The sequence below is a fragment of the Anolis carolinensis genome, unplaced genomic scaffold, assembly GCF_035594765.1.
Source record: "Anolis carolinensis isolate JA03-04 unplaced genomic scaffold, rAnoCar3.1.pri scaffold_7, whole genome shotgun sequence".
In the NCBI taxonomy this organism is placed as follows: Eukaryota; Metazoa; Chordata; class Lepidosauria; order Squamata; family Dactyloidae; genus Anolis; species Anolis carolinensis.
Genome location: NW_026943818.1, coordinates 16,759,088 through 16,903,266, shown reverse-complemented (window position 1 = coordinate 16,903,266; position 144,179 = coordinate 16,759,088). Strand labels below are relative to the sequence as shown.

At 41.3% G+C, this 144,179-nt stretch overlaps 6 protein-coding genes across 8 annotated transcripts in view; 4 read left to right on the top strand and 2 right to left on the bottom strand.

The window, feature by feature from the left end:
• The window catches only part of cltc (clathrin heavy chain), an 89,152-nt gene extending 44,986 nt beyond the window's left edge, over positions 1–44,166 (bottom strand). Inside the window, exons 1-6 of one of the 2 annotated variants that reach the window (XM_008120440.3) lie at positions 43,904–44,166; positions 20,232–20,439; positions 14,517–14,785; positions 11,961–12,122; positions 4,397–4,510; positions 2,485–2,658 (exon numbers count right to left, since the gene is read on the bottom strand). In XM_008120440.3, coding sequence (XP_008118647.1) covers positions 2,485–2,658; positions 4,397–4,510; positions 11,961–12,122; positions 14,517–14,785; positions 20,232–20,439; positions 43,904–43,981 — 1,005 coding nt within the window. In that variant the 5' untranslated portion in view covers positions 43,982–44,166. The remainder of the gene's footprint in view (positions 1–2,484; positions 2,659–4,396; positions 4,511–11,960; positions 12,123–14,516; positions 14,786–20,231; positions 20,440–43,903) is intronic. The other variant, XM_003227277.4, reaches the window with a different exon arrangement.
• Positions 44,167–45,844: 1,678 nt separating this feature from the next.
• Positions 45,845–65,645, bottom strand: dhx40 (DEAH-box helicase 40). Of its 2 annotated transcripts, XM_003227278.3 has the most exons (17): positions 65,433–65,645; positions 63,509–63,654; positions 62,469–62,588; positions 61,252–61,479; positions 60,045–60,111; positions 59,586–59,717; positions 59,156–59,255; positions 57,611–57,697; positions 57,323–57,505; positions 56,374–56,454; positions 55,559–55,716; positions 52,729–52,843; positions 52,388–52,496; positions 51,101–51,195; positions 49,557–49,626; positions 48,162–48,390; positions 45,845–47,436 (listed from the first exon to the last, which is right to left on the bottom strand). In XM_003227278.3, exons 1-17 carry the CDS (start codon positions 65,596–65,598, stop codon positions 47,297–47,299), a joined length of 2,226 nt encoding a protein of 741 aa, XP_003227326.2. In that variant the 5' UTR covers positions 65,599–65,645; the 3' UTR covers positions 45,845–47,296. The 2 variants fall into 2 exon arrangements, with proteins under 2 accessions (XP_003227326.2, XP_062815361.1); XM_062959291.1 differs by lacking the exon at positions 63,509–63,654 and having other exon boundaries at positions 65,433–65,568.
• A 220-nt stretch (positions 65,646–65,865) lies between these two features.
• Positions 65,866–87,893, top strand: spag5 (sperm associated antigen 5). Its single transcript, XM_062959290.1, has 22 exons — positions 65,866–65,962; positions 67,470–69,901; positions 71,723–71,909; positions 72,007–72,126; positions 74,824–74,916; positions 76,084–76,197; positions 76,511–76,630; positions 77,551–77,643; positions 77,878–77,979; positions 79,283–79,376; positions 79,486–79,621; positions 79,721–79,802; positions 81,707–81,840; positions 82,828–83,057; positions 83,236–83,313; positions 83,532–83,643; positions 85,012–85,123; positions 85,730–85,810; positions 86,965–87,108; positions 87,182–87,256; positions 87,604–87,684; positions 87,773–87,893. Exons 1-22 carry the CDS (start codon positions 65,936–65,938, stop codon positions 87,833–87,835), a joined length of 4,710 nt encoding a protein of 1,569 aa, XP_062815360.1. The 5' UTR covers positions 65,866–65,935; the 3' UTR covers positions 87,836–87,893.
• Positions 87,894–90,065: 2,172 nt separating this feature from the next.
• aldoc (aldolase, fructose-bisphosphate C) lies at positions 90,066–102,597 on the top strand. The gene is made up of 9 exons (XM_062959000.1): positions 90,066–90,220; positions 94,166–94,299; positions 95,840–96,051; positions 96,135–96,189; positions 97,289–97,449; positions 98,019–98,102; positions 98,209–98,383; positions 98,924–99,123; positions 100,564–102,597. Exons 2-9 carry the CDS (start codon positions 94,188–94,190, stop codon positions 100,657–100,659), a joined length of 1,095 nt encoding a protein of 364 aa, XP_062815070.1. The 5' UTR covers positions 90,066–90,220; positions 94,166–94,187; the 3' UTR covers positions 100,660–102,597.
• Positions 102,598–103,558: 961 nt separating this feature from the next.
• Positions 103,559–123,449, top strand: pigs (phosphatidylinositol glycan anchor biosynthesis class S). Its single transcript, XM_003227279.4, has 12 exons — positions 103,559–103,715; positions 105,766–105,905; positions 107,068–107,179; positions 107,297–107,386; positions 108,447–108,538; positions 109,903–110,113; positions 110,703–110,845; positions 111,123–111,237; positions 118,671–118,816; positions 120,989–121,089; positions 121,657–121,867; positions 122,956–123,449. Exons 1-12 carry the CDS (start codon positions 103,673–103,675, stop codon positions 123,229–123,231), a joined length of 1,680 nt encoding a protein of 559 aa, XP_003227327.1. The 5' UTR covers positions 103,559–103,672; the 3' UTR covers positions 123,232–123,449.
• A 2,186-nt stretch (positions 123,450–125,635) lies between these two features.
• Positions 125,636–137,428, top strand: unc119 (unc-119 lipid binding chaperone). Its single transcript, XM_062959001.1, has 5 exons — positions 125,636–125,979; positions 134,610–134,723; positions 134,923–135,025; positions 135,826–135,998; positions 136,104–137,428. The coding sequence occupies exons 1-5, from the start codon at positions 125,664–125,666 to the stop codon at positions 136,214–136,216; spliced, it is 819 nt and encodes a 272-aa protein (XP_062815071.1). The 5' UTR covers positions 125,636–125,663; the 3' UTR covers positions 136,217–137,428.
• The last annotated feature ends 6,751 nt before the right edge of the window (positions 137,429–144,179 follow it).

The window sequence follows — 144,179 nt, the reverse complement described above, 5'->3', positions numbered from 1 at the left end:
CCAGCATATCTATCTTGTTTGCTGTGTCATACAATAATAATAATAATAAGAATAATAATAAGAATAATAGGCCACCCTACTGGGATCTGCGCGCATCATCCGAAAATACATCACACAGTCCTACACACTTGGGAAGTGTTTGACTTGTGATTTTGTGATACGAAATCCAGCATATAGATCTCGTTTGCTGTGTCATACTACATCTTTGTGTCAATAATAATAATAATAATAATAATAATAATAATAATAATAATAATAATAATAATTTTTGTACCCCGCCTCCATCTCGGGGCGGCTAACATGGGGTAATTACAATAGAACAAAATAAAATACATACATAAACCGGCCAGGACCTTCACTCAAGTATAAGCCAAGGGAGGCCTCTTCAGCCCTAAAAAGGGGCTGAGAAACCCGGCTTATACTCAAGTATATACGGTATTTGCAATGCTGAATCAGCTCTTCAACCTCAAACCCAATTCATAAGGGACCCCAGCTCTGCAGCGGAACACCTGCTTTGCAAACTCAATGGCTCAGATTTAATTCCTTGCAATTCCATTTAAAAATCTCAGACAGGGAAAGAGTTCTGCCAGAATGGATGATACTGACCTAGACTGGCAATCCTCTGGTCTGATATAAAACAACCAGCTCAAGCTTTTACACCCAAAGAAAGTCCTGATGCTGCCACTTACCAGATCATTCAACCAGCTGCCAAGAGAGGCTTTTTGTAGCCAGAGCAGCTTAGCAGCAGATTAGCACAATCCCGGGAGAAGGATGCTAGCTATTTGAGAAAGGGTTTGTTTTTTAATCTGAAAAGAATTCCAGCAATAACAAAAGAAAGACTGCACTTAAGACTGCGACAACCAAAACCATAACTCCTTCCACTTGAGTCATTTTGTGTTCATTCTGGAACTTAAACACAACTTTCCTATGACTTGCCTAAGATCATCTAGTAGGATCCCATGGCTAAGCAGGAACTTGAACCTCTCATATATACTTGAGTATAAGCCGACCCGAATATAAGCACCTAATTTTACCACAAAAAAACTGGGAAAACATTGACTCCAGTATAAGCCGAGAGTGGTAAATTTCAGAAATAAAGATACCAATAAAATTACATTAATTGAGGCATCAGTAGGTTAAATGTTTTTGAATATTTACATAAAACTCAAAATTAAGATAAGACTGTCCAACTCTGTTCAAATCATTATTCTCATTATTACATTATTCAATGTAATTCTGCTTATGTATCCTTTTAACAATAATAGAGTAAAATAATACATGTAATAATAATAATAATAAATATAGGAAAATAATGCATGTAATAATAAACAGAGTAAAATAATAAATGCAATAATAATAATAATAATATCAGAGTGAAATAATAAATGTAATAATACAGTAGAGTCTCACTTATCCAACACTCACTTATCCAACATTCTGGATTATCCAATGCATTTTTGTAGTCAATGTTTTTACGAATTTTGGTGCTAAATTCGTAAATACAGTAATTACTACAGAGCATTACTGTGTATTGAACTACTTTTCCTGTCAAATTTGTTGTATAACATGATGTTTTGGTGCTTAATTTGTAAAATCATAACCTAATTTGACGTTTAATAGGCTTTGCTTTATTATCCAACATATTTGCTTATCCATCATTATGCCAGCCCGTTTATGTTGGATAAGTGAGACTCTACTGTAATAATAATAATAATAATAGAATAAAATAAATGTAATAGTAGCAACAGTAATAGAGAAAAATAATAAATGTACCATATATTCTCGAGTATAAGCCGAGGGGAGCTTTTTCAGTCTTAAAAAAGGGCTGAAAAACTAGGCTTATACCCGAGTACATACAGTAATTCTCCTAGTGTTCTAGTCCCAATATTTATTTATTTATTTACAGCATTTATATTCCGCCCTTCTCACCCCGAAGGGGACTCAGGGTGGATCACATTACACATATAGGCAAACATTCAATGCCTTTTAACATAGAAGAAAGACAAGACAAACATAGGCTCCGAGCGGGCCTCGAACTCATGACCTCCTGGTCAGAGTGATTCATTGCAGCTGGCTTGCTCTCCAGCCTGCGCCACAGCCCGGGCCTATAGTCAAACCACTACAACATGCCAGCTTAACATGGCTAGTAGTAAAGGATTATGGAAGTGAAAAGTGGCATTCGACACATGACAGCCATGTAGAGAACTCAAAGCAATAATCTCTTCTAACTAAAAAGATCTCCCAAGGTCAGCGGTGTTAAATATTGCCAATAGAAGACCGGACAGCATTCCTGTCCCTTTTTCTGAACTTTCACCTACTGATCCACAAATACAACTCAAATGCTTCCTAGCATTAACAGCAAGCAAAATAGCATTCAAGGGACGAGAGTTAAGCACACGCTCCCCATTTACAAGTCGGAGTTTGAGAAATGCAGATTATTTATCCAGTTATTTACACTGCTCCATAATGCTATGTTTTCCTTACCTGTCCTTTTCTGTTGACCCCAATGATTCCAGCCGTGGCTTCGTGAGGAGCAGTGACAAAGATGGTCTCGCCACTAATCCGGTTCATATAGATGCAGGTGCCTGTTTCAAGGTCATAGAGATGGATGTAACCGTATTTGGTGATCAAGAAGACCACGTCGTGCTTTTCACTAATCTGCAGGAAAGAAGAGTGAAAACAGAGTTGAGGCCTCCCATGTGTGCACATAAACGCTCAAACACAAGATTCTAGCTGCAGTCGAAAAGTATTCACAAGTAGCCTTTAATGTATAATACTAGTTCAAATATCCCATCTATATACAGGGTGTTTGAAAAAGAACTCCCTATTCACCATTTAATTTAAATGGTGAATAGGGAGTTCTTTTTCAAACAACCCGTATATAAAAATGTACTGTGCACAATTCCCATGGAGTAAACAACAAAACCACCGGACCAAATCACACCAAATTTGGCCACAAAAGACATAGTCATCCAGTCTATGTCTTTCCATCAAAAAGCCCTATAATATTAGGTCCCAATTACAGAAAACCCCCCAAAACAAAAAAATTACAAACCGCGCATGCGCAGAGGTGCCCCTGGAAACTTGGCGACGTTAGCCAGGTGGGTGGGGCTTCAACGTGTGACTGAGCAGAACTATCCATATTCCAGACAGGAAACAACCAGAGCTAGCTAACACCTCCCAACAAAGGATTCCCGCTAAGAGTTGTTGTTATTATTATTATTGGGTTCCTGGGAACCATCAAAATGAACAAAACCTGTCAGACAGCATTAAAAAAAACTCTACTATCTGGACAGTAAATAAGGAACAACACTCTGAAAATAAGGGTATTCCAGACAGGAAACAACCAGAGCCAGCTAACACCTCCAAACAAAGGATTCCCCTGAAGGAGGAAACAACCATACTTTGAAGCTGCAAGTCCATTCAATGCTAATCAAGGTGACTAAATACAATATTCATACTTATCTCCACAAACAAAAACCCACTTAGGATGACGCCACAGCAACGCGTGGCTGGGCACAGCTAGTTTTGTATAAAATTAAAGCCTTCAAGTTGGTTGTGAGGATGGTCAAGTAGCAATAATAATAATAATAATAATAATAATAATAATAATAATAATAAATAAAGATCTCAGCCGGCATTTGGAAACAATAGGCATTGACAAAATTACGATCTGCCAACTGCAAAAGGCCACCCTACTGGGATCTGCGTGCATCATCCAAAAATACATCACACAGTCCTAAACACTTGGGAAGTGTTCGACTTGTGATTTTGTGATAAAAAATCCAGCATGTCTTTCTTGTTTGCTGTGTCATACAATAAAATATTATTATTATTATTATTATTATTATTATTATTATTATTATTAATATCCTGCCACCATCTCCCAGAGGGACTCAGGGCGGCTCACAAAACACTCAAAGTGTGACACTAAAATACAAAATACAACGATGGCCTATTACCACCTTGAAAAAAGATGCTGGGAAATGGGGCATTGTAAACATTCTAGTTGAGATTAAATCTGAAATTGGACACAGTACATTATCCATTAGTACTTTGTTTTTGTTTTATTCCAACTCACTAACGGGGCTATCCTCTGGCAATAATTATAAATAGGTTGGAATGATTCAAGGGGCAAGGAGCTTCAGTAAGTCACCAGCCGCCTTCCGTGCACTCCTTGTAAAAGCCAAAAATACCTGAACTTTTGTTCTATAAAAGGGAAGGCTAAGCAGCAATTAAAGGCAGCTTACAATGTCAAATCCAAGGCTTGAGAGCAGGCAGCATTAGCTTGTTGAGCATTGGGAAATGATGGAGCTAAAACCACCTAAACTCAAATTGTTTCTATATGCACACACACACATCAAGAGTGACATGCAAACTTAATCTGATATCATACCTGCATGGCAACCGGGAAGTCATTCTGTGCTTCGGGTGGGAAGAAGACATCCACTGCCTTTTTGGGAAAGGGCTGGTTTCCGGTGGGGGGTGTGCCAACCTCGATGATATGCAACTGCATGGAAAGAGATCAGATGGATGGAAATCTTTAGCTTTTCTTTAAAAAGTAAGAAGAGACACGGTTTCATTCAAGCGAAACAAGCAAGGCAGCAACTAGCCTCAGGGTTCACCCCCTTTTTAAGGTTCTCCCCCATGATCTTATAGCACTTTAACTCCCACCATGTTTACAAGTCTTACTTAGTGCATGTTATGATTGAGCCTCATGGCTCTGTTACTGACAGACGTGGGCGTAAGACTCCTCGAGAGTCAGATACTCTCGAGGAGCGAGAGAGAAAAAGACTGCGAGACATATTTGCAGCACCATCTGACGAAGAATCTTTCGAAGGGTTTACGGAGAGAATGGAGGAGGGGCTGGTTAGCTCAGAGGAGGATGAGATGGATTGGACTCGGGTGAGGGAGGAATTGGGTGCCACTGGCCATGATGGGACAGAAGATGAATGGGGACCTTCAGGATTAGACCCATGGCTTAGCTGGAGGGATGGGACGGGATCCACAGCTGGAGATGCTGTTGGGCGTAGTCAGAGGTGTTCCAGCTCTGACGAGGAAAGTGATGAGGAAACGCCCGGGTTAAGGAGGACAGCTGACAGTGATGAAGATTTGTAACTGGCATAAAATGGGGCTTGGGAGCAATTGCAAATTGCGTCGGGCAAGGTAATCTGGGCAAACGCTTGGGATCCGTGTGTGTGTGGGACGCTTCCCTGAAGACTTGTGTGCTTTCCTGTGCTGAGACGTAAGTTGATTGGAATCCAGGGTCAGACGGCGGGAGGGATTGTGTGGGCATTTGTTTGTGCAAACCTGTGCTTACTCTTATGAGACCTTGACCTTCCGTCGTCTTTCTGACGGACGCCATTAAAAAGTTTATTGCAGCAATAAACCCGTCAGGAAGACGATGGATGAGTTAAGAGCCAAAGTAGACCAATTGCAAACGGCCTTTACCGTAAGCCAAACAGCTTTTGCTGTGAAAGGACATGTTTTGACTCCTGAACGCTTTGACGGAACCAGGTGCAAGTTGCCAACCTTTTTGGCACAAGTGGAGCTTTATTTTTCTCAGCTCAGTGCTCATGCTTTTCCTACTGACACTAGCAAGGTGGCTTTTATTTTGAGTTTGTTGACCGGTCCCGCAGGACAATGGGCCACTAATTTAATTTTGGGAAATGACCCAGTCAAGGACAATTTAAATAATTTCAAAAAATTGTTAACTGATACTTTTGGGGATCCTCTCCGCACGGAGAACGCTGGGTGGGCTCTGTATCGGTTGAAACAGGGAAAGGGGACTGTTTTGGATTACTTAAATAAGTTTAACCTGTATCGCCACCAGCTGGATTGGGGGGAAAATGCATTCATGCTTTTATTTACTGCCGGGTTAAGTGATATGCTCCAGGATGAATTAGCACGCTTGGAGCCGGCTGAAAGCTGGGACGCCTTAGTAGCTAAGGTGCTGCGTTTAGACGCAAGGTTCGAGGCTCGTAAACACTCAAAAGCAATGTGTGCGCCACCCATGCATATTACCAGGGCACCTGTGGTGATGGGGGAAGAGCCCATGGAGCTTGGGGTCTTTAAAAAGCTGTCTACAGAGGAAAAGAGCCGTAGGAGGCAGCTGGGCTTGTGTTTGTACTGTGGGAATGCTGGGCATTTTGCCAAAAATTGTAATGTGAAACCTTCCCAGCTTTCGGGAAAAGGCCAGCCCTAGTGCGACGTGAGTCCAACGCACTAGGGCTCCTCAAGCAGTCAACTGAGGGGAGGAAGCATGTTTTCGTACCCATTACATTATCTGTTGGGGGAAGGGAACTTGTTTCTACTCTGGCACTGCTGGACTCAGGAGCTACAGTCTCCTATGTAGATATTGAGTTTGCTAAGAAGCATGGCATTCCTAAAGTGCGCAAGGCATGCGACGTGTGGGTGGAAGGAGCAGATGGGAGACTGCTGGAGACTGGGGTGGTTAACCAGGAAACCTCAGCAGTAACGTGGGAGGTGCAGGGAGTAACGGGAACGTTTGTGTGGGATATTACGAGCTTGCCTAGATATGATGTGATCCTGGGGATGGATTGGCTAGCTGTAGTAAACCCACAAGTGGATTGGGCAACACGTAAAGTGATCTTAAAGAGGCAGGATTGTTGCACTCTAAACGTTACTCATGCTGATATGGAGGGAGTGCCTGCTGAGTATGGGGAGTTCTCTGATGTATTTTGTAAAAGAGAAGCGGACAAATTACCACCGCACAGGCCATATGATTGCGCCATCAAGTTGGCAGAAGGTGCGAAACTGCCAGCAGGGAGGCTGTATGCCTTGACTGTACCGGAAAGGCAAGCTTTGCGGGAGTTTCTAGATGAAAATTTAGCCAAGGGGTTTATTCGCCCATCTAGTTCTCCAACTGCGGCACCAGTATTCTTTGTAGCCAAAAAGACTGGGGAACTTAGGCTGGTCTGCGACTATCGGATCCTAAACAAATACACCATTCGGGATAGGTACCCGCTCCCTTTAATCTCGGAACTGTTATCAAGGGTGCAAGGGGCTAAGGTCTTTACCAAGCTTGACCTGCGGGGGGCCTATAACCTAATCCGTATACGGGAAGGGGATGAATGGAAGACGGCATTTAACACGTGTTTCGGATGCCACGAGTTCCGAGTCATGCCTTTTGGGCTTTGTAATGCTCCTGCGGTCTTCCAGAGGTTCATGAACGATGTGTTCAGGGACCTAATTGACCAATTTTTAGTGATTTATTTGGATGATATCTTGATTTTTTCTAAGGACGAGAAAGAACATCGTCAACATGTCAAGCAGGTTCTGCACCGACTGCGGGCTAATGGGCTTTTCGCCAAAGCTTCCAAGTGCGTCTTTCATGTGCCTGAAGTGGAGTTCCTAGGTCATGTAGTGTCAGGTAGGGAACTTAAAATGGACCCACATAAGGTTGACGCCGTCAACTCATGGCAGGAGCTGAAGACTAAGAAGGATGTACAAAGGTTCTTAGGTTTTGCTAATTACTACCGGGAGTTTATTCCGAATTTTGCAAAGCTCACGGTACCTTTGACGCAGCTTCTGCGCAAGAAACAGCCATTTGTGTGGGGGCGGGAAGCTCACGAGGCGTTTCTACAACTTAAGTCTAGTTTTCAATCGGACAACATACTAACCCATCCTGATGTTGACAAACCGTTCGTGGTAGAAGCGGACGCTTCTAGCTACGCGTTGGGGGCTGTATTGTCTCAGAAGGATTCCTCAGGGACCTTGCGTCCCTGTGGATTTTACTCGCGGCAACTAACACCCTTCGAGCAGAACTATACCATATGGGAGAAGGAGTTGTTGGCGATTAAGGTGGCGTTTGAGGTGTGGCGGCACTGGCTTGAAGGGGCACGGCACCAGATCGTGGTCAGATCTGATCACAAGAACTTAGAGCACTTGCAAACAGCAAAGAAGTTAAACCAGCGTCAAATCCGATGGGCTTTGTTTTTCTCCAGGTTTAACTTCAAGGTGCAGTTCGTAGAGGGGAAGGCAAACTTGCGGGCCGATGCTTTATCCCGCAAGCCGGAGTTTAAGACCAATGAGCAGGTTGTATGTCAGACCATCTTGCCTACTGCCTCTCTGTGTGTTGTAGATAATGAGCTCGGGTTACATGACCAGATCCTTGAGGCTCAGAGGGATGATGTGTGGACACAGGAGCAACTGATGCTGCTCTCAGCAGGTAACCGTACCATACTGCCGCATCTACAAGATCAAGACGGAGTATTGGTACGCAGGGGACAGGTCTACGTACCAGTGGGGGCCCTCAGGTTGGAGGTGATTAGAGCCCACCATGACGAACCCATGGCTGGGCACTTTGGCAGATTCAAGACCGTGCAGCTCATTACCAGGAGCTATTGGTGGCCAAAGATGCGGCAAGACATTCTGCGCTTTTGCGACAGCTGCGCCGTTTGCCAGCAGAGTAAGACGCCTGTTGGGCGCCCTAGAGGGTTGTTGTCGTCTTTACCTGTTCCGGACAGGCCATGGCAAATCATTTCCATGGATTTTATTTCAGATTTGCCTAAGTCTGGGGGTTATACTTGTATTTGGGTGGTGGTGGATTTATTTAGTAAACTGGCTCATTTTATTCCTTGTTCAACCATTCCGGCGGCCCCTACGTTGGCCTTACTATTTACTAAGCACATCTATCGTTTGCACGGAGCACCCGAGGTGATTATTTCAGATAGGGCTCCGCAATTTGTGTCACGCTTTTGGAAACATTTCCATGAGTGCTTGGGGACTAAGTTAAACGTGTCTTCAGCTTTCCATCCGCAAACGGATGGACAGTCGGAACGGGTTAATGGGCTCTTAGAGCAATACCTGCGTTGTTTTTGTTTAGATCAACCCACGGCTTGGGTGAAGTGGTTACCGGTGGCGGAATTTGCTTATAACAATGCGGTGCACACGTCTAGTCAGCATACGCCATTTGAGCTAACTTATGGTTTTCACCCACGGGGAGGTGTGGCGCCGTCGACCAATGTGGTCTCTTCGGACCCTGTGTACCGCTCTTCGGAAATGGCTGCACTGCATGATGTTGCCCGTCGCTTACTGTTGGAAGCTAAGGCAACGCAGAAGACTCAGGCTGACCGCCACAGGCAGGCAGGGGAGGAGTTGGAAGAAGGGGATTTGGTGTGGTTATCTTCCAAACATATTAAACAGGCTGGGGGAAAGTTTGCGCCTCGGTATTTGGGTCCCTTTCCTATCGTTAAAAAGATTTCTTCCGTTGCGTTTCGTTTGCGTTTACCGTCTAGTTTAAAGGTCCATCCAGTCTTTCATCGTTCGCTGTTGAAACTTGATACCTCTAGTCGTCGTGGTGCTATAGCGGAGGGTATCACTGCCACTTCTCCGCCATCGGGGGAGGAGGCCTTTGTGAGAGGGGATAGTGTTATGATTGAGCCTCATGGCTCTGTTACTGACAGACGTGGGCGTAAGACTCCTCGAGAGTCAGATACTCTCGAGGAGCGAGAGAGAAAAAGACTGCGAGACATATTTGCAGCACCATCTGACGAAGAATCTTTCGAAGGGTTTACGGAGAGAATGGAGGAGGGGCTGGTTAGCTCAGAGGAGGATGAGATGGATTGGACTCGGGTGAGGGAGGAATTGGGTGCCACTGGCCATGATGGGACAGAAGATGAATGGGGACCTTCAGGATTAGACCCATGGCTTAGCTGGAGGGATGGGACGGGATCCACAGCTGGAGATGCTGTTGGGCGTAGTCAGAGGTGTTCCAGCTCTGACGAGGAAAGTGATGAGGAAACGCCCGGGTTAAGGAGGACAGCTGACAGTGATGAAGATTTGTAACTGGCATAAAATGGGGCTTGGGAGCAATTGCAAATTGCGTCGGGCAAGGTAATCTGGGCAAACGCTTGGGATCCGTGTGTGTGTGGGACGCTTCCCTGAAGACTTGTGTGCTTTCCTGTGCTGAGACGTAAGTTGATTGGAATCCAGGGTCAGACGGCGGGAGGGATTGTGTGGGCATTTGTTTGTGCAAACCTGTGCTTACTCTTATTAGCTTGACCTTCCGTCGTCTTTCTGACGGACGCCATCTCCTGCTTTGAGAACCCGGACTGAACTGACCACGGCTTGTCTTCCCCCCTTCTTGGACTTGGAAAAACTACAAACGTCTGCTTCTGGCTTTGATCTTCGGAACGGAACTGGTCTACTCTACTGCTAAAATCCCTGGCTGCGTCTGCTCGTGTTGGAGATCCTGTCTGCTGTGTGTGTGTGTGGGAGCGACGCAAGTTACTCTAAACTCAGTGTTGGCAGCAGAGAGGAATCTGCTGCCAATTAGTTGCATTCCTTGTATCTTTTGTTCCTTGCCTTTCGTTTTGTTTATACCCAGGCTGAAGAAAGCAGTTTGTTTTTACCCGGATTAAACTCCGGTTTAATCCGGTTTATCTTTTGAACATTTACTTTTGTCCCTTTTTGCTCCTAAAGGCAAAAATTGCCTGGCCCTTGTGTTTTTACGGGCATTTTTGAGTTCTGTAATCTAATAAACTCTGTTACTTTGAATCTTGTGGCGTTCTGTCCTTGACAGTGCACTTTTGCCCAGTTCATTTGTATGAGTCTATTGCTGTATTTTGACTTGTGTTTTATTAATGGTTGGCATTTTATTTTATGTCTTTGTAATTTTCATTTGCGCGTTGTTCGGTACTTTGGAAAAGCAAACACTGATAAGGGAGGGTAAGATGAGAGATAAATCTATATATATATATATAAAAGAGTGATGGCATCACGGCGACCCACAAAACAACAAAACTACAGGCACCCCAACCTCGAAATTTGACAACACAACCCATCATCCACGCCTCTAGGTTGATACAACAAAAAGAAAAGAAAAATAAAGTCCTAATTAGAGAGAGAGGAATAATTGCTTTTAGCCAATTGCTGCCAGTTAGAAGGCTAAGCTCCTCCAATTTGGTCTCCTAGCAACCCAATAAAAAATAATAAAAAACACTAAAAAATAATTTAAGACACTAAAAATTAATACAATACAATAATAAAATATAATAAATAAAAAGATAACTCACAATAAAATAAATTAAAAAAATACAAATAACATCAAATAAAAATTACACAACAATTTTTAACCAATACCACCACCACTTTGCCACAGCAACGCGTGGCCGGGCACAGCTAGTCTATATATATATATAAAAGAGTGATGGCATCACGGCGACCCACAAAACAACAAAACTACAGGCCCCCCAACCTCGAAATTTGACAACACAACCCATCATCCACGCCTCTAGGTTGATACAACAAAAAGAAAAGAAAAATAAAGTCCTAATTAGAGAGAGAGGAAGAATTGCTTTTAGCCAATTGCTGCCAGTTAGAAGGCTAAGCCCCTCCAACTTGGTCTCCTAGCAACCCAATAAAAAAAATTAAAAACACTAAAAAAAATTAAAAAAACTAAAAAGATAATACAATAAAATACTATAATAACAGAAAATAACTAAAAATAATACAAGAAAATAATAAAATATAATAAATAAAAAGATAACTTACAATAAAATTAATTAAAAAATACAAATAACGTCAAATAAAAATTACACAACAATTTTTAACCAATACCACCACCACTTTGCCACAGCAACGCGTGGCCGGGCACAGCTAGTATGTCATATATTGCAAGCAAAGGCCCCCAGGCTTGATCCGATTATAAGCCGGGGAAGGCTTTTTCAGCACAGAAAAAGGGCTGAAAAACTCAGCTTATCTTTGATTATATACGGTAATTTAAAATCTTGCATGGTCTCTTGACACTCTGGCTAGTCCCCAATATTATAAAGATATTATTCAATTGTGGATTTAGAGCTTTCCCCTTCTCTGACCATCACTTAGATTTAATTTGTCTGTCTATCACAGCTCGACAACGTTAGCTTAAACGCTTGAAGCCAAATACTTCTCCAGCCCCAAATGGGTTGAAGGGTTGTTCTGACTCAAAGGCTTACCTTGCCTCCAGCTTGTCCTCGGACCGCAAAGCAGAAAAGGGTGGACTCTTCAGCATTGCCCTCCATCTTGAACTGTGCGAAGCTAGCGGCATGGCCCTCGATCGGCTGGGACACTTTCCTATCTACAGAATAAAGCTGCATGGCTCCTACTACACGGTTTTGCTTGAATAAAGAAGGGGGTGGGGAGAGGCATCCAGGCATGATCAAACGTTAGCAACTCTTTTACAACAATCACAACCTCAAATTACAGTTAAAAACAGTTAAGTGCAAGTCTAGGCAAAAACTGCAAAGATGAACAATGAAATGGAGTTCAGAATGCTCTTTGATGGCAGGTGAACTAGAAATCCACGCAACTGCAACTCCCAAATGTCCATGTCTATTTTCTCCAAACTCCACCAATGTTCAAATGTGGGTGTAACGAAGTGTGATTTTTTAAGTTTACAGATGTCATGTTTAATTGTGTTTTAAAAGGGTCAATATTTCAGTTACTCTGCACTCATGAGTTGGTTGCCATGGAGAAGTGGGCGGAGCCAACTGCCGTTTTGGTGGAGAAGTGCAGCTTTAAAAAAAGAAGCAGTTAGTCTGTGCCCTGATGAGGTACAGTGAAGACTGACCCTCAGTTGAAGGGATCAGGGAGACTCAAATGATTACTTTTGAGTCAATTTAAAGTAAGTTTGGTGACTTATTTTAAGGGAGTCTGTCTCCTGATGAGGAACAGATAATCTGTGATTGTAATTCACAGGTGACTGCAGTTTAGAGCAGTAAAGAAGTGACATTTTAAGAAGTTTGAAACACCTCATTCTAGCTTTGCAACTGTTAACCAAAGTGCCTCTAAAGAGAAAGTTACTGTAACCATTAAGCTTTGTGCCAGAATAAACGTGTTATTGTTCTTTTAAACATCTCAGCTTCTGTCATATATAGATAGATATATATTACCATCAGAAACAAACAACAAGAAGAAAAACAAAAAATTAAAAGGTCTCCTCTCTAAGTAGTTAGTGGCTATATCGTCCCATAGTGGTGGTAAGCATGGATAATCCCCTTTACAACTGGTGGCCGCATTATAAACATCTTTACAAGTGGTGGCAGTGGTTATAACATAATAATATAAATTAAATAAACATTCCGACGTTTCTTCCCCACAATGGGCATATTGAGTATTCGTGCCTGCCTTCCCTGTAATTTCTTAACAGCCCCACTGTTGATGCTCACTAAGTATTTTCTGAATGTTATTTTATTGTTATTGTTTTAATTATATATGCTGTTGTTGTCTTGAATTATCTGTTGATCGGGCTTGGTCCCCATGCGAACCGCTCTGAGTCCCCTCACGGAGATAGAAGCGGGTTATAAATAAGGATTGTTATTATTATTATTATTATTATTATTATTATTATTAACAAAAGACAGTGAAGCCCAGAATCCTTGATGGAAGAAAATCGCTCTAGAAACTCTCTCTCATGGTGCATTCTACCTAGTCATTATCTTACAATCTAAGAGCTTGGGCTTAAGTCACTAAATCTGCAAATTGCCCTGGGCACTTTGAGTGAAAGGGTTATCTATACACATAATTATGTGTATGTGTATATGTGGCACGGGTGTCCGCTCACATAGACAGCCTCTGGCCTCCATAAACAGGCTATAGTTCCCAGTGCTGAGGAGCCACCAGAATATTGAAGGTTACAGGGAGCACATCCCAGTATTCCTTTCTCTCCCAATTTGCATGAGCCCGCCCACTGCCTCTCCCTTAACCCTTTCCTACCCTTTCCTACGACACACAGCAAACAGAGGAATTGATCAGCAACTGAACATACTAGAGAGAGGTTTGGGGAGATTTCACTATGATTTATAGGAGTTGAAGGGAATGGGATGTATAGTTCACCTGCAATCTAAGAGCACTCTGAACCCCACCAACGATGGACCTGGAAATAACTTGACACACAGACCCAACATTGCATACTGGCAGTGTTTGGGGGGTGACTGACCCTGACATCCAAGAGTTATAGTTCACCCTGAACCAATCTGATGACGGATTTGGCACACAAATTCAACATGGCAAACCGGGAATACTGGTGGACTTTGGAGGTGATTGACCCTTATCTCTGGGAGTTATAGTTCACCAGTATTCCATGAGCCCTACCAATGACGGATCTGGACCACACAGACCCAACGCTACCATCTTGGGGTGACTGACCTTGGCATCAGAGAGTTGTAGTTCACCCGTATTCAGAGAACACGGAACCCAGCAAGTGACGGATCTGGACCAAACTTGGCACACAGAACCAACATAGCCAAATGGGCATACAGGCAGGGTTTCTGGCAATTGTAGTTCACCCTTACCAAACTTAAGTGATTTTGCCTAACATCCCAAAACAGACAGTGGCTTCTCCTAATAACCCAGGTCCCCAAGCAAAAGAGAATTTGCTGCTCCTTGTAGCTCAAAATGTAAAAATGAATCGACAACCACATTTGTGCCCTGGCCATTTTGCAGAGGTACTCGCTCCAATCACTTGAACGTTCACACTTACTGGGCTAGGCCAACACAGACCAGAACTTTACCTGTGCAGATATACCAGTCAAAAGCAACCATTTCTGCTTAGCATCAGTACGGTAGTTGATTATCTGGCAGCCGGCAAGACTAGAGTGGCGATCAAACATTTTGACTGGCTGGGACTCTCCTTCCATGCTCCAGTGGTAGACAGCATTGTCGGTCACTAGCGCAACCGTGTTCAGAGAGATCCATTTCCAAAAGGTGACATCGTCAGTCATGGTATGAGCCTTCATTTTGCTCTTCATTTCAATGTTAAAGATCTGGAGAGTCTTCCCAGCTGTAGGTACGATCACAGACCAGTTAGATGACTCAAAGTGCCAAATTTTAATTATGAGAACTATGATGAGTGGTTAAAACACCTAATTCCATGGAACATTATCATGCATGTGTTTGGCTGTTAAAAATTCCTAGTAGCCAATAGGCTTCAGTGGTTTTGTTTATTTTAACCAGACACCAACATTCCTCAAGCCACGTCGATGAATCTACACAAATTCAATTTAACAGAACCAATTGCTGAATTGGTTGTGGCTCTTCGGCCAGGTACTGCAAACATCGGTTTTCATTCACAACAACATTGTGATATTCAACACTCATGCTGAGTTACTCATCCTTAACCCGAGCAGATGAGGAAATGCTCGCCCGAGAAGATCAAGTACACCAAGGCATACAACGGCAATACCACGCACATTGACATCTGTCTCTAGTACTAGGTACATGGAGGAACACAAGGCGGCTTTCCACAGGGTCAAAAAACAGCGGTCACGAAGTGGGCACTCTTGTCGGGTCAAGTGGTAGCTTGGTTTAAGACACGAGTAAACACGGAGCAAGGTTTCTCCTGCTGCGTTTCGCAGACTAAACGTGCACTAAACACAGAGCGTGGGAAGACGACAGAACACAAACAACCACCAGGCAAGTGGAGAGGGAAGGAAAAGTAGAGGAATAGTTCAAGTCATCAAGGAGTCCGGGATCACCTGTCCAAAGTGTCAAAGTCAGACATCAGTGAGCACAAATGGATCAGGGTGGTGCTCTTGAGGGCTTGGAGACCCGGGTTAAGGGAACCAGAGTTCGTTTATGCCTGGCTTGGCCATTCAATTCACTCAATGGACTTTGAGACCACGTCTCCACACTGGCTAAGACACCTGTCAGTATTAGGATAAAATGGTAAAGTCCCATCTGAACGGCTCTCCATTTCTGGGAACGAGGGGGGACTACAAATGGCATAAAATACTAACAAGCAAGACCCTACAGCAGGGCTCCTCAAACTTTTTAAGTGGAGGGCCGATTCACAGCCCCTCAGACTGTTGGGGGGGGGCGGGGGGGCGGACTAGGATGAAATAGTAAAAAATTAGGGTTGTTGTTGTTGTGTGCCTTCAGGTCATTTGAGACTTAGGTCAACCCTAAGTCTAAAGTTTAGGACAGAGGACAGGTAAATTACCTTGGAGGGCCGCATCCGGCCCATGGGCCTTAGTTTGGGGACCCCTGATCTAGTCCCCTGATCTCATAAGACCATAGGTAAGCAAAGAGATCTTCAAAGACCATCTAGACAGTCTCATAGCTCCATAGGTAAGGAAAGTGATCTCCAAAAGCCATCTAGATGGTCTCATAAAGCCGTAGCTGTGCAAAGAGACCTTCAAAGACCATCTAGACGATCTCATATGACCATAGGTAAGGAAAGAGACCTCCAAAAGCCATCTAGATGGTCTCATAAAGCTGTAGCTAAGCAAGGAGACCTTCAAAGACCATCTAGACAGTCTCATAGGACCATAGGTAAGGAAAGGGACCTCCAAAAGCCATCTAGATGGTCTCATAAAGCCGTAGTTAAGCAAAGAGACCTCCAAAGACCATCTAGACGGTCTCATAGGACCATAGGTAAGGAAAGGGACCTCCAAAAGCCATCTAGATGGTCTCATAAAGCCGTAGTTAAGCAAAGAGACCTCCAAAGACCATGTAGACGGTCTCATAGGACCATAGGTAAGGAAAGTGACCTCCAAAAGCCACCTAGATGGTCTCATAAAGCCGTAACTAAGCAAAGAGACCTCCAAAGACCAGGTAGACTTAGGTCAACCCTAAGTCTAAAGTTTAGGACAGGGGCCAGGTCAATGACCTTGGAGGGCCGCATCTGGCCCATGGGCCTTAGTTTGGGGACCCCTGCCCTACATGAAGGAATTACTTCTCTACACGTAGTTCTTAGACTGGGTTAGCAAATGCTTAGTATCAAGAGTACTGTCAAAGCAAGACAAGATTAGGATGGGAAAAAAATACGGACAAGATGCCTGCTTATAATTCTCCTGAGCAAGAAAATAAGTTTTAAAGGAGAGCAAGAAACCAAATCAAAGGACATGGAGCCCTTTCCCCTTACTAAAAGCAGATCATCTGAACTGCCATCTAGCACTGACCAAAGCAAAAAAGATGGCTTAGCATTTTATGTCAATTCCCAGAAAGAGAGGTTTCCCAGGAAAAAAACTCCTCAAAGAAAAAAATAGAACTAGCAAAGACTAAGAAGGCTGGGTTGTTGTGTGTTTTCCGGGGTGTCTGGCCATGTTCCAGAAGCATTCTCTCCTGACGTTTCGCCCATATCTATGGCAGGCATCCTCAGAGGTTGTGAGGTCTGCTGGAAACTAGACAGCAACTCATGCAAACCTTCAACACCAAGAAGGCTGTAAATATGAGGAGTTTAGAAGCAAAAATTCTTGTCAAGCAGCTGGGAGAGACAATAGGTAATAGACATTACTAACCCATTGTATTTTCAAAAACCTTAATTCCAAGAGGGACACAAAACAGAGAAACTATGCAGGTTGGACTTTCAAAGCTATTGCGAATGAAGTTTCAGGGTTAAAGGCTAAGCTAAAGGCTAAGACTCTACTCTGATGAACAGCCTTGAGACAACAGGTTAGACTTGCTTTCGAAAAGGAGGCGGGAGGAGAAGGGAGCAAGGAGGGCGGGGAAAACCCAAGAGTAGTTCCAGTTGTGGTTGCTTTCATTTTACAATCTTGGATTTCGGGATGACAGTAATCCAAGACACATTCTCTGTTTGAAAGCCAGACTATCGCTTCATTTCTGTCCCGTACTATTACATGAAAAGCAAAAAATAATACAGCCAGTTATGAAATTGTAAGAGTCTCGGTCCTGTTTATAAAAAGCTTGATGCACTGCATTTTTGGTTCATTTTGATTTTCTGCAAGAGGAATTTTGAGATTGAATTGACCGAATATAGGCCTTTACTTCTCCACCTCGATTACTCAGTGTGCCCCGGTAAGCCGTTAAGCTGCTAAGCCTTTTGCATTCTCTTTTCATAAAACAGGACAAACACAAATACAATCTGAAAACGGAGGTAAACTCACCATCTGCACACACAAGAAAGCATTAGAAAGTGTGACAAAAATAGTGATACAACATTAAAGCCGTCAGAAGAGGGCGGGGAAAATAGGAAGCTATTGTAATGAGACAGTCAAGAGTTTAGTTTCTCCCCCATAGAAAGAAATATGACAATATGTTAGATTTAATGGAGGCAGATGAAGCATGGGGTGAGTTTATATTAGAGGGAATACTGTATATACTTGAGTTTAAGCCTTTTTTAGGACTGAAAAAGAAAACCTCCTCAGCTTATATTCAGGTGCGGGTCCTGGTGGGCTTATATTCAGGTTGGCTTATACTCAAGTATATATGGTATATTTATTATTTTTCTCTATTATTATTGGTATTGTTACATTTATTATTTTACTCTATTAATTATTATTACTACATTTATTATTTTACTCTATTGTTGTTGCCCCATGTAAGCCGCCCTGAGTCCCCGCGGGGAGATGGTGGCGGGGTATAAAGTTTTATTATTATTATTATTATTTATTTTACTCTATTTTTATCATTATTAATACATTTATTATTTTACTCTATTATTACATTTATTATTTTACTGCATTTATTATTATTATTACATTTATTATTTCACTCTATTATTATTAAAAGGATACATAAGCACATTTACATTGAAGAAGATGAAAATAATAATTTAATCAGAGTTGAACAGTCATATCTTAAATTTCAGTTTGATATAAAGATTCAAAAACATTTAAACTACTGATGCCTCAATTAATATAATTTTATTGGAATCTCGGCTTATACTGGAGTCAATGTTTATTATTATTGGCATTGTTACATTTATCATTTTACTCTCTTAGTTATTATTATTACAGTTATTATTTTACTCTATTATTGTTGCTACTTTTACATTTATTTTACTCTAATTTTATTATTATTAATACATTTATTATTTTACTCTATTTATTATTACATTTATTATTTTACTGCATTTATTATTATTATTATTATTACATTTATTATTTCACTCTATTATTATTAAAAGGCTACATAAGCACATTTACATTGAAGAAGATGAAAATAATGATTTAATCAGAGTTGAACAGTCGTATCTTAAATTACAGTTTGATGTAAAGATTCAAAAACATTTAAACTACTGATGCCTCAATTAATGTAATTTTATTGGTATCTCGTCTTATACTGGATTCAATGTTTTCCCAGTTTTTTGTGGTAAAATTAGGGGCCGCGGCTTATATTCGGGTCGACTTATACTCGAGTATATATGGTAGTTTTAACTGGGATTTGGGCTGTGTTTTACACACCTAAGTAAGATGCACCAAACAGGTAAGACTCTGCAGCAGTTATTTCATATTCTTACAAAACCAACTAAGAATTGAAAAATCTGGGAAAAAAATCTGGGAAAACATTGACTCAAGTATAAGCCGAGGGTGGCAAATTTCAAAAATAAAAATAGATACCAATAAAATTACATTAATTGAGGCATCAGTAGGTTAAATGTTTTGGAATATTTACATAAAACTCTAATTTAAGATAAGACTCTCCAACTCTGATTAAATCATTATTCTCATCTTCTTCAATGTAAATGCCCTTATGTGTCCTTTTAATAATAATAATAGGGTAAAATGATAAATGTAATAACAATAATACCATCAGAGTGAAATAATAAGTATTATTAATAATAAAACTAGATTAAAATAAATGTAATAGTAACAATAATAATAGAGAAAAATAATAAATGTACCATATTTACTCAAGTATAAGCCGACCAGGACCCTCACTCAAGTATAAGCCGAGGGGGGCTTTTTCAGTCCTAAAAATTGTTGTAATATTTTAATATTGTGTTTTATTGTAAGCCGCCCTGAGTCCCCTATTGGTGAGAAGGGCGGGATATAAGTATTGTAATAAATAAATAAATAAATTTATACTCGAGTACATACAGTATATTATTGTTGTTTTATACAGTATATTATTGTTGTGTTTTACTGTAAGCCGCCCTGAGTCCCCTATGGGGAGAAGGGCGGGATATAAGTATTGTAATAAATAAATAAATTTATACTCGAGTACATACAGTATATTATTGTTGTTTTAAACTGTTTATTTTATGACTTTTATACTTTTTATCAATGTATTTGGATTGTTGTTTACATGATTTGAATACGTTGTAAGCTGCTCTGGGTCCCGTGAGGGAGAAAAGTGGGATACAAATAAATTTATAATTTATTACTATTATTATTAATATTAATATTATTATTATTATTACTATTATTATTATTTTAATTGCAATAGCCATTCTAAATAGTTCTGGAGATAAGTGAAGATCAAATGTACTCCCAAAAACCCCCATTTGGAAATATCTAAAACGAGTTGGGAAAGTTCTTGCTTACCTTTGAGAGCAATGACCTTGCTGGCAGGGTTCATGATGGCGCTGTCTGCGGAGATGGGCCTGCGGATGGGATTGCTGGGATCATTCATGTCAATGATGACCACCTGGGCCTGCTCTCCTACTTTCTCTCGTATGCAGATGAATTTGTCAGACTCCATGGTCAGAGTGCTGAAGCCAATGTTGGCCGGATTAATGCCTAAATTCTGGAGCTGGAAGAGACAAAAGATTGAGAGAGATCAAAGTTACTAGAGGCGTGCAATTCAGCCAATTATTCAGTTACCTAGTTACTACTATGAGGATGACATATGCTAAATACTGGAGAGATAAACAAACCCCGAAGATAAATTGCTGGTTCAATAAGGTATTCCAAATTATGAATAGGGATAGATTGACATAGTTGTTAACAAATAATCAAGGAAGACCAGAAAAATAAACCAATTGGGAAGAAGTTAAGAATTACCTAAAAAACAAAAAATTTAAGATACTGATGTGACACCACAGGAAAAGTGGTTAAGAAGCATAATAGCTAAAGAGAGGAATAAGAGAAGACAGGGCTTTCCAGTTAAAGATTGTGACGACAAGGAACTGTAAATACAGTAGAGTCTCACTTATCCAACATAAACAGGCCGGCAGAATGTTGGATAAGCGAATATGTTGGATAATAAGGAGGCATTAAGGAAAAGCCTATTAAACATCAAATTAGGTTATGATTTTACAAATTAAGCACCAAAACATCATGTTATACAACAAATTTGACAGAAAAGGTAGTTCAATACTCAGTAATGCTATGTAGTAATTACTGTATTTACGAATTTACCACCAAAATATCACGATGTTTTGAAAACATTGACTACAAAAATGCGTTGGATAATCCAGAACGTTGGATAAGCGAGTGTTGCGTCTTGAACTGCTTTTTCTGTCCAAATTGTTGTATAATATGATGTTTTGGTGCTTAATTTGTAAAATCATAACCTAATTTGATGTTTAATAGGCTTTTCCTTAATCCCTCCTTATTATTTATTTCTTTACTACATTTATATCCCGCTCTTCTCACCCCGAAGGGGACTCAGAGCGGCTTACAAATCAAATGTACATACAATATATTATTAGCATAGCAGAATATAAGCATTCAATTACTATATTGTACTATCTAATTTCATGGTAATATTATTAGTAATATTACATTTAATACATAATATATAATTAATATTATATTGTATTATTAATTAGTATAATATTGTATTACATTATAATATTATTATCAATATTATAAGTACATACAATATATTATCCAAGATATTCGCTTATCCAAGGTTCTGCTGGCCCGTTTAGCTTGGATAAGTGAGACTTTACTGTATCAAAAGGAAACCCACAACAACAACAACAAAGGCTGGAAATGAATCTTTAGGAAAATAACAGGTTTTCTCTAGATAAAATCTGAGAGCACCTCTAAGCCCACAATCCTCTGTACCTTTGGGAAAAATATGCCTACATGAGCTTGTTTGCAGAGGAATCTCTGCAAGGTTCAAAGTCTGAAAACAAGCAAGCAAAAAAGTGGCCCTGCAAGCACGGCTATCGCAGCCCCCCATCATCTCAGTAGAGAGGAATGAAGTTAATACAGACAGTATCTCCGAAGAGAGGGATCAATCTCAAGCAGAACTACTTAAGCAGCAATTACTAAGCCAACCATATTTTCCTGTTTTGACTTGACTCTACTTCTCTAGATTGTTGTAGAAAAGTTTGGGAGACATAAAACAGTATGCAGCACACATTGTCAGGTTACACTTTAATGCACCATGTTTGAATCTTATTGGCTGGCGATAGAAGAATGGGGATGCAAATCCCTGCAACCTCCAACACTACCATATGTATTCGAAGATAAGCCGAGTTTTTCAGCCCTTATTTATGAGCTGAAAAAGCCTCCCTCGGCTTATAAGCGGGGCTATTGCTTGCAATATGTGATCTATTTCTTTCTTCTCACTTATCAGTGTGTTTTCTTTTGCAAAGCCTCCCTCGCTCTTAATCAAGGGAGACAACCTTGCAAGTCAGGAAGAGGAAAAATATATATTCATTAATCTTATGAAAGCATTTTCCCCTGAAATATTTATTAAACTCTCCTACAGATATATAGGCATTAACCCCTTGTAAGCTTTTGCCATCTCTATGTACCTTCATATGTGTATCTATCTATACATTAATTTTGCAGGCCTTTGCAAATCCTTTATACATATAGATCCATGTACAGTAGAGTCTCACTTATCCAACACTCACTTATCCAACGTTCTGTATTATCCAACGCATTTTTGTAGTCAATGCTTTCAATATATCGTGATATTTTGGTGCTAAATTCATAAATACAGTAATTACTACATAGCATTACTGTGTATTGAACTACATTTTCTGCCAAATTTGTTGTCTAACATGATGTTTTGGTGCTTCATTTGTAAAATCATAACCTAATTTGATGTTTAATAGGCTTTTCCTTAATCCGTCCTTATTATCCAACATATTTGCTTATCCAATGTTCTGCCGGCCCGTTTATGTTGGATAAGTGAGACTCTACTGTACCTGTATATCTGTAGCCAATACATACACATTATTTTTTTATATATATATATAAGCCTCTGCAAATATCTATATAAAGAGAGATGTCTGGATAGATATGAATATATTCTTATCTACCTATATATAGGGCTTGCAAATATTACAGGGGGAAATGAACACACAAATATATATATAGACATGTCTAGATAGATAGATATAGGGCTTACAAATATTGTAGGGGAAATGCGCGCACACACACACACAGAGTAGGGATTTGCAAACGTTTCAGGGGGAAATGCATATGTGAAATTAGTATTTATAATTATAGATCTATATCTAGCTCTGCATTGTTTATATAGGCATTGAATGTTTGCCTGTTACTATGTTGGAAGCCGGCCTGAGTTCCCATGGGGAGATAGGGTGGGATCCAAATGAAGTTTTTATTATTATTATGTTATTGTTGATACCATATTGTTTTTGTTGCCCCTACTTTTCCACTTATAGAGCTAGTTTATTGTTTTTCTTTGAAATACGGTAAATATTCAAAAACATTTAACCTACTGATGCCTCGATTGATGTCATTTTATTGGTATCTATTTTTATTTTGATATTTCCCCATAGCTGCTGCATTTCCCACCCTCGGCTTATACTCGAGTCAGTAAGTTATCCCAGTTTTTTGTGGTAAAATTAGGTGCCTCGGCTTGGCTTATACTCGAGTATATACGCTACATATCTGGGACGCGAGGCTGGGTGCAGATGAGGCAAGTAACCTGTAACCCATTAAGCTCAGCCATCGGTGCCAAAGTTCGGGGATAAGAGTTGAAACTAAACAATCATCAGAGAGCCTGCTCTCTCCCCCAGTCGTCTTGCACTCCTAAAAGGCAGGATTGTGGTTTTTGCCCTGCTTGAGGGCCTCCAACTGCAACTCCTTTGAAGGAACCTCCAGCAAGATCCTCTGCATGTCTCCATGCACTTTCACTTCCACATTTTATGCAAGTGGTTGGCAAACTAAGGAAGAGTGATTCACTTCTAACAATGAGGCAAAGAATGGAAGAAACTGTTTTGCTGAAGACACCTCCCACCTCCTTACAAAAGTTTTCTATTTCATCTTTAAGACAAGATCTAGATATATACAGATGTCTACATACTGTATCTATGAAACGTCAACTGGTGTAATACGGAAACAGGGATTTAAAAAAAAATAATTTACATATAACTATTTTATTATTTATTTATTTTATTGTTTTATTTACAGTATTTATATCCCGCCCTTCTTTCTCACCCCGAAGGGGACTCAGGGCGGATCACATGACACATATAGGCAAACATTCAATGCCTTTTAACATAGAACAAAGACAAGACAAACATAGGCTCCGAGCGGGCCTCGAACTCATGACCTCCTGGTCAGAGTGATTCATTGCAGTGATTCATTGCAGCTGCTCTCCAGCCTGCGCCACAACCCGAGCCCATATACTTTACATATAAGTATTCACACTACCTTATGCCTTATGCGTATTTATGATTCTATTCATGTGAAAAGAAAACATAGGTATTCTGTTTGTACAATGTCTTGACAGGGTACTCACTTTTATAACGACAAACAGGATACCTGTTTTCTTTTCACATTAATAGAATCATAAATACGCATAAGGCATAAGGTAGTGTGAATACTTACTGTATATACCTGAGTATAAGCCTAGTTTTTCAGCCCTTTAATGTAAGTGTGATTTCTTGTTAAAATTGTATTGTTTTACTTTGTTTAATAATGTGTATTATGTTGTTATGTAATGTTTGTGTTTGCTTTTATGACTGTAAACCACCCTGAGTCCCATCCGGGAGATAGGGCGTTATATAAATAAAGTTTTATTATATTATTATTATTTGTTAGGGCTGAAAAAGCTCCCCTCAGCTTATACTCGAGTGAGGGTCCTGGCTGGCTTCTATTCAGGTCGGCTTATACTTGAGTATAAAGGTATTCAGAGTTGGACAGTCTTATCTTATTAAATAATAATAATAATAATAATAATAATAATAATAAAACTTTATTTATACCCCGCCACCATCTCCCTGCGGGACTCAGGGCAGCTTACAATGTTATAAAAGAACAACACACATACATTAACACAATATGCACAGGTTAAAACGCAATATGGAAATAAAAACAAAAGTTAATACAACAGTAATAGTATCAAACAACCACCAATACAGTTCATTCAACTTCGTTTGGGGGAGGGGGGGAGGGACTGCAGCAGCAATATAAAATAGAATCATTAGATTAAAATACCCAGATAAGAGGGACCTAGTAAAATTCAGACTAGAATTATGTCGTATTATTATCTTAAATTACAGTTTTATATAAATATTCAAAAACATATAACCTACTGATGCCTCAAATAATGCAATTTTATTAATATCTACAGTACAGTCTCACTTATCCAAGCTAAACGGGCCGGCAGAAGCTTGGATAAGCGAATAACTTGGATAATAAGGAGGGATTAAGGAAAAGCCTATTAAACGTCAAATTAGGTTATGATTTTACAAATTAAGCATCAAAACATCCTGTTATACAACAAATTGGACAGAAAAGGTAGTTCAATATGCAGTAATGTTATGATGTAATTACTGTATTTACGAATTTAGCACCAAAATATCATGATATATTGAAAACATTGACTACAAAAATGGCTTGGATTATCCAGAGGCTTGGATAAGCGAGGCTTGGATTAGTGAGACTCTACTGTATTTTTATTTTTGAATTTGACCCGTAGCTTCTGCATTTCCCACCCTCGTCTTATACTCTAGTCCAGGGGTCCCCAAACTAAGGCCCGGGGGCCGGATGCGGCCCTCCAAGGTCATTGACCTGGCCCCCACCCTCAGTTTTAGACTTAGGCTTGCCCAAAGTCTGAAATGACTTGAAGGCACACAACAACAACAATCCTACTTAACTTTACTATCTCCTTGGCCAGAAGCAGGCCCACACTTCCCATTGAAATCCTGAAAGATTTACAGTATGTTGGTTAAAACTGTTTTTGTTTTTGAATACTGTATTGTTCTTTCATTTACTAATATTGTGCTATGGTAATAATATAATATATTGTGTATACATATAATATTGATAATAACTTATTTATTTATTTATTTATTACAGTATTTCTACCCCCGCCCTTCTCACCCAATAGGGGACTCAGGGTGGCTAATAATAATAATACAATATAATAATATTGTATAATATAATAATATAAATTATATATTATATATTAAATGTACTGTAATATTACTCATAATATTACGGTATAGTGGTATAGTGCGATATGTTAATATATAATGCTAATATTGTACTATGCTAATAATATAATATATTGTATGTACATATAACTTGTAAGCTGCTCTAAGTCCCCTTCGGGGTGAGAGAGGGTGGGGTATAAATGTAGCAAATAAATAAATAAATAACTGTAGTTGTTTTTTGGGGGGGGGCGTTTATACTGCAAATAAGATATGTGCAGTGTGCTTAGGAATTCGTCCTTTTTAAAAAAAAAAAAAAAAAAAGATAATTCAGCCCCTCAACAATCTGAGACACCATGAACCGGCCCTCCACTTAAAAAGTTTGAGGACCCCTGCTCTAGTCAATAAGTTTTCCCAATTTTTTGTGGTAAAATTAGGTTCCTCGGCTTATATTCGGGTCGGCTTATACTCGAGTATATATGGTATATGTTATTTTTTTAAAAAAAAAATCTTTGTTTCTGTATTACACCAGTTGACTTTTCATCTTTAAGACAAGGTCATCAAGAGTAGATGCATATGGAATCATTTCTTTGAGAAGCGCATGGCACATAACAGGGTGTGAGCCCACTGGGCGCACAGTCTCTCTTATAATCAGCAGCACTTCATGCACCCAATTAAAGGCCCCACCTTCCCAATTGTGTTGTGTTCTTCCTTGTAGCCTCTGATAAAAGAAAGGGAGTGCCATGCCGTGTTTCGCTTCCTCAACTGCTGCAAAGTTAAGTTGTGCAGCTGTGGCTGAAGCATAGAAAACTACACACCACACAGAAGTAGCCTCAAAAGCACACTAGAAAAACAATTCCAAAATCAGAAGGACATCCAAACGTGATGATCCACCATAGTGAATCCACTTACCGCTTTTGTTACAGATTCAGATGCAGATATTCGTAAAGCATTTTATTTAGCTTCATCATTAAGAACACAGGAGACTACCTTATACTGGTATACCTCCGTTAACAAAGCCTCTAGCAAAGAAGCTTCTTTTTTACAATTTCTGCACACCTGCAGTCCCTCCTTTCTCTCTGAGTCACACAAACTCAATGTCAAGGGCATTTCTGCTCCATAAGAACACAGGAGGCTACCTTATACTGGCATACCTCCGTTAACAAAGCCTCTAGCAAAGAAGCTTCTTTGTACAATTTCTGCACACCTGAAGTCCCTCCTTTCTCTCTGAGTCACACAAACATTCAATGTCAAGGACATTCTGCTCATTAAGGACACAGGAGGCTACCTTATACTGGTATACCTCCGTTAACAAAGCCTCTTGCAAAGAAGCTTCTTTTTACCATTTCTGCACACCTCCGTTAACAAAGCCTCTAGCAAAGAAGCTTCTTTTTACAATTTCTGCACACCTGAAGTCCCTCCTTTCTCTCTGAGTCACACAAACGTTCAATGTCAAGGGCATTCTGCTCTGGCTGCAGCATACAAAAGGCAAAGCAAATAGAAGTTGACTCCAACATCACCTGCGTGTATGTGCGGACAGCAAAACATAAAGAAAATGGGAGCAGATAGGGTCTCCTTCACCAGCTACCCCCAGCAGATTAAAAATGATAGATATCTAGTACAGGTTGCCATTTGAGTACGGATCTGGACACGTTCCATTGTTTTTGAATGTATATTTTCTTATTATATATTGGATTGTTTGTGTCAAATTATCAATAAAATAATGTCAAAAAAAAAAGGATAGATCTGTTAAGATCACCAAATTGGAAATGCTCAGGAAAGTGGAAGCTGGGGAAAAAAACAATCCCTGGATGCATTTTCAAAGACGCATTTGAATGGCTTCTAAAAAAACAAGGTCTTTGTCCTCATGTCCTACTTGTAGGTTTCCTGGAGGTACATACCCTCCAGCTGTCCCAATTTGACTACTACATCAATTCAAGTCTAGCTATTAATGGTTATGGGTCCTTAGAACCCCAAAAGCAAGCTGAGGCACATTACAAGAATGGTTCAGGTATCAGAAGCTACTCTGTCTAGCCTAATACAGTAGAGTCTCACTTATCCAAGCCTCGCTTATCCAAGCCTCTGGATAATCCAAGCCATTTTTGTCGTCAATGTTTTCAATATATCATGATATTTTGGTGCCAAATTCGTAAATACAGTAATTACAACATAACATTACTGCGTATTGAACTACTTTTTCTGTCTAATTTGTTGTTTAACATGATGTTTTGGTGCTTAATTTGTAAAATCATAACCTAATTTGATGTTTAATAGGCTTTTCCTTAATCCCTCCTTATTATCCAAGATATTCACTTATCCAAGCTTCTGCTGGCCTGTTTAGCTTGGATAAGTGAGACTCTACTGTACCTCCAAAGGCAACCCATTCATGCACTGTTGCACCTTCGACTCCCATTTCAGGACTCCACAGCAATCATATAAGTGTGTCATCAAGTTCTGATTGAGAGCCACACCTTGGCAAGCAACCATTCACAGGCCATTAGTAATGCACCACTCCCTTTACTACATCTACAATGCCAACTCCACACTACTATCCAATTGTAAGCGGCTGAAGATCATCACTTCTCTTATAATTACCTCTCTAGTTTCCCCCTCCTGTTACACATTGCTAGTGGTGTTTGAGCACTGTCAAATTACAATATAGTAATTTAACGCCAGTATGGTGCTATGCTAATAATATAATTTTGTATGTAAATTTAATTTGTAATCCGCTCTGAGAAGGGCGGGATATAAATGTAGTAAATAAATAAATAATAAACAAAGAAAGCTTAGTGGCCACTACAAATGTATGTTAAGCCATTTTTCCTCATCTCATCAGAGATTTTAACAAGCAAAGTGTGACAGATGGTAACAGTTATCCCGGCAAAGTCCAAGCTTAGCCACAGCATTTCGCCAATGCCCCCACCCAGACAGATCTGCCTTAATTATGGCCATCTGCCAGAAGTAGCACCGCTTATCAATGTTTTGCAGACCCTTTGCCAGAAGGTAGTCCATGCTGCAATCGCTTGGAAATACAAACTGTTCCAATTTTTTTTGGGGGGGGGGGGGGGAATTACCATGTTGGGTGTTAAAAAGATAAAGCAGTAAACCACCTTTCTACCAGAGAAGGTGTACAGAAATTGTCTATCCAAATCTCACTGGAGATTTATGAGAACTACTGTCCAACACCATCCGAAAGGCACACGTTCCCTCATCCTTTCACAGAACAAAGTTATCCAACACTTTTATCCAGTGATTCAGATGTCATATGTCACTCTACCACAGAATCAGGAGAATTTCTAATTTTTATTAAACCGTTGGGCATGATGTCCTTCAATGGGGTCACCGCCTTGCAGTGTGGATTTTATTTCCTCCGTTTTGCTGACCTCAAAGCTGACTCAGAAACGAATGCAGAAAAGACACACTTCATAGGAAGGTGGATTGCATTATTTTATATATTGCGACACCAACTCAGTACAGCGGAAATAAGAAGTAACATCTCGTATCCATGAATCACTAAGGCATAGCAGTCAGTTGGCTACTGAAATAAAACAAAGGCAGCCCAGAGTAATGTTGGCCAAGGTGCACAGCCAGATCCACAGGTTCTATAGCAGGAAATGACAAGTTTGGTTTCAAAAACCCCACCTTGATATAAAAAAAGGAACTAGATCTTAATGCAAGACATACTTCATTATCAGAAGAATACTACAAGGTTATTTCCATCAGCAAGTATTCATGTGTATTATAGCAAGTTTTATAATATATCTATATATATAAAAGGGTAATGAAATTTCGGCCTAGGACAAAACAACAAAACTACACATCCCCAAAACACTAAACTTGGCAGCACAACCCCTCATCCATGCTTCTACGTTCATACAACAAAAAGAAAAGAAAAATAAAGTCCTAATTAGAGGGAGAGGAATAATTGTTTTTATCCAATTGCTGCCAGTTAGAAGGCTAAGCTCCGTCAGGGGAAAACCTTTATTTATTATTTATTTATTTATTTATAGCATTTATATTCTGCCCTTCTCACCCCGAAGTGGACTCAGGGTGGATCACATTACACATATAGGCAAACATTCAATGCCTTTAACATAGAACAAAGACAAGACAAACATAGGCTCTGAGCAGGCCTCGAATTCATGACCTCCTGGTCAGAGTGATTCATTGCAGCTGGTTGCAACTGGCTGCTCTCCAGCCTGCGCCACAACTCGGGCCTTTATCCTTTACCTTAACTACCACCAATACCTCAATACTTTATTTCCCATACCACCATACTTCGCCACAGCAACGTGTGGCTGGGCACAGCCAGTAATAATATATAATAATTATAACATATTGTATATACATATAATATTCATAATATTATATTGTAATACAATATAATACTAATAACACAATATAATATTAATTATATATTATATTTTACATGTGATATTACTAATAATATTACAATATATTGATACATTACAATATAGTAATTTATTACCAGTATTGTGCTATGCTAATAATATAATATTGTGTGTAAATTTAATTTGTAAGCCGCTCTGAGTCTCCTTCGGAGTGAGAATAGCAGCATATAAATGTAGCAAATAAACAATAAATAAATAAAATGTGCAGGCCACATGTCCAAGCTAGATCTTCCTATCTGATTTGTGTGTGTGTGTGTGTGTGTGTCTTAGGAAATGCTTTTGACCAATACCCACAACACATTAAAATAAAAGAGGTCTCTTAGGTCCCTTTCCACACAGCTGAATAAAATCCCACAATAGCTGCCTTGAACTGGGATATATGGCAATGTGGAAGGGTCCTTAATTTGCTTCTCAAGTGACTTGTTTCTGTCCAAGCAGTTTATGATGCAAACACATATATATCCATGAACTCAACCTGAAGAAAATCACACAAAAGGTGAGCAATCCTTTGCCTAACACTGTACAATATATCACAAGGGCATGCCTTGGAAAGGCAGTAAAATTACAGGTTATAACAATGTTGTATAATCAAGTATGTTCCCTAAGAGCACTGATTCATGTGAAATAAAATCCCAATTCATGCATAAAGGAAGGTCTTTTGGATCATCTATTGATACGTTTCCAAAAATTCACAATTAAGTTGGAAGGGGGGATGTTGACAGCAGAAAACCTGTTGACCTCTTCCTGGAAAGAAGTCAGCACATTTTGCTAGAAAAGCCATCTGAGCAGTCATCTTCTGGAAGGAAGTGCAAAAATGCTGAAAATGCAGGATTTGCTAGTTTTGATAATAAAAACCCGGATGCCAAACCATTGTTCTGCTGCTGGACAGAAATTGGGGCCCCATGTCCCAATGTATTTTTTTTAAATCCTCACAACACTGATAACATGACAATTTTTGCATGTTAAAATTTTCCTAGATTAGGCCTTCCTAGATTTGTGGGCAAGAAGAACAGTATAGTATCTTGGCCATATATTAAACTATTATTGAAATATAACTATGATCGACATACTTTTCTTCTTCCATGTATGTAGATTTAGCTCACCTACATTTATTTTAAAGGCAAAATGTCATAAATTAAGAGCAGATAATTGGATATTATGGTATTCTGTCAACTTCTCTGTATATGAATTTTTAAAAACTCTGATCACATGCAGGAATTTATTTTTAACTTTATGAAGGGAACCAGGTAAGATTCTAGTGTAGGCCTCCCTCCAAAAAAAACTAGAGAGTGAAAAATGTCTTTTCAAATACCAAGTTTGTGAATGATATTCAGAGGGATTCTGCAACATAGGAATGGAGAGATGGAGGCGGGATAGAAAAATAAAGTTGTTGTTGTTATTATTATTATATGACACAGCAAACAAGATAGATGTGCTGGATTTCGTATCACAAAATCACAAGTTAAACACTTCCCAAGTGTCTAATAATTATTATTATTATTATTTTTATTATTATTATTATTTGAAACACAAGATGAGTCCACAGCCTCCCATTGTGTAATTTTAAAAGTTTCTCCTCCCTTGTTAAATTCTAGGTATTCTTTTAATAGTTTTTTTATTCAGTTCTATATCTTTCTCGTGTTTTAATAAATTTTCATTTAATCTCCATCTATATTGTGGTGTTGTGGTTTTTATTATTATTTCTAGAGCACAATGGTCCGAAAATAGCTGTGGTACTATTTGTATTGTTTTTAGTCTGGTCATGAGAGAGTTTGTTGCCCATGCCATATCGATTCGAGACCATGTTTTGTGTCTACTAGAATAAAAGGTATAGTCTTTTTGTTCTTCGTTTCGCCCCCTCCACATATCTTGAAGATTTAAATTTTCCATTAGCATTTTAAATTGTTTAGGTAATTGGCTGGTTCTTGATTTTGTTTTAGTCCCTTCCATGTTTGATTTATCTTTTGTCAAATCTAATCTAATCTCCCAAAAGAATTAAGTGTCTAGAAAGTATTATTATTATTATTATTATTTTATTATGACACAGCAAACAAGATAGATATGCTGGATTTTGTATCACAAAATCACAAGTCGAACACTTCCCAAGTGTCTAGGATTGTGTGATGTATTTTCGGATGATGCGTGCAGATCCCAGTAGGGTGGCCTTTTGCAGTTGGCAGATATTATTATTATTATTATTATTATTATTATTATTATTATTATTATTATTATTAAATGAGACATCATACAAGCCACTTGTAATTTGTCTTTCAGCTAACTTCAACTTATAATGGCCCTAAAGGCAAAGCTATCAAATAAATTTCTTGAAAGTATTTCTTCAAAGGAGGTTTGCAATTGCCTTTCTTTAAGAGCCAAGTGTATGTTGCTTTCCCAAGGGTCACCCAATGGCTTTCCATGGCTGAGCAGAGATTCAGACCAGAGTCTTCCAGAATACCCATCCAATATTCAAACCAGTATATGATATCAGAGATCTCAGCTGTTTAGGGCATTACGCAAACACTGTATACATGCAGAGGAGGACTTTTTCCCCACAGCAGGTACATTGTGGAAAGCAGGCCGGTTTTCCCAAGGTGGGTCGCTTCCTTGCCATTAATGAAAGTGATAAGGGATACAGGTTTCAACTGTCATTCTGAGAAGTGACAGTGGCTTATATGCACTGTCTGCCTCTTGAATAATATATCATTAGTCAACTAAAAGGGCAAATGATCTAGCACACAAAAGAGACCTTACCTACAGCGCATGGTAACAGCTTGGTTGAAATAACCCAGATAGCAATGCTAGTGTTTATTACCCATGAAAATCCAAGAGTTGTAAGCTGGATGCCTCTGGTTTCTCTACACATTTAAGATGCAGTGGCCTTTTAAACTATATTCACGTTCATGGAAATATTAGTTTCTATATAGAAAAAATTCATAATAGTAGGCAGAACCACAACAACCTAGAGCAATGATGGGCAACCTTTTGCACTTGGTGTGTCAAAATTCACCAAAAAAACCTAGCATGACTTGGGTGGTGTGTCACTTTGAGAAAAAAAACCCAAAAATTCACAATATATATAGTTTAAATAACAAAAATATATAATTGTAATATATAACTGTATTTAATAAATCAAAAACTATTTACTACCATTATTTCCATGTACAACAATCTATGGGACCTCTTGCAATTTCCACGCTGATTTCTCTCTATTGTAGTTTCAATGTAGTCATGAATAATGAATAATATAATAATAATATAATAGTAATAATATACTACAATAATAATAGAATAATGGAATGATTATATATATATATATATATATATATATATATATATATATATATGTAATGTGCATAATTCCCATGGAGACCTAGAGTTCTCATGCTTTCTATAACAACATGGAAGCAAATCCTGAAATGCTCTCAAGCTATATAGCGAGACAGCAAGGGCCAATATGTTTATGTGCCTTATGAAGAGCCTATGAAATTCATAACATTTTCTTAAATAAGAAACAATTAGATATGGTTTTAACTAGTTCCCTCCTCTGAAATATAACCTACATCATCTGGTATTTGTTGGCGGTCACCCATCCAAGTACTAACCAGGGCTAACCCTGCTTAGTTTCCAAAATGGTTTAGACTCTATACGAGTGCAATAGAAGAAAAGGATGATTCCCACAAATAAGTGTAAGTCTGATTGCACAAGGACAGATTTTGCCTCCCTTTTTGCAAAGATTTTACAGTGCCTTGCTTACTTTTCTTCAAATCCAATCAGTATAAATAAAATGTGTGTCCCTCAGACATGTTTTAAAATATGTGGAACATTCCAATAAAAAGTTCGCCAAGCATAACATTTAATCCGCATTTCAATGTGCTTTACCTAATTTCTTATGAACCATTTAGTTCAACTCTTTCCGCTATTGGAAGATGCCAAAGCCGTATGTAACATTAGCACTTTCTGCTTCTATTTTGTGAGCAAATTTAATGAAGACAAATATATATCCTGGATTAGATCCCAATCCAAGGTAGTAGAAAGTATGTTAATGAATAATCCAAATACAATTTTTCCAAATACTTTAGTTATTAAGTTAATTTATTAGGAAACAGTCCTTTAATTGAATTTACTGGCAAGCATACAAAATGCTTTATTTTCTCTTCAAACCATGGCCATTTTTGCTTGCATGGATAGGAAGGATGCAAACACAAGGCAGTTTGGGGGTCCTGAATAGGTTGAAGCAGGGTTTACATTGTTTATCAAAAGAGGAAACTATGCTAGGAAGCTATGTCTATAAACACTTTGAAACAAAGCAATATTTTAATGTTGTGAAGGCAACACCCAATTCCTGAATCCTATGGGGAAGAAACTTATAAAATCACTTCTGAATATTCCTTGCCTAAGAAAACCCGACAAAATTTGTGAGGTTGCCATAAATCAACACATTACATAAAGGCACATAAACACAAACCACAGAACTTGAAATACAAATAATGAAACAAAGGAGATGGTATAAACGTCCCCTCCTTTCACCATATTTTGCTTTCTCATCCTATGCAGCCTTGGCAAGATCATTGGCATAAAACTCAAATGCGCCTTCCAGAAATGCTTGTGTACCGTACACCAAGCAAAGTTTTATCAAGTTCAAAAGGAGTAGTTATGGAGAGAGAAGGCTTTTTTTCCCCTTACCAATACACCAACTTCACTAAGAAGCAGGTTTGAATGGGACGTCGTGAAAACTATCTGTAAAAATGCCAAAACAAGCCAGAAGATTAAGGCCATGAAAGTTTATTTAGAGAATGGGGTATTTAATTCTTGTGGCCGGCACAGAAGTCTATCATAAGAAGTGAGATGTGTGCAAAATACAAAGCAAAGATTCGGGTTAAAGTGCAACTTCTTATGAGGCTCCCTGTCAGCAATCCACCAGGCTGTTTTTTCACTGGAAAGAAGCTTTCATCCTCACTGTTATATCAATGCAGTGCTTCTTTTCCCCCTAAAGAAGTGAATAACCATCATTTTATTAGGTCCCTTTTATTCAGGTATTTTAACTGATGATATTTTTATATTGCTGCTGCAGTCCCCCCCCACCAATGAAGTCGACTGAATTGTACTTGGTGGTTGATTGATATTATTACCGCTGTATTAACTTCTGTTTTATTGTCTTACTGTGTTTTTTTTTTTGTATACTGTGCAATGTATTTACACTATGTTTTTGTAAATTATGTTGGTCAGGCCTTGCCCCATGTGACCGCCCCGAGTCCCTGTGGGGAGATGGTGGCGGGGTATAAATAAAGTTTTTATTATTATTATTTATTATTATTATTATTAGTCTGTGAGAAAATAGTGCAGAGCAGTGTTTCCCAAACTCTGCCCCTCCAGATGTTTTGGGTTTCAGATCCCATAATTCCTAATAGCTAGGATTTCTGGGAACTAAAGTCCAAAACACACAGAGAAGCAGAGTTTGATCAAGATCAAGAGGCAGGGACTATGTTTATTCTGCTTGCCCTTTTTCTCCATCCATTAAGAACCCAGCTTCCAGGTGAGCCACACCAGAACCAAAGGCCCATTTGCTCCAGAATTCTGCTTACAACAGCAAAAATAGATATATACAGACATCTTTTTATAATGTGGAAATTCCAAAATTAAGATATGCATGCAGCGACTTGAGACCGCCGGCCTCACACCTGGGTTACATTAGTAGTAGTAAAAGTTTATTTATTTACATTTCAATAATAATAATAATAATAATAATAAAACTTTATTTCTAGACAGCCCTCTCTCCCCAAAGGGATTCAGGGCGGTTAACATACAGTAGAGTCTCACTTATCCAACATAAACGGGCCGGCAGAACGTTGGATAAATGAATATGTTGGATAATAAGGAGGGATTAAGGAAAAGCCTATTAAACATCAAATTAGGTTATGATTTTACAAATGAAGCACCAAAACATCATGTTTTACAACAAATTTGACAGAAAAAGCAGTTCAATACGCAGTAATGTTATGTTGCAATTACTGTATTTACAAATTTAGCACCAAAATATCACGATATATTGAAAACATTGACTACAAAAATGGCTTGGATAATCCAGAAACTTGGATAAGCGAGGCTTGGATAAGTGAGATTCTACTGTAATACAAGATAAAAATATTAATTATATATTATATTTTACATGTAATATTGCTAATAATATTACCATATATTGATATAGTACAATATAGTAATTTATTGCCAGTATTGTACTATGCTAATAATATAATATTGTCTGTAAATTTAATTTGTAAGCTGCTCTGAGTCCCCTTCGGGGTAGCAAATAAATAAATAAATAAATAATTCAGGGTGGTTAACATATATATAAACGGCAAACATTCAATGCCACAATTTCTTCGTAATATCAAAAGTATAAAATGACAATAACATACACATTATAATAAAATCAGAAGTGACTTTACACAAGTAATGAGAGCAAGAAAGACAAAACACTGCTGACTTTCAAAGAGATGGGCAAAGACTAAACATTCCCGGGAAAATGCCTGAGCTCCGCTTTGCAAAATACAAATCAAGTTGCAATCTGAAAAAAAAAATTAAATCTCAGTCACAGCAATGAGGACTCCCAAGGGCACATAAATTACAGAAGCCTTCAGAGGGAGCATATGTGTGTGATAAGATGACAATTCAAGGCCATCAACATGATCAAGAGAAGGCCACACTGCCAAGGCCTTTGCATCAGGGAAGCCTGGGGGAGGTTGCCTTCTTCCTTGCATTTTATTTTTAGTCTACTACAGCCCTGTTCCCGAGGCCTTGGACAGAGGAAAGGGATGGCCATGGTCCATATATAATGCATGAATGTCAGTTTCATTTCTAAGTATTAGGTCTGATTATTTTTGTTCAATCTCTCAGCAGGGAGCTCAGCGGTTTCACTTTGTGAGCAGCAAAGGTGAATGCAGACAAAGCTGGAAAGCCTTCCTCCTATGACAGCACATCTCCCGGCAGGAGTTGCGAGAGGGAGGAGAGATCCAGGCTCTCCCACGCAAAGATATTATCGTGAAACCTGAAATGGCATAGACACGCATAGAATGTAAACTGTAAAGAAGTAGTTCCTAACTGTGATCAGAGAGACTTCATCCATGGTTCAGGATCCTCTGGATTTGGGTTCTTCAACAGCTAAACTGACTCTGCACAAAGCACTACTATATTCTGGAAGCATGTTTTCGACACAAAAACCATAGATCTTTTTCAGAAAAACCATGGGAACAATTATCCAAAGCACTTTATAATACAATACAGTAGGGCTTCCACGTTCACTGGAGTAGGGTGTGTAGGACTCCTACAAAAATGCAAAAACCACAAAACATTATTTTCCTGATATAATTATCTCTAGGAACCTCTATGTCCTCCAAGGTGACCCTATAGTCAATGACTGCTGGATTCACCATGGAAGGACCTAGAAATTCGTAAAGAAATACTATCTTTAGGCATCTCTAGATCCCCTAGCATGCCTCTATGGCAGAGGTTCCCAACCACTCTCCAACATTAGTACCAAAAGGGTTATGAATCTGTTTTTGGTCAACTTTAGATTCGGTTTAGTTTTTTGGGGTGCTGATTAAGAAAATCACATAGCCCCCAGTGGTGCGGTGGGTTAAACCATTGTGCCTCCAGGTTGGGTTGCTGCCCTGAAGGTTACTGGTTCGTATCCAACCCAAGGAGAGCGTGGATGAGCTCCCTCTATCAGCTCCAGCTCCATGTGGGGACACAAGAGAAGCCTCCCACAAGGATGGTAAAATAATCAAAACATCCAGGTGTCCCCTGGGCAACGTCCTTGCAGATGGCCAATTCTCTCACACCAGAAGCGACTTGCAGTTTCTCAAGTCACTTCTGACATGAAAAAAAAAATTCAGAAAATTGCATTGGATAGACCACATCAGCTCTAATTTCTGATACAGAACATATGCCACCCAGTAGCTGCCATCTGCTCGCTCACAGAAAACCATATTTAATAATCGAGAGCTGATGTGGTCTATCCAATGCAATTTTCTGAATCAGTACCCCAAATAACCACAGGAACAGGCTTAAAAACGAGGAGACCTAGGCACCCCCCGCTTCCAAGCACCACATGGAATAGCTCCACTCAAGGTGAGGGAGGAGGAGGAGAAGCAGCAGTCAGGAGGCTTTTTGTTATACCTTTCGTTAGTTAACCTCTCCTCTCCCAACATCCCCGTTGCCTTGGCACTATAAGAGGGTTTAGCAAGACCAGTCCCTCTCGTTGCAACGATATAGTGAGGCCACAGACCATATTTTAGTTCTTTGGGACCACTGGTGGTCCACCTATCACAGGTTGGGAATCACAGCTGTAAAGAAACCAAGGAAGGTTCAGCACTCCCAAAGATACCTTTACACATCTAACACCATGTGTGAGGGTAGAAGCAGCTACTTAGCGTAAGAAAGCTTATTCCTCCCGCTTCAGAACTTTAAGGCGGAGAAGCTTCTTAAGGAAAGCTGCCCTTGGCAGTGGACACTCCGTATCAACGTTTTATTCCACTTAGAATTTCCTTGGAGTGACCATATATGAATCTCCTGGTCATTCTATATTATTATTTTATTATGACACAGCAAACAAGATAGCTATGCTGGATTTCATATCACAAAATCACAAGTCAAACACTTCCCAAGTGTCTAGGACTGTGTGATGTATTTTCGGATGATGCGTGCAGATCCCAGTAGGGTGGCCTTTTGCAGTTGGCAGATTGTGATTTTGTCAATGTCTATTGTTTCCAAATGCCGGCCGAGATCTTTTGGCATGGCGCCCAATGTGCCCATCACCACCAGGACCACCTGCACTGGTATTATTATTATTATTATTATATTTATACCCTGCTTTATGTCCCTTGAAAAGGACTCAAATGTTATATCCACTGAACTTTATGTTGCCACCATAGAGTTCAGCCTAACAATAATCTCTCGAACCTTTCTAGATGCTTCCTGATATCCCCAGAACATCACACTAATCTCCACATCCTACTCTCTTGTTTTGCCTTAATCCAGTGCTTCTCAACCTGGGGTCCCCTGATGTTTTTGGCCTTCAACTCCCAGAAATCCTAACAGCTGGTAAACTGGCTGGGATTTCTGGGAGTTGAAGACCAAAACATCTGGAGACCCCCAGGTTGAAAACCACTGCCTTAATCCCTTTAACCATCCAGCATCAGTTGAGAAAAGTCATAAAATTCCACTTCAACTTCTCTTTAAGTTTCCTTCACCTGCAATCCTCTCCATGACTAACCCACCATACAGGTTTATCTCACTAAATCCCCACCAACCTACTACCTCTCCTCATCAGTCCTCCTCACCTACTTCTTTCAGATCAAGCCTGTACTTAACTGACTTCCACCTGTAATTAATTATCTTTCTCCCTACAAGTACTGGGAATACTACTACACCGTTGCACTGAGGACTCCTCCCAGTACAGTTCCAGAACCTGGCTTCCTTCTCTCAACTTGCCACAACTATCTCAGCTGCATCATTGTTGGAAAAACAAGCAAGGCATGCCTCAATCACCTCCCTTTCACGCCAACTCCAAACAGACACACTAGCTACATAAACAGATACCAACCACTGTTAGGTTTTACTCATTTTAGCCCATACATAATGCACTCTTGTAATTTTACCTAGCTATCTTCACTTGGCTTGTGTATTTCTTATCTAGCACTCTCAGAGCCTATGTTACTAGAGATCATCCAAGGACCATCCTTGTATATACACAAAGACAAGAGTCCCTACATCTTCATATGCTTCTTTTTTTTTAATCCTAATTGTTTTGCCATCACGAGTGTACTATCTAAACTACCACGGAAATTGTTAGTATCTCCAACCCAGGACCTTCTTTCTTCATTCATAAAACCTTGTGACATATATAAGGACAAATGGTACTTGGGCAAAGTAAGGAAGCAAAAAGTACAGTAGAGTCTCACATATCCAACATAAACGGGCCGGCAGAAAGTTGGATAAGTGAATATGTTGGATAATAAGGAGAGATTAAGAAAAAGCCTATTAAACATCAATATAGGTTATGATTTTACAAATGAAGCACCAAAACATCATGTTATACAACAAATTTGACAGAAAAAGTAGTTCAATACGCAGTAATGCTATGTAGTAATTACTGTATTTACGAATTTAGCACCAAAATATCACAATATATTGAAAACATTGACTACAAAAATGCGTTGGATAATCCAGAACGTTGCATAAGTGAGTGTTGGATAAGTAAGACTCTACTGTATGTCTTTATGCATTACTACATATGTGGATTATACAAATAGACAGTACACAGAATAATTTTTCCCAATACTTAGTTTTAATCTGCTTAAACAATCATACAGACACAATCTCCCACCTGCCATGCACCAATTCTTGATTATCCAGGGTCATCCTTTGCAAAATGCAGAATTGAAAGTTATAGGAACTTAACCAGGTATCTCAAACAATAAGGCATCAGTGCATGTAATGAATGAAAGAACCTGAATATATGACTATACAGTGGGGTGAAAAATCCTCCATGTGATAGTTGAAGGAAAGGTGCAGGATATGGGATAAAATGGCTAAAATTAAGGAAGTGGACTGGGAAGAGGACACACACGAACCCACAATAAATGAGGAAAAAAATGACTCAGAGGGTGCGTCTACACTGTGGAACTGATGCAGTTTGGCACATGGACTGATATGGTTCAATGCTATAGAATCACTGTAGTTTTACAAAGTCTTTGAGCATCTCTGCCAAAGAGTGATGGCTCCTCACCAAACTACAACTCCCATTATTTCATAGCATTGAGACATGGCTATTATGGTGCCCTACTAGCTTTGAATGCATTTATCAGTTTGCAAAGATTTCAACTTTATTTTTAATACCATTAATATTTATTTATTTACTCTAACTATATCCCGCCTTTCTCTACCCCAGAGAAGACTCATCGTGGCAACTATTTGATGCCTTTAGACAACAGACAATTAAAAACATTTGAGTTAAAATTTAAAAAATTAAGAGTTTAAAAGCACATTAAAACATATAAACATTGTAATCACTGTTAAAATCATAATTGTAATCCGGGGCCGTTCCAAGAATTACTGCACTGTAGGCTTGACCCCAGAGCCAGGTTTTCACTTTCCTTCTGAAAGTGAAATTTTATTTTATTTTAATTTTAATGTTTGCGTATTTTGTGGTTTTAAAGTGTACTGCATTTGGTTACACTATAAGACGCTTTCAGTCTATTTTGCAGACAGCAAAACTGGGGTATAAATAAACATTAAACTGGCAGTCCCTCCTGTTGTCTCTTCCTTGTTTGTAACTAGGAGTCTTTTGCAAGCCAGGTGTTTGCAACTCAAGGACTGCCAGTAGTCATAACAATAATTTCACACACATGCCTTTACACTTTGCTCTTACAAACACCTTGCATTTCATAGAATCCTAGAGTTGGAAGAGACCTCAATATTTGCTTTGAATTGGACTGAGGTCCCTTCCACACATCTGAAGAAAACCCCACATTTTCTGCTTTGAACTGGAATATATGACAATGTGGACGCTGGGCCCTTCCACACAGCTATATAACCCAGAATATCAAGGCAGAAAATCCCACAATATCTGTGTTGAATTGAGCTACCTGAATCCACATTGTCATATATTCCAGTTGAAAGCAAAAAATGTGGGATTTTATTCAGCTTTGTGAAAGGGGCCTCAGTTGTTTGGAAAGAGCCCCTATGAAGTATCTGCCTTGATATCCTAGGTTATATGGCAGTGTGGACTCAGATAATCCAGTTCAAAGCAGATATTCTGGGTTATACGGCAGTGTAGATTCAGGGCCCTTCCACACAGGCATATAACTCAGAATATCAAGGCAGAAAGACCCATAATATCTGTCTTGAACTGGGTTATCTAAGTCCACACTGCCATATATAATACGTATATTGTATATACAAATTATATTGATAATAATATTATAATGGAATACAATATTATACTACTAATAATGCAATATAATAATATTAATAATATATTATGTATTAAGTGTAATATTACTAATATTACCATATAATGATACAGTACAATTAGTAATTTAATGCTTATATTGTGCTATGCTAATAATATATTGTATGTTCATTTGATTTGTAAGCTGCTCTGAGTCCCCTTTGGGGTGAGAAGCGCGGGATATAAATGTAGTAAATAAATAAATAAATAATATATTCTAGTTGAAAACAGAAAATGTGGGATTCTCTTCAGCTGTGTGGAAGGGGCCTGGGTTATATGGCAGTGTGGACTTGGATAATCTGGTTCAAAGCAGATATTCTGGGTTATACACATAAAATCCCACAGTGAACTGGGGACCTTTCCACACAGCCATATAACCCAGAATATCAAGGCAGAAAATCCTACAATATTTGCTTTGAACTGGGTTATCTGAGTCCACACTGCCATATACTCCAGATGAAAGCAGAAAATGTGGGATTCTCTTCAACTGTGCGGAAGGGGCCTGGGTTATATGACAGTGTAGACTGAGATAATCCAGTTCAGAGCAGATATTCTGGGCTATACAGCAGTGTTGACTCAGATAAAATCCCACAGTGAACTGGGGGATATCAAGGCAGAAAATCCCACAATATCTGTTTTGAACTGGGTTATGTGAGTCTACACTGTCATATATTCCAGTTGAAAGCAGAAAATGCGGGCTTCTATTCAGCTGTGTGGAAGGGGCCTGGGTTATATGACAGTGTGGACTGAGATAACCCAGTTCAAAGCAGATCTTCTGGGTTATACAGCAGTGTTGGCTCAGATAAAATTTCACAGTGAACTGGGGGATATCAAGGCAGAAAATCCCACAATATTTGCTTTGAACTGGGTTATCTGAGTCCACACTGCCATATATTCCAGTTGAAAGCAGAAAATGTGGGATTCTATTCAGCTGTGTGGAAGGGGCCTGGGTTATATGACAGTGTGGACTGAGATAACCCAGTTCAAAGCAGATCTTCTGGGTTATACAGCAGTGTTGGCTCAGATAAAATTTCACAGTGAACTGGGGGATATCAAGGCAGAAAATCCCACAATATTTGCTTTGAACTGGGTTATCTGAGTCCACACTGCCATATATTCCAGTTGAAAGCAGAAAATGTGGGATTCTATTCAGCTGTGTGGAAGGGGCCTGGGTTATATGACAGTGTGGACTGAGATAACCCAGTTCAAAGCAGATCTTCTGGGTTATACAGCAGTGTTGGCTCAGATAAAATTTCACAGTGAACTGGGGGATGTCAAGGCAGGAAATCCCACAGTATTTGCTTTGAACTGGGCTATCTGAGTCCACACTGCCATATATTGAAAGCAGAAAATGTGGGCTTTCATACAGCGTGGAAGGGGCCTTGGGTTCCCTTCTGTCTTGGAAGACAGCGTTGGTGGGGAGTGCGCATGCGCGTGTGGACCCCCTCACTCACTCGCCCGCCGGGCCCTTCGCCCCGTTCTCACCTGGAGATGCTCCTGGAAGCGGATGGGGAGGATCTGCGCCATGGCGCCCGAGGCGTTGTTGGCGTTCTGGGGCTCCATCCCGGCGGCGAGGCTCTGAATGGCGGCGGGGACGGAGAGAGACGGAGGGAAGGCCGCCGCCGCCTGCGATCCGGAAACAGCCGGCGGAAGGACACCTCACTCTCCCCTCAGGGGGCGGCAGTGCTGCGGCTCAGGCGGCGCCTCACTCCGCCTCCCTTGCTGCGTCTCACTCCGCCTCCTCACCTGCGGCCCAGGCGGAGGGATCGCGCTCTCCGCGCTCTACTTTTCCCTCCAGAATCAATGACGCGGAGGGATACTTCGACCGGAAGGGACTTTTTTCTTTCAGCGGTTTGGAGGAGGGATTTCTTTTCCTCGAAGCCACGCCCTCCCTTTTTTTTGCCACATCATGCGACCTGGCCGGAGGGTGACCTCACTTCCGTTCCTGGCGGACGCCTCCTCGCTTGCATCACGTGATGAGGGGAGGCGGGACATTCCTCAAGAAGGGTCTTGGAAAGGGGGCGGGGCCTAAACATGACTGTGGCGCACGGAGGAAAGGCGGCTGCGCAAAGAAAGAACTCTGAGCTGCGAGTTCGAATCCCACCGTAGGCCAAACTATGACCTTGAGCAGAATAACCTTATATTTACAGTATATAAAGTTATATACAGTAGAGTCTCACTTATCCAACGTTCTGGATTATCCAACGCATTTTTGTAGTCAATGTTTTCAATATATCATGATATTTTGGTGCTAAATTCGTAAATACAGTCATTACTACATAGCATTACTGTGTAATGAACTACTTTTTCTGTAAAATTTGTTGTATAACATGATGTTTTGGCGCTTAATTTGTAAAATCATAACCTAATTTGATTTTTAATAGGCTTTTCCTTAATCTCTCCTTATTATCCAACATATTCGCTTATCCAACATTCTGCCGGCCCGTTTAAGTTGGATAAGCGAGACTCTACTGTATATATATATTTATATATATATATACCTATAATTTATAAATATACAATATATTGTATGTACTTATAATATTGATAATAATATTATAATGTAATACAATATACTAATTAATAATACAAGAACTCTGAGCTGCGAGTTCGAATCCCACCGCAGGCCAAACTATGACCTTGAGCAGAATAACCTTATATTTTTACAGTATATAAAGTTTTTATATATATATATATATATATATATATATAATTTATACATATACAATATATTGTATGTACTTATATGGATAATAATATTATAATGTAATACAATATACTAATTAATACAGTAATACAATACAAGAACTCTGAGCTGCGAGTTCGAATCCCACCGCAGGCCAAACTATGACCTTGAGCAGAATAATCTTATATTTTTACAGTATATAAAGTTATATATATATATATATATATATATATATAGCTATAATTTATAAATATACAATATATTGTATGTACTTATAATATGGATAATAATATTATAATGTAATACAATATACTAATTAATAATACAATATATTAATTATATATTATATATTAAATGTAATATTACTAATAATATTACCATAAAATTATATAGTACAATATAGTAATTTAATTCCTTATATTGTGCTATGCTAATAATATAAATATACAATTATAATAGTGTGGATAATTATAATAATTATAAATTATAATATATATTTCTTTAAGGACTGATGGAATTTCACTGGCATGATGGCAGTTGTTGTTAATCCACAACATAATGAATTTTAAAATAATTATAAAAAATAATTTTTTTCAAATACCCCAGGGTACGCAAAATAGTAAATAATAATAACAGCACCCAGACGTCCGTAGAATCTGCACTTCCGTAGTTTCAAGACACTTGAACAAGCAAGAAGTCTCCATGAAAGCCTGGTGAAAGGTGATACAGACACGATGAAATGGGAAAATAAGCTCAATATGAGCCTTCAATCTTTATTAGACATACAAAAGTGATTTCTTTTATAACAAAAAAGGAAATAAAAAACATATTTACATAATGTTTTACTTATTTATTTACTACATTTATAACCCGCCCTTCTCACCCTGAAGGAGACTCAGAGCAGCTTAATAATTATATGTACAAATTGTATGTTTTCTGGGCTGCCTGGCCATGTTCCAGAAGCATTCTCTCCTGATGTTTCTCCCACATCTATTTATTTATTTATTGACTACATTTATATCCCACTCTTCTCACCCCAGAGGGGACGCAGAGCGGCTTACAAATCAAATGAACATACAATATATTATTAGCATAGCACAATATAAGCATTAAATTACTATATTGTACCGTATCACTGGCAACATTATAAGTTTATACAATATTATATTTATAAATTATTGTATATTATATATATATAAATGTATATAAAATTAGCATAGCATGTTGCTATGGCACAGGAGATAAGATGGAACTATTTTCCTGGCTCCCAGGTTGATATGATGTCTGTATGGTGTATTATTATTATTATATTGTATTACATTATATTATTATCAACATTATAAGTTTATACAATATATATTTATAAATTAGTGTGTGTGTGTGTGTGTGTGTGTGTGTGTGTGTATATATATATATATAAAATATTTTTATATATATTTATATATATATATATAAAAAAAATTAGCATAGCATGTTGCTATGGCACAGGAGACAAGATGGAACTATTTTCCTGGCTCCCAGGTTGATATGATGTCTGTATGGTGTATTATTATTATTATTATTTTATTATGACACAGCAAACAAGATAGATATGCTGGATTTCATATCACTTATAATTCATATCAATTATTATTATTATTATTATTATTATTATTATTATTATTATTATTATTATTATTATTATATTGTATTACATTATAATATTATTACCAACATTACAAGTTTATACAATTTATTATATATTTATAAATTACTGTATATATTATATATATATATATGTATATAAAATTAGCATAGCATGTTGCTATGGCACAGGAGACAAGATGGAACTATTTTCCTGGCTCTCAGGTTGATATGATGTTTGTATGGTGTATTATTATTATTATTATTATTATTATTATTATTATTATTATATTGTATCACATTTTATTTTTATTATTAACCGCTCCCAAGACCCTCCAGCCTGATTCTAAGGCCAGTTTCCTACTGGATGACGTACAGGTTCCTAAAGAGGAGACATCTCTGACCATGAGCAGATCCTCCAACGTGAAGGTGACCATAGGATTGTGCATGTGAATGTCTGGCTGTGCATCAAGAAAGGGAATATGTGACCCTGAAGACCCTCTTGGGCCATAACTTGGCCCATCAAAGACATCTCACAGTGAAATGAATGGGAAGCCACATCTTCTGGCTCAGCCGATCTCCTTCGAAGAGGTCCTTACGCCCTGCTGCCTCTGTCTCCTCCTCTCCAAGTACCGGGAGCGAGCGTCCTCTATAGACTGGTCATTGTTCCTTCTCTCCATTTTCTTTGCCGTCTCTTTTGTTGAGTTTCCTAAACATAAAGAGGAAACGTACACATATCTATCTATATAAAAATGTAATGTGAATTTTTCCCATGGAGCAAACAACAAAACCACTGAAACAAATTGCACCAAATTTGGCCACAAAAGATGTAGTCATCCAATCTATGTCTTTCCATTTAAAAAAGCCTAGAAAAATAAAAAAGTCCAAATTACAGAGGACGAGGAAGAGCCGTTCTCCCCCTGGCTGCCAGCGATCTAGGGGGGCGGTGATGCATTTGGGGATGATGAATAACTTTATTACCTTTCTATTCCGAGTTCAAAAATTAGTTTCATAATTTCAAACTTCAATGTTTCTAATTTACTCCTTTCTTTTTTACTATATTTTACAAAAAAGGTAGAAACATGAATACATATATCTTTCTGTTTAATTGCTATTAAAATTTAAAAAAAAATAATTTCCAGGGGGCGCTGAGTAATATTTTTTCTGGAAAGGGGGCGGTAGGCCAAATAAGCTTGGGAACCACTGATAAAGTCCAAATTACAGAGGACGAGGAAGAGCCGTTCTCCCCCGACTGCCAGTCAGAAAGGTAGGCCCCACCCCCTTTAGGCCCCGCCCACTTCGTGTCCTAGCAATTAGGTGACAGACAAGAGTTCTTTCTCTCACCCTGGACTACCTTGAAGAGCATTGAACAGCCGTACAGCTTCAAAGCCAGGCTGCTTCCAAACCCTCCACAGGAATGCACGGTTATCTCACCGGTCCTTCCCTCCGGAGCTTCCTTGTCCTTCCACTTGGCCATTTCCGCCTCGGTCACTTCCTCCCGCGCCATGCTGCTCAGCGCATAGGCATCGATCTCGTGGAGCCGGGGCAGGAGGTCCTGGACCCAGTCGTAGCGGATGGGGCAGACGGTCCGCACATAAATCCTGGAGGTCACCAGCACATCATGGAAGAGAATCCACTCCAACTGGGCCTCCTGGTTGTGCAGCTTCCAATAACGTAAATAATAAACAAAACACGGAGAGAAGTAATTTGCGTGTTAGTGAAGGAAAGTTCAGTGGTAGGTTGCATTATATTTTACAATCTATACACCCCACCCCAGGTTGCTCCCCTATTGAAGGTAGCACTTATTGTTGTTGTTGTTGTTGTTATTATTATTTACTATATTTCTATCCCACCCTTCTCACCCCGAAGGAGACTCAGAGCGGCTTACAAATTAAATTTACATACAATATTATATTATGAGCATAGCACAACACTAGCATTAAATTACTATATTGTACTATATCAATATATTGTAATATTATTAGTAATATTACATGTAATATATAATCAACTACCTTGTTTACAATATTCAGTAGTTGCACTTTACCCAGTTCATCTTATCCCCTCTACTTGGGTGCCAAATCCATGTTTTTACTATGACTATCATTTTATATTTTATCATGTTTTTATGTCTGTATTTTCTGATGTTATTTTATTTTGGTTTGCTGTTTAATCCGGGCTTGGCCCCATGTAAGCCGCCTCAAGTCCCTTCAGGGAGATAGAAGCGGGGTATAAAAATAAATTATTATTATTATTATTATTCGATCCATATATATGCAGGAGAGACGTTTCTGGCTGAAACTTAGGCAAAACGCCAATAAATTATCTGACATTTCAGTGTTGTAGACTGGCACAAATACCCAATATGCCCAAATTTGAATTCTGGTGAGGTTGGGGAGAGAATGATTTTGTCATTTGGGAGTTGCAGTTGCTGGGATTTATAGTTCACCTCCACCAATGATGGAATTGAGCCAAACTGGGCACATAGAACTCCCATGACCAACAGAAAATACTGGAAGACTTTGGTGGGCATGGATCGCCAACATTGAATACTGGTGGGGTTGGGGGTCTGTTTTTGAATTCTGGGAGTTGTAGTTCACCATCGCTCAGAGCGCACCCTGTACCAAACTGGCGATGGAACTAATAAACTTGCCACACATACCCAACATGCCAAACTTTGAATACTGAGGGGTTTCGAGGGGAGTTTGGGAGTTATAGTTCACCCACATCAACAGAGCACCCAACTGATGGCTCTGGACCAAACTCGGCACAAATACACAAAGTCCCAAACATCCGATGCCAAAGAAACAACAGAAGGAAGAGGCTCACAGCGGACGAAGGGTGAATGTACACAGTGCTGCCGTGGCCGTCCATCGTGCAGAACGACTTGCCGACGGATCTAAAAATAAAATACACAACAGAGAAGATGCTTGGAGAACAGCTGGAGAATGCGGAGCTCAGGCACATCCCGCACCGGAAAATGCAACCATGCCATCTGTCAGGCACATGCGCTGCGCTCCGTTGCCTCTGCCACATGAGACCCATCGAAGCCATTTATCCAGCCCCCACGGCACCAAGGCAGAAGGGGGTCGGGCTAAATGGCCCAAGGGGTCTCTTCCAACCCTCTTTATTATTATTATTATTTTATTGTATGACACAGCAAACAAGGTAGACATGCTGAATTTCGTATCACAAAATCACAAGTCGAACACTTCCCAAGTGTCTAGGACTGTGTGATGTATTTTCGGATGATGCGTGCAGATCCCAGTTATTATTATTATTATTATTATTATTATTATTATTATTATTATTACTATTATTAACATTGAGGCTGGGTGGCCATCTCTCAGGGGTGCTTTCCTTGTGCTTTTGGTGCACAAAGGCAGAAAGGGGTTGGACTAAATGGCCCAAGGGGTCTCTTCCAACCCTCTTTGTTGTTGTTGTTGTTGTTATTATTATTATGGAAGCTGGGAGGCCATCTGTCAGGGGTGCTTTGCTTATGCTTTTGGTGCACAAAGGCAGAAGGGAGTTGGACTAAATGGCCCAAGGGGTCTCTTCCAACACATTATTATTATTATTATTATTATTATTGAAGCTGGGAGGCCATCTGTCAGAGGTGCTTTGCTTGTGCTTTTGGTGTACAAAGGCAGAAGGGAGTTGGACTAAATGGCCCAAGGGGTCTCTTCCAACACATTATTATTATTATTATTATTATTATTATTATTATTATTGAAGCTGGGAGGCCATCTCTCAGAGGTGCTTTCCTTGTGCTTTTGGTGCACAAAGGCAGAAGGGGGTTGGGCTAAATGGCCCAAGGGGTCTCTTCCAACACATTATTATTATTATTATTATTATTATTATTATTATTATTATTATTATTATTGAAGCTGGGAGGCCATCTGTCAGGGGTGCTTTGCTTATGCTTTTGGTGCACAAAGGCAGAAGGGAGTTGGGCTAAATGGCCCAAGGGGTCTCTTCCAACACATTATTATTATTATTATTATTATTATTATTATTATTATTATTATTATTGCTCGGCCAACTTCCAACACATTGTTATTATTATTATTACTATTATTGCTCGGCCAACTATGGTCCGGCCCCCCAATGGTCTGAAGAATCTTGAACTGTCCCCCAGTTTAAAAAGTTTGGGGACCCCTGGTCTGGTGGGTGGTGAGGACAAAGGCACACAAAGTGGGACTCCAAACATCAGTCGGTTGGAGCTTGAATCCCTTCCTGCCGGTCTCAAAACCCAAGGAGGGGAACCTCAGTGTTGCAGAACGGAAGGAAAGCTCATACACAAGCCGAGAAGCCACCAAGTAACAACGTCACGGGGAAAAGGGCATTGCTACCGGAGAATCCCATCATCTTACCTCCTTGCGACGTTGGCAAAGTAGCCTGCGCACAAGCACCTCCTCAATATTTCATTCCTGGAGCCGTCAAAATGCTCTCGTGGGAAGTCCGGCCGCTGCAGAGTCAGAAAGGAGAAAAAGAGAAACAGATGAAGCGTACTCACATATTTATTTATTTATTGGTGACATTTATATCCCGCCCTTCTCACTCCAAAGTGGACTCAGGGCATCTTACAAGTTATATATACGTATTACGTACAATATATAACATTATTACTATAGCACAATATAAGCATTATATATCATTGTATTGTACTATACGACTATATTGAAATATCATTAGTAATATTATATGTAATATAAATATACAATTACAATAGTGTATTATTATTATTACATTGTATTACATGATAATATTATTATCAATTTTATATATATATATATATATATATATATATATATATATATATATATATACACACACAATATATTATCAGTATAGCACAATATAAGCACTATATAAGCATTATATATTATTATATTGTACTATACGACTACAGTAGAGTCTCACTTATCCAACATAAACGGGCCGGCAGAATGTTGGATAAGCAAATATGTTGGATAATAAGGAGGCATTAAGGAAAAGCCTATTAAACATCAAATTAGGTTATGATTTTACAAATGAAGCACCAAAACATCATGTTAGACAACAAATTTGGCAGAAAAAGTAGTTCAATACAAGTAATGCTATGTAGTAATTACTGTATTTATGAATTTAGCACCAAAATATCACGATATATTGCAAACATTGACTACAAAAATGTGTTGGATAAGCCAGAACGTTGGATAAGTGAGACTCTACTGTATATTGCAATATCATTGGTAATATTACATGTAATATAAATATACAATTATAAGTGTCTTATTATTATTATGTTGTATTACATCATAATATTATCAATTTTATATGTATATACAATATATTATATTATCAGTATAGCACAATATAAGCACTATATAAGCATTATATATTATTATATTGTACTATATGACTATATTGCAATATCATTAGTAATAATACATGTAATATAAATATACAATTATAATAGTGTATTATTATTATTACATTGTATTACATCATTATTATCAATATTATATGTATATACAATATATTATAATAGTATAATATAATATGAGTATTATATATTAATATATTGTTAAAATTGATACAGGAAACATGGTGGAAAGATGTTGAAGGTCTGTGTTGAAAGAGATAAGCCGGGCAATGCTAGTAATACCTTGACTTACCTGCTTCAATTTGTTGGTGATTTCTCGAAGCTGCTCCTCCACACTGAACGCAAGCTTCACCGCTCTCCAATGAATCCAGTTGTCTCGGCACCAAGCTGACGGAGATTTGCTGCACAAATTAGTAATATTATCATCATTATTTTCATTTATATTCCACCTTTTCCCCCAGCATTAAGACTCAGGGCAGCTTATAAATACACACGAGAGAAATGCATACAAAAAAAAACATCAGACCCAATACTAAGATTAAAATGTGTGTTTTGGAAAACCGACTGAATACTCAAAGAGTATTTAAAATTCATTTAAAAAGACATAACATTAAAAATATGTGTACTTGTCACCTTGATTTGCATTGCTGGAAGATGTTCAGGAGAGTGGCAAAGTCATTGCAGCCTCCCACTTGGGACGTCAGCTCTCGGTGCCGGAGTTCGGCTTCCGTTTGCCTTTCGGGGTCACCTAACAAAAGACCACGTTCGAAGTCACATTCTTGTTGGTTTGGAGAAAGAACTCTTCTCTGCTTGAGGCAAGTGTGAATGTTGCAATTGACAAACACTGAGCACAATATAGCTGTATGCAATAACATCCTGCGAAAACGGTGCGAACACTAAGTACAAAGTAGCTGCATGAAATAACATTCTGCAGAAACAGTGCAAACACTAAGCACAAAGTAGTTGCACGCAATAAAATCCTGCGGAAACGGTGCATAAGCACAATATAGCTGTATGCAATAATATCCTGCAGAAACGGTGAGTAAGCACGATATAGCTGCACGCAATAACATCATGCGGAAACGGTGCGAACACTAAGCATGAAGTAGCTGCATGCAACAACATCCTGCGTAAATGGTGCGTAAACACGATAAAGCTGCACGCAATAACATGCTGGGGAAACTGCACACAATAACATCCTGTAATAGCAGTAATGCTATGTAGTAATTACTGTATTTACGAATTTAGCTCCAAAGTATCACGATATATTGAAAACATTGACTACAAAAATACGTTGGATAATCCAGAACGTTGGATAAGCAAGTGTTGGATAAGTGAGACTCTACTGTAGTAACAATAAAAATTATATTAAGCTTTGTCTCCCTCTGGTGGACAGGGGCAGGAATTGGGCCTTGTTTCATACACCGCTCTATATAAAGCCCTGTCTCCCTTTGTATTATAATAATATTGTATTATTATTACATTCTATTATTACGTTCTATCTATATTGAAAACATTGACTACAAAAATGGCTTGGATAATCCAGAAACTTGGATAAGTGAGACTCTACTGTATATATATATATATACAGGTCTAACTGCCATTCTGGAGAAGAATGAAGAAGGCAGGGCCGAGAAGGTATCTTTCCACCGTGTCTCCTGTAGCAATTTAATGATATAATAATATATAATAATACTATACTAATATTATAATGTATTGTATATACAATAGAGTCTCACTTATCCAAGCTAAACGGGCCAGCAGAAGCTTGGATAAGCGAATATCTTGGATAATAAGGAGGAATTAAGGAAAAACCTATTAAACATCAAATTAGGTTATGATTTTACAAATTAAGCACCAAAACATCAGGTTATACAACAAATTTGACAGAAAAAGTAGTTCAATACGCAGTAATGTTATGTTGTAATTATTGTATTTACGAATTTAGCACCAAAATATCACAATGTATTGAAAACATTGGCTACAAAAACATTGACTACTAAAAGGCAGACTGTGTTGTATAATCCAGAACGTTGGATAAGCGAATGTTGGATAAGTGAGACTCTACTGTATTCCATTTATTTTACTCGCAAATGACACGCAAATTCGTGAAGCGTTCCATATTTTTAGCACAAGGATATTGGATGAATGGATTTTAACCATATGTTTTATATTTTATACTGTATTTAACTGTTTGTAATAGATTTTTTATGCTGTTTGTTTTTAATGATGTGTCGGCAGCGAATTGTTGCCAATTGTACACCACCCTGAGTCCCTTCGGGTGAGAAGGGCGGGATAGAAATATTGGAAATAAATAATAAATACTCTATTTTTTATTATTAATAATACATTAATTATTTCACTCTGATCTTGTTATTACATTCATTATTTTACTCTACTATTATTAAAAAGATACGTAAGAACATTGACATTGAAGAAGATGAGAATACTGATTTGATCAGAGTTGGACAGTCTTATCTTAAATTATAGTGTTATGTAAACATTCAAAAACATTTAACCTACTGATGCCCCATTTAATGTAATTTTAATCTTATCTATTTTTTATTTCTGAAATGTACCACTCTCCGCTTATACCGTATATATTGAAGTATAAGCCGACCCGAATATAAGCCAAGGCACCTAATCTTACCGCAAAAAAACTGGGAAAACATTGACTCCAGTATAAGCCAATGGTGGTACATTTCAGAAATAAAAACAGATGCCAATAAAATTACATTAATTGAGGCATCAGTAGGTTAAATATTTTTGAATATTTACATCAAGCTCAAATTTAAGATACGACTGTCCAACTCTGATCAAATCATTATTCTCATCTTCTTCAATGTCAATGTGCTTATGTATCCTTTTAATAATAATACAGTAAAATAATACATGTAATAATAATAATAAATACAGGAAAATAATACATGTAATAATAAATAGAGTAAAATAATAAATGCAATAATAATAAGATCAGAGTGATCTTATTATTATTAATAAATGTATTAATAATAATTAAAATAGAGTAAAATCAATGTAATAGTGGCAACAATAATACAGAAAAATAATAAATGTAATAATACCAATAATAATAGAGAAAAATAATAAATGTATCATATATTCTCGAGTATAAGCTGACCCAAATATAAGCCAACCAGGATCCTCACCCGAGTATAAGCCGAGGGGGGCTTTTTCAGTCTTAAAAAGAGGGCTGAAAAACTAAGCTTATACTCGAGTATATACAGTACTTGAGTCAATGTTTCCCCAATTTTTTGTGGTAAAATTAGGTGCCTTGGCTTATATTCGGGTCAGCTTATACTCTTGTGTATACAGTATCTAAATCGAACACTAACATTTTGGAAACACTGTGCGAACACTAAGCCCAAAGTAGCTGCACGCAAGGACATCCTGCAGAAACTTACAGATAGCCAAGCATGGCTTGGCCTTCCCCGCCATTGCTTACCTGGTCGGATGAAGACTTTCTCCACCGACAGCATGGCTGCGATGGGGAGGAGCAGGTCTTCGCAGCCGAAAGCGGCGGCCTTGAGGAGGGCGCAGGTCAGGTTCGGCGGGAGGGGAAACTGCACCACGAGTTCGCCCAACGGGGTCACCTGCCCCCCCCTAAATGGGACCACAACAGGGAGACTAATCAGGGTATTTATTTATCGTGTCCGAAGCAAATTGAGAAAACAATGTGTTGTCGAAGGCGTTCATGGCCAGGATCACAGGGTTGTTGTATGTTTTCCGGGCTGTCTGGCCATGTTCCAGAAGCATTCTCTCCTGACGTTTCGCCCACATCTATGGCAGGCATCCTCAAAGATTGTGAGGTATATGGAGAAACTAAGCAAGGAAGGTTTATATATCTGGGTGAGGGGAAGAACTCATGTCTGTTGGAGGCCAGTGTGAATGTTGTAATTAGCATTAAATGGTCTTCCCAGCCTCCCATACTGGCCTTGGGGAATCCTTTCTTCAGAGTCGTTAGCTGCCCCTGATTGATTCCTGTCTGGAATTCTTCTGTTTTCAGAGTGCTGCTCCTTATTTACTATTCTGATTTTTTGAGGGTTTTTTTTAATACTGGTAGCCAGATTTTGTTCATTTTCATGGTTCCCTCCTTTCTATTGAAGTTGTCCACATGCTTGTGGATTTCAATGGCTTCTCTGTGGAGTCTGACATGGTAGTTGTTGGGAGTGGTCCAGCAGAGCACAAACCATGAAAATGAACTAATGGCAGACGCAGACCCCCCCCCCCCCCCGGCCCGTCCCGGTTCCCTCTATGTACCTGTCAATGGCACCACACTGGTAAAGCTGCTTCAAGGCTTCCAGGATGCGCCTCTCCTCCGGGCGATCCAGGTAAGGAAACCTGCACAGAACAGACACAAAACACTGAAGCCATCCAGTCACCGCGAGGCTCCTTTGCAGGAATAAAGCCCTGCCTTTAAACCCAGGTCCCTTCTGCAGACGGAGGAGAAAGCATCACAGAAGGAATGGTATCTCTAAAACTGGGGAAGCCCGCCCATAATAACTTATGGGTCGAAAAAAAATGGTTTTTTCGGTAAGCAATCTAGCAGAGGAATGGTTAAATGCATCGAATTAGATTTACTGCCTAGAGTGACATTATTCAGCTTCCACTTACATAGCCAGACATCAGTCATTGGGAAAGGAATGTGGGAGGTGACAAGTTTTACTGATAAGTTTCAAATCTGCCGGACATGTGTGTTAGCTGCGCTTATGTACACAACTGTAAATAACTTCAATAAAAGCCCTGAACCGCCGCATCTAAGCAGATGCTAGATTGCCAACAGAGGGGAGAATTGAGACAGAGAGCTGCAAGTGTCTCCATTCAACTCTCACATTGACAAAAACAATGACAATATAACAATAATAATAATAATTAAAATTAATTAAGTTAAAACATCCATATAAATATACATTCCGAGGCACAATTAAACGACATATAAAATAATTAATAAAATATTAAATAACATTTGCCTTCCTCTTCCCTTCCCTATTCCTTTTATACTGTGTCTATATAAAATATATTGATTATATTATATTATATTATATTATATTATATTATATTATATATATATATATAAAGCCAATGGTGCATCTTAGACCGAAGGGCCTCCAGGTTCACATGGCATATCTCTGCACTTTTAATGTGATTTAAATCCTCAACGGATGGCTACAAAAACATCTGGAGGCAAATAGCTTGATAGTATGGTTACCTGATGACGTCATGGATGGCCAGGCATTTTAACGTCAGTATGACAGAAGTCAAACTGGTGCGCTTGATCTCTGGGACCATGTGGTCCGGCATGCACTGCTCCCAGAACTCCTTGCTGTAGACTCGGAAGCATTTCCCAGGCGCTGTCCTGCCCGCTCTTCCTGCCCGCTGACAGGCCTCGCTTCTGGAAAGCAAAACGCAAAATGGGTTCAAATGCCCAAATATCTCTCATGCATGTGGATGTTGGCTTCAAAGGTGCTACCGTGAGCTTCCATTACCTCCAACTTACTTGGAAATAGGGACAACCTCCAGCATGTCCAAGCCCACCCTTGGGTTGTGGTTCAACTGCTTCACAAACCCACTGTCCACCACGAACCTTAAGAGAAACACACATTGAAACATCATTGAAAAGCTAAATCTACAAAATGATCTCAAGCTCTTTAGGTAGAGGTTTTCCTTTATTATATTATATTATAGTATTATATTAGCATCACTATTATCATTTTATATTATTATGATTATATTATTACTGTTATTACCTATATTATTATATTTATATTATATTATTTCTATTATTATATTAGTATACTATTATAATTTATTATTATTATATTAGGGTAAAGATTTCCCCTGACATTAAGTCTAGTTGAGTCCAACTCTGGGGATTGGTGCTCATCTCCATTTCTCGGCCGAAAAGCCGGCATTGTCCATAGACACCTCCAAGGTCATGTGGCCTTAGGCATGACTGCATGGAGCGCCAATGTTATCTCCCCGCCAAAGCAGTACCTATCGATCTACTCACATTTGCATGTTTTCGAACTGCTAGGATGTTTAACCATATGTTTTATATTTTTATATTGTTTTAATTGCTTTAATTGGATTTTTATTGTTATGTTTTAATTACGTGTAAGCATTGAATTGTTGCCAATTGTGTACGCCGCCCTGAGTCCCTTCGGGTGAGAAGGGCGGGATATAAATGTTGGAAATAAATAAATAAATAGGTTGGCAGAAGCTGGGGCTAACAGCAGGAGCTCACCTCGCTCCCCGAATTTGAACCGCCGACCTTTTGGTCAGCAAATTCAGCAGATCAGCGGTTTAATCCGCTGCGCCACCAGGGGCACCAAGCTCTTAAGTGTAGTTTTGGAAGGGGACACAACTATTGGGGTTTATTTATTTATTTACAGTATTTATAAATTTATAAATAAATTTACAGTATTTATAAATTTATAAATAAATTTATTTATTTACAGTATTTATAAATTTATAAATAATTTTACAGTATTTATAAATTTATAAATGAATTTACAGTATTTATAAATGTATAAATAAATTTACAGTATTTATAAATAAATGTACAGTATTTATAAATTTATAAATAAATTTATTTATTTATTTACAGTATTTATATTCTGCCCTTTTTTCTCACCCCAAAAGGGACTCAGGGCGAATCACGATGAACATATACATGGCAAACACTCAATGCCACATCTAATGGCATTCCTATGTCTAATGACATTGAATGTTTGCCATGTATATGTGCATTCTGATCCGCACATATGATGTAATACCATGTAATAATAATAATAATAATAATAATACACTATTATAATGTAATATTACTAATAATATTACAATATAGTGGTATAGTACAATATAGTAAAATATAATGCTTATATTGTGCTATACAAATAATATAATATATTGTATGTATATATGACTTATGAGGCACCCTGAGTCCCCTTCGGGGTGAGAAGGGTGGGATATCAATGGCGCTAATTAATTAATTAATTAATAAAAAGGGCTGCAAGCTTTGCAAACGCAGAGAACGGCTCACCTGATCCCATCAATGGTGAGAGACGTGGCTGCGATGTTGGTGGCCACCACACATTTCCGTATCCCTGGCGGCGGAGGAAGAAAAATCCTTCTCTGCTGCTCTGAAAAAGAGACATGCAAAGCGTCTCTGTAAAGAATGTATCGTCGAAGGCTTTTGTGGCCAGAATGACTGGACTGCTGTGATTTTTTCGGGCTGTCTGGCCATGCTCCAGAAGCATTCTCTCCTGACGTTTCGCCCACATCTGTGGCAGGCATCCTGAGAGGTTGTGGGCGAAACGTCAGCAGAGAAAGCTTCTGGAACATGGCCAGACAACCTGAAATACTCACAGCTGGGTTCAGTGCTTTTCGGATGCAGGTGAACTACAACTCCCAAAATCAAGGTGCGTGGAAGGAAATCAAAATCAAGCCAGTCTTGAAAGCAACGTGCTCACCCGTCGGCATTGAGCCATACAAGGGGAGGATGAGCAAGCCTTCCACGGCACTCTCTCTCACGTCAAAACGGTAATCGATCGACTCCGCTTTCTGGAAAAGCAACTCGCACGTCCGTTCGATCTCAGACTGGCCTGCGGTGAAAACAAAAGAGATATTTATTTAGCAAGTTAAACATGGAACAGTTAACATGAAACCAATAAGCAAGAAGTTTGAAATAACACTCTATATTTTATGCATTTGCCATATCTTTGTTCCTAACAGTTCAAAGAGATACCTAGGTATATGAGTCTAACAACTGAGAAACCTAATTGCCTTGCATGAATGCTAGTGGATATTTACCACTAAGGAAAAGATGGACTCTTAACTTCTGACACAATAAATAAATATGTTGTCAAAGGCTTGCATGGCCAGAATCACTGGGCTGTTGTGTATGCGTAGATGCAGGAGAAAATGCTCACCGGTCAGAAAAAGCAGAATATCTCCCGCTGGTCCATTCAAATGGATGTCCAAGGTCACTCTGACAGCCTGAAACAAGCAAAGATTAGGAGAAGGAAGTCAAGATACAAGAGGCATTATGTTGTTGTTACAGAATACCTTGTGTCTCTTAGTTATAGATATCTGTCTTCCAAACATAAGGAGGAAGTCAACACAAGGCCAACACTAACCAAGAAGAGTCAGCATCTGGTCCCGGAACCTGAAATGGAGCCAGGAGGGCTTCAAAGCTTGGCTGCTTCCTGCCTGGGGGGAATCCTTTGTTGGGAGGTGTTAGCTGGCCCCGGTCGTTTCCTTTCTGGAATTCCCCTGTTTTCAGAGTGTTGCTCTTTATTTACAGTCCTGATTTTAGAGATTATATTGTTATAGGCCTGAGTGAAGAAGCCCTGAGCTCCATTGTGGCTGAGTGGGTTGCTAGGAGACGAAGTGGGCGGGGCCTACCCTTCTAACTGGCAGCTAAGGGAAAAATGGCTTTTCCTGGACTTTATTTTTAGGTTTTTTGTTTGTTTGTTTGAAAGACATACTTTGAATGACTATGTCTTTTGTGGCCAAATTTGGTGTGATTTGGTTCAGTAGTTTTGTTGTTTACTCCATAGTAAAAACGCACATTGCATTACATATATATACTAGCTGTGCCCGGCCACGCATTGCTGTGTGGTTTTGTGGTGTGGTTGTGTTGTTACAATCAGGAGGAAAGGCTTTTGCATTGTGTTGTCAAGTTTTGAATTTCTCGGGTGTTTAGTTGTGTGCCAAGTTTCGTATTTCTGGGGCGTTTAGTTGTGTTGTTATAGTCACGATGTGTTGTTGTGAGTTTTGTGGTTCTGGATTGTGGTTTTGTGGTGTGATTGTGTTGTTACAACCAGGAGGCAAGGCTTTTGCATTGTGTTGTCAAGTTTCGTATTTCTGGGGCGTTTAGTTGTGTTTTTATAGTCACGATGCGTTGTTGTGAGTTTTGTGGGTCCAGATTGTGGTTTTGTGGTGTAGTTGTGTTGTTACAACCGGGAGGCAAGGCTTTTGCATTGTGTTGTCAAGTTTTGTATTTCTCGGATGTTTAGTTGTGTGCCAGGTTTCGTATTTCTGGGGCATTTAGTTGTGTTATTACAGTCACAATGTGTTGTTGTGAGTTTTGTGGGTCCAGATTGTAGTTTTGTGGTGTGGTTGTAACATACGCACCTCTGTAACATACGCAGAGCTCTCGACATCCTTCGGCCCCACGGCCCCACAGAAAATCTCCTTCACGGGATAGTTCCGTCCCGGGATATCCATGACCTGGCAGCCGTCGAAGAATTGGGAGAATTTGTCCGTGTCCAGCGTGGCTGACATCACCACGACTTTCAAGGGTTTCTTTCTGCCGGGATTCTTCTTCTTCTTATAGAGCTTCAGTAAGCCAAAGAGGATATCCTGGCAGGTAAAGAGAGAATACTAGAATCCTAGAGCCAACCAAAAGCACAATCAAAACACTCTTGACAGATGGCCATCCAGCTCCGGCTTAATAATAATAATAATAATAATCTATAGTCATAATAAAAGTGAAAAACTTGGCACAGAGAAGATCCATGACCAACTAAACATACTGCAGGGGTTACTGGGAATGGACCTCGATTTTGGGAGTTGTAGTTCACCCTTATCCAGAGAGCCCTGAACCCAGCCAACGACGGATCTGGACCAAACTTCAGTGATATTACATAAATTCCTAAGATAAACAATGCCTTCTTCAAATAACCCAGGCACTGCTGGGTTCCCAAGCTAGAATAATAATAATAATAATAATAATAATAGAACTATAGAATCCTAGAGTTGGAAGAGATCCCATAGGCCACTATTCCACAGATATATAAACCCCACTGGCCTAGTTTCCAACAGATCTCACAACCTCTGAGAATACCTGCCACAGATGTGGGAGAAACGTCAGTAGAGAATGCTTCTGGAACATGGCCAGACATCCCGGCAAACTCACAGCAACCCAATATTTTTTGTTCTCAATGCGGATTAAAACAAAGACTGATATTAATAACAGATCGCCTGATGAAGACCGGAGATCAATTTGTTCCTCTAGGTTTCATTTATTTATTATTTATTAATTTATTTATTAGCGCCATTAATATCTCGTCCTTCTCACCGTGAAGGGGACTCAGGGCGGCTTACAAATTATATATACATACAATATATTATTTTATCAGTATAGCATAATATAAGCACTAAAGAAGCATTATGTATTATATTGTACTACATAACTATATTGCAATATATAAATATACAATTGTAACAGTGTATTATAGTGTATTACATTATATTATTATCAATGTTATATGTATATACAATATATTATATTATTAGTATAGTATAATATGAGTATTATGTATTATTATATTATAATTTCCGGCACTTACGGTGCTGAGGCTCCTCTCGTGAGCTTCATCCAGGATCACAACACTGTATTGGCTCAATTCAGGATCAGCCAAGATCTGTCTCAGCAAACAGCCATCCGTCATGTATTTGATTGACGTTACCTGCAGTTTTTATATAAAAGCATCTGGTTAGAGGCAAATAAATAAAGCAATCAGATCAGCAGGTTGCATTGAGTTTTCCGGGCCGTCTGGCTATGTTCCAGAAGCATTCTCTCCTGACGTTTCGCCCACACCTATGGCATGCATTCTCAGAGGTTGTGAGGTATGTTGGAAGCTAGGCAAGTGAGGTTTATATATCTGTATTCAAGATAAACAGGCCGGCAGAACATTGGATAAGCGAAAATCTTGGATAATAAGGAGGAATTAAGAAAAAAAGCCTATTAAACATAAAATTACATTATGATTTTACAAATTAAGCACCAAAACATCATGTTTTACAAGAAATTGACAGAAAAAGCAGTTCAATACACACTAATTACTGTGTAGAAATTACTATATTTAAGAATTTAGCACCAAAACATTGCAACATTTACTACAAAAACAATGACAACTAAAAGGCAGATTGCCTTGGATAATACAGAATCTTGGATAAGTGAAGCTTGGATAAATGAGACTCTATTATATTACATTATAATATTCTTAACAATATTATATGTATATACAATATATTATATTATTAGCATAGCATAATATCATGGGGCCAATGCCCATAGATACCAATACAAATCAATCAAAACAAAACATAGACAAAATAAAAACTATAAAGGTAACAAATTGTTAAAAACACAGTTTCAATGAAATATAAGAATATCAAGATTAGCACTGAATAGCCTTGCAGCTTCAAAGCCTGCCTGGGAGAATCCTTTGTTAGGTGGTGTTTGCTGGCCCCAATTGTTTATATTTGGGGGCACTGAAAAACACTTCTGAAGCACCGCTGTTTTTATGCACTGGCCAATCTCTGTTTTCCTAACAGTGATAACAGGTTATTCGGTCTAACAACTGAAACGGTTGCCAGTTTCTACCTCGGAGGCGCACTCGTCGAACCGGACATGGTACCCCACGAGGCTTCCCAGCGGGCAGCCCATCTCCTCTGCCACCCTCTGCGCCACAGAGATGGCCGCCATGCGCCGCGGTTGTGTCACGGCAATTGCGCCATGCGTCGCCAGGCCTGCGAGAAGCGACACAAACAGCGGCATCAGTTTTGGAGACAGAGGAGAGCACCAAACAAAGAGCAGTGGTTCATAGAGTTGGAAGAGACCACATGGGCCGTTGAGTCCAAGCCCACTTCTGCCATGCAGGAAAAGCACAATCAAAGCCCCCCCAATAGATGGCCATCAGCCTCTGTTGAAGAGCATCCAAGGAAAGAGACTCCACACTTAAAATCACAACATTGAATAAGTTAAAACCTAAAGCGTATAGTCACTAAAACAGAAAAAAAGTATATGACAATGATGTAAAGACCTATCTCTTCTGATCTAGTCAGCCAACCTTTAAGCATGAATGTTTTAATCGTATGGATCTAACCTGAATTGTTTTAAATATTAATGATGTGTAATACCGTTTGAATATTTGTAGATTTGTATAAGTTGCATTGTAATGCTTTTAATTGCAGGCCGCTTTGAGTCTCCGTACAATAATAATAATATAAATAATAATATAATAATAATGATATTAGAATAATATACTATAATAATAAATCTTAGAATAATAATTTAATATTACATCTCTAATGAGAATAAAATATAATTATAATATAATACATTTCTAATAATATAATACATTTCTAATAATATAATACATTTCTAATAATATATGTTAATAATATAATAATAACCATAATAATACATCTCTAATAATATATTATTATTATAATACAATATAATAAATATTAGAATAACAATCTAATACAGTAATACATCTCCAATATTATAACAATAAAAATACAATAAATATTAGAATCATAATCTAATAATATACAGTAGAGTCTCACTTATCCAACACTCGCTTATCCAACGTTCTGGATTATCCAATTACTTTTTGTAGTCAATGTTTTAAATACATTGTGATATTTTGGTGCTAAATTCGTAAATACAGTCATTACTACATAGCATTACTGCGTACTGAACTACTTTTTTGTCAAATTTGTTGTAAAATATGATGTTTTGGTGCCTACTTTGTAAAATCATAACCTGATTTGATGTTTGATAGGCTTTTCCTTAATCCCTCCTTATTACCCAACATATTCACTTATCCAACATTCTGCCGCCCCATTTATGTTGGATAAGTGAGACTCCACTGTATCTCTATTAATATATTATAATAATAAAACAATATAATATTATAATAATAATCTAATAATGCATGTCTAATAATACATAATAATAATAATAATAATAATAATAATAATAATACAATTAAAAATATAATAATATTCAGAGACATATCCCTGACACTTGGAGCTAATGTGCATGTTATGGACATGTAAATTAAATAAAAAGTTTATAATACGCTGTCAAAGACTTTCAGGACCGGAATCACTGGGTTGCTGTGTGTTTTCAGTGCTTTTATGACCATGTTCCAGAAGCATTTTCTCCTGACGTTTCGCCCACATCTATGGCAGGAATCAGTCGGGCCTGATTTTCAACGCCAATCAAGGTCATTAATTGCAACGTTCAACAGACAATGGTTTCAGTTGTTAGGCTGAACAACCTGTGCTTCAAAAGTGTTTCTCAGGGCCCCAAAATGCAAACCATCGGGGCCAGCTGACACCTCCCCACAAAGGATTCCCCCAGGCAGGAGGCAGCCAGGCTTTGAAGCTGCAAGGCTATGGCATGCTAATCGAGCTGGCCAATGGCCTAGTTTCCAACAGGCCTCACAACAACCGCTGAGGAGGCCTGCCATAAGTGTGGGCGTAACGTCAGGAGAGAGTGCTTCCCAGCAGCTCACCTTCCTGATACAAATACTTCGGGAGCTGGGTGGTTTTCCCACTCCCGGTCTGCCCGGCCACCACCAGGAAAGCGCCTCGCCTCACGGCTTCCACGAGCTGGCTCCGGGTCTGGCGGATGGGCAAGGCCTCCCAGGCCCGGCCGGGATTGTTTCCCTTCGCCGCCATCTTTCCCTTCCAAGGCTTCCGCTTCCGCCGTGCGCCTGTGACGTCACCGCGAAGGCCCCGCCCACTCCCTCCTCTCCTTTGGGACTCCTGTAATACAAATATAATAGAATGATAATAATAATAATAGAATGAAATAATAATGGGATATTATTATAACACGACAATACAGACATGGGCAAACTTCGACCTTTCCGGTGGTTTGGACTTCGGAAACCGGCTGCTCGGAATTGTGGGAGTTGTAGTCCAAAGCCCTCCCAAGCCACGCCCCCGCGTCCGTGACGTCACGCGACGTTTTCATTCAAACGTTTCTTTTTCCCGCCTTCTTCCTTTCTCAGTCATGGCGGATTTTTCCCAAGAGCAGCAGGTAACGTCTCTTCTTTTCCTAGAAAAGTTGCATTAAAAGTATTATTTTCGGTATATTCTTCAAATGCTGGGAGATGTAGTCTACCCCTTCGAATATAAACAACAACAATAATATTCCAAGAAAGTTGGAAAGCACGGGTGCTAGCAGACTCCGGCTTATGCTGCTTGCAGTGGAAATTATATGGATGTGTATATATATAGATGTATAGATACATATACTTATTATTATTAGTATAATACAGGGTGTCCTAAAAGCTGCTTTGAATTAAAACTAACATGCTTTAAATATTTACGCATTTATATGTATGTGTATATATAGATATATTGATAGATGCATATACTTATACTTATACTTATTATTATTATACAGGGTGTCCTAAAAGCTGCTTTGAAATAAAACTAACATGCTTTAAATATTTACGCATTTATATGTATGTGTATATATAGATATATTGATAGATGCATATACTTATACTTATACTTATTATTATTATACAGGGTGTCCTAAAAGCTGCTTTGAAATAAAACTAACATGCTTTAAATATTTACGCATTTATATGTATGTGTATATATAGATATATTGATAGATGCATATACTTATACTTATACTTATTATTATTATACAGGGTGTCCTAAAAGCTGCTTTGAAATAAAACTAACATGCTTTAAATATTTACGCATTTATATGTATGTGTATATATAGATATATTGATAGATGCATATACTTATACTTATACTTATTATTATTATACAGGGTGTCCTAAAAGCTGCTTTGAATTAAAACTAACATGCTTTAAATATTTATGCATTTATGTGTATGTGTGTATATATATAGATAGATAGATGCATATACTTATTATTAGTAGTAGTATTAGTATAATACAGGGTGTCCCAAAAGCTGCTTTGAATTAAAACTAACATGCTTTAAATATTTACGCATAAATGTGTATGTGTATATATAGATATATTGATAGATGCATATACTTATTATTATTATTATTATACAGGGTGTCCTAAAAGCTGCTTTGAATTAAAACTAACATGCTTTAAATATTTATGCATTTGTGTGTGTGTGTGTGTGTGTTATTATTATTATTAAACTTTATTTGTACCCCGCTAGCATCTCCCGAAGGACTCGATGCGGCTTACAAAGGCCAAGGCCTCAACACACAATACAACAATACAAAACAAAAGGCAAATTAAAAACAATTAAAACAGTATATAGATAGATAGATAGATAGATAGATAGATAATATATATATATAGATTGATGCATATACTTATTATTCTTATTATTCTTATTATTATACAGGGTGTCTTAAAAGCTGCTTTGAATTAAAACTAACATGCTTTAAATATTTATGCATTTATGTGTATGTGTGTGTATGTATATATATATATAGGTGCATATATAGATATATAGGTGCATATACTTATTATTAGTATAATACAGGGTGTCCTAAAAGCTAGTTCTTTTGATATATAACCTCCCAAATATCTGACTGCAGGATGCTGACCCTTCCGCAGCCGGAGGTCATCCAGATCTCATTCTATGGACGGAGCCATTGGATTGGCTGGAGGAGATCCTTCCGGGTTCGCCAATCATAGCTAATCTCCGCCGAAGTCTGTTCCGTCCTGCGAATACTCGGACCCCTCTTGTGTTGACCCCGGGAGACATCCGGATGTCGGCTTGCACAGAAGGCGAACCTGAATGGCGGCGCGATGAATCCTGCATCAAGAACCCTGTTTCCGAAACCCAGTCTTCCACCTTGGAGGCGGTTTCCAGTCCTCCTTGGGCATCGTCCGCAGCGCCCTCCCCATACGTCTCGGAATTTGGTGCAAACTCCTCCGTGGAAGCAAACGTTTCTGGTTTCCGACAAGAACGGTGTACCAGCACTCCTCTCTCCACTCCAAACACTTTAGGGTTTGGGTCCGGCACTTCTGCAGAGGAGCAGAACCCCAATCCATTTACCGCCGTTGTCCTAACTGAGTCCTCGAATGTCTCCAAGTTTGCCACGACTGAGATCAGCGCTTCTGTGGAGGACGGAAATCCCAATGGGTCGACTCCCGTTGAGATCGGCATCTTCACTGAAGGAAATAATCCCGATGAATCAACCACTGTTGGGATCGGCAGTTTCACCGAAGGAAATAATCTCAACGAGTCAACCGCTGTTGGAATCGGCAGCTTCACCAAAGGAAATATTCTCAACGAGTCTACTGCTGTCAGGATTGGCAGCTTGACTGAAGGAAAGAACCCCGATCAGTTAACTGCTGCTGGGATCAGTAGTTTCACCGAGAGAAATAATCCCGACAAGTCGACTGCTATTGAGATCGGCAGCTTCACTGAAACAAATAATCCTGACGAGTCGACCGCTGTTGGGATTGGCAGTTTCACCAAGAGAAATAATCCTGACGAGTCGATCACTGTTGGGATCGGTAGTTTCACCGAGAGAAATAATCCTGATGAGTCAACCACTGTTGGGATTGGCATCTTCACTGAAGGAAATAATCCTGATCAGTTAACCACTGTCGGGATTGGTAGTTCCACCAAGAGAAATAATCCTGATGAGTTGACCGCTATTGAGATCGGCAGTTTCACCGAGAGAAATGATCCCGACGAGTCGACCGCTGTTGGGATCGGTAGTTTCATCGAGAGAAATAATCCCGACAAGTCGACCGCTATTGAGATCGGCAGCTTCACAGAAACAAATAATCCTGATGAGTCGACTGCCATTGGGATCGGCAGCTTCACCAAGAGAAATAATCCCAATGAGTCGACCGCTGTTGGGATCGGCAGTTTCACCGAGATAAATAATCTTGATGAGTTAACTGCTGCTGGGATCAGTTTCATTGAGAGAAATAATCCTGACAAGTTGACCGCTGTTGGGATTGGCAGCTTCACTGAGCGAAATAATCCCTATGAGTCGACCGCTATTGGGATTGGCAGCTTTATCGAAGGAAATAATCCTGACGAGTCGACCACTGTTGGGATCGGCAATTTCACCGAGATAAATAATCTCGATGAGTTAACTGCTGCTAGGATCGGTAATTTCATCGAGAGAAATAATCCCAACGAGTCGACCGCTATTGGGATCAGCAGCTTCACCGAAAAAAATAATCCCAACGAGTTGCCCGCTGTTGGGATTGATAGTTTCATTAAGGGAAGTGATCCTGACGAGTCAACCACTGTTGGGATCGGCACTTCCGCAGGTGAAAATACTCTCGATACATTCACGGCAAGGGCGGTTGCTACCTCTGCTGCCGGGACGAACAGTTTCTCTGTGGAAAATAATCCGGACGAGTCTGGCACCGTCAGGATCAGCACCTCCAAGGAGGATAATACTTCCGACATGCTTGCTGTCACTACCGAGGTTGGTGAAACCCCCAAAAAGGAGGGAGTGGCCTCTTTCTTGGCAAAGGATGAGGATCCCGGTGCCATTCTTTCTTCCGACGGAGGACCGAATAGTACGGAGGGAGGTGCGAGCACTTCTGTTTTGCTGACACGAGGAGAGCGTTCCGGCGCCACCACGTCCGCATTGGCTTGGGTGTCAACCCCGACCATTTCAGATACCGGTGTCAGCACTCGTACTTGCTGTCCCCGCGAAGACCCCATTGTGGCCTCTCTCGGTTGCGAATGTCACGGCGCATGGACGTCCCCCTTGAGTTTGTTGGACGGCTCCCCGGAAGGGTTCGCTCTCGACTTTCGACCGGCAACGTGCAGGAATGCGACCGCGAACCCCAAGGTTTGGACGACACCTCCGAACCTTCCCTCCGCCAGGCAGAACATGACGGTGGGGACCACCATCACGCCGGTGTGCGTGGCCTCGGCAACCACCTGGACCTCCCCTCCCGCCCTCGTTGGGGTTGCGGTCAACACCTCCCCTGCCGAGAAGGCCGCCACCAAAGACAACGTGGCCGAAACTGACTCTCTTCTGTGGCGGTGAGTGGGCCTCCGGGGGTTTCCTGGGTCAATTTAGCTATTGATATGAAATATCCCATGTTTCTCAGAAAACCACGTTCCAAAGATTATCTATATCTATCTTCCAATCTGTTTGCCTGTCTATCTTTCTACCTATTTTCCTGTCTGTCTCTCTTCCTATTTATCCATTATTTTTCTATCTTCCTGTCTTTCTAGCTTTCTATCTTGCCTATCTATCTACATTCCTATCTATCCCATATCTTTCTTTCTATCCGTCTAGCTGTCTGTCTGTCTATCTGACCGTCCCATTTGTATGTATGTATACACACACACCTGTGTGAATGTGTGTATCCCAATCTGTCTTTCTATCTCTTCATCTATCTATCTATCTATCTATCTATCTTCCTCAGTATATCTGCATGTATCTATCTAATCTACATACCTATCTATCGTTCTATCTATTCCATCTCTCTCTCTCTCCCTATCTTTGAGACAGTCCCTTTTGTCTTCATATATATGCACATATCTGTGTGACTGTGTATCCATATCTTCATCTTGCCTACCTTCCGATCTATCTATCTTCCTGTCATCTGTTAGTCTATCCCTGTCTTCCTATCTTTTTGTCTATATCTACCTACCTGTCTGTCTATCCTATCTCTCTTCCTGTCTGTCTGGCTATCCATCCATCCATCTATCCACCCATCTACCATCTATCTTACCTATCTATATCATCTATCTATCCATCCATCCATCCATCAATCTTATCTATCCATCCATCCATCCATCTTCCTATCTATCTGTCTACCTACCTGACTACCTTCCTGTCCCTCTATCCATCCATCTATCTTATCTATCCATCCATCCATCTTATCTATCCATCATCCATCCATCCATCTTCCTATCTATCTATCTACCTGACTACCTTCCTGTCCATCCATCCATCCATTTATCTATCCATCATCCATCCATTCATCTTTCTTCCTATCTATCTGTCTACCTACCTACCTACCTATCTGACTACCTTCCTGTCTGTCTATCCATCTATCTTATCTATCCATCCATCTTTCTTATCTTCCTATCCATCCATCCATCTGTCTTTCTATCTATCTGTCTACCTACCTGACTACCTGTCCGTCTATCCATCTATCTATCTTATCTAGCCATCATCCATCCATACATCTGTCTTCCTATCTATCTGTCTACCTACCTACCTACCTGACTACCTTCCTGTCCATCCATCCATTTAGCTATCCATCCATCCAACCATTTATTTTATCTATCAATCATCCATCCATCTGTCTTCCTATCTGTCTACCTACCTGATTACCTTCCTGTCTGTCTATCTTTATCTATCCATCCATCCATCTATCTTATCTAGCCATCCATCCATCCATCCATCTGTCTTCCTATCTGTCTACCTACCTGATTACCTTCCTGTCTGTCTATCTTTATCTATCCATCCATCCATCTATCTTATCTAGCCATCCATCCATCCATCTGTCTTCCTATCTATCTACCTACCTACCTGACTACCTTCCTGTCCGTCTATCCATCTATCTTATCTAGCCATCCATCCGTCTTCCTATCTATCTGTCTACCTACCTGACTACCTTCCTGTCTGTCTATCTTATCCATCCATCCATCCATCATCCATCTATCTTATCTATCCATCCATCTTCCTATCTATCTACCTACCTACCTGACTACCTTCCTGTCCGTCTATCCATCTATCTATCTATCTTGGTCTCTTCTACCTGACTCTACATATATCTAAGTATGTCGAGTCCCTATGTCCTTATATCTAAACCCCCCCCTCCCCCCGGTCTCCCTCTGTCCGCCCAGCTGCCCCCGGGACCAGTGGGGGTCCCTTTCGAGGTCGGAGCTGGAGGTCCGCCTGGAGAGCACCCTCATCATCCTGGAGGCTCTTTCACACCAGGTGGGGGCCTTCCAGGACCGCCGGGCATGGGGCACAGCACCCTCCGAACAGAGGGACACCGGCAGCCAGACGCCCTTCTCTGACCCCACGGAGGTGAGTGACCGCCGGGCGAAACCCTTGCCTTCCCTCAAGTCCTTCCGCAGGAAGCTGGGCTTTGTTGTCCTCAATGCGTGGCCTCTTCTCCCCCCAGGAAGAGCGGGCCTGTCACGAGATGCACCAGGCGCTCCTGCGGCGGAACAAGGCCCTTCGGCGCAACCGGGAGAGCGAACGGGAGCTGTCCCAGCGCATGGCTGGCGCCGTCGGCCAAATGGTACGTAACACACTTTCCACTTCAGAACAAACCTACAGAGCCAACCTCGTTTGTCGCTCGAGGACTGCCTGTAACGTATGACATATACAGATAAGTGTCTGGTTTTGACAGCCCAGCAGGGCCAGCCCTGGTTGGCGCTCGGATGGGAGACCGGCTAAGAACCCCAAAGGCTCTGGGAGTCATAGAGTCATAGAATAGTAGAGTTGGAAGAGACCACATGGGCCATCTAGTCCAACCCCCTGCTAAGAAGCAGGAAATCGCATTCAAAGCACCCCCGACAGATGGCCATCCAGCCTCTGCTTAAAAGCCTCCAAGGAAGGAGCCTCCACCACGGCCCCGGGGAGAGAGTTCCACTGCCGAACAGCCCTTCTCACAGGGAGGAAGTTCTTCCTGATGTTCAGGTGGAATCTCCTTTCCTGTAGTTTGAAGCCCTTGTTCCATTGTGTCCTAGTCTTCAGGGCAGCAGAAAACAAGCTTGCTCCCTCCTCCCTATGACTTCCCTTCACGTATTTGTACATGGCTATCATGTCTCCTCTCAGCCTTCTCTTCTGCAGGCTAAACATGCCCAGCTCTTTAAGCCGCTCCTCATAGGGCTTGTTCTCCAGACCCTTCATCATTTTAGTCGCCCTCCTCTGGACGCTTTCCAGCTTGTCAACATTTCCCTTCAACTGTGGTGCCCAAAATTGGAGATTATTATTCTTGCACAGGTTATTATTATTACTAGTATTATTATTACCAGTATGAGTCCCTTGGGGGAGATAGGGTGAATTATAAAGTTTTTTATTATTATTATTATTATTATTATTATTATTATTGGCCCCCGGTGGTGCAGTGTGTTAAAGCACTGAGCTACTGAACTTGTGGATCAAAAGGTTGCTGATTCGAATCCGGGGAGCGGAATGAGTGCCCGCTGTTAGCCCCAGCTTCTGTCAACCTAGCAGTTCGAAAACTTGCAAATGTGAGTAGATGAATAGGTACCGCTCCAGTGGGAAGGTAATGGCGCTCCATGCAGTCATGCCAATGGCCACATGACCTTGGAGGTGTCTACGGACAACGCCGGCTCTTCGGCTTAGAAATGGAGATGAGCACCAACCTCCAGAGTCAGGCACGACTGGACTTAACATCAGGGGAAACCTTTAACTTATTATTATTATTATAGGAAGTAATAGCATTCCGAATTATAATTTCTTGTACAGGGTACGTGTGTGTATGTGTGTGTGTATACATACATACATACTAGTTTGGGTACCCAGTGATGCTTGGGTTATTTGAAAAGGGCCATGTTTGTTTTTGGATGTGAGGTCCTATCAGTTTGGTCATATGTTATGCTATGTCTTCAAAAAAAACCTCAGTCTTTACTTTTGCTTTTTTTTTTTTTAATGCTCCCATTAGAAAATGCACAAGGATGTAGGTGAACTACAATTCCCAAAAATCTTTGGTCAATCCAATTATTGTTGTTAGTAGTAGTAATAGTAGTGGTAGTAGTATTCCGGATTGCAATATCTTATACAGGGCACATCTATGCTGTAGAAGGAATGCAATTTTGACACCACTTTAATTTCTTGTGCAGGTTATTATTACACATACACACGCACACACATATATATATATAATTGCCAGGGTATAATTTCTTGTACAGGTTATTTTTACTTCTACTACTACTATTATTATCAGAAGTAATATAATTCTGGATTATAATGTCTTGTACAGGTACTATTATTATTATTATTATTATCCTTAGTAGCAGTATTGTTATTATTAGTAATATTATTAGTGTTATTATTCCGGGTTGTAATTTCTACTACTACTATTATTCTTATTCTTATGGGAAGTAATATTGTTCTGGATTATAATTTCTTGTGTAGGTTATTATTACACACACACGCACATGCGCACACACACACACACACACACACACACATATATATATATATATATATAAAAATAATTGCCAGGGTATAATTTCTTGTATAGGTTATTTTTACTTCTACTTTATTATTATCAGAAGTAATATAATTCTGGATTATAATGTCTTGTACAGGTACTATTATGATTAGTATTATTATCATTAGTAGTAGTGTTATTATTAGTAACATTATTAGTGTTATTATTTTGGGTTGTAATTTCTACTACTACTGTTATCCTTATTCTTATGGGAAGTAATATTGTTCCGGATTATAATTTCTTGTGCAGGTTATTATTACATACACACACACACACACATACACACATATATAATTTCCAGGGTATAATTTCTTGTACAGGTTATTATTACACACACACACACACATACACACATATATAATTTCCAGGGTATAATTTCTTGTGCTGGTTATTATTATTACACACACACACACACACACATACACACATATATAATTTCCAGGGTATAATTTCTTGTACAGGTTATTTTTACTTCTGCTACTATTACTATTATCAGAAGAAATATAATTCTGGATTATAATGTCTTGTACAGGTATTATTATTATCATTAGTAGTAGTATTGTTATTATTAGTAATATTATTAGTACTATTATTCCGGATTGTAATTTCGTATACAGGGCAGGGCACATCTGTGCTGTAGAATGAATGCAATTTCGACACCAATTTAACTGTCGTGATCAAGCAAGGGAACCCCGGGAGTTTTGGTTTTCCTGCACAGATTGATGGCCCTTTTTCTCTCCCTCCCTTCTGCAGAAAGCATGGATGTCGTATTCGGGGCAGCTTCTGGATACAGTGGATGCCTCCTACCTGCGTGTCCAGGAGGACCGGAAGTCTCTAGCGCTGCAGGTGAGCACCCACAAGGCCTAGACCTGCTTCTGTCACTCTTTTCACTCCTCCTGCCATGCAGGAAAAGCACAATCAAAGCACCCCCAACAGATAGGCATCCAGCCTTTGTAATAATTATAATATTCATAGGGGTCATCTAGTCCAACCTGCTTCTGCTTTGCAAAGAAAGTACAGTCGAAGCAGCAGGAAGGGGGGCTATATACACACTCACTCACACAAATATGCAGGCATATATATATATATATATATATATATATATATACACAGTAGAGTCTCACTTATCCAACGTTCTGGATTATCCAACCCATTTTTGTAGTCAATGTTTTCAATATATCATGATCTTTTGGTGCTAAATTCGTAAATACAGTCATTACTACATAGCATTACTGTGTACTGAACTACTTTTTCTGTAAAATTTGCTGTATAACATGTTCTGGTGCTTAATTTGTAAAGTCGTAACCTAATTTGATGTTTAATGGGCATTTCCTTAATGTCTCCTTATTATCCAACATCTTCACTTATCCAACGTTCTGTCGGCCCATTTATGTTGAATAAATGAGACTCTACTGTATATATATATACTGTATACACACACACACACACACATACACACACAAACAATTGAATATACAGTACATACAGATTGTGTGTGTGTCTATATCTCTCTCTAGCTATCTATCTACATGGAGATATTATTTATTTACTACATTTATATCCCGCTCTTCTCACCCCGGAGGGGACTCAGAGCAGCTTACAAATCAAATGTACATACAATATATTATTAGCATAGCACAATATAAGCATTAAATTACTATATTGTACTATATCATATGGTAATATTATTAGTAATATTACGTTTAATATACAATATATAATTAATATTATTGTATTATATTATTATTAGTATATTTTATTACATATATATGTATTACATATATATATATATATACACACACACATATATACATTTGGATATACATATAGATGTGTATGTATGTCTATATATATATATATGGATATAGATACACGCACACACAATTGGGTATATATAGAGATGTGTATATATATGTGTGTGTATGTTTGTATATATGCACATAGGCATATGTGTATACATACATACATAGATCCATACATATTAATACATAGCCTTTTTAAATTTTTCTGCAGCAAAAGCAACTCAGCGAACTCCTCCTGAAGTGCCGGGAAAAACTTCAAAGAAGTGACCAAAAACAAGCCGAAATGAAGTCGGAAATGGAGAAAGCCCTGCAAATCAAGCAAGCGGTGAGGAATCTCACTCACTTCTCCCTTAAACTCCCCAAATCCTCCCCCGGCTGGGATGGAAACGAAATGGGGAAACATTTCCAGACCCTGCCAACCACCCAAAAAAATGTTTGCCATTTGCCGTTAACCTGTGGAAATCCCCGCCACAAGCAGAACAAGTCCTTTTGATATGGAGGCATTGGATGTTTGCCATTTTATGTTGGAATCCGCCCTGAGTCCCCTCGGGGAGATAGGGCGGAATACAAATAAATTATTATTATTATTATTATTATTATTATTATTATTATGTGAAGTCTGACCTTTTTCTTTGCAGGCGGATCAGGCGCTGGAGGCAGTGCGGAGTCACGCAGCATTGCGGATCGAGGGCTTGACGCTGAGTTTTGATTCGCAGAAGCGTTTCCATTCGTTGCTGCAAGAAGCCAATGAATGCAAGGTGAGATTTGGGCAGAAATGGGTGGGCTCCATGGCTGCGGAATATTATTATTATCTATATATATAAAAATATAATATGCGTTTTTCCCATGGAGTAAACAACAAAACCGCTGAACCCAATCACACCAAATTTGGCTGCAAAAGACACAGTCATCCAATCTATGTCTTTCAATAAAAAACCTAGAAAAATAAAGTCCAAATTACAGAGGATGAGGAAGAGCCGTTCTCCCCCTAGCTGCCAGTCAGAAAGGTAGGCCCTGCAAGGATTCCCATAAGAAGAAAACAGCCAGGCTTTGAGGCTGCAAGGCTATTCACTGCTATTCCACCTGGCCAACAAAGTATTATAATAGCCCAGAACAACGCGTGGTTGGGCACAGGTAATTACTTATAAGAAGTACAGTAGAGTCTCGCTTATCCAACGTAAACGGGCCGGCAGAATGTTGGATAAGCGAATATGTTGGATAATAAGGAGAGATTAAGGAAAAGCCTATTAAATATTAAATTAGGTTATGATTTTACAAATTAAGCACCAAAACATCATGTCATGCAACAAATTTGACAGAAAAAGTAGTTCAATACACAGTAATGCTATGTAGTAATTACTGTATTTACGAATTTAGCACCAAAATATCACGATGTATTGAAAACATTGACTATAAAAATGCGTTGGATAATCCAGAACGTTGGATAAGCGAGTGTTGGAGAAGTGAGACTCTACTGTAATATTACAGATTTATTGTGCAGGATATATATGTATATGTATGTATGTATTCCAGAGTATAATTTCTTGTACTAGCTATTCTTTCTATTATTATTGGAAGTAATATTATTCCGGGTTATGATTTCTTGTTTGAGTCTCCTTTGTGGAGCTATAAATAATAACAACAACGAATATAATCAGTAATAATAATAATCCTACAGGCCGGCCTTCTCTTGGAAAGCAAAAAGAACACGGAAGAAATGGACCGCCGCACAACAACCCTGCGCCAGAGCTGGATACAGATGCAGAAAGACGTACGTAATTTAATAGTAATAATAATAATAATAATTACTTATTACCTACCTCTCCTTATGTCTTTTTTGCTCCACTTGAACTGCTGTGGCCCAGTGTCCTTATAGGCAGAGAAGGCCAAATAAATAATAATATTAATATTAATAATAATTATTATTATCATGGCCCTTTCCAATAGTCAGGATGAATATATCGTCCGGAGGCTTCCAAAGTTGTTTTCTCACTTCTCTTCGCAGTACAAGACGCTCACAAACCTGGCTGCCCGCTGCCATTCGGACCGGGAAAAGATGACCACCGAAGTAGCCGCAGCCCGGGAAGAGCTCGCTCAGCACCGAGAAGTGAGCCTGATGGATATGATTAGGGAAATATCTATCTATCTATCTATATCTATATCTATATATATACACACACACACACACACACACACACACACACACACACTAGCTTGGGTACTCTGCATTGCCCAGGTTATTTCAAAAAGCCGATCTTTTAATTGTACAAAATGCATAAGGTTGTGGGTGAACTGCAACTCAACTACAACTCACATCATGCCAGGTTTACTATTATAATTGTATATTTATATTACATGCAATATTACTAATAATATTGCAATATAATTGTATAATATAATATATTGTATGTATACTAGCAGTGCCCAGCCACGCGTTGCTGTGGTGAAGTCTGGTGGTATGGGAAATAAAGTATTGAGGAATTGGTGGTAGTTAAGGTAAAGGGTAAAGGTTTTCCCTGATATTAAGTCCATTATAAATGGGTTATATAGCTGTGTGGAAGGGCCTTGAGTCTACATTGCCATATAATCCAGTTCAAATCAGATAATCTGTATTTTATAGGCAGTGTGGAAGAGGCCTAAGTGAGGCCTAACTCTGCCTTTTCCTGGGCTGGGTGGGTTGCTTGGAGACCAAGTGGGCGGAGCTTAGCCTTCTAACTGGCAGCAATTGGAAAAAAACAATTATTCATCTCCCTCTAATTAAGACTTTATTTTTCTTTTCTTTTTGCTGTATGAACGTAGAGGCATGGATGAGGGGTTGTGCTGCCAAGTTTAGTGTTTCTGGGATGTGTAGTTTTGTTGTTTTGTCCTAGGCCGAAATTTCATTATCCTTTTATATATATAGATATACTTGTAAACCGCCCTGAGTCCCCTTTGGGGTGAGAAGGGCGGGATATAAATGTCACTAATAAATAATAATAAATAATTAATTAACCCTGAGAAACTCCATCTGGATGCTTCATGGGTGGGGTTCGGTGTGCTCTCTGGCTGTAGGGTGAACTACAACTCCCACTATGGTAAGTCAGTAACGGATCTGGATCAAACTTGGCATATGGACCCAACATGGCTTAAGTGAGGCCATTGTGGCTGAGTGGGTTGCTAGGAGTTGAAGGGGGCCGGGCCTAAAGGGGGCGAGGCCTACCCTTCTGACCGGCAGCCAGGGAGAAAACGGCTTTTCCACATCTAATTTGGACTTTATTTTTCTAGGTTGCTTTGATTGAAAGACATAGATGGGATGACTATGTCTTTTGTGGCCAAATCTGGTGTGAATGGGTTCAGTGGTTTTGTTGTTTACTCCATAGTAAAACCACACATTAAATTTATATATATTCTCATCTTTTTTCCACCTAAAGGTTTGCCGGGAGCTGGAGGAGAGGACTGCGGAGTTGGCGGAGGCACTGGGGCGCATCAGTGAATTGACGCAGGCCAACGCCAGTCTGGAAACAGGTCAAAACCCCCCACATCTTGACCCCCCAAACCCTCCAAATTCCCGTTCCAGTTCCTTAGGACACGGGGTGGGGATGTTTTTTGCATGACTCGGTTTCCCTTTCCATAGACTTGGCGTTGGCCCTGCAGCGAGCGGATGTGGCTGAGCGGGAGAAAGAAGAGGCCTGTGAAGAGAACCGGAGGCTTTCGGAGGCATTGGTGGCAGAGCAGGACACAACCCGGGCGTTGCGAGAGGCCGTGGAGCGGTGAGCGAATCAGGGTCTCTTTTTGGGGAGGGGAGGTCGGAGGTCATTGAATGATGCATCATGTCGTCCTTGGCTTGTTTGTTGATTTGTTTTGGGCAGGCTGTCCGTCGAGAAGGAGGCGGCACAACGGGAACGCGAGAGCGCCAACCGTGAGGCCCGCGAAGCCGCCGAATGCCGCGAGGTACTCAAAGCTTCCCAGAACATTGAGTCAATGTAATTAGATTAGAGATGAGCTAATATAATAATAATAATAATCTAATGCTCACTGTAAAGAACTATGAACGACTAAGGTTCTTTCAGGCAGGGGGACTCTTTATCCCACCGCTGCCACCAATTTGTGAAGATGCAACCACCAAAGACTCAGAGAGGAGACCTTTTACTCTTTTTTTTCCCTCCTTCTTATTCACTTTAGATGGTAACGCAACTTGGTTTATAATATATGCGACAGAGGCTTAGATGTTGGAGGAACAATAACAAGTTTATTCAGGCACAGAGCTTAGTGGTTACAATGTTTCTCACTTAGAGGCACTTTTATTAACAGTTACAATACTAGCATGAGGTGAATCAAACTCGCTAAAGTGTCACTTCTTTTACTTAAAGTAGTTAGAACTTCTTCCTCTGCTACTTTTAAACCGCAGTCACCCCTGTGATATACGAGCACAGATTCTCTTTTCCTTACCAGGACACAGACTACATTAAATAAGTCACCAAACTTATTTTAAACCGACTCAAAATGAACAATTGAGTCTCTTTGATCCCCTCAACCTAGGATCAATCTTCCCTGTGCCTCATCAGAGCACAGACTGAATCCCTTTTTTAAAAAACTTTGTACTTCTTCATAAAACGGCAGTTGGCTCCGCCTACTTCTCCATGGCAACCAGCCTCTGAGTGCTGAGATGCAATAACTATAATACTTACCCTTTTAAAACACAAACACACTATTAAACATAACATCTGTAAACCAAAAATTCAGACTTCATTACACGCACCTTGATTTTGAGTTTCCCCTTTGACTTTGGCTCAGTACTAGAATAGAATAGATTAATAATATTATAATATCATAATATAATTTTTTTTTCCCGTGTCATGAGTGACTTGAAAAACTGCAAGTTGCTTCCAGTGTGAGAGAATTGGCCGTCTGCAAGGACATTGGATGTTTTACCATCCTATGGGAGGCTTCTCTCATGTCCCCATATGTGGAGCTAGCTGGATTCGAACTGCCGACCTTTTGGTCAGCAGTCCTGCCAGCGCAAGGGTTTAACCCATTGTGCCACCGGAAGGCTCCATAATATAATAATAATATAATGTAATACACACCCTGATTATGAGCTTCTCATTTGGCTTTGGCTCAGCAATAAGGTGATCTAATATAATATATTATAATAATATTATAATACAATAATAATAAGATAGTGATATAATATTGTAATAATGAGATAATCTAATGTGCATCCTGATTTCGAACTTTCCCTTTGGTTTTGGCTCAGCAATAAGGTGATCTAATATAATATAATATTATAATAATATTATAATATAATAATAATAATAATAAGATAATGATATAATATTGTAATAATAAGATAATCTAATGCGCACCCTGATTTTGAACTTCCCCTTTGGCTTTGGCTCAGCAATTAGGTGATCTAATATAACATAATAATAATATAATATAATAATAATAAGATAATGATATAATATTGTAATAATAAGATAATCTAATGCGCACCCTGATCTCGAACTTCCCCTTTGACTTAGGCTCAGCACTAAGATGACCTAATATAATAATAATAATACAGTAGAGTCTTGCTTATCCAAGGTTCTGTATTATCCAAGGCAGTTTGCTTTTTAGTAGTCAATGTTTTTGCAGTCAATTTTTCAATAAATTGCAAAATTTTGGTGCTAAATTTATAAATACAGTAATTATTACATAATGTTATTGTGTACTGAACTGCTTTTTCTATCCATTTGTTGTAAAGCACGGTGTTTTGGTGCTTAATTTGTAAAATCATAACATAATTTGATGTTTAATGGGCTTTTCCCGGCTTCACTTAACCTCTTGTTTCTCTGTCTTTTTCCGACCCGAAGTTCATTGAGGAAGAAAACCAGATAATGCGGCGCCAGCAGGCAGAGACCGAGGCAGGGCTGAAATCGGCCTTGGCCATCCTGAGAGAGCAAGGGGTCCAGATGGAGGACCTCAAGGGAGCCCACCGGACCCTCCAGTAAGTCTCCTTCCTTTCTCCTCCGCCTTGGCCCATTGGCTGGCATTGCAATTCTCCTCTTCTTTGCCCATCTGATTATTATACTATAATCGTATTATGTTATAGAATTATAATATGTTGGAATAATAATAATAATGCTATGTGTAACACGATTTTTGTTCCTGGGTTATGAATGCCATTTCCTCATTGGTTGTATCATTAAAAAACAAGAGGAAAGTTTATTAAATTGCCCAAACTTTGCTTTTGCGGGAAGTGCATTCTGCTATGGCACGTTTAGCTGTGTTGGGTCTGTGTACCAAGTTTGGTCCAGATCCGTCATCTGCTGGGTTTAGTGCTCTCTGGATAAGGGTGAACTATAACTCTCTGATGGCAAGGCCAATCACCCCAAAATCCACCAGTAGTTGGTTGGTTGAGTTGGGTCTGTGTGCCAAGTTTGGTCCAGATCCATCATTGGTAGGGTTCACAGGGCTCACAGAATACAGGTAAACTATAACTCCTAGGCCAGTTATACCCAAAGTCCACCAGTATTCCCAGTTGGCCATGTTGAATTTGTGTGCCAAGTTAGGTCCAGATCTGTCATCAGATGGGTTCAGTGTTCTCTGAATACGGGTGAACTATACATCCCAGTCCCTACAATGCCTCTAAATCATGGTGAATTCTCCCCAAATCTTTCTCTAGTATATTCAGTTGCTGTGTGCCATAAGAAAGGGTAGGAAAGGGTGAAGGGAGAGGCAGTGGGCGGGATCATGCAAATTCCACACTGGGATGTGGCTCGCTGTGACCTGCAATGTCATTGTAAGACAGGCTTTGGTGGCTCCCCAGCACTGCGGGTTGTAGTTGTTTGTGGAGGCAGGAGGCTTCTGGGTAAGTGGACGCCCCTGCCACATACACATTTTCACGTTTATTATGTGTATTGCAGATGTATAGATTATTATTTACTATATTCTTATCATTACTACAAGTCTTTTTTCTGATTCCATCCCATAGGGATGAACGGGACGCTCTCCGAGCGGAGGTGGTTGCCGCCAAAGCCGAGGCCTGCAGTGCCGGAGCCGCCTTGGAGGCCGTTTCCAAATCGCTTGCGGAGATGAAAGGCGTCTATTTGCAGGTTCTAGAAATGGCCGATCTCCTGGAAACTCCCACAAATGTTGTCCCGGCATCACACCGACTCGGCTCCTCTTTCGTCGACAGCGTCTTGCAAGCCGCGGCGGGAAAAGGTGAGCTTGGATCCATTGACGTTGGTTAGTGGTGGTGCTCACGCTGCTCGAAAAGCTCCCGATTTCCCAGAGGACAAGGACAAACGGCACTTTATATTTGGGATTTCGTCTCATGTGCTATATATAAATCCATCTCTTCCCAGGTTGAATATTATCAGAATATTTGTTTTTCTTTCAGATTCTCGGACTCCAGGCCTTTTGAGCGAATCGACCGCATTTGCAAAAGCTATTCCAGTGCAGTCACCAACACCATCAGGTAATAATGATAAAAGCAATAATATAGCATGAATATTAATTAATTAATTAATTTCCTTTCTCTCTCCATTTGCATGACCCCGCCCACTTCCTCTCCCTTTCTCTGCACAACGCCCTTGCGAGGCGGGCCAAAACCAATGCACCTCCTCTGAGTTTTCCTTCCTTCCCTCGAACCCAGCTCTTTCCCTATGGATTCCAATGTCCTTTACTCTCGTACAGAGATCCAGGAAGACCTTTCCTGCTGCGTCCGGGACTTCCAAGTAGCCGCGGCCCAGATCTGCCGGCTGATTTCCACCCGCAACGAGGAAATCCAGGACCTGAAGGCGGAAATGTGAGTAGGATGGGGAAAGCGGGAGCGATGGGTGTTGTCGTCCAAGTAGGTTAGTAGTACATAACAATGATATCTATATATATAAAAATGTAATGTTCGTTTTACTATGGAGTAAACAACAAACCCACTGAACCAAATCACACCACATTTGGCCACAAAAGATTTATTTATTTACTTACTACATTTATATCCCGCTCTTCTCACCCCGAAGGGGACTCTGAGCGGCTTACAAATCAAATGAACATACAATATATTATTAAAATAGAACAATATAAGCATTACATTACTATACTGTACTATATCATTATATGGTAATATTATTAGTAATATTACGTTTTATATATAATATATAATTAATATTATTATATTGTATTATTAGTAGTATAATATTGTATTCCATCATAATATTATAATCAATATATGTATATACAATATATTATACAGTATATTTATATATTTATATATAGTCATCCAATTTATATCTTTCAATAAAAAACCTAGAAAAATAAAGTCCAAATTACAGAGGACAAGGAAGAGCCCTTCTCCCCCTTGGCTGCCAGTCAGAAGGGTAGGCCTTGCCCCCTTTAGGCCCCTCCCACTTTGTGTCATAGCAACCCCCTCAGCCACAACGGCACCCGGGAGACAGGCATGGCTCACTTATGCCTCTTCCACACTGCCTATAAAATACAGATTATCTGATTTGAACTGGATTATATGGCAGTGTAGATTCAAGGCCCTTCCACACAGCTATATAACCCAGAATGCCAAGGCAGGCAATAAAACAGAAGAATGAATGTATATTTATATGTAGGTTTTTTAATGTAAGCTCTCAATTTTAATGTAAGTTTTTAATTTAAATGGATTTTTAAACATGATATGAATTGTTTTGATATATATGTTCATGTTGTAAGCCGCGCTGAGTTCCCTGAGGGGTGAGAAGGGCGGGGTAGAAATGATGTAAATAATAAATAAATAAATAATAAGAATATAATCTCCAAAATCAGGACAAGAAATAAAGAACAACACTTTGAAAACAGGGGGATTCCAGACATGAAACAATCGGGGCCAGCTAACACCTCCCAACAAAAGATTCCCCCAGGCAGGAAGCAGCCAGGCTTTGAAGCTGAAAGGCCATTATATGCTAATCGTTCCAACAGACAAAAAACAAGGAACCAGCAGAAATATTGTATATGCACAAGCTTTAGGAAATAACATGCTAACTACCACCAATTTCTCAAAATTTTATTTCCCATACCAACAGACTTGGCCACAGCAACGCGTGGCCGGGCACAGCTAGTAAAGTAATAAATCGGATAAATAATACTAACAATAACAGTTTCATTTTGTTTTGGAAATTTGTTTTGGAAGTTTGCGGCTGAAGCAAAGCCTGGAAGATGCTGCGAAGAGCCTCCGGGAAGAAAAAGAAGCCGCGGCGGCGAATGCGGACAAGATGAACAAGGCGCTCCACTTGCGCCTGCAGGTCAGGATCATGACCGTAAACATAATCATAAACATGTTTATGATCAATTGAATATACTGCAGGGCTTAGTGGGAATGGACCTTGATTTTGGGAGTTCTAGTTCACCTACATCCAGAGGAAACGTGGCCCACACCTACAATGGACCGAGACCACACTTGGCAGAACATGCGGCAGGAGTTTAGCGAAATGGGCCTTGATTTTGGGACTTGTAGTTCACCTGCATCCAGAAAGCACTGAACCCGGTTGATGTCAGATCTGGAGCAAACTTGGAACACAGACCCAACATGTCCAACTGTGCATACAGGCCTGGTTTGGGGGTGACTGACCTTGGATCTGGGAGTTGTAGTTCACTCTTATCCAGAAAGCACTTAGCCCAGCCGATGATTGATCTGGACCAAACTTTAGTGATATGACCTAACATCCCAAAACAAATCATGCCTTCTTCTAATAACCCGGGCACCGCTGGGTCTCCAAGCAAGTGAATAATAATATAATGACCATAAAGGTGATGGCGGTGACAAGGTTGGACCCAAGTCAATGTTGAACCAGATTATTTCAGAAAGCAGTGGCTTGAAATCCTTTCTTTCTTATTTTTCAACCCCAAAGAATGAAAAAGAGCTGCAGGCAGTGATGCGGATGCAAGAGAAGAGGTTCCTGCAACTGAACGACCAGAGCTGGGAAGTTGCGGTACGGAATCCTTTGTATACAAGATTATTATTGTTGTTGTTATGATGCAGAAAGGGGTGGGACTAGGTGACCTTTAGGGGTCCCTTTCCCCAGCCCTATCCATACATATATATGGGTACAGAATGCATGGCATGGGGTAAAGGATCAGTGAAGCCTATTTTTGTACAGTCCCCATGGGTTTCTGGTTAACTGAGACTACTCTCAAGCAACCAGAAATGACATTTATCTGCTGTCAGCCAATCCCCATGGGTTCTTGTTAACTGCGAGTCTATTCTCAAGCAACCAGAAACACCCTGCCCATCCCCATGGGTTTCTGGTTAACCGAAAGTCTACTGTAAAACAATCAGAAACAAAGTTTATCCGTTGCCAGCCAATCCCCATGGGTTCTGGTTAACTCATGCAACCAGAAGCAACATTTATCTGCTGTTAGCCAATCCTAATGGGTTTACGGTTAACTGAGAGCCTACTCTCAAGCAACCAGAAACAGCCTTTATCTGTTCTCAGCCAATCTCCAAGGGTTCTGGTTAACAGAGAGTCTACTCTCAAGCAACCAGAAGTGACATTTATTCGCTGTCAGCCAATCCCCAAGGGTTTTGGTTAACTGAGAGTCTACTCAAGCAAGCAGAAGCTATGTTTACCCACTGTCAGCCAATCCCCATGGGTTTCCGGTTAACTGAGAGCCTACTCTCAAGCAACCGGAAACAGTCTTTATCTGTTGTCAGCCAATCTCCAAGGGTTCTGGTCAATTGAGAGCCTACTCTCAAGCAACCAGAAGTGTCATTTATCCACTGTCAGCCACTCCCTATGGGTTTCCGGTTAACTGAGAATCTACTCTCAAGCAACAGAAGTGACATTTATCCGCTGTCAGCCACTCCCTGTGGTTGTGGTTAACTGAGAGCCTACTCTTAAGCAACCAGAAGTGACATTTATCTGCTGTCAGCCACTCCCTGTGGGTTCTGGTTAACTGAGAGCCTACTCAAGCAACCAGAAGCGACATTTATCCGCTGTCAGCCAATCCTAATGGGTTTACGGTTAACTGAGAGCCTCCTCTCAAGCAACCAGAAATGATATTTCTCCACAGTTGGGTTTGTGGGTTGGACTGGATGACCCCTGAGGGTCCCCTTTGGATCCACTGAAGTGGTTGTTGCCCACAGACTTTGCGTGAGGAGGTCTCCCAGCTGAAAGGCGCCCTGCAGAAAGCGGAGCGGGAGTCGGCGGCGCTGTGGGAGGAACTGGGCCGGACCAAGGCGCCCTCGGATGGGGACGCCGTGCGGGAGAAGATCTGGCTGCGGGGAGAGGTGTGGACGAGTGGGGCCTTTTCGGGGGGATGGGGGCCACGGGAGTTCCCAGTGACACTCTTGCCTCTTCCAGGTGGAGAAACTCCGGGAGATGCTCCTGCGCAAGGACGACGAGCGCAAGGAAATCCTCTCCCAAAGCCTCTGCCAGGTGAGGACTCCCCTCCTTTTCTCTTGGACCAGGCCAACGTCGGCAAGCAGCTTTGATTTTTGTTTGGATGCAGACAAAGCATTTGACAACTTAAACTGGGACTGTATTATTTTTATTTTAACTCTGCGAGGACTATTAAGAGAAAAATGACAAAAAGAAGAGACTAAAGCAGGCATGGGCAAACTTGGGCCCTCTGGGTGTTTTGGACTCCAACTCCCACAATTCCTAACAGCCAGTAGGCTGTTAGGAATTGTGGGAGTTGGAGTCCAAAACACCCGGAGGGCTGGCGTTGGCCCATATCTGTTTACAGTCAGAAAAAGGATGCAACGACTTTCCTTCTGTTCCAGGTGCGCACCCTCGAAGCCCAGCTTTTCCAGGCCAAACAAACGCAAAGGAAGCACGAACAGACCCAGGCCGAGATCAAGGCGGTGAGTGGGTCGGGGAAATCCTCGGCCTCATGCCATGGGGGATGAGTGTCTGGCTGATCCCTCTCTCCCCTTCCTTCCTCCCTCCCAGGCCCTGTCTGCTTCGCCTCCCGACGTTTTCCAGGCCTGCCGCCTCCTCGAACCCAACCACTGATTTCTCTCGACATGTATATAGTTAAATTAAAGTTGTTTGTGTTGTCGTTTCTTGCAAAGCCTCGTCAGTTCGTTCTTTGTCGACTTGGGTTCTGCCGTCTCAGAACTGCAGACTAATGGGCTTTATAGTCTCAACCAAGGACTAATGGGACTTATAGTCTCTGTACTGTGGACTAATAGGCTTTACATTCTCTCCAATGTGGGGTAATGGGATTTATAGTTTCTACTTTGGATCAATGGGTTTTACAGTCTATTGTAGACTGATGGGCTTTATAGTCTCTACCTTGGACTAATAGGCTTTCCAGTTTCTCAGTTGAGAACGAATGGACTTTACAGTCTCTGTGGTGGACTAATGAGCTATATAGTCTCTCCTATTGACTCATGGGCTTTATAGTGTCTTCTGTTGACTTATGGGCTTTATAGCCTCTCTACTGTTGACTTATGGGCTTTGTAGTCTCTCCTGTGGACTCATGGGCTTTGTAGTCTCTCCTGTGGACTCATGGGCTTTATAGTCTCTCTACTGTTGACTCATGGGCTTTATAATCTCTACTGTGGACTCATGGGCTTTGTTGTCTCTCCTGTTGACTCATGGGCTTTAATGAGCCGAATGAGAGGCAGCGACAAAGACGGAAGAATCTAGGTCACTGACGGGAGGGAAGGAGGATCAAGCCTTCTCATCCTTTGCGCTGGATGGAGAGAAACGCAAAGCTAGGTCACCCGGAAAGGAGGGCAAACTTATTTTTCGACATTTTCTTGCTGCATCATTGCGATTGTCCGGGCGTAAAAAGGGATGGATTGATTGATGCCATCCCTTCATCCATAATGCATGCATCCAAAGCAGTGCTGTGGGCTCGCTAATGGACCCAGTGAGGCTAGTTGGCAAGCAACAACTACATAATAATAATAATAATAGTCTGTAGACGCCTCCAAGGGCTATGTGGCCACTGGCATGACTGCATGGAGCACTGTTACTTTCCCACCGGAGCAGTACCTATTGATCTACTCACCTTTGCACGTTTTCGGACTGCTAAGTTGGCAGAAGCTGGCGCTAACAGCAGGAGCTCACCCCACTCCCTGGATTTGAACCGCCAACCTTTCGGTCAGCAAGTTCAGCAACTCAGTGGTTTAACCTGCTGCGCCACCAGAGGCTCCAATAATGTTGCATGTCAAAGGGGATATAATTTTATTATGAATCGTACAATGATTTATTAATTATACAACAGCTAATTATTTCCCTAAAGGTAACTTTTCAGGTGGATGGGGTCTCCAGGGGTCATTTCCACCATTATTATTATTATTAGGGTTTCCCGCTTATAATGATATTACTCACTTCATATGAAATCTGCTACAAAACAGGAACTTTTTTGTTGAGTTCCAGGGTCTGAGAAGCAGATGGTGAAATATATAAACATATATATATATATATATATATATACACACACACATACACACAGAGAGAGTCTTACTTATCCAAGCTAAACAGGCTGGCAGAACCTTGGATAAGCGAATATCTTGGATAATAAGGAGGGATTAAGGAAAAGCCTATTAAACATCAAATTAGGTTATGATTTTACAAATGAAGCACCAAAACGTCATGTTATACAACAAATTTGACAGAAAAAGTAGTTCAATACGCAGTAATGCTATGTAGTAATTACTGTATTTACAAATTTAGCACCAAAATATCACGATGTTTTGAAAACATTGGCTACAAAAATGCTTTGGATAATCCAGAACGTAGGATAAGCGAGTGTTGGATAAGTGAGACTCTACTGTACTTTTATTATTTCCCCAAGGCTATCTTTGCAGGGAGAAGGGGTCATTTCCACCACTATTTTATTATTATATTATTACTATTTATTATTTGCCTAAAGGCCTCTGTACAGGTAGATGTGGTCACGAGGCATCATTTCCACCATTATTATATTATTATTATTACTATTATTATTTTTACTATTCTTCTAAGGAAGCCTTGATGTTTTTTTTTCATCCAAGATTGAGGGCGATCACCCCGCACGACCTCTAAGGGCATCTTAAGGTGATTACTTCTATAGCTTTACATAGGCCGAATTAATTACGGCGGGAGATTAAAATGGAGTGGGTTTCTGTACAGCAGAGTATATAAATAATATAGTAAAATATGACATGGCAAAAATCTAATGAAGCAAAGGCTTTCCCGGGAAAGCACTCTGTACGTGCTCAGAGGCACCCTGAAGGCCCAGCTGCAAAGAGGGAGGGGCAGGAGCAGGGGGTGTGGCTTATGCAAATGAGGCCCCGCCCCCTTGCCTGCTTTATCCAGAGTCACGTAGCTCTGCAGCACTGAAGCCAGCGTTGACATCCGAAGCAACTCGGGCGCTGTCTGCACATCCAGTGAGGCGAAACACAGGTGAGGAGGCTGGGATCGGGGCCAGCGCACCACAGGGGGGGTTGGGGGATCTTCCTCCCCATTGCACCCAATAGGACCCCCATAGAAAAGGATGAGGGGACAGGCAGTGCCCCAAAGAGTGTATCAAGGTTGGAAACTGGCCATTTAGATTGGATCTAGGATTCGCTTTTGGCACAAATGGAACCCTTTTGGGGTTGGATTTCAACCAAAATGTGTCCCATCTGGGGCACCATTCTCAATGGCAACACTGTGCAGGTGATGGAAGAACCAGATTGAGAGAACCGAAGCAAAAAGGAGATAGAAAAATATATTTCAATAGAGAGGAAAATCCAGTCCAGGTTTTATTTCCAGCCGGCTAGGAGCTCTCCAAGGTCCTGAGCCTGGAATCATTTCAGCACCATGGAGAGGTAGAAGGAAAACCCAGAACGGATTCATAACCTTAAGCGACATGGAGTCCACCATCGGATAAGTTGTTATTCTCATTAGAATGCAATTGCTGTTATTATTTGATGCACAACAAGATTAGTACACAGCAAACAAGAGATCTGCTGGATTTCGTATCACAAAATCACAAGTCAAACACTTCCCAAGTGTCTAGGACTGTGTGATGTATTTTTGGATGATGCGTGCAGATCCCAGTCGGGTGGCCTTTTGCAGTTGGCGGATCGTGATTTTGTCAATGTTTATTGTTTCCAAATGCCGGCTGAGATCTTTTGGCACGGCACCCAGTGTGCCCGTCACCACCGGGACCACCTGTATTTATGCCAGAGCCTTTGCAGTTCGATTTTGAGGTCTTGATAATGGTTGAATTATTATTATTATTGACATAACAACATAGTATGACACAGCAAACAATGTTGTTGTATCAATAATAATAATAATTCAACCATTATCAAGACCTCAAAACGAACTGCAAAGGCTCTGGCATAAACCAGTACATCATCATCATTATTATTATTATTATTATTATTATTATTATTATTATTATTATTATTATTATATAACTAGCTGTGCCCGGCCATGCGTTGCTGCAGCCTATGGGAATCCTTTGTTGGCCAGATGGAATAGCAATGAATAGCCTTGCAGCCTCAAAGCCTGGCCATTTCCTTCTTATGTGAATCCTTGTTTGGTGAGCTGGAATGCAATGGAATAGGCTTGCTGCTTGGAAGCCTGGGTACCAATGGTTTTTTGGGCTGTTAGAATTGCAATGAATAGCCTCACTGCTTCAAAGCCTGGCTATTTACTACCTAGAGGAATCTCTGGTTGGTCAGCTTCAATAGTACAGAGTAGTATTGCTGCTTCAGAGTCCAGCCGCCTTCTATGAATGTTAATCCTTCGTTGGTCTGGTTGAATTGCACTGAAAAGCCTTGCAGCTTCAATGCCTGGCTGTGTTCTACCTAGTGGAATTCTTGTTTGGTGAGCTGGAGTAACACCTACAACCAGAGAGCCGCTTTGAAGCCTGGCTACTTCCTTTGTAGGGGAATCCTTGTTTGGCCAGCTTGAATGGCACTGAATAGACTTGCAGCTTAAAAGCCTGGCCGCTTTCTACATACGGGCATGGTGTTTTCTTTCTCTTTTTTTGGTCATTCCTTACAAAATGATTAGTTTTGTGGCCAAATTTGGTGTGATTTGGCCCAGTGGTGTTTGTTGTTGTCGGTTCTAATTATGCACATTATATATATATATATATACACACACACACACACACACACACACACACACACTACATTTATATCCCACTCTTCTCACCCCAGAGGGGACTCAGAGCAGCTTACAAATCAAATGAACATACAATATATTATTAGCATAGCACCATATAAGCATTAAATTACTATATTGCACTATATCATTATATGGTAATGTTATTAGTAATATTACATCTATATATATAAAAGAGTGATGGCATCACGGTGACCCACAAAACAACAAAACTACAGGCCCCCCAACCTCGAAATTTGACAACACAACCCATCATCCACGCCTCTAGGTTGATACAACAAAAAGAAAAGAAAAATAAAGTCCTAATTAGAGAGAGAGGAATAATTGCTTTTATCCAATTGCTGCCAGTTAGAAGGCTAAGCTCCTCCAACTTGGTCTCCCAGCAACCCAATAAAAATAATTAAAAAACTAAAAAATTGATACAATAAAATACTATAATAACAGAAAGTAACTAAAAATAATATAAGAAAATAATAAAATATAATAAATACACATATAACTTACAATAAAATTAATTAAAAAATGCAAATAATGTCAAATAAAAATTACACAACAATTTTTAACCAATACCACCACCACTTTGCCACAGCAACGCGTGGCCGGGCACAGCTAGTTTAATATATAATAAATATTATTATATTGTATTATTAGTAGCATAATATTGTATTCTGTTATAATATTATTATCAATATTATATGTATATACAATATATTATATATTTATTATAAATATATATAGATGATGATGATGATGATGATGACGATGCAGGAAAAATACAGAGGGGATAATTGAGGATTTCATGACTATCGAACCGAGGATGATGGGATGTTTCTAGCTGTGCTGGGCTTAATCCTTCTGCCTGGCTAGTAAACAGGGCCTCGGGCAATGGCCACGTGCCTCATGCCATCTGGACAGGGGCCACGGGACTGGACACGTGGCCTCCGTGGCTCCCATAAGGACACCCTTGGCCTTATATAACGCCCTCCCGTGACCCGCTGCTCTTGCAAGTCCATCCGCACGGCTGGATTAATGCCGCTCGAAGCCTCTTCTGGCTCGGTGCTACGAGACGCTGGGAGTTGTAGTCGGGCATGTTTGGCCTCCACATGGGATTTGCAACCTGTCCTTGAATGCCCTGTGCAGAGCAGAAATAGCCCTTGGAGTAAAAACCGTAGGGAGCCTTTAATCTGGCTTAACAGTGGACATTGCTTTCAATATGGTATCCCATATTTCTCCAATTTCTCTCTTCAATTTGGTTTGAATTCCCATATTGTTTTATTGCAAAGCTATAAGGAAAGTCTTAACATCTTCCATCTTCGTCCCATTGGCACAGAATAATTTTTGAGCAATAGGCATGCTTGGAGAGTTTTGCAAAGTTTTGTGCCTTTTGACTGTGCCTCCAGCCACAAGGAGAGGAGGGAAAGGGACCCCCTTTTGGGTAATGTTTAAGGCACAAACGGATTCCTTTTTGTGTAATATTTAAGGCACAAATGGACCCACTTTTGGGTAATAGTTAAGGCACAAACGGATTCCTTTTTGTGTAATATTTAAGGCACAAATGGACCCACTTTTGGGTAATATTTAAGGCACAAACGGATTCCTTTTTGTGTAATATTTAAGGCACAAAGGAACCCACTTTTGGGTAATATTTAAGGCACAAAGGGACCAACTTTTGGGTAATAGTTAAGGCACAAACAGATCCCTTTTTGGGTAATATTTAAGGCACAAACAGATCCCCTTTTGGATAATATTTAAGGCACAAGTGGACCCTGTTTTGGGTAATATTTAAGGCACAAATGGATCCCTTTTTGGGTAATATTTAAGGCACAAACAGATCCCTTTTTGTGTAATATTTAAGGCACAAAGGAACTCACTTTTGGATAATATTTAAGGCACAAAGGAACCCACTTTTGGACAATATTTAAGGCACAAACAGATCCCTTTTTGTGTAATATTTAAGGCACAAACAGATCCCATTTTGTGTAATATTTAAGGCACAAATGGACCCTGTTTTGGGTAATGTTTATGGCACAAATGCGTCCCCTGCATAGTGAAACCGACTGGTTCAAAACTGCACTAAATGCTCAGTTCAGATAGGGCTTTGGTCCCAGGCGTTGTGGATCCATTGAGTGAATGGACACCTAGGTAAACACGCCAGGAATGAAATCTCCAAGGTTGGCTTGGACCTTCATGGAAGGATCAACGTCTTCCTTCTTTTGCTCCTTGCAGAGGAATCCCACCACCGGCCAAGATGACACACCAATACCCGGCGCTGGAGCCGGAGCAGAAGAAGGAGTTGGCAGACATCGCCCAGCGGATCGTGGCCCCCGGGAAGGGCATCCTGGCTGCAGATGAGTCTGTCGGTGAGTCACAAACACTTCTGGAACATTAACCGTGTTCTTTGATCCGTTCTCAGCATTGGGCCCTTTCAGACACACACGACACTGCGTTTTATATAACAGCTATATCGATTACACAGGGGAAACATCACATTTCATAGAATCATAGACAGGACCACACGAGGCATCTAGTCTAACCCCCTGCCATGCAGGAAAAGCACAATCAAAGTATCCCTGACAGATGGCCATTCAGCCATCATCATCATCATCATCATCATGATCATGGCGCACAGGGTTGGAAGAGACCCCATGGGCCATCTAGATTGTTTGCTGCCTGGAGACATCATCATCATCATCATCATCTTCAACATCATCATCATCATGGCGCACAGGGTTGGAAGAGACCCCATGGGCCATCTACATTGCTTGCTGCCTGGAGACATCATCATCATCTTCAACATCATCATCATCATCATCACATTTCATAGAATCATAGACAGGACCACACGAGGCATCTAGTCTAACCCCCTGCCATGCAGGAAAAGCACAATCAAAGTATCCCTGACAGATGGCCATTCAGCCATCATCATCATCATCATCATCATGGCCCACAGGGTTGGAAGAGACCCCATGGGCCATCTAGATTGTTTGCTGCCTGGAGACATCATCATCATCATCATCATCATCATCTTCAACATCATCATCATCATGGCGCACAGGGTTGGAAGAGACCCCATGGGCCATCTACATTGCTTGCTGCCTGGAGACATCATCATCATCTTCAACATCATCATCATCATCATCATGGCACACAGGGCTGGAAGAGACCCCATGGGCCATCTACATTGCTTGCTGCCTGGAGACATCATCATCATCATCATCATCATGGCCCACAGCGTTGGAAGAGACCCCGTGGGCCATCTACATTGCTTGCTGCCTGGAGACATCATCATCATCTTCAACATCATCATCATCATCATCATGGCACACAGGGCTGGAAGAGACCCCATGGGCCATCTAGATTGTTTGCTGCCTGGAGACATCATCATCATCATCTTCATCTTCATCTTCATCATCATCATCATCATCATCATGGCGCACAGGGTTGGAAGAGACCCCATGGGCCATCTAGATTGTTTGCTGCCTGGAGACATCATCATCATCATCATCATCATCATCATCATCTTCATCATCATCATCATCATCATGATCATGGCGCACAGGGTTGGAAGAGACCCCATGGGCCATCTAGATTGTTTGCTGCCTGGAGACATCATCATCATCATCATCATCATCATCATCATCATCATCATGGCGCACAGGGTTGGAAGAGACCCCATGGGCCATCTAGATTGTTTGCTGCCTGGAGACATCATCATCATCATCATCATCATCATCATGTCTCCAGGCACCAGCTTCCAAAGATCTACACTCACAGGAACACCTCCGCAAGCCAGAGTCCAAAAGTGGCAGGCTAAAACCCAGAATAAAAATATATTATAACTGTACTCTCAATTCGCTTCTGACTCTATAAATAAATAAAATATTATTCTGTCCTTTCCAGGCAGCATGGCAAAGCGCCTGAACCAGATCGGGGTGGAGAACACGGAGGAAAACCGCCGGCTCTACCGCCAGCTCCTCTTCAGCGCCGACAGCCGCATCCAGAGCTGCATTGGCGGGGTCATCTTCTTCCACGAAACCATGTACCAGCGGGCTGATGACGGGACCCCCTTCGTGGACATCATCAAGGAGAAGGACATCGTGGTTGGCATCAAGGTGCGTTGGCCGCAGCGACATCCTCCTCCTCCTCCTCTTGTCATCTGCAGTGGATGATGAGCCTTGTTATCCTCTCTTCTTAGGTGGACAAAGGGGTCGTGCCGCTCGCCGGGACCGATGGGGAAACCACCACCCAAGGTATTGCTTTGAATATGAATATAATTACCGTATATACCGACCCGAATATAAGCCGAGGCGCCTAATCTTATCACAAAAAAAACTGGGAAAACATTGACTCCAGTATAAGCCGAGGGTGGTAAAGTTCAGAAATAAAAATAGATACCAATAAAATGACATTAATTGAGGCATCGGTAGGTTAAATGTTTTTGAATATTTACATCAAGCTCAAATTTAAGATAAGACTGTCCAACTCTGATCAAACCATTCTTCTCATCTTCTTCAATGTAAATGTCCTTATGTATCCTTTTAATAATTATAGAGTAAAATAATACATGTAATAATAATGTAATAATGTAATTATTAATGTAAGAATAATAATAATGTGTGTGTGTTTATATATAATTTACAATAATATATAATAATTATAACATATTGTATATACTAATAATACAATATAATAATTATATATTATATTTTACATGTAATATTTCTCACGCCGAGTTTTAACTTAGTGTTCATGTGGCCCGCCCTTGTTTTATTGTTCTTCTGATTTTGCGTAATGTAGTGTATATTATCATTTATTGTATTGTTCAATGTGTTATGATTTGTTGTTCTATTTATATTCTGTTATATTGTATTGTTCTTGGCATGGCCCCATGTAAGCCGTCCCGAGTCCCCGTTGGTGGCGGGGTATAAATAAAGTTTATTATTATTATTATTATTATTATTATTATTATTATTATTAATAATACAATATATTGATACAGTACAATATAGTAATTTATATTACTATAAGCCAGGACCCTCACCTGAGTATAAGCCGAGGGGGGCTTTTTCAGTCTTAAAAAAAGGGCAGAAAAACTAGGCTTATACTCGAGTATAGACAGTATTATTGTTGTATTCCACCAACCCACCTTCCACCAATGCAGGCTGAGTGCAGGCCTTTCATAGGCTGGCAACTCTCGATTGATTTCCAATAGTCCCATAGCAATTGTTGAGTCCAGAATCCATATAACCAGCTTGAGCCTTATCAGGAAAACCATTGGGAAGCGGGTCTTTTGTATGGCCAATGGCTCTCAGTTGCTTTCCAATGATGCCCTATCCCGATCCCTGCCAGGTCTGGATGGGCTCTCTGAGCGCTGCGCCCAATACAAGAAGGACGGGGCCGACTTCGCCAAGTGGCGCTGCGTCCTGAAGATCACGGAGCACACGCCGTCCTCCTTGGCCATCATGGAGAACGCCAACGTCCTGGCGCGCTACGCCAGCATCTGCCAGCAGGTGAGGCGGGGGAGACGTAGTTCCTCAAGGTCTCAGGAGATGTTGTTCCCCAAGGTGTTGGGAGTTGTAGTTCCCCAGGGTCTCAGGAGTTGCAGTTCTCCCAAGGTGTCAGGAGATGTATTTCTCTAAGGTCTTGGGAGCTGTCGTTTTCTAAGGTTTCGGGACTGTAGTTCCCCAAGGCGTCAGGGCATCCCTAAAGTCTCTGGAGTTTAGTTTCACCAAGGTGTCAGGAGACATCGTTCCCCAGGGTTCCAGAAGTTGTAGTTCCACCAAAGTCTTGGGAGTTTTAGTGCCACCAAAGTCTGGGAAGTTGTAGTACCACCAAAGTCTGAGAAGTTGTAGTTCCACCATCACCTTGGGAGTTATAGTTTCATCAAGTTTTCAGGAATTGTAGTTCCACCAAGGCCTCAGGAGTTGTAGTTCCACAAGGTGTCGGGTGACGTAGTTTTCTGAGGCCTGTGGCTGGTCTAGTCGTGTGGCCCAGTGGAGACCCAGCCTCTCAGCCACGTCATCAGAGACAGCCTTGCTGGGACAGGGACCTGACCGCAACCCCTTTCTTTCTGTTCCAGAACGGCATTGTGCCCATTGTGGAGCCGGAGATCCTGCCCGACGGAGAGCATGACCTGAAGCGCTGCCAGTATGTGACCGAGAAGGTAAGGCCCTCACCAGAGAGAGGAAGGGTCTCTGCTGGCCCCTTGGCCTCCCCCTTGGGGAGTGCAGCTCTCTCATTCCTTGTGGTTCTTCTTGTCTCCCCAACAGGTCCTGGCCGCAGTCTACAAGGCCCTGAGCGACCACCATGTCTACCTTGAAGGGACGTTGCTCAAGCCGAACATGGTAACCCCCGGCCACGCCTGCCCCACCAAGTACAGCCCCGAGGAGATCGCCATGGCTACTGTCACCGCCCTGCGCCGGACTGTCCCGCCCTCTGTGCCAGGTAGCCCATCACTCCCGACTTCCCACCCATCTGTCCCTCTTATGAGGGGCTTTGGTGGTACACTACTTCTCCCGAAATGCCCTAGTTTGTTCAATTTGCTTACTGAGTTGATATACAACTTCTGCGTAATCATCATATGACTGCATTGCAATAATCAAATCATCAACGTCAGTCAAAACATAAACGTCAATTTTTGCTTCTTTTATATAAGCATTGATCCACTTCTCCTTGTTTGAAATTTAATTGTGTTTACATCAAGTTTGTCCTTCCAAGCTTTGGCAGCTTGTTTGAGTCCATACAGTCCTTTTTAAAGTTCGCAGACCAGATGTGGTCGCTTCATGTCTATAAAAGCTGGTGATTGTTTCATGTATATCTCTTCAGTTATTACTCCATGTAAGAATGTTGTTTTTACTTCTAGATGTCAAACTTCCGGATACAGCCCGTGACAGCCCTTGACCCGGCCCATGCTGTAGCGGAGGCTGGAAGTGAAACTCAGGCTGGAGTTTTCCCTCTCACCTGCTTTGGCATTTCTCTCCACAGGGATCACCTTCCTGTCTGGCGGGCAGAGTGAGGAGGAGGCCTCCCTGAACCTGAATGCCATCAACAACTGCCCCTTGGCCAAGCCTTGGGCACTGACCTTCTCCTATGGCCGGGCACTCCAGGCCTCGGCCCTCAATGCCTGGCGGGGAGAGAGGGACAACGAGGAGGCCGCCACTGAGGAGTTTGTCAAGCGAGCCCAGGTGAGGATTCACACCCAGGAAGAAGAAATGAATGAACAAATTAACAAAGCTTTACATCCCGCCCCATCTCCCACTATACTATACCACTATACTGCAATATTATTAGTAATATTTCATGTAATATATAATATACAATTATTATATTATTATATATTATTATATTGTACTATATTACACAATCACACAAGATAACCAGGGAATCGTTCCCGCCAACTTTCAGAAAGATTCGCACATCTACTGTTTTTTGGGGGAATTAAAAAATACAATTTTTTTAACTATCTTTCTGAAACTTTGGGGAAACGGTGCCCTGGTTATCTTGTGTCATTGTGTACAAAATCAAGCAGATAGCTTTTGTAGTTTATTTTAAATATATATTGTTTGTAAAACATTTAAAAATTACCCAAAACAAGTGGATGAATGAAATGTTCCAAAACTTGACGGGGTAACAGTGGTCAAAGTGTTCTACCATTGTAGCAAGTTTCATGTCAATGGCTCTAACAATGATGGAGAAAGGAGCCCCTGAAGTTGCCCCATTGGCACAATTACCTAACGAAAAAGTAACTAAAATTCGTTAATAGTTATGATACGGAGTACAGACCCCTTATGATATTTTAGAAACACTTAAAAACGATCCACACATATATACACTTTTAAAAAATGTACCCATTCCAACTTACATACAAATTCAACTTGAGAACAAACTTGCAGAAACTATCTCGACCATCACTCTGGGATGCATTTAGCTTAATATTGTCAGAGTATTTGCAACGCAGCAGTAGTTGGATGGAAGCAGTGGAAAGCAGAACGAAGAGACACTCAGAGACGTTGGTAAAACTATTTACAAGGTTTTACTGTATGCAGCAGTAATCAACACAAACAGACTTGCAGACAACAGAGGAACACAGGGCTGTTCTGTTCTCCAACAGAACTTGACTCGAACTCTAGGCAGACAGAACTCAACAGAACTGAACTGATGCAATCGTTATGCACAAACACTTGTGTCTGGATACTCCCTAGTTCCAGCCATGCATCAAGGTCATCATAGCTTCTTGGCAATGAACTCTTTCCACATTATGGTACATTCTGGATGATGCAATCAGTTGCAATACAAGCATGGCACAAATTGCATTTAAACATTATCAATACACAAATCCCACATTAACAAATATTTAGGGGCTGAGAGAGTGCAACCTTGGCTTCCTTGCAAACTGTGAAATGGTCAAGAATTTAAACTATATATATATATATATGGATAAATTTGGAAAGGTTCGCCATTTGTGCGCAGAATTTTGAAAGTTCCGAACGATATCACATTTTGAACAAATTGCGAATTTTTTTTACAATTTTCGCATAGAATTTTGAAAAATTTTGCAATTTTTTCTGATAATTTTTTTGTGTTCGTTTTGTGTTTGTATTTCCTATTTCTCTCTCTTTCTCCAGGCCAACAGTCAGGCGGCCCTGGGCCAATACGAAGGTTCGGGCGAAGACTCTGGAGCCGCGGGGCAGTCCCTCTATGTCGAGAACCACGCCTACTAAGGCCCCGCCCCCTCCCAAGCCCCACCTCCAAGGACCCCCACTTGCTTCCCTTCATCTTAAGCCACACCCCCTTCCGCCCCAGCTGATGCCGCTTCTGTAGCCACCAGAGAGAGCCAAGTAGCCACCGAGAGTCCGGCGGGAAAGCGGGGAAGCATCTCAACCCAGGCCTACCTTGCAGCTTTGTTGCAGGACGGCAGGGAAGAATGCCAACCAGACCCAGTTTGTAGAACCGCAACCCGGACCAACACTGCAGGGCTATCGTAGGGCAGCAATACCCAGATTTACCTTGCAAAGTTGTTGCAGGAAAGTATTGTACCTTGCAGGGCTGCAATGGGGAATTCATACCCAGATCTACCTTGGAGTGTGTTTTAGGAAAGTATTACAAAGCTGAGCCTCCTTTGCAGGGCTGTTGTAAGAAAGTATTGCAACCCAAACCTCCTTTGCAGGGCTGTTGTAGAAAACCATTGCAACCCAAACCTATTGTCGGGCTGCAATGGGGAACGGACACCCCAGATCTACCTTGGACGGTTATTGTAGGAAAGTATTGCGATCCAAATCTACCTTGCAGGGCTGTTGTAGGGCTGCAGTGCGGAATGGCAATCTGTTGTAGAAAATTATTGCAACCTGAACTTCCTTTGCAGGGCTGTTGTAGGAAAGTATTGCATTTTGAACCTCCCTTGCAGGGCTATTGTAGGACTACAATGGGGAAAGGACACCCCAGATCTACCTTGCAGGGTTGTTGTAGGGCAGCAAAGGAGAATGTTACCCAGATCTATGTTGCAGGTTTGTTGTAGGGCAGCAGAAGATCTACCTTACCAGACAATGACAGGGAATCTGTAATCCAAACCTACCTTGCAAGGTTGTTGTAGGAAAGTATGGTACCTTACAGGGCTGTTTTAGGGCTGCAATGGGGAATTCGAACTCTAGAGCTACTTTGCAACATCGTTGTAGGAAAGTATTACAACCCAAACCTCCTTTGCAGGGCTGTTGTCAGGCTGCAATGGCAAACGGACACCCAGTTCTACCTTGCAAGATTGTTGTAGGAAAGTATTGCATCTCAACTTTACCTTGCAGGGTTGTTGTCGGCCTGTGATGTGGAATGGACACCCAGATCTACATTGCAAGGCTGTTGCAGGTATTGCAACCTGAACCTCCCTTGCAGGGCTCTTGCAGGACTGCAGTGGTGAAGTAGAACCCTAGATCTACCTTGCAAGGCTGTTGTAGGAAAGTATTGCAATCCGAACCTACCTTGCAGGGCTGTTGTAGGGCTGCAATGTGGATTGACAACCCTAGATGTACCTTGCAGGGCTGTGGTAGGAAAGTATTGCATCCTGAACCTCCTTTGCAGGGCTGTTGTAGGGCTGCAGTGGCGGATGGCAACCCCAGATCTACTTTGGAGGGTCGTTGGAGGAAAGTATTGCAATTGTAGGGCTGTTGTAAGGATGCAATGGCGAATGGACACCCAAGTCTACCTTGCAAGGTTGTTGTAGGAAAGTATTGCAATTCGAACCTACCTTGCAGGGCCGTTGTAGGGCTGCCATGTGGAGTGGACACCCAGATCTACTTTGCAAGGCTGTTCCAGGAAAGTATTGCAATCCGAACCTCCTTCGCAGGGCTGTTGTCGGGCTGCAAGAGAAGAACAGTGACTTAGTGCTACACTGGAGGGTTGTTGTGAGTCGGTGTGGAGGGCCTACCTTGGAGGGCGGTCCCATGGATTTGTGGGTGCCACCACTGCCGCCAACACCTCCCCATCCAATATTTCCGTCTATATGCAACTATTAGGGGTGACCCTTTGCACTCTGACCTCAGCCATAGCTTTGCGGCCTGTCCTCGTGTCGCACGAGGGCCGTGAACAATTCACCGTGCGCTCCGTGCTATGCCGTATACCGAAACATAGTCCTCAAACTAATAATAAACTATAGAGGAGTTGTGACACCAGATCTTGCTCCTTTGTGTTTCTTGACCACACAGTGGTAGTGGAGGTCTGGAAGCGTAAATCCAAGTGAATGGATTAATTTACATCAATAATAATTGATTTACACCAAAAATACACAATAACAATAATGGGTCGTGCATTTTCCGGGCTGTATGGCCATGTTCCAGAAGCATTTTCTTCTGACGTTTTGCCCACATCTATGGCAGGCATCCTCACAATCTCTGAGGATGCCTGTCATAGATGTGGGTGAAACGTCAGGAGAGAATGCTTCTGGAACATGGCCATACAGCCCGGAAAATGCACAACAACCCAGTGATTCCGGCCATGAAAGCCTTCGACAACACAAATAACAATAATAATACTAATTAAAAGCCACACAAAATAGAAGTATAACCTGACTCCAGCATTGATACACCACTTATGCTAGTGACCACCACTCTCATGAATATCAATAATATAACATATTGTATATACATATAATATTCATAATATTATATTGTAATACGATATAATACTAATAATACAATATAATAATATTAATTCTATATTATATTTTATATGTAATATTACTAATAATATTACAATATATTGGTATAGTACAATATAATAATTTATTGCCAGTATTGTGCTAGGCTAATAATATAATATTGTATTGTAAATTTAATTTGTAAGCCGATCTGAGTCCCCTTCGGGGTGAGAAGCGAAGGATATAAATGTATTAAATAAATAAATATTAAGGTCTGTGCCTTTAAGAAAACTAATCTAATGCCAGCAAGTCAACAAAGGGTTAGCATGGCACAACTATTTGTCATGTTTGAGCCTCCTCCCTCACCGTAGTGAAGCAGGCATTTTTCCCATTGGTCGGTCTTTTGCTCGCCGCAACGGGATAGGCCAGGTTTGTGTTTACCTCCCGCCCCCTTCGACGTACAGGACGTCGCTTCAGCCCACCTCGCCTGTACGACTCTCTTATTGGGTGCCACCGCTGTCACTCGGAGGACACGCCAATCCCATTGGTTGGTTCGAGGCTGAGTCGCCGAAGCCCTGCCCTCCGCTGAGGGAGGACTTCCGCGTGACAAGATGGCGGGTCACGCCGCTGCAGCCGCCGCAATGGATGCCGCCGGTAAGGATCGAAGGGAAGAAAGGAGGGACAAAAAGGCCACGGAAGCGAATGAGCTGGGGAATCAAAGCTATAGATAGATAGATAGATAGATAGATAGATAGATAGATAGATAGATAGATAGATAGATAGATAGATAGATAGATAGATAGATAGATAATAAAACTTGTGGGATCCGATGGGGGCAATGGGACCTATAGTCCATAATAAGTCCAATACAGAGCCTCACAACCGGGAATAATGGGATTCGTAGCCTGATGCAGTGCCTCAGAATGATGGGATTTGTAGCCCAACACAAGGGCAGCCACGGGGATAAAAGTATTTGTAGTCATATATATCCCAATATACTATTCAGCCAGAAATGGGAAAGAATAGCACAGGACCATCTATTTTGACAAATGGTAGGTTTGCGACAAGCCCAAAGGAGTGGATCGACGACAAATTGGATAAAGGAATAAAGAAAATGCTAACATACACACACATATATAAAAATGTAACATGCATAATTCCCATGGAGTAAACAACAAAACCACTGGACAAAACCACTGGACAAATTGGATAAAGGAATAAAGAAAATGCTGACATACACACACACACATAAATAATAATAATAATAATAATAATAATAATAATAAACTTTATTTTTATATCCCGCCCCATCTCCCCGAAGGGACTCGGGGCGGCTCACAACAGGGACAAGCCCGAACAACAACAACATATTTAACATAAACTTAAAACATTCCAACAATACACAAAATAAAATAATGGACAAATACATTAAAATCCAAGCAAATAAAATCAGAGTAATTAAAAGCAACCCAGTGGGGACAGGTTTCGTAAAGTGCTGTATCATGGAAATAAATAACAGTGATAAAGTGCCATATGCTTTTAAAACAGAAATAAGTATTATAATAACAGCTCTATTGGGCCTGTTCATTTAAACGCGCTCTGGAACAACCATGTTTTCAAACATAAACACACACACACATATAAAAATGTAATGTGCATAATTCCCATGGAGTGAACAACAAAACCACTGGACCAAATCACACCAAATTTGGCCACAAAGGGAGTGGATCGACGACAAATTGGATAAAGGAATAAAGAAAATGTTAACACACACACACACACACAAAAATGTAATGTGCATAATTCCCATGGAGTAAACAACAAAACTACTGGACCAAATCACACCAAATTTGGCCACAGAAGACATAGTCATCCAATCTATGTCTTTCCATCAAAGAACCCTATAAAATTACGTCCAAATTTCAGAAACCCCCCCAAAACCAAAAATTACAAACCACGCATGTGCAGAGCCCCCCCCCCTTCCCCCAGAAACTTGGTGACGTTAACCAGGTGGGGCTTCAATGCGTCACTGAGCACAGCTAGACATATTCCAGATATGAAACAACCAGAGCCAGCTAACACTTCCCAACAAAGGATTCCCCCTCAGAGTCATCATCATCATCATCATTATTATTGAGTTCCTGGGAACCATCAAAATGAACAAAACCTGGTAGCCATCTTTAAAAAAAACTCTACAATCAGGACAGTAAATAAAGAACAACACTTTGAGAATAAGGGTATTCCAGACAGGAAACAACCAGAGCCAGCTAACACCTCCCAACAAAAGATTCCCCCAGGGATGAAACAACCACGCTTTGAAGCTGCAAGCTCATTCAATGCTAATCAAGGTGACTAATTACAACATTCAAGGTGACTAATTACAACATTCATACTTGCCTCCACAGACAAAAACCCACCTAGGACAGCAACGCGTGGCCGGGCCCAGCTAGTATTTATATACAAGACTAGGAGATAGTGGGATTTGCAGATTGTGGGATCCGAAGGGGACCGTGGGATTTATAAGGTTGTGGGAATAATGGGATTTGTAGTCCAATTTGTCTCCTAGGCTTCCAGGAGCTGGAAAGGCACCATTAAAGGCTGAGGTTGCCTCCAGGCCTTTCCCAGATGTGTTAGATTTGAACTCAGGACTGACTTCTCTCTCTCTTTCTCTCTCTCTTTTTTATTTCCCCTCGTTCTCCTGCAGAGAAGACCCGAGGAAAGTATGCCGCGCTCTCCTTCGCCGCCATTGCCGTGGTTCTGGGGCTTCCGCTCTGGTGGAAAACAACGGAGACCTACCGGGCCTCGTTGCCGTACGCCGAGATTGCGGAGCTGGACACCTTAAGGGTCGGTAGGGCCGGGTCGCAACTCCTCCTCCCAGGCCCGTAGCCAGGGAGGCTAACAATGGCACAGCTTCTTCTCTTTGCTCCTATTCCATGGTTTCCTTGGCAGGGCTTGGATTAGATGAACCAGTGGAGACACCTCAGTTTCCACCTGCCATCCAGGTCAAATCCTGTTGCACTCTAGCCTTGAGATAACTTTTCACCCAACAGCATACCAGAGTCCAATAGACTACAAAAGTTTAGTAGGAAAAGCATGTGCAAAGGGAAAAAAGGATTTCCCAAAAATGCAGTAGAGTAGAAAATACAAAATAGCAGCAATCCAAAAATGACAAAGTGAATTTTGTCAAGAGAGCCAAAATCCATCAGTCGTTCAAATTATGCACGAGCATAAAAACAGGAGCTTTTCCAATGCACACCCTTCGAGGAACAAAGACAAAGACAGGAATCTTGAATCTTGAACTTGAGAGCTGAGACAGGAATACCATCCTTATGGCAAAGTTGTCTCCTCTGAGAAGCACAAAGTAAACACTTGATTTAAGCCTGACCAAGAAGCCATGAGATCATGCTGAATGCACCTGGGCTTCAAGGATTTCTCACGAATTCTCTCAGAACGTCTGATTAGACTATTTTTCACTCCCTCTGTTCTCAAACCTAATCTGGCTTCTTGGGAAAACTCCCCATTTCACAAGGGAACTGAAATCTACACTTTCTGTTGGCTGGGAACAAGCACTGGAATCCTAAACAAAGCCTTCTCGGCCTGGAATTTTCTCTGATCCCTAACAGGCTCTTCACTTTGAAATTCATCCTCTGAAAAATCCTCCGAGCCACAACAAATCTCCCCCCCCCCCCCGGCCAGGCCGGTACCTTTGGCTTTGCCTGCTGGCTGCAAGTAGGCCAACTTGTCAGCTATTGCTGCTATTGAAATGTAAATTAGTAGAAATATAGAAATGATAGTGTGAATAATCAAAATTTGGTTGAGATCCTTCTGGACGTGCTTGCTGAAAGGTGCCAGTTGAAATTCAGGAGTAAACAGGGTTTTTTTAACCTGAAAAATTTGGGGGTGGTTTGAACTTCTCAACCAGCCCCTTGGCTACAGCCTTCCTTGCACTGCGTAATCTTTCATCCACTGTTTCCGTCAATTAATTAAGGATTTTGCTGTCATTCAGTTCCAGCTGACAGTGCCGGTGTCGGTCGTCTTCGCAAAAGGGTCGCTGCCGGCGAAGCAGGAGCGCAAACTCCCTTCCCGCAAGATGCAGGACGTCGAGATCCCCTTGAATCGTAAGTGCAAGAAAACTTTGAACATGCTCAGCAGCCCCGCTCTTGGCGTAGGCGACCAATAGGACCAAGAGATTTTAAAAACGTAGTGGATTTGACACGTCTGTTTGCCTCTCGCAGCCAAGACCAGTGTGACCTCCCATTATGAGATGTTCTACCGCCGCGCGACAACGCAGGAGGAAATGATTCTGGCGCAGAAGTCACTGGAAGGTATTATTTATTATTTACTAGCTTGGGTCCCCAGCGTTGCCCAGGCTATTTGAAAAAATCAATTTTTAATTGTAAAAATGCATAAGGTTGTGGGTGAACTACAACTCACATCAGGCCAGCTTAACCCCAAGAAATTCTATCAGTACTTTAAGTTTGTTATGTTGGGCAAATGTGCTCTGGATGCATTATCAGTGAGGCTCAGTGTGCTCTCAGGTTGCAGAGTGAACTAGAACTCCACTCAAACCCTTCCAGTAGGTTGAGTTAGTCCTGGGGGTTCTGTGTGCCAAGTTAGGTCCAGGTCCATCATTGGTGGAGGTCACAGTTTCTCTAGTTGTGAGTAAACTACAACTCCCAGAGAGGAAGGCCAGTTCTCCCCAAACTCCTCCAGTAATCCAGTTTCGGCATATCAGGTATGTGTGTCAGGTTTGGTCCAGATCCATCAGTGTTTGGATTCACAGTGCTCTCTGGAGGTAGGTGAACTACAACTCCCCCAAAACAAGGTGAATTTTCCCCAAAGACCTTCAGTATTTTTTGCTGGTCATGGGGGCCCTGTGTGCCGAGTTTGGTCCAATTCCATCTTTGGTGGAGATCAGGGTGCTCATTGATTGTAGGTGAACTATACATCCCAGTACGCACAACTCCAAAATATCCAAGCCAATTCCACCCAAAACCCAAAAGTATTCAAATGTGGGCATTTTGGGTATGCATGCCAAGTTGGGTCCAGATCCATCATTGTTTGAATTCATGGATGTAGGTGAACTACAAGTCCTCTAAATCCCCCCAAAAACCTCCAGTATTTTTATTGGTCATGGGGGTTCTGCTAAGTGAGTTCTAGGTCCATTGTTGGTGGAGTTCAGAGTGTTCTTAGATTGCATGTGAACTATACATCCCAGTACCTACAACTCCTATAAATCATGGTGAATTCTCCCCAAACCTCTACAGTATGTTCATTTTCTGATCAATTCCTCTGTTTGCTGTGTGCCATAGAAAAGAATAGGAAAGTGGGCAGGGTGATGCAAATTCCAAATTACACTATTGTCCCCTTTCTGTCTCGTTCCAGAGGTCGATTCCAGCCTTCGGACAACAGAAGAGACCTCCATGGGGTCCATCACTGTTTATGTGGTTCCACAAAACTCCCTTCTCCTCCCACAGGTCCATTATCCGATTTTATTATAATGAGATTCTGCACAATGTTGCTGTGAGGGTTCTGGGCTGTCTCGCCATGTTCCAGAAGCATTCTCTCCTGACGTTTCACCCACATCTATGGCAGGCATCCTCAGAGGTTGTGAGGTCTGTTGGAAACTAGGCAAGTGAGGTTTATATATCTGTGGAATTATGTCCAGGGTGGGAAAAAGAAATAACTCTTGTCTGTTGGAAGCAAGTGTGAATGTTGCCATTGGCCAGCTTGATTAGCATTGAATTGCCTTTCAGCTTCAAAGCCTGGCTGCTTCCTGCCTGGGGGAATTTGTTGTTGATTGTTTCCTGTCTGGGATTCCCCTGTTTCTGAGTGTTGTTCTTTATTTACTGTTCTGATTTTAGAGGTTTTTTTTAATACTGGCAGCCAGATTGTGTTCATTTTCATGGTTTCCTCCTTTCTGTTGAAATTGTTCAGACGCTTGTTGATTATAATGGCTTCTCTGTGTAGCCTGACATAGTATTTGTTAAGAATGGTTCAGCATTTCTGTACTTTCAAATAATATGCCAGGTTGGGTCATCAAGGGCTCTGCTATGGCTGAGTTAGTCTGCAGTGTCTTTCGTGTTCCTTGATTCGTGCCTGGGCAATGCTGCTGTGTTTGGGTGTCCCTATGTAGATTTTGTTGGATTATGGCTGTATGTGTATGAAAATCAAGTGTTTTCTGCTGTTAGGCAAGAGTGTGTGTTTCAGCAATGAAACAGTTAACAGCAGGCTAGTTAGACTGACAGCCTGCTATGACCTATCAGGCATGATTTCCGGTCTTTGGAGGTCGGAACTTCCTTCGAACTGAGGAATGTGCTTCTTATCTCTGAGTGTGTTGAGCTGGTGCTTGCCGAGCGAAGAGGCTATAGAGAAATGCCAGCTCAGAGCGATGGCTTTTGCTGTGCTTTGTAAATATAGATATGGAAATAAATGTTTGGACTTCAGACTACAGATGTGTTTGAGTCTGACGTTGAAGAGGAATTGGTGAGGCAGACGATTGCAACCAATTCATCAGGGTGCTGGAGAAGATGATTGATGGAGTTTGGAGAAACCCACCCAGCTCGCACCCTGACACCCACGCTCACAGACTTGTCCACAGCTGCATGGTATACGGTAGACTCCTGCAGAGGTGAGAGGATCCCTCTTGTTCGATGCTGGAACATGGCCATACAGCCCAGAAGACTCACAGCAACCCAGTGATTCCGACCATGAAAGCCTTCTTCAACACCTTCTGCACAATGTTTGGGATCCCATTTGTATTATATTATATATAATATATGTTGCTATATATATTATGTGACCCGTCAACGTAACTGCTTCTCCTGCATCTGTTCTGCAGGACGTTGCCGTGTTTGTCGGGAAGCACCGCAGTGCCGTCCTTCGGTCCCCTCTCAACGCGGAGGATGCCCTCACCAAAGTGGACGCTCACGTCCAGCGAGTGGCCCACGCCATGTCCTTCACACCTGACTCCCTCGCAGAAGCCCTTGCTGACCGCGTCCTCATTGGCCAACCAGGCGCCGAGTGGAAGCGGCCCGTCAAGTCCAGTCTTGGTAGGACATGGGTTGGACACCCTCCACATGTCATTCCCAGGGGCTTTCTAGTGTTCCAAGCATAGTACAGTTTGACCACAGAACAATGGTTTTCTAGTATGCAAAGCACAGCTCGGTTCATCTGATATTTGCATGATTGGTTTTCTGGAATACACAGTAATGGTTTTCTGGTATGGAAAGCACAGCTCAGTTCATATGATATTTGCATGATTGGTTTTCTGAAATACAAAGCAGTGGTTTTCTGGTATGCAAAGCACAGCTCAGTTCATCTGATATTTGCATGATTGGTTTTCTGGAATACAAAGCAGTGGTTTTCTGGTATGCAAAGCACATCTCAGTTCATACTATAGTTGCATGGATGGCTTTCTGGCATACTACTACTAATAATAACATAAAATACTGCAACAATAGTAATGGCTTTCTGCATTGCAAAGTACAGCTCTATTCAGACCTAAGTTTATTCGAGCCCTAGAGAAGAAGCTTCTTAGCATGCAAAGCCAAGTGCCACACTCATCAAACAAGTCCAGTCTATCAGTTGACCGCACGCAAAGCACAGCTCTAGAGCACGTGTGTCTTGTCTTGCATGTAGGATACGAGATCACCTTCAGCTTGCTGAACCCAGATCCGAGGTCTCACGACGTGCATTGGGACATCGAGGGGGCCATCCGGCGCTTTGTGAAGCCAATGCTGGAGAAGCTGAGCCCCGTGGCCGAGTTTTCAGTGGACTCACAAGTGAGTGTTGTTATTATTTTGATTTTATCGATATATCCAAATATGGGCTCTTTGCTGGGGGGTCCTATACCATTTCATTAGTATTGTATTGGTTATCTATGAGTTTGTTATATGTGAATCCCATAATTCCTTTCTTTTTCTCCACTTTCCATTGTAATGTTTGATCGAAATCTCTCTCGGGAGCTTCCATCTTCTTCTTCCACTCTGTAATCTTTTGCGACATGTTGTGCCATAACAACCTTCTCAGTGCTCTTTTTCCCCATGTTTCCTTTTGCAGATCCTCTATTACGCAGCATTAGGAGTGACGCCTCGTTTTGACCCTGCGTCCTCCAGTTACCGCCTGAGCGTCCATAGCCTTCCCCATGTCATCAACCCAGTAGAGGCCCGGTTGGGTGAGTGAGAGTTTGGAACAGTTGCAAACAAGACTCAGGACAGTGGCGGACGTTGTGGATTTACCATATATACTCGAGTATAAGCCGACTCGAATATAAGCCGAGGCACCTAATTTTACCACAAAAAACTGGGATAATTTATTGACTCAAGTATAAGCCGAGGGTGGGAAATGCAGCAGCTATGGGTAAATTTCAAAATAAAAATAGATACCAATAAAATTTCATTAATCGAGGCATCAGTAGGTTAAATGTTTTTGAATATTTACTGTATTTCAAAGAAAAACAATAAACTAGCTCTATAAGTGGAAAAGTAGGGGCAACAAAAACAATATGGTATCAACAATAACCTAATAAATAATAATAATAATAATAATAATAATAATAATAATAATAATAATAAAAACAGGAAAAACTCAGCCGCTATCAGGACCTCAAGATTGAACTTCAAAGACTCTGGCAGAAACCAGTGCAAGTGGTCCCGGTGGTGATGGGCACATTGGGTGCCGTGCCAAAAGATCTCAGCCGGCATTTGGAAACAATAGACATTGACAAAATTATGATCTGCCAACTGCAAAAGGCCACCCTACTGGGATCTGCACGCATCATCCGAAAATACATCACACAGTCCTAGACACTTGGGAAGTGTTTGACTTGTGATTTTGTGATATGAAATCCAGCATATCTATCTTGTTTGTGTCAAGGACAGAACGCCACAAGATTCAAAGTAACAGAGTTTATTAGATTACAGAACTCAAAAATGCCCGTAAAAACACAAGGGCCAGGCAGTTTTTGCCTTTAGGAGCAAAAAGGGACAAAAGTAAATGTTCAAAAGATAAACCGGATTAAACCGGAGTTTAATCCGGGTAAAAACAAACTGCTTGCTTCAGCCTAGGTATTAACAGAACGAAAGCCAAGGAACAAAAGATACAAAGAATGCAACTAATTGGCAGCAGATTCCTCTCTGCTGCCAGCACTGTGCTTAGAGTAACTTGCGTCGCTCCCACACACACACAGTAGACAGGATCTCCAACACGAGCAATTCAGCCAAGGATTGTAGAAGTAGAGTAGACCAGTTCCGTTCCGTAGATCAAAGCCAGAAGCAGACGTTTGTAGTTTTTCCAAGTCCAAGAAGGGGGGGAAGACAAGCCGTGGTCAGTTCAGTCCGGGTTCTCAAAGCAGGAGATGGCGTCCGTCAGAAAGACGACGGAAGGTCAAGCTAATAAGAGTAAACACAGGTTTGCACAAACAAATGCCCACACAATCCCTCCCGCCGTCTGACCTTGGATTCCAATCAACTTACGTCTCAGCACAGGAAAGCACACAAGTCTTCAGGGAAGCGTCCCACACACACACGGATCCCAAGCGTTTGCCCAGATTACCTTGCCCGACGCAATTTGCAATTGCTCCCAAGCCCCATTTTATGCCAGTTACAAATCTTCATCACTGTCAGCTGTCCTCCTTAACCCGGGCGTTTCCTCATCACTTTCCTCGTCAGAGCTGGAACACCTCTGACTACGCCCAACAGCATCTCCAGCTGTGGATCCCGTCCCATCCCTCCAGCTAAGCCATGGGTCTAATCCTGAAGGTCCCCATTCATCTTCTGCCCCATCATGGCCAGTGGCCCCCAATTCCTCCCTTACCCGAGTCCAATCCATCTCATCCTCCTCTGAGCTAACCAGCCCCTCCTCCATTCTCTCCGTAAACCCTTCGAAAGATTCTTCGTCAGATGGTGCTGCAAATATGTCTCGCAATCTTTTTCTCTCTCGCTCCTCGAGAGTATCTGACTCCCGAGGAGTCTTACGCCCACGTCTGTCAGTAACAGAGCCATGAGGCTCAATCATAACACTATCCCCTCTCACAAAGGCCTCCTCCCCCGATGGCGGAGAAGTGGCAGTGATACCCTCCGCTATAGCACCACGACGACTAGAGGTATCAAGTTTCAACAGCGAACGATGAAAGACTGGATGGACCTTTAAACTAGACGGTAAACGCAAACGAAACGCAACGGAAGAAATCTTTTTAACGATAGGAAAGGGACCCAAATACCGAGGCGCAAACTTTCCCCCAGCCTGTTTAATATGTTTGGAAGATAACCACACCAAATCCCCTTCTTCCAACTCCTCCCCTGCCTGCCTGTGGCGGTCAGCCTGAGTCTTCTGCGTTGCCTTAGCTTCCAACAGTAAGCGACGGGCAACATCATGCAATGCAGCCATTTCCGTAGAGCGGTACACAGGGTCCGAAGAGACCACATTGGTCGACGGCGCCACACCTCCCCGTGGGTGAAAACCATAAGTTAGCTCAAACGGCGTATGCTGACTAGATGTGTGCACCGCATTGTTGTAAGCAAATTCCGCCACCGGTAGCCACTTCACCCAAGCCGTGGGTTGATCTAAACAAAAACAACGCAGATATTGCTCTAAGAGCCCATTAACCCGTTCCGACTGTCCATCCGTTTGCGGATGAAAGGCTGAAGAAACGTTTAACTTAGTCCCCAAGCACTCATGGAAATGTTTCCAAAAGCGTGACACAAATTGCGGAGCCCTATCTGAAATAATCACCTCGGGTGCTCCGTGCAAACGATAGATGTGCTTAGTAAATAGTAAGGCCAACGTAGGGGCCGCCGGAATGGTTGAACAAGGAATAAAATGAGCCAGTTTACTAAATAAATCCACCACCACCCAAATACAAGTATAACCCCCAGACTTAGGCAAATCTGAAATGAAATCCATGGAAATGATTTGCCATGGCCTGTCCGGAACAGGTAAAGACGACAACAACCCTCTAGGGCGCCCAACAGGCGTCTTACTCTGCTGGCAAACGGCGCAGCTGTCACAAAAGCGCAGAATGTCTTGCCGCATCTTTGGCCACCAATAGCTCCTGGTAATGAGCTGCACGGTCTTGAATCTGCCAAAGTGCCCAGCCATGGGTTCGTCATGGTGGGCTCTAATCACCTCCAACCTGAGGGCCCCCACTGGTACGTAGACCTGCCCCCTGCGTACCAATACTCCGTCTTGATCTTGTAGATGCGGCAGTATGGTACGGTTACCTGCTGAGAGCAACATCAGTTGCTCCTGTGTCCACACATCATCCCTCTGAGCCGCAAGGATCTGGTCATGTAACCCGAGCTCATTATCTACAACACACAGAGAGGCAGTAGGCAAGATGGTCTGACATACAACCTGCTCATTGGTCTTAAACTCCGGCTTGCGGGATAAAGCATCGGCCCGCAAGTTTGCCTTCCCCTCTACGAACTGCACCTTGAAGTTAAACCTGGAGAAAAACAAAGCCCATCGGATTTGACGCTGGTTTAACTTCTTTGCTGTTTGCAAGTGCTCTAAGTTCTTGTGATCAGATCTGACCACGATCTGGTGCCGTGCCCCTTCAAGCCAGTGCCGCCACACCTCAAACGCCACCTTAATCGCCAACAACTCCTTCTCCCATATGGTATAGTTCTGCTCGAAGGGTGTTAGTTGCCGTGAGTAAAATCCACAGGGACGCAAGGTCCCTGAGGAATCCTTCTGAGACAATACAGCCCCCAACGCGTAGCTAGAAGCGTCCGCTTCTACCACGAACGGTTTGTCAACATCAGGATGGGTTAGTATGTTGTCCGATTGAAAACTAGACTTTAGTTGTAGAAACGCCTCGTGAGCTTCCCGCCCCCACACAAATGGCTGTTTCTTGCGCAGAAGCTGCGTCAAAGGTACCGTGAGCTTTGCAAAATTCGGAATAAACTCCCGGTAGTAATTAGCAAAACCTAAGAACCTTTGTACATCCTTCTTAGTCTTCAGCTCCTGCCATGAGTTGACGGCGTCAACCTTATGTGGGTCCATTTTAAGTTCCCTACCTGACACTACATGACCTAGGAACTCCACTTCAGGCACATGAAAGACGCATTTGGAAGCCTTGGCGAAAAGCCCATTAGCCCGCAGTCGGTGCAGAACCTGCTTGACATGTTGACGATGTTCTTTCTCGTCCTTAGAAAAAATCAAGATATCATCCAAATAAATCACTAAAAATTGGTCAATTAGGTCCCTGAACACATCGTTCATGAACCTCTGGAAGACCGCAGGAGCATTACAAAGCCCAAAAGGCATGACTCGGAACTCGTGGCATCCGAAACACGTGTTAAATGCCGTCTTCCATTCATCCCCTTCCCGTATACGGATTAAGTTATAGGCCCCCCGCAGGTCAAGCTTGGTAAAGACCTTAGCCCCTTGCACCCTTGATAACAGTTCCGAGATTAAAGGGAGCGGGTACCTATCCCGAATGGTGTATTTGTTTAGGATCCGATAGTCGCAGACCAGCCTAAGTTCCCCAGTCTTTTTGGCTACAAAGAATACTGGTGCCGCAGTTGGAGAACTAGATGGGCGAATAAACCCCTTGGCTAAATTTTCATCTAAAAACTCCCGCAAAGCTTGCCTTTCCGGTACAGTCAAGGCATACAGCCTCCCTGCTGGCAGTTTCGCACCTTCTGCCAACTTGATGGCGCAATCATATGGCCTGTGCGGTGGTAATTTGTCCGCTTCTCTTTTACAAAATACATCAGAGAACTCCCCATACTCAGCAGGCACTCCCTCCATATCAGCATGAGTAACGTTTAGAGTGCAACAATCCTGCCTCTTTAAGATCACTTTACGTGTTGCCCAATCCACTTGTGGGTTTACTACAGCTAGCCAATCCATCCCCAGGATCACATCATATCGAGGCAAGCTCGTAATATCCCACACAAACGTTCCCGTTACTCCCTGCACCTCCCACGTTACTGCTGAGGTTTCCTGGTTACATGCATGGGTGGCGCACACATTGCTTTTGAGTGTTTACGAGCCTCGAACCTTGCGTCTAAACGCAGCACCTTAGCTACTAAGGCGTCCCAGCTTTCAGCCGGCTCCAAGCGTGCTAATTCATCCTGGAGCATATCACTTAACCCGGCAGTAAATAAAAGCATGAATGCATTTTCCCCCCAATCCAGCTGGTGGCGATACAGGTTAAACTTATTTAAGTAATCCAAAACAGTCCCCTTTCCCTGTTTCAACCGATACAGGGCCCACCCAGCGTTCTCCGTGCGGAGAGGATCCCCAAAAGTATCAGTTAACAACTTTTTGAAATTATTCAAATTGTCCTTGACTGGGTCATTTCCCAAAATTAAATTAGTGGCCCATTGTCCTGCGGAACCGGTCAACAAACTCAAAATAAAAGCCACCTTACTAGTGTCAGTAGGAAAAGCATGAGCACTGAGCTGAGAAAAATAAAGCTCCACTTGTGCCAAAAAGGTTGGCAACTTGCACCTGGTTCCGTCAAAGCGTTCAGGAGTCAAAACATGTCCTTTCACAGCAAAAGCTGTTTGGCTTACGGTAAAGGCCGTTTGCAATTGGTCTACTTTGGCTCTTAACTCATCCATCGTCTTCCTGACGGGTTTATTGCTGCAATAAACTTTTTTTTGGCGTCGGGCAATCTGTCAAGGACAGAACGCCACAAGATTCAAAGTAACAGAGTTTATTAGATTACAGAACTCAAAAATGCCCGTAAAAACACAAGGGCCAGGCAGTTTTTGCCTTTAGGAGCAAAAAGGGACAAAAGTAAATGTTCAAAAGATAAACCGGATTAAACCGGAGTTTAATCCGGGTAAAAACAAACTGCTTGCTTCAGCCTAGGTATTAACAGAACGAAAGCCAAGGAACAAAAGATACAAAGAATGCAACTAATTGGCAGCAGATTCCTCTCTGCTGCCAGCACTGTGCTTAGAGTAACTTGCGTCGCTCCCACACACACACAGTAGACAGGATCTCCAACACGAGCAATTCAGCCAAGGATTGTAGAAGTAGAGTAGACCAGTTCCGTTCCGTAGATCAAAGCCAGAAGCAGACGTTTGTAGTTTTTCCAAGTCCAAGAAGGGGGGAAGACAAGCCGTGGTCAGTTCAGTCCGGGTTCTCAAAGCAGGAGATGGCGTCCGTCAGAAAGACGACGGAAGGTCAAGCTAATAAGAGTAAACACAGGTTTGCACAAACAAATGCCCACACAATCCCTCCCGCCGTCTGACCTTGGATTCCAATCAACTTACGTCTCAGCACAGGAAAGCACACAAGTCTTCAGGGAAGCGTCCCACACACACACGGATCCCAAGCGTTTGCCCAGATTACCTTGCCCGACGCAATTTGCAATTGCTCCCAAGCCCCATTTTATGCCAGTTACAAATCTTCATCACTGTCAGCTGTCCTCCTTAACCCGGGCGTTTCCTCATCACTTTCCTCGTCAGAGCTGGAACACCTCTGACTACGCCCAACAGCATCTCCAGCTGTGGATCCCGTCCCATCCCTCCAGCTAAGCCATGGGTCTAATCCTGAAGGTCCCCATTCATCTTCTGCCCCATCATGGCCAGTGGCCCCCAATTCCTCCCTTACCCGAGTCCAATCCATCTCATCCTCCTCTGAGCTAACCAGCCCCTCCTCCATTCTCTCCGTAAACCCTTCGAAAGATTCTTCGTCAGATGGTGCTGCAAATATGTCTCGCAATCTTTTTCTCTCTCGCTCCTCGAGAGTATCTGACTCCCGAGGAGTCTTACGCCCACGTCTGTCAGTAACAGAGCCATGAGGCTCAATCATAACAGTTTGCTGTGTCATAATAAAATAATAATAATAATAATAATAATAATAATAATAATAATAATAATAAAAAAACCCTTCATTTGGATCCCACCCTATCTCCCCATGGGGACTCAGGCCGGCTTCCAACATAGTAACAGGCAAACATTCAATGCCTATATAATCAATGCAGAGCTAGATATAGATCTATAATTATAGATACTAATTTCACATATGCATTTCCCCCTGAAACATTTGCAAATCCCCTCTGTGTGTGTGTGTGTTTGTGCATTTCCCTCCTGTAATATAGGTAGGTAAGAATATATTCATATCTATCCAGACATCTCTCTTTATATAGATATTTGCAGAGACTTGCAAACATATGAGGGGAAATTCATATATAAAATTAATGTATATAGATAGATACACATATAAAAGTACATAGAGATGGCAAAAGCTTGCAAGGGGTTTATGCTGATATATCTGTAGGCGAGTTTAAAAGGAGAGTTTCAGGGGAAAATGCTTTCATAAGATGAATGAATATATATTTTTCTTCTTCTTGACTTACAAGAGTGTTTCTCTTTTCAAAACATTCCCTTGATTAAGAGCGAGAGAGGCTTTGCAAAAGAAAACACACTGATAAGGGAGGAGGAGAGAGAAATAGATCACATATTGCAAGCAAAAGCCTGCAAGCTCCCCTTGACCCAATTATAAGCCGAGGGAGGCTTTTTCAGCTCATAAATAAGGGCTGAAAAACTCGGCTTATCTTCGAGTATATACGGTACCTACATACCTCTATCTTGCTACCTTTCCTTATCTCAACTTCTGTCTCTCTCCATACCTATCACCACCCAGGTTCCAGCGCTGCCTCACTTTACCCGGTGCTCAACTTCCTGTTATATATTCCGGAAGATTTGCACTCGCCCCTCTACATCCAGGGCAAGGATGGGTCTGCCGTGCCCACGAATGCCTTCCATAGCCCTCGATGGGGCGGCATTATGGTAAGTAAGAGTCATGTGCATTTGTTTTGTTAGTCTTCATGAGGCGTTTCAGGGCGGGATGAGCTGAGTGAGCTGGGAAAGAGACTGAGAAAGCACAGGATTCTGGGAAATGTGGTTTGGGAAGGCGAGGAGCCCTGTGTCGGAGAATACAATAGGTACTGCCATGAACTACATTTCCCAGAATGCTGCTCAGCATCAGAAAGCCCCAGTCAGGAGAGGGGAAGATGTGTCCCTCCGTTGCAGCAGCAGCCAGAGATCCAACAAATAGTTGAATCTGCAAAGAGGAGGACTAATAATAAGAATGTTATTTATATAAATCAATGCTGGGCTATTTATGTATTTATCGTGTCAGAAGTGAATGGAGAATACAGTCATAATGTATAGAAAAACCACAAACAATGTTAAATTGTCAGAGTAATGCGCGCAGCGTAGCAGCAGATGTATGATGTCAGTTGAAGCGCAGAACGAAAGAACGTCAGAGACGAAGTAAAAATATGTACAAAGTTTTACCTGACAAGACAAACAGACTTGCAGACGATAGACACAGGACTTTTAATCTAGACAAACAGCACGGATCTTCTCAGCAGGCAGAAACAGATCTCATCTGATGCCATCAGCTATATACAAACACACTTGTAGTCTGGACCCTCCTATCTGGCTCCAGCCACACATCCAAGGTCAATACAGCTTCTTACCAAATTAACTCTTTACACACCATAGCATTTCCTGGATGATGCAATACATGCTAGACACAAATTTCATTTAAACACTACTAATACACAAATCCCACATTAACAAAAATTTGGCATTATATTAAATTTCCTTTGACCAGAAGCTGGCCACTTGGAGTGCCTCTGGTGTCGCTGTGAGACGGTCCTCCATTGTGCTTGTGGCAGGCTCAGGCTGCATTGTAATAGTGGTCTGTGGTTTATCTTCTCTACATTCGCATGTTGTATCACCATTTCTTAAGGTTGGCTCTGCATCTTGTGGTGCCAGAGCGCAGTCTGTTCAGCACCTTCCAAGTTTCCCAGTCTTCTGTGTTCCCAGGAGGGAGTCTCTCATCCGGTCTCAGTCACTGATTGAGGTTCTGGGTTTTAGCCTGCCACTTTTGGACTCTGGCTTACTGAGTTGTTCCTGTGGGTATCTCTATAGATCTTAGGAAGCTGTTTCTTGATTTAAGGCGTTTGCGTGCTGGCTGATATCCGAACAGAGGCAGGGCCGGAGATGTCACTGCCTTGGTCCTTTCATTACAGGCTGCTACTTCCTGACGGATGTTAGGTGGTGCAATACCGGCTAAATAGTATAATTTCTCCAGTAGTATTGGGCATAGACATCCTGTGATAATGCGCATGTCTCATTAAGAGCCTTGAGGTGTATTCCACACTGGGCATGCGTATTCAGGAGCAGAGTAGCAAAGCGCAAGGGCAGATTTCTTCTCTGTGTCTGGTTGTGATCCCAGATTGTGCTTTCGTATGATATTATTTCTAGCACCCACTTTTTTGCTTATAAGTCAGAGCATGGTCCAGAGTGATTCCCAGGTATTTTGGTGTGCTGCAATATTCAAGTGGGATTCCTTCCCAGGCAATCCTCAGCTTGAGATGCTTGTCTGTTCTTAAGGTGAAAAGCACACATTTGCATTTTAGATGGATTAGGAATCAGCTGGTTTTCCCTGTAATAGGCAGTAAGAACACCTAAATCTTCAGAGAGCTTCTGTTCAACCATTTCAAAGCTCTCTGCTTGGGCGGTGATGGCACGATCGTCAGCATAGATGAAACTCGCTGTCTCTTCTGACAGTGGCTGGTCATATGTGTAGATGTTAAACATTAATGGAGCAAGCACGCTGCCCTGAGGCAGGCCGTTCTTCTGTTTTCTTCATCTGCTTCTCTGACCCTGGAACTCAACAAAAAAGCTCCTGTTTTGTGACAGATTTCCTATGAAGCGGATGAGGTGGTAATCCTTTGTGATATTATACATTTTTCTTAGGAGAAGGCGATGTTTTACAGTATTAAATGCTGCTGATAGGTCTATGAAGACAGCTCCTCTAATCTGATGCCTTTCAAAAACCATCTTCTAAATAAATAAATATTCCTGGGTTAGGAAGAAATCCCTCAGTGGATGGTCCTTAGAACAAGGGAGAAAGGATCACTGTCGATCCTCTTTCTTTCTCGACAGATCTACAACGTTGGACCGGACACAGCCAATGAAACTTCCTTCCCAAAAAGAGTGGATGTCAATATGGTGGCTGTGATGGAGGTCTTCCTGGCCCAGCTGCGGTGAGCTTTGGAACCCATAAAGGGCATCTAGACTGGCTTTGGGACCCATAAAGGGCATTTAGACTGGCTTTGGAACCCATAAAGGGCATCTAGACTGGCTTTGGAACCCATAAAGGGCATCTAGACTGGCTTTGGGACCCATAAAGGGCATCTAGACTGGCTTTGGGGACCCATAAAGGGCATCTAGACTGGCTTTGGGACCCATAAAGGGCATCTAGACTGGTTCTGGGGCCCTTAAAGGGCATCTGGATTGGCTTTGGGACCCTTAAAGGGCATCTAGACTGGCTTTGGGACTCATAAAGGGCATCTAGACTGGCTTTGAGACCCATAAAGGGCATCTAGACTGGCTTTGGGGACCCATAAAGAGCATCTAGACTGGCTTTGGGACCCTTAAAGGGCATCTAGACCAGCTTTGGGACGCTATGGTTCTAAGACCCCTCGCCAATGGTTCGTCAGGGATCAGGACCCAAGTCCGAATGCTCTCCCCTGCTTTGGTGGTCATTCTCTGGCTCTGGGTTCCTGTTGATCAACATAATGATGGTGGGCTTTTTTTTGTCCCCTTGGCAGGCTGCTCTTTGGAGTCTCCCAGACACCACTGCCGGAGGGAGCACTCCTGGCCAACCCAGGCAATGCTGGCCTCTGCGACTGGGAGCTGGACCGGCTGCTCTGGGCCCGGACCGTGGAGAACGTGGCCACCGTCTCCACCACCTTGACCTCACTGGCCCAGCTGCTGGGCAAGATTGGGAACATTGTCATCAAGGATGACGTGGCCTCCGAGGTACAACGCACGCCTGTTCTTGGCCTTTTTTTGGCGGGTCTCTGGAAGTGATTAATAATTGTAAGCCGCATTGAGTCTCCTTCGGGAGAAATAAAGCAGCGTATTAATAATAATAATAATAATAATAATAATAATAATAGTCCTAGACACTTGGGAACGGTTCGACTTGTGATTTTGTGATATGAAACCCAGCATAACTATCTTGTTTGCTGTGTCATAAAATAATAATAATAATAATAATAATAATAATAATTTCAGTAGAGATCACTGTATCCACAATGTTGTTGATCCATAATACATCTCCCCAGGCATCGTGTAGGTCCTCTCGTGCAACTGTACATTTACCATAAGCCAAAAGTAATTCATTTCAGCAGTTCCCTACTATCCACTGTGTTGTTGATCCATAATACGTTCCCCCTAGGCATTGTGTAGGTCCTTTCATGCAACTATACTTTCTCCTTGAGCCGAAAGTCGTTCATTTCAGCAGTTCCCTATTATCCACTGTCTCATTGATCCATAATATGTACCCCCTAGGTATTGTGTAGGTCCTTTCGTGCAACTATACATTCTCCTTGAGCCAAAAGTAATTCATTTCAGCAGTTCCCTACTATCCACTGTGTTGTTGATCCGTAATACGTTCTCCCTAGGCATTGTGTAGGTCCTTTCATGCAACTATATGTTCTTCTTGAGCCAAAAGTCATTCATTTCCGCAGTTCCCTGTTATCCACGGCGTCGTTGATCCATAATACATACCCTCTAGGCATTGTGTAGGTCCTTTGGTGCAACTATACGTTCTCCTTGAGCCAAAAGTAATTCATTTCAGCAGTTTCCCATTATCTATGGTGTCGTTCATCCATAATACATTCCCTGTAGGCAGTGGGTGGGTCCTTTCATGCACCTATATGTTCTTGAACCAAAAGTAATTCGTTTCAGTAGAGATCGCTATTACCCACGGTGTTGTTGATTCATAATACGTCCCCTCTAGGTTCCATTGATTCAAACGAGGTCCTCTCTAGGCCTTTGCTTGGTCCTCTGGTGCCAGTCGGTAGTCCATTAATTTGCTCTGGTTTCTCCCCGCTTTGATGCAGGTCTTCCATGCAGTGGAGTCTGCACAAGGGGCCTTGCAGGAGCTGGAAGCCGGGCAGCTGGAGGCAGCCTTCCTGGCCAGCAAGGCGGCCGTCACGTCCTCGGAGCGGGCCTTCTTCCACCCTTCGCTCCTCCACCTCCTCTACTTCCCTGACGACCAGAAGTTTGCCATTTACATCCCGCTCTTCCTCCCCATGGCCGTCCCCATCCTCCTCTCCATGGCCAAGATCCTGCGGGAGAGCCGTGCCGCCAAGAAGGAGGCAGGCAAGGTGGACTGAGCGCCGGCCGCTTTCCTTTGCACTGCAGCTCCCAGCATCCCCAGTAAGCAGGTCCGAAGGGATCGAAATTCTTCCAGAAAGTCACTTCTTTGGGCCCCAAAAAGTCCTTCCCCTGAAAGGAACTTTCCGGCTTTCTTCAAATCTCCTATTTAATTTATTTGGGTTGATTTTGCAGTTGGGTTTAAAATAAAAGATGATTGGGTTTAAAAGGAAAAATATTCACGTTTCTGTCTTTGCACACAAGCCACTTGGTTCCAGGCAATCTGTTATTATTTATTTGCATGTCCATAACAAAGGGGGCTGTCTGTGTAAGTGGACACTTCCGCCACATACACACGTACACATTTTCACTTTTATTATGCGTCTAGATAGATTATGTGTATAGATAGGTAGATTAGCTAGATACATATATATTAATGTAAATATATTCCAAGCATCTTATACTAAACGGCTCTCCCCATGTGGTCCTGGGCACTCTGCACATGCTTAGGAGTTCTGTGATGCAGTGTGAATATCAAATATATATCTATATCTATCTATCTATATATATATCTACACACACACATACATATATATACAAATACATAAATACACCAAATACCCTAAACGGCCCTCCCCATGTGGTCCTGGGCACTCTGCACGTGCTCAGGAGTCCCTGTGATGCAATCTGAATATCAATATATATATATCTACACACACATACATACACCAAATATCCTAAACAGCCCTCCCCATGTGGTCCTGGGCACTCTGCACATGCTCAGGAGTCCCTGTGATGCAATCTGAATATCAATATATATATATCTACACACACACACACACACATACACCAAATATCCTAAACAGCCCTCCCCATGTGGTCCTGGGCACTCTGCACATGCTCAGGAGTCCCTGTGATGCAATCTGAATATCAATATATATATATCTACACACACACACACACACATACACCAAATATCCTAAACAGCCCTCCCCATGTGGTCCTGGGCACTCTGCACATGCTCAGGAGTCCCTGTGATGCAATCTGAATATCAATATATATATATCTACACACACACACACACATACACCAAATATCCTAAACAGCCCTCCCCATGTGGTCCTGGGCACTCTGCACATGCTCAGGAGTCCCTGTGATGCAATCTGAATATCAATATATATATCTACACACACAATCTGATTATGAATATTTATTTATTTACATGTATTTATATTCCGCCTCCATATGCAATCTGAATCTGAATATATCTATACACACACATATTTTCACACACACACATATATACACATAAATACATCAAATACACTAAACAGCCCTCCTCTCGTGATCCTGGGCACACTGCACATGCTCAGAAGTCCCTGTGATGCAATCTGAATATCAATATATATATCTACACACACATACATACACCAAATACCCTAAACGGCCCTCCCCATGGGGTCCTGGGCACTCTGCACATGCTCAGGAGTCCCTGTGATGCAGTCTGAATATGAATATTTATTTATTTACAGTATTTATATTCCGCCTCCATATGCAATCTGAATATGAATATATCTATACACACACACATATTTGCACACACACACACACACACATATATATACACATAAATACATCAAATATCCAGAATGGCCCTCCCCATGTGATCCTGGGCACTCTGCACATGCTCAGGAGTCCCTGTGATGCAATCTGAATATCAATATATATATTTACACACACACACACACATATATATACACATACATACACCAAATATCCTAAACGGCCCTCCCTATGTAGTCCTGGGCACTCTGCACATGCTCAGGAGTCCCTGTGATGCAATCTGAATATCAATATATATATCTACGCACACAGTCTGAATATGAATATTAATTTATTTACATGTATTTATATTCCGCCTCCATATGCAATCTGAATATGAATATATCTATACACACACACATATTTGCACACACACACGCACACATATATATACACATAAATACATCAAATACCCTAAACAGCCCTCCTCATGTGATCCTGGGCACTCTGCACATGCTCAGGAGTCCCTGTGATGCAATCTGAATATCAATATATATATTTATACACACACACACATATATATATACATGAATACATCAAATACCCTAAACGGCCCTCCCCATGATATCGAGCTCTATATCACCCATGTGGTCCTGGGCACTTTGCACATGCTCAGGAGCCCCTATAATGCAATCTGAATATATATATACCCACACACATACATATATATACATACACCCTACATCCTCCTTTTCTCCAGCATCCTTTTTCCCAGCCAGGAGGTGGCTCCTCCTCCCTCCCGCCTTGCTTGGCACTCTGCACATGCTCAGGGGCGCCCTGCCTGCCTGCCTGCCTGCTCTGGCTCCTCCCCTTTCCCCCGGATTTGCGGCGCAAAGGCGCTTAAGGGGGGATGAGCCAGCCGCTCTCCTCCTCCTCCTCGGCTGCAGATCCGCTCCCTTGTGTTCCCGGAGGCAGACGCGGCCTCGTCTCCGGCGGGAACATGAAGGTGAAGAAGGGGAGCAGCGCCGGGGCGGCGGGCGGCGGGGGAGGCATGGGGCCGGGGCCCGGGGGGGCGGCGGCGCCCTCCTCCGCCTCCTCCTCCACCTCCTCCTCCTCCTCGGGGGCCTCCTCCTCCTCCTCCTCGGCCCTGTGCAGCGAGGAGGAGCTCCTGCGCAAGGCCAGCATCAGCCCCGAGGACGTCTTGGGGCTCCCCAAGATCACCTCCGGTAAGGAACAGCGCCGGGAAACGGGGTCCCCTTCCAAGCCCACCCCTTTAGGGAAAGGCTCGCCTCATTTTGCGGGGGAAATCAAGGAGTTAAATGCAAGCCATTCGCTTCGGAAGAAGGTCCCCCCAAACCTCTCCAATTGCGCCCTGCGGTTGTCCACACTAGGAAGGAAACAAGGCCCTCTTATGGAAATAAAGGGGTGAATTGCAATCAATGGGGTCTCCTTTAAAGCTCATCCTTTTAGGAAAAGATCTGTCTCCTTTTTGGGGGGAAATAATGGAGTTAACTTCAAGCAATGGGCTTGGGAAGAAGGTCCCCCCCCAAACCTCTCCATTTGCGCCCTGCAATTTTCAAATCTAGAAACAGGGCCCTCTTTTGGAAATAAAGGGGTGAATTGCAATTAAATGGGGTCTCCTTTAAAGCTCATCCTTTTAGGAAAAGATCTGTCGCCTTTTTGGGGGGAAATAATGGAGTTAACTTCAAGCAATGGGCTTGGGAAGAAGGTCCCCCCCCAAACCTCTCCATTTGCGCCCTGCAATTTTCAAATCTAGAAACAGGGCCCTCTTTTGGAAATAAAGGGGTGAATTGCAATTAAATGGGGTCTCCTTTAAAGCTCATCCTTTTAGGAAAAGATCTGTCTCCTTTTTGGGGGGAAATAATGGAATTAACTTCAAGCAATGGGCTTGGGAAGAAGGTCCCCCCAAACCTCTCCATTTGCGCCCTGCAATTTTCAAATCTAGAAACAGGGCCCTCTTTTGGAAATAAAGGGGTGAATTGCAATTAAATGGGGTCTATTTTAAAGCTCATCCTTTTAGGAAAAGATCTGTCTCCTTTTTGGGGGGAAATAATGGAGTTAACTTCAAGCAATGGGCTTGGGAAGAAGGTCCCCCCCCAAACCTCTCCATTTGCGCCCTGCAATTTTCAAATCTAGAAACAGGGCCCTCTTTTGGAAATAAAGGGGTGAATTGCAATTAAATGGGGTCTCCTTTAAAGCTCATCCTTTTAGGAAAAGATCTGTCTCCTTTTTGGGGGGAAATAATGGAATTAACTTCAAGCAATGGGCTTGGGAAGAAGGTCCCCCCAAACCTCTCCATTTGCGCCCTGCAATTTTCAAATCTAGAAACAGGGCCCTCTTTTGGAAATAAAGGGGTGAATTGCAATTAAATGGGGTCTACTTTAAAGCTCATCCTTTTAGGAAAAGATTCGTCTCCTTTTTGGGGGGAAATAATGGAGTTAACTTCAAGCAATGGGCTTGGGAAGAAGGTCCCCCCCAAACCTCTCCATTTGCACTTTGCAGTTGTCAACACTAGGAGGGAAACAAGGCCCTCTTATGGGGGGATAAAGGGCAGAATTGTAAGCAATGGGGTCTCCTTTAAAGCCCATCTCTTTAGGAAAAGATTCATCTCCTTTTTGGGGGGAAATATAGGAGTTAACTTCAAGCAATGGGCTTGGGAAGAAGGTCCCCCCAAACTTCTCCATTTGCGCCTCGCAGTTCTCAATACTAGGAAGCAAACTGGGCCCTCTTTTCGGGGGAGGAAAAAGGGGTGAATTACAAGCAATGGGGTCTCCTTTAAAGCTCATCCTTTTCAGAAAATGATTGTCTCATTTTGGGGGAGAAAAAAATGGAAATGTGCAAGCAATTCGCTTCAGAAGAAAGGTCCCCCCCAAATCTCTCAATTTGTGCCTTGTAGTTATGAATAATAATAATAATAATAATAATGCTCTGGCTCATGAATGGGACCCTGAAGAAGGAGCAGCCCAGGAGCAAGCCATCAGAACAAATGCAATTAAGGCCAAGATCGAAAAATCAGCTGATGACCCAAAACGCAGACTGTGCAAGGAAACTGACGAAACCATTGATCATCTCCTCAGCTGCTGTAAGAAAATCGCACAGACAGACTTCAAACAGAGGCACAACTATGTGGCCCAAAGGATTCATTGGAACTTATGCCTCAAGTACCACCTCCCAGCAGCAAAGAACTGGTGGGATCACAAACCTGCAAAAGTATTGGAAAATGAACATGCAAAGATACTGTGGGACTTCCAAATCCAGACTGACAAAGTTCTGGAACACAACACACCAGACATCACGGTTGTGGAAAAGAAAAAGGTTTGGATCATTGATGTTGCCATGCCAGGTGACAGTCGCATTGACGAAAAACAACAGGAAAAACTCAGCCACTATCAGGACCTCAAGATTGAACTTCAAAGACTGGCAGAAACCAGTGCAGGTGGTCCCGGGGGTGATGGGCACACTGGGTGCCATGCCAAAAGATCTCAGCCGGCATTTGGAAACAATAGACATTGACAAAATTACGATCTGCCAACTGCAAAAGGCCACCCTACTGGGATCTGCACGCATCATCCGAAAATACATCACACAGTCCTAGACACTTGGGAAGTGTTTGACTTGTGATTTTGTGATACAAAACCCAGCATATCTATCTTGTTTGCTGTGCCATAATAAAATAATAATGGATACAGAATCCAGGTATACAGAGGGAAGACTGTAATGATTTTCAATAATAATAATAGCAACAACAATAATTACACAGTGTTGTTGGGTGTAGACATCGAGATGCTTGCCTGTTCTTAAGGTGAAAAGCACACATCTGCGTTTTAGATGGATTAGGAATCAGCTGGTTTTGACTGTAATAGGCAGGAAGACCACCTAAGGCTTCGGAGAACTTCTGTTCAACAATTTCAAAGCTTCCTGCTTGGGCGGTGATGGCACGATCGTCAGCATAGATGAAACTCTCTGTCTCTTCTGGCAGTGGCTGATGTTCAACATGGATGGAGCAAGCACACTCCCCTGGGGCCAGCCGTTCATCTGTTTTTGCCATCTGCTTCTCTGACCCTGGAACTCAACAAAAAAGCTTGTGTTTTGTAGCAGATTTCCAACTGATCCAACTCATGAATACCCAGATGCCATGATGAATGAAGCTCCAGGACCCATAATTTTTACTATGTTTCTCACAATGTTTGTTTCTCGTCAATGCGACTGTCACCTGGCATGGCAACATCAATGATCCAGAAGATGTCATCAGGAATGTCTTTGCTTGCTTTGATGAAGACGCAACAGGATTCATTCAAGAAGGCTACCTGAGAGAATTGCTGACATCAATGGGAGAGGAGCTGTTCAGAGAGACACCAGTGGACAAAAAGGGCCATTTCAGCGACACTGAGTTTACACACATCCTTAAACATGGAGCTACGGTGACTAAAACAGAACTCTTCCCTCTCTAGTTCACTTGTGGTTATTTGAGGAGATTTTTTTTTCTGGTCGAACCTGTTGCATGCATTTAGCTTAAAAGCTCTTGCCTTTCTTGATGTATTTATCTATACCAGGCCATTATGGCACACTTTGCACTGCTGTAATCAGGCTGGCAATAGGGATTGTGATTGTGATGAAAAGAATTGGAAGGCAGAACCAATGGCTCTGAGGGCCATGGGAAAAAAAGTCTCATTTTTTTTTTTGGTTTGGCTGGATTTTTACATTTTGTAATAATTCCATTTTGAAATAAGGTTGTGATATCAATAAATAATTTATACCTCGTTTTATTTATCCCGAAGGAGACTCGCAGCGGGTTACAAGACGCATTTATTGCCAGCCCAAAAGAAAATGCGGGCAGTGTTTGAGACGTATTCAGCTTGTTTGGGTGCAGTTTTGAAAATCTAAGGAGCATGGTTCAACACGTGGCTTGACTTGCCTGACTGTTGTTTCGGGGATTGCTCTTCCCAGGGCAAGAGCCTGGATCCTTCCCAAATTGGGATCGTCCAGACGTTTGGGACTTCCCGAACTGGAAGCAGCGGCTTTAGGGGAGACAAGCCCAAACATTTAGGGAGGACCAAGAAAGGACAACAAAGACTGTGAAGTGACCATTTCCACCCCACTTTTTCCATCCTGCAAACTTTCTCTGTCCCGATCTCCGTTCGGGGATTAAGCAGCAGGCGACTCCTTCTGCCGGCTCTCCGATTGCCCGGATTAATTCTCCTGGCTGCACGCAAAGAGAGAGGCCTTCCTCGGTAACGGAAACCTGATTAGCCCGGATGAGGAGAGAGAGAGGACTTTCTGCCCAGCGTCTCATAATTCGGTCACTTGAGAATTCAGGTTTTATGCTCTCCTCCTCTTTTCCATCCCAGTCATGGCCTATGAGACTCCGGTCTTTATCAATGGCCCTATATGGGTGCAAACATTAGTGCTGTTGTATATACTAGACATCCCAGTGTTTCTGACTCTCTCAATTGGTTTGGAATTTGCATGACCCTGCCCACTGCCTCTACCATAACCCTTTCCTACTCTTTTCTATGGCACACAGCAAACCGAGGAATTGATCAGCAACTGAACATACTGTAGAAGTTTGGGGAGAATTCACCATGATTTATAGGAGTTGTAGGTACTGGGATGTATAGTTCACCTGCAATCCAAGAGCACTCTGAACTCCACCAACAATGGACCTAGAACTCACTTGGCATACAGGATCCCCATGACCAACAAAAAATACTGGAGGGATTTAGAGGAGTTGTAGTTCATCCACATCCAGAGCTCACTATGAATCCAAACAATTATGTATCTGGACCAAATTTGACATGCATACCTAGTATGCCCACATTTGAATACTGGTGGGTTTTGAGGGGAATTGGCCTGGGCATTTTGGAGTTGTAAGTACTAGGATGTATAGTTCACCTGCAATCAATGAGCACTCACTTCCACCAAAGATGGAATTGGACCAAACTTGGCACACAGATCTCCCATGCCCAGCAAAAATCACTGGAGGTCTTTGGGAGAAATTCACCTTGATTTGGAGGGCGTTGGACTAGATGACCCAACTCAAGGATTCTATAGTTCTATTATTATGATTATGATTATTAGTAGTATTAAGCAGAAGTTGGACAGCTATCTGTCAGGGATATTTTGATTGTGCTTTTCCTGCATGGCAGGCAGTTGAACTAAATGGCCCATGTGGCCTCTTCCAACTATTATTTTATGATTCTATGAAATAGTAGCATGATGGACCTTTGGAAGGTAGAACTATACATAGATTATATTTGCATGCTTTGCACCGATAAACTGCAATACAGGGGCCAATTTTGACTCCGGAGCCTTTCCATCATCCGTTTTTCCTTGGCGGATCAACCTCCTATTTTTAGCTCTCCTGTCCCCGTTTCGTTTGAGCCGTGGCAACCGCTAATGAACTTATCTTAACCAAATCCCTTTGAGGTGAGGCATTATCTCCTTGTTCCCCAGATGGGTTTTGGCGTGTGTTTGTGCGTTGGTGTGAGGAGGATTCGCCAGGTGTCCCTGCGTCATTCAGGTGGATTTTTCTTTTTTTGCAGCCAGAAGCTTAACAAACCACCAACTGTTCTCTGCACAGAGTCAACAGCAACAGATATTATGGACTAGTTCCATAGGTTTTGATTCATTACAGCCTTCCCTTTGTATCCATGGATTTTGCATCCACTGATGATATTATTATTGACACAACGACATAGTCTGACACAGCAAACAAGACAGATAGGCTGGATTTTGTATCACAAAATCCCAAGTTGGACACTTCCCAAGCGTTTAGGACTGCGTGATGTAATTATTGTTGTTGTTGTTATTATTATTATTATTGGAAATCATTACAGTCTTCTCTCTGTATGCACGGATTCTATTTCCACTATTATTATTATTATTATTATTATTATTATTATTATTATTATGACACAGCAAACAAGATAGATATGCTGGATTTCATATCACAAAATCACAAGTCGAACACTTCCCAAGTGTCTAGGACTGTGTGATGTATTTTCGAATGATGCGCGCAGATCCCAGCAGGGTGGCCTTTTGCAGTTGGCAGATCGTAATTTTATTATTATTATTATTAAAATCATTACAGTTGGTTCTTTGTATCCCCAGATTCTGCATCCAAGGATATAATTATTATGATTATTACTAAAAATCATTACAGTTGGCTCTCTGTAGCCACAGATTCAGCATCCACAATTATTATTATTTGAAAATCATTACAGTTGGCTCTCTGTATCCACAGATTCTGCATCCACAATTATTATTATTTGAAAATCATTACAGTTGGCGCTCTGTATCCACAGATTCTGCATCCACAATTATTATTTGAAAATCATTACAGTTGGCTCTCTGTATCCACAGATTCTGCATCCACAATTATTATTATTATTATTATTATTATTATTATTATTAAAAATAATTAGTTGGCTCTCCGTATCCACGGATTCTGCATCCACAGATATAATAATAATTATAGCGTCATCCCAATCATCCCTCTGTATCGAGATTCTGCATCCACAGATATAATAACAATAATAATTAATAATAGTGTCATCCCAATAATCCCTCTGTGTCCACAGATTCTACATCCATGGATGTATGTTTATATGTGTATGGGTTCGTTGAGACTCAAAACCCCTTCTTGCCGTTTCAGTTTTGTTTCAATACTTGGTGTTCCCCAGATTCTGTTTTCTATGCCTTTGGCTATAGCGCTGACACAGCCTTAGAAAGACTGCCTTCATTCACAAGGGCTCTTCCCAGTTCTGCGTTCGAATCCAGGGAAATGCTTCCTGGCCTACTTTTGGATGCCTTTCTTCGCCTTCTAGGTCTTTCTGGGTCTCTTCATGGCTCCGACAACGTTTTCGTCTTAGATCTGACAGCTTTTAAGACAGTGCCTGACCTCGTCGGTTGGTTACTCAACCAAAGCTGGTTAAGCAACAGACTTGTTTGGTGACCGCGATGCGGAGCAAGGTGCAGATGGGGCTTTTCCGCTGTGCTAATCCCTTCCTTGTCCTCTAATATTAATAACAACAATAATAATCAGCAGCCATGCAATTGGGTTGGGCTAGATGACCTTTAAGGTCCCTTTCCAACCCTAAGAATCTGAGCCAAAGTCACTTTCCCCAACTTTATCTCTCAAGAATAATAATAATAGGATATTATAATAATAATAGTGGTATTGAAAAGTTTGGAAATGTGTCCCCTAAGGATGCAGGGAGCTGCATTGTATGTCGAGGATGCCTATGGAACATAAATGAATTTCTTATTTCGACTTGGGTCCCCACTCCAATGTGTCTCACTATAGACGTGTCAATATTCCAAAACCCAAAACAAAGCACTTCTAGCCTTGCACACATATACATCAGTGACACTGTCTCCATGGCAACCTTGGCCCAGTATTGTTGCCATGGTAACGACCGATCTCTACGGTTGGACCATCTCCCAGAATCCCAGGTTGGAATAGCATGGCCAATCTATGTACTGCAGATCCCAGAATCTCCAACCCAATGACCATGGCAACTCGAGATGCAAAGTCCCGGCCTATGGCCCATTTCGACAAAAGTCCATTTATGGCCCGCAAAGCTGCTTATCGCTTTGACTGTCAGAGGGCAAAGCCTCTTAACACGGCAGAGGCGACCCAAGGGGGCGTGTATAAATTAAGCAAATGGGTGTGCCTGCTTTGCATAATTAATGTGCCTGCTCTGGGCAGTGCATTGAAATAGCATTGCGGTTGCAACTTCCACCAAAAAGGAGGGGCAGATATAGTCCCATTCGCCTGCCATCATCATTTGAGTCCCAATCAAGAGATAAGAGTGGATATACATTGTTAACAGCATTAGAGTCTCAAGCAAGAGATAACAGTGTGATGATGATAATAATGATGATGAATAGGTATGTATATAGTCCTTTCTGTCATTATTAACAGCATTAGGGTCTCAATCAAGAGATAAGTAAGATATTAATAATATTATTAACAATAACAACAACAAGGAGGTGTAAAGATGGGCCTGTCTGTCATTATTAATAGTGTTAGGGTCTCAATCAAGATATAAGAGTATGATATTAATAATAATGGAGGAGGTATGTGTATATATAGATATAGATAGATAGTTCTGCCTGTCATTAATAGCATTAGGGAGATCAAGAGATAATTATTAACAACATTAACAACAACAACAACAGCAACAGCACAGCAGCAACAATAAGGAGGTGTTGGGATGGTCATGTCTGTCATTATTAATAGCATTAGGGTTTCAATCAAGTGAAAAGAGTGGATAATAATAATAATAGTAATAATAATAATAATAATGGGAGGAGGCGTGTATATAGTCCTGCCTGTCATTATTAATAGCATTAAGGTCTCAAGAGATAAGTGGGATATTAACAACAACAAGGTGTGGAGATGGTTGTCAGTCATTATTAATAGCATTAGGGTCTCAGTCAAGAGATAAGAGTGGATATAAATAATGACGACTATTATTATTAAGAGGTGTGTATATAGTCCTCCTAGCCTTTATTCATAGCATTAGGGTCTCAAGAGATAAAATGGGATATTAATATTAATGATGATGATGATGTCATCATGTAAGTTAATAGTAATATAATATGTATTATTATCTTTCAACATTTGATTTTATTGATTAATACTAAGGTAATATTGTCATAAGTTAGTATTAATATAATATTATTTGTTAATATTGATATAATTCATATCAACCTGCCAAAATTGGGACTCAAGGCATGGTACAAGGCCAGGCTTGATGGAGTTGTGGATTCCAACTCTATGAAGTTGTCAGATTTTTCCTAAACGAGGCTGTTTTACCCTTCCTTCCAGATTATTTATGCACTCCAGAGGAGAACGTGTACAAGATAGATTTCACTCGCTTCAAAATCAGAGACATGGAGTCCGGCACCGTCTTGTTTGAGATCACTAAACCCCCAGCTTCAGGTATATTTCCATCTGTCGTTCCTCAGAATAGGAGCCATTTTTCTGGGGAACTCCCTGCCACAGGAAGTGAGCTCGATCTAGTTTTTGCTCCCATTTTGGGGGATATACTTCCAATATATTTCGGAGCAATGGATGGAGCCTCCCTGCTCAAGAGCATGTCTGTCTCTGTGTCAACATCTCTTTCTATTTTGTGTTCCAGAGCGCGAGCACAGCAACAAGAAGGACATCGATCCCAATGCCGGGCGGTTTGTGCGCTACCAGTTCACGCCGGCTTTCCTTAGGCTGCGGCAAGTCGGAGCCACGTAAGTTGCTGGGATGCCTTTAAAGGCTTTCTTGGTGCAACTCTATATCAATCTTGGTCTAAAAGTCCTTCCTTTCAATAGGATTTGCTAGTATCCACAGTTCCGTTGATCTAAAATATGTCACCTCTAGGCATTTCCTAGGTCCTCTAGTGCAACTCATGTCAGGTAGAAAATTCTGTATTGGATAGAAATGCATTGCATATAACTCCATTGTGTAAAAATACAGTTCTAATGGGCATGTGGTCACAGCACATTCCACTGAAAAGGTTAAGAAAGTAGTGGTCCTGGAGGGATAGCTGAGTCGTTTTCTGTGATCCCTAGAGGGAAGTAGCTTGTATGTGTATTTTCTTTTTGCCGTGTGCTTGCTCTCTGCCATCTTTGACGCTTTGCCATAAACTCTCTGCATCTGTAACCCATCACCATCCTCGTGCTGTGAGTGTCTTGCTATGGTTGTATCTCTATGTAGTGATAACAGACCTTTAAATAGTATGTAGCAATGACTGAAGAATAAACCTCTGAAGGAGTTTGGATGAAAGCCAGAGCTCAAGTGTGCTTATTCAAGCAGTGAGTTATAAAACAAGGTCAGAGGCTGGGATATGAATCTCTGCTAACTGTAACCAAGACTCTGCAGTGTCTTAGATCAGAACTATTAGCTTGCCTTTGAAACTGTCCCATTGCGCAGCTGGGGGAAGAAGTGAGAGGAAGAATTCATGTGTCTGCCTAGCAGGGTGTTGTGTGTGTTTTTCTCCCCCTTGCGACAACTCGGTGGTCTCCTCACACCTTTATTTCTTTTTTTCCAGGGTGGAGTTCACAGTGGGCGACAAACCCATCAACAACTTCCGCATGATCGAGCGGCACTATTTCCGGGACCAGCTCCTCAAGAGCTTTGACTTTGAGTTCGGCTTCTGCATCCCCAGCAGCAAGAATACCTGCGAGCACATCTATGAGTTCCCCCAGCTCTCCGAAGACCTCAGTGAGTAGCGCCATTCAGTTTCTGGAACCCCAAACATGGCGGCAAGTGCAACCAACACTCCTTCCTCCTTAACCGCATTTCTTCCTTTCTTTCCTTCTTTCCCAGTCCAGGAAATGATCATCCATCCCTACGAGACTCAGTCGGACAGTTTCTACTTTGTGGACAACAAACTGGTCATGCACAACAAAGCCGACTATTCCTACAGCGGTGGGCCGTGACCCAAGAGAGACGTAGTTCCCTGTAGGAAACGGGCCCCAGGTCCCGTGTGTTGGCGTCGCGGAGGACTTCGGCGGTGCGGAAATGGGAGTTTTGCGTTTAGTCTGAGCTTCACGAGGAAAGACCCCGTTTCCCGCCTCTCCTGTCGTCCTCAAAAATCATAGCACTGTGTAGGACAAAGGTATATTTTGAGTCTCGGATCTTTTGGGACACATTTCCCCCCTTGTTTTGTCGGATTTCGGCTCCTTGGAGGCTCCCCAGAGCAGAGACTTTGGATTCGGATTCCTTCGCTCTTTGAATGCAAAGCACAAGGGGGAGTACTGAAAGAATCCATTCTGTTGTCTGCCTCCCCCCAATGACTTAATGGTCTCTGTGGTGTTGGAAAGAATCAAAAAGTCTTGTCCAGGGACATAATAGATCTCTCGTTTTGGGGGGATTTATGGGGGAGCACTTCTCAGTTACTGTGAAAACACGAGATCCCCGTTGATGTTGTTGGAAGGATAGGGGGTCCGTATGTTAATGTCGTATTCGTTTTCGTCTTCCTTGCACCTCGAACAGCCTGATAAGCTGATATTATCCCCGATTTGCGGTGTATTCATCATATATTCGTAATTTACGAGGGGTTTTTCTCCAAAATGCTCTTCCGTTGACGCAAGTGTTCAAACCTATTTTCCAAGTTTTTATCATTTTTCCCTTTCCTTTGCCAATAGGTTCTCCTTGACTTTCCATGTAGAGTAAATACAGCAGATAGTTGGCCCTTTGAATGGAGATTAAGGGAAGGCGATTTCACCCTGTTTAATTTTTCTTTTTGTGTGTGTTCCTGTGTGTTTTGGCTCAGTATCTGCATTTGTGTGGGTCCAAACGAAATGTATAAACTGAACGTCCTTTCACCAGAAATTCTCCCAAAATTGCGAGAGGGATACAGAGAGAAAGACCCCCTTTTTCAATGCAAATTCAGCTCCAGGCATAAAATGATTGAACATAGGGACTATAGGTTTTGTAGTCCCATCGTTTTTGAAGGGTTTCCCATTGAAATGAAGGACTCTCCAGAGATAGTGTTGCATTTTGTTTTCTAGTTGGTCAACATTAATAGAATGCTATTTAATAAATCAGAATGGAAGGGTTTTATTTGCAGCCGGCGAAATGGGGTTCTATATCAGGGGAAAGAAATCCTAAATGTACAGAAAAAGAAATTAAATAAGATTATGATGAAACTTTTTTTGTTTGTATGGATTGTACAGTTGTCTGTCTGTGTGTGTGTGTGTGTGTGTGTATGTATATGTGTGTGTGTGGTATCTATATATGGTGTATATATATGGGCCAGCTAACACCTCCCAACAAAGGATTCCCCCAGAGAGAAAATTGCCAGGCTTTGAAGCTGAAAGGTCATTAAATGCTAAGCATTCTGGCTAATTGCAGTATTCATACTTGCCTCCAATAGACAATATTTCTTTCTCTCACCCTGGACATTATTCCACAGGGATATAAACCCCACTTGTTTGGCTGCTTCCCACCTAGGGGAATTCATTGTTGGACAGCATGAATAGCACTGAATAGTTCGCTTATGGGTACTTCATCTACACAGACAGTAGAAGAACAGAAAATATTGCAAAGAACAACATATACATACAGTGCTATTGTATACACACATATATGCTTACATAATACACACATACAGATATACTATATATATAAAGATATATACAGACACCATATATACACACAAATATATGCATACATACTATACACACATATATGCATATATAATACACACACCATATATACACACACATGCATACCTAACACATACCTACACAACTATATATATATATATATATATATATATATATATACACACACACACACACACACACACGCCATATAGCTGTTGCCCCTAGATATATACACACACATATGTGCATACATAGTATATACAGTAGAGTCTCACTTATCCAACATAAACAGGCCAGCAGAACGTTGGATAAGCGAATATGTTGGATAATAAGGAGGGATTAAGGAAAAGCCTATTAAACATCAAATTAGGTTATGATTTTACAAATTAGGTGCCAAAACATCATGTTATACAACAAATTTGACAGAAAAAGTAGTTCAATACGCAGTAATGTTATGTTGTAATTGCTGTATTTACGAATTTAGCACCAAGATATCACGATATATTGAAAACATTGACTACAAAAATGCATTGGATATTCCAGAATGTTGGATAAGTGAGACTCTACTGTACATGCGCACATATTTATTTATTTATTTATTTATTAGCCTTGTATACCGCTACTCCCAGTTTGGCTTGGAGCGGTTTACAGAAATAGATTAAAACAATACACTTAGCTTTAAAACAGCAATAAAACAACAATAAAAACAACAATAAAAACAGACATAGCCTGAGTTTTTCACCCATCGAAAGCTTGTTGGAAGAGCAAGGTTTTTCAGGCTTTCCAAAAGGCAAGTAGGTCTCGGATAGTTCGAGTTTCATACCATATACACACATATATGCATACATAACACACACACATATATATACACAACTATATATACACACACAAATGGTCTAAAACCTTGGTTGAAAATGACTCCCAAACCAGAACTCTCCCAAAAATCCCCAATGGTGTCATCATATTTGGGACACACAACAAGAAAATGTGACTCTTTAGCACAATAATTAAGAAAAATAAGAGGATAGGTGAATAATATTAAAGTTGGGAGACCTGGTGTCGATTAAGCCGAGACATGCTTCACGCAGGGCTGCCACCACGTCTTCTCATGCGCTGGGGAGGATGGGATGCATGCCGGGCAGGGGAGGATGGGCTTTGTGTTTATAGGAATCCCAGCGTTGTCCTTCTCCTGATGTGTTGGGAAAAAGGACTCCAAATCCCATTCGGAAGTCAAAAAAGAAAACAATCCAGTCTAAACACCCACAAGTGGGAAGAGAGATGTGTGGTTGCCATGGCAGGCATTGAGGCCTAGTCGGAAAAGATGGAGCCCTTGAAGCCTCTCAAGTTCAACAAGGCCTCGGTTTAGGCCTCAATTACCTATCTACATAGGTTATCCCATCTTGGGAAGAGTATATAGTTGCCATGGCAACAAAGCTGCCCCTGGAGGAGGTGAAGTGCAAGCTACGGCAAAACAGGCTTTGAGGCCTAGTGGGAAAAGATTAAGCTCATGAAGCCTCTCAAGTTCAACAAGGCCTCGGTTTAGGCCTACATAGGTCTATCCCATCTTGGAAAGAGTATAGAGTTGCCATGGCAACAAAGCTGCCCCTGGAGGAGGTGAAGTGCAAGCTAAGGCAAAACAGGCTTTGAGGCCTAGTGGGAAAAGATGTAGGCCCTGAAGCCTCTCAGGCTCAACAAGGCCTCGGTTTAGGCCTCAGTTACCTATCTACATAGGTCTATCCCAACTTGGAAAGAGTGAGTAGTTACCATGGCAACAAGGCTATCCCTGGAGGAGGCTGAGGGAAGCGCTAAGGAGAAACAGGCTTTGAGGCCTAGTAGGAAAGGATGCAGGTATATATATCTGTCTATATGGGACTCTGACATTCGATCTCTCTGACCCTCAGCTGTTTGGGTCAGTCACTTTGGACTTTGTAAGTTGGTGCAAAACGAACAGGACGCGATTTCACGAATTGAAGCCGAAGCGTCACACGTGGAGCTGTTGAAATGCCTGAGGAGAGAAATCCCTAACGTACCTAAAAGACATAAGGTAAGGTGATGGAACCATTGTGTGCACGTGAAATGTATAGCTGTCTCATAATCATATATACAGCATTCAGTAGAGTCTCACTTATCCAACATAAACAGGCCGGCAGAACATTGGATTAAGGAAAAGCCTATTAAACATCAAATTAGGTTATGATTTTACAAATTAAGCACCAAAACATCATGTTATACAACAAATTTGACAGAAAAAGTACTTCAATACGCAGTAATGCTACGCAGTAATTACTGTATTTACGAATTTAGCACCAAAATATCACAATGTATTGAAAACATTGACTACAAAACATCGACTACTAAAAGGCAGACTGCGTTGGATAATCCAGAACGTTGGATAAACGAATGTTGGTTAAGTGAGACTCTACTGTATATTCAAACACCTATATCCAATATAATAATATATATTATATTCAAACACATATATCCAATATAATATAATATATATTGTATTCAAACAAATATCCAATATAATATATATTGTATTCAAACACATACCCTTCCCCCCCCCCAAAATAAGACCTACCCCAAAAATAAGACCTATCATGATTTTTCAGCTTTTCTGAAAATGCTCAAAATATAAGACCTATTTCAAAAATAAGCCCTAGATATAGTTCATTTAAAAAGTCAATTTGGAAAAATAAAACTGCCCTGAAGACAAACCCTAACACATCTTTTGGAGCAAAAATTAATATTAGACCCGGTCTTCTTTTGGGGGAAACAGGATATATCCAATATAATATAATAATACTGTATATACTCGAGTATAAGCCTAGTTTTTCAGTCCTTTTTTAGGACTGAAAAAAAAACCTCCTCGGTTTATACTCGGGTGAAGGTCCTGGTGGGCTTATATTCAGGTTGGCTTATACTCAAGTATATATGGTATATTTATTATTTTTCTCTATTATTATTGGTATTGTTACATTTATTATTTTACTCTATTCATTATTATTATTATATTTATTATTTTACTCTATTGTTGTTACTTTTACATTTATTTTACTGCATTATTATTATTATTATTATCACATTTATTATTTCACTCTATTATTATTAAAAGGATACATAAGCACATTTACATTGAAGAAGATGAAAATGATGATTTAATCAGAGTTGGACACTCATATCTTATATTACAGTTTGATGTAAAGATTCAAAAACATTTAAATTACTGATGCCTTAATGTAATTTTATTGGTATCTCAGCTTATACTGGAGTCAATGTTTTCCCAGGTTTTTTTGTGATAAAATTAGGTGCCTCGGCTTATATTTGGGTCAACTTATACTCGAGTATATACAGTATATATTTTATGTGTGTGTGTGTGTGTGTGCTGAGAAAGACGAATACCAATGCATGACAGAATTGGCACGACAGAATTTTTCCCATCTCTATCCCAATAATTTGCAAAATAATATAATTACAATGTAATAATATATAATGCTTATATTGTGCTATACTAATAATATAATATATTGTATGTATATATAACTTGTAAGCCGCCCTGAGTCCCCTTCGGGGTGAGAAGGGCGGGATATAAATGTCGCTAATAAATAAAAAAAATAAAATAGTCACTTGCCAACTAGCTGAGAAAAGCGTCTGAAAAGATAACCCTTTGCAACGGCTTTTAACTACCCTACACTTGAAGCCTACATCATGTGATGAACACATTTGGTTGCAGTTTCTTAAGTGAGCGGCTCAGTAGTATTTAGTGTAGTTGTTCCCAACCTTTTTTTGGCCAGGGCCCACTTTGACCAGGAACCACTCTCCAAAAGGGTTACGAATCAACTTTAGATTTGGTTTGGTTATTTGGGGTGCTGATTTAGAAAATTGCATTGGATAGACCACATCAGCTCTAGTTTCTGATACAGAACATATGCCATCCAGTTGCCACCATCTGCTCATCCACAGAAAACCATATTTGATCATCTAGAGCTTATGTGGTCTATCCAATGTAATGGTCAGCGCTGCAAAAAGGAGCGGAAAATGAATAAATAAATAAAGAGGAAGGAGGTTTGTGGACCGGATTTTTGTTCACGCGGCCCGCTGCTGGGACGCCTCCCACAGGTTAAGAACCACTGATTTAATGCATGGGAAGAAGTGGTATGTCGGCTTTTACACAATTAAAGCTTGTGTGCCAACTGTGCCCACTCCTGGAGAGATCGGACCTGGCCGCAGTGATACACACAATGGTTACATCCAGGTTGAACAATTGCAGTGCACTCTATGTAGGTCTGCCCTTGAAGAGTTCTCGAAACCGACAGTTTGTACAAAGATCAGACTTCTAATGTCTCTACCAAATTTTGATCAGTCACACTATCATTACCTACCTTTCTACCAATTTACATCATAATAGCAGCAATCGCTGACATAGTGTAAGCAGCCAAAATGTAGCCGGCAGGCAAAGCCTAAGGTGCAGGATGGAACGGGACGGGACGGGACGAAGGGAATTTGACCTGGATTGCAGGTGAAAACTTGAGTTGCTGTTCTGACACTTAAAGCCATGTTAGTTGCTATTGGTGTTTTCTGTCATCCACGTGACTCCAGAAGATGCCTAAACGTCTATTAAAACAATTGAAAGTTTTTGAGTTCATGGCAAAAAAGTCAAATATTAAAGACCAAGGATGCAGCAGGTTGAGAACCATTTCAACAGCTGGTGCTGATGAAAACCCCAGAACATGGACTGCAGGTAAAAACTGTGGAAACTGAGGGTGTCTACTACTGGTTCATCTAATCCAAGCCCTGCTAAAAAAACAATAGAACAGGAGCAAAGACAAGACGCTGTGTCATTGGACTTTATATGAGCAAGACTGATGACCAAATGAAAATTCTATTAGTGAGCAAAGATTCAGGATCTTTGAAGAACCTTTGCACAATGATGGTAATGAAGGTTTATCATTTGTATATCAAAAAGCTTTATATGGGTTTGTGAAGATGCGATTTTAACCGTGTTTTAACTTTGTACGGTATGTTTTTATTTTGTTGTAAGCCGCCTTGGGTCCACTTGTGGAGAAAAGCAGGGTTAAAAACAATCTTAACTACATAAATAATAAATATTTAATCAAAAATGCAGTGGGTTTGTGGGGATTCTGGGATTCCAAATCCCCACCAACAAATATATCCAGAGTGGATGATGGGACTCGAACCCCATACCCCACCCAAAAGCAGACTTTCCCAATCTCTGAATTTATGCCGACGTTGGCAGCTGCGGTTTCTTAGAAGGCCTTCCAGTGTCGATTGTGAAAGATTTCTCCTCCTTTTCCTTTCCGGTGATTGCGCCATTTTGGGGCGCTCCTTGCTTTTTGATCTCAAACTCGGCACCCCACCCTTCAGATGCTTCTTGCTTTCTCTATTCCGAGCTGTGGCCCTGCAAACTGAGGAATGATGCAAGGCGATATCAAATGGTAATAATGACAACAATAATAACAACACTATGTAACACACTTCTTTTTCCTGGGTTTTAAATGTCATTTCCTAGTTGGTTCTACAGTAGAGTCTTGCTTATCCATCATAAACTGGTGGGCAGAATGACGGATAAGCAAAACTGATGGATAACAGGGTGGGTGCTCACTCGTCCTCCCTCCCTCCCTTGCTCACTTACTAGGCTGGGTCCCAGCAGTGGCGACGGCAGCACCGGGACCTGGCGGAGTGAGTGAGAGAGCGAGCGAGCGAGCGAGCAAGGGAGTGCCTTTGCTGCACTCCTTCACTTGCCCACCCTCCGTCCCTCACTCACTCACCCAGCTTGGTTTCGGCAGGACCAGGATCTGGTGGGGTGAGTGAGTGAGAGCGAGCGAGCGAGCAAGGGAGTGCCTTTGCTGCACTCCTTCACTTGCCCACCCTCCGTCCCTCGCTCACTCACCCGGCTGGGTTCCGGCAGGACCGGGACCTGACGGAGGGAGGGAGGGCCTTTGCCGTCGGATAATATGGAGTGTCGGATAAGCGGAAATCGGATAAGCGGAAGTCAGATAAGCGGGGCTCTACTGTTTCATCAAAACATGGGGAATGTGTATTAAACTCCTAAAACTTTGTTTTTGTGGGAGGCACATCTCGCAGCACATTTTGCTCTAGTTCTTTATTGAATATCTCATTGTCTCCACCAGCCACAAAAACAAAGTTTATGGAGCATAACAACTACTTTCAAAGCAAGGGCCCCACAATGAAACAGGAATAACACTTTCAAACCAGGAACAGAACATTTTCCAATGTGGTTACATAGTGTAATGATGCACAATCATGGGAG

Excerpts from the sequence above, each read along its gene's own strand:
- dhx40 (XM_003227278.3), bottom strand. The coding sequence starts at position 65,598 with ATGGCGGCGAAGGGAAACAATCCCGGCCGGGCCTGGGAGGCCTTGCCC. Across the intron at positions 62,589-63,508 it reads TCGACGAGTGCGCCTCCGAG|GTAACGTCAATCAAATACAT; the intron begins GTAGAAACTGGC and ends TAAAAACTGCAG. Across the intron at positions 55,717-56,373 it reads CAGTGTGGTGCCATTGACAG|GGGGGGGCAGGTGACCCCGT; the intron begins GTACATAGAGGG and ends GGTCCCATTTAG.
- spag5 (XM_062959290.1), top strand. The coding sequence starts at position 65,936 with ATGGCGGATTTTTCCCAAGAGCAGCAG. Across the intron at positions 79,622-79,720 it reads TTGCGAGAGGCCGTGGAGCG|GCTGTCCGTCGAGAAGGAGG; the intron begins GTGAGCGAATCA and ends TGTTTTGGGCAG. Across the intron at positions 87,109-87,181 it reads AGATCTGGCTGCGGGGAGAG|GTGGAGAAACTCCGGGAGAT; the intron begins GTGTGGACGAGT and ends TGCCTCTTCCAG.
- aldoc (XM_062959000.1), top strand. The coding sequence starts at position 94,188 with ATGACACACCAATACCCGGCGCTGGAGCCGGAGCAGAAGAAGGAGTTG. Across the intron at positions 94,300-95,839 it reads GGCTGCAGATGAGTCTGTCG|GCAGCATGGCAAAGCGCCTG; the intron begins GTGAGTCACAAA and ends TGTCCTTTCCAG. Across the intron at positions 99,124-100,563 it reads AGTTTGTCAAGCGAGCCCAG|GCCAACAGTCAGGCGGCCCT; the intron begins GTGAGGATTCAC and ends CTCTTTCTCCAG.
- pigs (XM_003227279.4), top strand. The coding sequence starts at position 103,673 with ATGGCGGGTCACGCCGCTGCAGCCGCCGCAATGGATGCCGCCG. Across the intron at positions 108,539-109,902 it reads ACTCCCTTCTCCTCCCACAG|GACGTTGCCGTGTTTGTCGG; the intron begins GTCCATTATCCG and ends TCTGTTCTGCAG. Across the intron at positions 110,114-110,702 it reads GCCCGTCAAGTCCAGTCTTG|GATACGAGATCACCTTCAGC; the intron begins GTAGGACATGGG and ends TCTTGCATGTAG.
- unc119 (XM_062959001.1), top strand. The coding sequence starts at position 125,664 with ATGAGCCAGCCGCTCTCCTCCTCCTCCTCGGCTGCAGATCCGCTCCCT. Across the intron at positions 125,980-134,609 it reads GCTCCCCAAGATCACCTCCG|ATTATTTATGCACTCCAGAG; the intron begins GTAAGGAACAGC and ends CCTTCCTTCCAG. Across the intron at positions 135,999-136,103 it reads CCAGCTCTCCGAAGACCTCA|TCCAGGAAATGATCATCCAT; the intron begins GTGAGTAGCGCC and ends CTTCTTTCCCAG.